The 108,749-nt window shown below is 32.8% G+C and overlaps 8 protein-coding genes across 10 annotated transcripts; 6 read left to right on the top strand and 2 right to left on the bottom strand.

Annotated features, from left to right (window-relative positions):
* The first annotated feature begins 224 nt into the window (after positions 1-224).
* On the top strand, positions 225-8,017 carry LOC140054181 (arylsulfatase J-like). The gene is made up of 11 exons (XM_072099075.1): positions 225-297; positions 707-808; positions 1,106-1,265; positions 2,251-2,363; positions 2,759-2,887; positions 3,281-3,403; positions 3,951-4,077; positions 4,813-5,167; positions 5,862-6,013; positions 6,351-6,497; positions 7,387-8,017. Exons 1-11 carry the CDS (start codon positions 295-297, stop codon positions 7,545-7,547), a joined length of 1,572 nt encoding a protein of 523 aa, XP_071955176.1. The 5' UTR covers positions 225-294; the 3' UTR covers positions 7,548-8,017.
* Positions 7,926-21,136, bottom strand: LOC140054180 (uncharacterized). The gene is made up of 16 exons (XM_072099074.1): positions 21,057-21,136; positions 20,040-20,294; positions 19,679-19,793; positions 19,029-19,179; positions 17,934-18,148; positions 17,289-17,495; positions 15,535-15,659; positions 14,796-14,913; positions 14,536-14,659; positions 13,795-13,987; positions 13,427-13,574; positions 12,756-12,956; positions 12,081-12,216; positions 11,336-11,635; positions 10,205-10,979; positions 7,926-10,121 (listed from the first exon to the last, which is right to left on the bottom strand). Exons 2-16 carry the CDS (start codon positions 20,257-20,259, stop codon positions 9,553-9,555), a joined length of 3,597 nt encoding a protein of 1,198 aa, XP_071955175.1. The 5' UTR covers positions 20,260-20,294; positions 21,057-21,136; the 3' UTR covers positions 7,926-9,552.
* A 1,216-nt stretch (positions 21,137-22,352) lies between these two features.
* On the top strand, positions 22,353-32,146 carry LOC140053990 (SCY1-like protein 2). Its single transcript, XM_072098781.1, has 16 exons — positions 22,353-22,388; positions 23,133-23,312; positions 23,409-23,566; positions 23,851-23,995; positions 24,401-24,550; positions 25,067-25,282; positions 25,868-25,987; positions 26,336-26,461; positions 26,845-27,021; positions 27,418-27,540; positions 28,458-28,571; positions 28,760-28,892; positions 29,204-29,322; positions 29,942-30,042; positions 30,268-30,343; positions 30,629-32,146. The coding sequence occupies exons 2-16, from the start codon at positions 23,163-23,165 to the stop codon at positions 31,688-31,690; spliced, it is 2,970 nt and encodes a 989-aa protein (XP_071954882.1). The 5' UTR covers positions 22,353-22,388; positions 23,133-23,162; the 3' UTR covers positions 31,691-32,146.
* Positions 32,147-35,911: 3,765 nt separating this feature from the next.
* On the top strand, positions 35,912-53,595 carry LOC140054452 (uncharacterized). Its single transcript, XM_072099439.1, has 14 exons — positions 35,912-35,946; positions 41,101-41,259; positions 41,448-42,088; positions 45,191-45,289; positions 45,561-45,662; positions 47,388-47,498; positions 47,951-48,102; positions 49,495-49,612; positions 49,748-49,909; positions 50,282-50,411; positions 50,984-51,127; positions 51,993-52,129; positions 52,303-52,434; positions 53,159-53,595. The coding sequence occupies exons 2-14, from the start codon at positions 41,112-41,114 to the stop codon at positions 53,342-53,344; spliced, it is 2,262 nt and encodes a 753-aa protein (XP_071955540.1). The 5' UTR covers positions 35,912-35,946; positions 41,101-41,111; the 3' UTR covers positions 53,345-53,595.
* A 4,802-nt stretch (positions 53,596-58,397) lies between these two features.
* On the top strand, positions 58,398-65,233 carry LOC140055466 (hormonally up-regulated neu tumor-associated kinase-like). Its single transcript, XM_072100804.1, has 8 exons — positions 58,398-58,550; positions 60,259-60,454; positions 60,897-60,993; positions 62,801-62,856; positions 63,445-63,601; positions 64,169-64,296; positions 64,414-64,842; positions 65,187-65,233. Exons 1-8 carry the CDS (start codon positions 58,398-58,400, stop codon positions 65,231-65,233), a joined length of 1,263 nt encoding a protein of 420 aa, XP_071956905.1.
* A 1,416-nt stretch (positions 65,234-66,649) lies between these two features.
* On the bottom strand, positions 66,650-84,549 carry LOC140054295 (threonylcarbamoyl-AMP synthase-like). 2 transcript variants are annotated; one of them, XM_072099231.1, is made up of 5 exons: positions 84,466-84,549; positions 71,299-71,494; positions 70,374-70,608; positions 69,309-69,445; positions 66,650-67,856 (listed from the first exon to the last, which is right to left on the bottom strand). In XM_072099231.1, exons 1-5 carry the CDS (start codon positions 84,497-84,499, stop codon positions 67,799-67,801), a joined length of 660 nt encoding a protein of 219 aa, XP_071955332.1. In that variant the 5' UTR covers positions 84,500-84,549; the 3' UTR covers positions 66,650-67,798. The 2 variants fall into 2 exon arrangements, with proteins under 2 accessions (XP_071955332.1, XP_071955331.1); XM_072099230.1 differs by lacking the exon at positions 84,466-84,549 and adding an exon at positions 79,163-79,300.
* A 3,204-nt stretch (positions 84,550-87,753) lies between these two features.
* LOC140054475 (uncharacterized) lies at positions 87,754-93,873 on the top strand. 2 transcript variants are annotated; one of them, XM_072099476.1, is made up of 4 exons: positions 87,754-87,819; positions 90,923-91,359; positions 91,622-91,780; positions 92,252-93,873. In XM_072099476.1, the coding sequence occupies exons 1-4, from the start codon at positions 87,817-87,819 to the stop codon at positions 92,319-92,321; spliced, it is 669 nt and encodes a 222-aa protein (XP_071955577.1). In that variant the 5' UTR covers positions 87,754-87,816; the 3' UTR covers positions 92,322-93,873. The 2 variants fall into 2 exon arrangements, with proteins under 2 accessions (XP_071955577.1, XP_071955576.1); XM_072099475.1 differs by lacking the exon at positions 87,754-87,819 and adding an exon at positions 90,312-90,538.
* A 3,795-nt stretch (positions 93,874-97,668) lies between these two features.
* LOC140054296 (uncharacterized) lies at positions 97,669-101,207 on the top strand. The gene is made up of 4 exons (XM_072099232.1): positions 97,669-97,750; positions 98,338-98,807; positions 99,086-99,241; positions 100,121-101,207. Exons 1-4 carry the CDS (start codon positions 97,739-97,741, stop codon positions 100,185-100,187), a joined length of 705 nt encoding a protein of 234 aa, XP_071955333.1. The 5' UTR covers positions 97,669-97,738; the 3' UTR covers positions 100,188-101,207.
* Positions 101,208-108,749: the final 7,542 nt, after the last annotated feature.

Below are 108,749 nucleotides of genomic sequence, written 5' to 3'. Positions count from 1 at the left end.
AGAATTCAAAGAAATGCCATACGTGTTCAAAATCATTGTTTTAATATAGTCTGTATGTATAACTAACAATTGACCTTGTGGAAGAGCGTATAAATTTAATTTAAAGTAAAACATGATTTACTCGCCAATTTGGTATTGGATATATAGCTCTCTACTTCACTCTACACATCAATTGTTTGATCATGTGATACACCAAATCAACAGTCACATGATAACACCGTGTCGTGATCACTCATGCATCACTTCACTACTAACTCTCTGAACAATAAACAAAATAATTAACCACACTTTAGTATGGTAAGTAATCAATTAACTGTTTTCATAAGTGTCACAGAAATAGATTTTTACAAAACGAAGTGGATGTTCTGTCTGTGGAGCTCTTTAGTTGTTTGTAGCATGATGCATTGATTTATTTGTTTTTGTACCCCTCCTACTTTGTTGTTAGTTGTGAGCTAGCTGTGTGTGATAGAGTGGAATGTATGTCACGCACCAATTTAGCATTGTATAACATATTAATCCTTGCAACACTAGGCTACACTACAGGTTGCATGATACTAAATATTAAAAATATTAAAATTAAGTCCAAACCGAAAGGAAGCCTTATTCAACTCCATGGTGTTCAATTACAAAACCATATTTTTAACATAGAAAGAAGTGCGTGTGTATTGTATCAACTAATTCCAAGATATATGCTTTTCTTTTTCAGTCGCTGAAGATGTTATTATGTTTGTTATTGTTTACAATTTTAGGTTCTGTAAAAGCAAATAACAAACAACCTCACATTATTCTAATTGTGGCCGATGATTTAGTAAGTATTGGTATTCCAATCTATTTTTTACTAAAGATTCTAATCCAAGTGAAATTTCCTGCAGCATCCACACCTAGTGTTATAAATAAATAAATGTATAGCGCACAGAAATTACAAATTTTTCTTCTTTTCTGTCGATAATTGGTAAATGGTAATAGGTGTTGGAAAAATAATACAGTATATTTTTCAAATAGATAAGTAAAAGGAGAAATGATTTACATGAAACAAAAGATCACATTTCAATTCATTTGTTCAAAATAAAAAAAAAATTTGAAAGTTTTTAAACCTTTTATCTAGGGATGGAATGATGTTAGTTTCCATGGTTCTGGTCAGATTCCAACACCAAATATTGACCAGTTGGCGTATGAAGGTGTCATCCTGTCCAACTACTATGTACAGCACATCTGCACACCAACTCGTAGCGCTCTTCTGACGGGTCGGCATCCAATCCACACCGGTAAGTGTGTGTTGAGAACAATGATGAAAACATTCACAATTCGTACCAAAATAAAACATGGTAATACAGAAAGCTAGTCCAGGGGATGATCAGGGATTTTTCACAGGGGAGTGCTAAACATTGTATTGATAGATACTAAAAAGTAGTTCATAAAAATTTCTATTGATCATACATTCCAATAATTATCGATCTAGTTTCCCCTATGTTTCATAATTTTTGGGATTTTATTTGTGCTGTTACACGAGCTTGTTGAAAATAAGCACTTTCTTATCAGTTCAAATTACACAGTAAAATCTCTATTCTTTTGTACACAAATTTTGTAAATAGAGAGGCATTTTAAAAAGCTATGAATAATAAACATTGTGGTAAAAAATGTAATCAGATGACTAAATATAGGTAATATAACTTGAATATATACATTTCTAGTATTTTTATTCAACTTCAGATTTTTATTTTCATGCTATAGCAAAAATTATCCACCGTATATCCACCATCTTTTTTCACCTTCTAGGGAGTCACCAGACATGTTATTACATTAGGTTAACTACCTAACTACTGAAAAAAGTCTTTCTGGTGTTTATGGAAGCATTTTGCAAAATTTAGTATTTGAACATATTAAGGGAAATTCATGTTTTTTTGTCTTGATTTTTGCTACAAATATTTGATTTATGTACAATTAACCAAATATTATTTTTAAAATTCATGCCTGTACCTGAGCTTTAAAAAGAGGAAAGCACATGCCCCAAGCCCAACCTCATTGGTTCCATTCTCCTGAAGGCTTGGTCTTAATATGCGTTTGTACACTGTATAAAAATTATGCTGTAATAATAATATATATTACGATTTTATTATAGGCGAAAAATATTTTCTGTTTAGTGAGTTACACAATTATTATAGGGTAATAATAACCATACCCCATAATAACACCAGATAGGTAGAGTAGTAAGGTGAATAATACTATCATATGTTGAACAATTTTTTCCAGGCCTGTTTCATGGAACAATTGGAGGAGCAAATCCCTATGGTCTGAGACCTAATGAGACCACCATTGCAGAGCACTTGCGCACACTTGGGTATTCAAACCACATAGTGGGAAAGGTAAACCAATTGGCTGATGCATAAACTTTAACCCACTTTGTACGTAAAATGTGTCGGATGGTTTAACCAAAATAAGTTTGTACAATAATATTGTTTAAAGGTTTGTACTGCTACTAGTAAAGTTTAATGCAACGAGGGTTTCTAAGTTGAGAAGGGCTTGAAGTTTTGGTTGTTATGCTAGTAGTAGTAATCTTTCTTGATTGTTCATAACACATAATATAAATGCAATTCTCTTTATCTGATATTTTATCTGAAATGACAAATTAACGCCACATTCAACCCAAATCTCCATCTAGTTCCTTGAACCTTTCTAAAGCAGCTTATCAGAAACCATGTTGTCATCAGTGTAAACAAAATTGGCAGATGATATAACATCTTTATTCTCGTTCTCGTAGTGGCACCTAGGTCATTTTGCAGAGGAGTACTTGCCAATGCAACGAGGGTTTGATACAGCCTTCGGATACTACCTTGGAAAGGAGGATTATTTTGAGCACACTTCAGATCTTCATGCCGACAACAAATTGGTATGATTCTTCTGATTTTAAACTTTTTTTCTACATAATCTGCAATGAGCTGGTTGACCAAAATCTTTTCTAGCATTCAGTTTATCTATTACACTTAAATTTCATGTCCTATCTTTTGCATTATAACTTGCGAAATTGCTTAGCAATACAGAGTTTTGCGAAGAATCGGACAGATTGTCATATTCTAATTTGTTAAGGTCCTATGTAAAGCACCTAGAGGGGTCAGTGATCCATTAGGCGCTATATAAATACTGTTTATTATTATTATTATTATTAATTTGATCATACATTGAATCCGCCCCTGACTGAGGATGGTACAACAGTAATTCTAACTTGTTTTTATGTTTACATGTGCAAGAATTTATAATAATAAATATTGTTGAATTTTAACAGCTATGGGGGTTTGATTTTCATAAAAATGGCAGAGTTTACAAGCCTGTGTTCGGCCAATATTCTACTGAAATATTTACAGAGCAAGCGGAAAACATTATTAGGGATCATGTCAATTCAACAAAGGTCAGTAAAGCTCTGTCTACACTATCAAACTTATGTGACAAGAAATGTGATGTGCCCATATAAAATGGATACAATGATGTCATACCACTACTATATTTGGGCACATCACACTAGTTTGATAGTGTAAACAAAGCAGAAGTGTTTGGTTGCTTTTTTTGTTATTCCCATAAAATGTTCAATTGTTCAGACGCAATTCAGGATTGCTCTCTGCTTAAACATCCTGATGAAATTTCTTGTACTGAATATTTTTATTCCATTTTCATAAACGGCCATCACATAAAATCATTTTAAAAAGGGTAGCCCAGTAGACACCTCTTGGTTTGCAGTGCTTTGGCTGGCATGAGCTTCCAAAAGGAATGACATTCTGGTAATCAAACTCTTTAAGGTCATGCTCCTCTTTCATACTACCATCAATGCACCTCACAGCCTTTTTTCCTCCCTGATTGAATCTCTAATCTCATTATGCACCTCACAGCCTTTGTTCCTCCTGATTGAATCTCTATAATCTCATTTTCCTCTTTCATACTACCATCAATGCACCTCACAGCCTTTGTTCCTATATCTACCTTACCAAGCTGTCCACAGTGGTAACCCAGATCAGATATTACAGGCTCCACAAAAATACATTGATAGATTTCCAGATATAGGTGATGACGACAGACAAATATTTGCAGGTAGGTTCACATAAACTATAAATTCAAACTTTTTACTGGATTGATCCATTCTCTGTTTACCATTTCATTTTCATGATAAATAATGGATTGATTTATTCAATAATCATCTCAAAGAGCAGTTGACAAACATACACAACTGCCCTAAGGGTCCTTTCATGTTGAGCTGCCACCCAGTGGCATAGCGCATGTGGCAAAGGCCCCTGGTTTTGCACTCCTGAGGGGCCCGCCAACACTAGGTAGTTGCATTGAGGCTTCTCATGCTCTGGGGCCCCTGGCTTTGGGCAGTGAGTGCTCATAGCCACTGCTGGCACCAAATAGCACTCGTTCTTCTGTCGAAATGATGGAGACAGGGCTGGGATGACCAGTAACTCCATATTATTCCGACAGATGAACTTGGTACATTGAAATCTTAGATGTGTCTTTATCCAAGAGTACTTATTTACCACCAGAACTACTGGTGAAGGAGTATTTTGATGAAAAGTGTGCATTCCCAATAAACTTCTCTGAAAGGTGGAACACTGCCCCATGCAGTGAGTGTTCATTGGTGACACTGAAACTACTGAAACCATTGAAGCATAATGACTGTATGGCTGTGTTTATACATTGAGGAATGGTTTTGTTATTTAGACCTATGATTCTTATTTATTACATTTGGTTGATTACAGAATTCAAACTCACACAGTCTTTAAATCAATTATTATCCAGTATATTTTCTCCATTTTATAATCATTTTAGCTATGGTGTCTGCATTAGATGATGGCGTTGGCAACGTAACAAGAACCTTAAAATCCACTGGTCTTTATGAAAACTCTGTAATTATCTTCACCACCGACAATGGTGGGCCAGCAAATGGTTTTGATGGAAACTGTGCCAGTAATGAACCACTGCGGGGCTCCAAGCACACTTTATGGGAAGGGGGCGTGCGTGGGGTTGGCTTGGTCAATAGCCCTTTGTTGAAAAAGCCAGGAAGAGTATCAAAAGAATTGATACATGTTTGTGATTGGTTCCCAACGATATACCAGTTAGCAGGAGGTGATGACAGGAACTTGAAGAACATATATGGCATGAATCAGTGGGACACAGTTTCAAGGTATAGTGTAAACTGTCAAACTAGTTTGAAAAAAACAATGTGCCCAAATTTGGTAGTGATAAGCCCAAATTTGGTAGTGATATGCCCAAATATGGTAGTGATATGACATCATATACATATATGGACACATCACATTTGTTTGTCAAATAATTTTTGATGGTGTAGACAGAGCTTAAAACCATTCAATACTGTGCTCGGGTTGTCATGACACCCAATCTCATTGGCAGCAGTGTTAATCACTGATAATGTTTGGTTCCTCACTTGGGTGTAACACAAGGACGTAAGCGCATCTCAAACAATTATGATCATCCAAACTGTTGCTTACGTGATTGATCAACTCTCTTGCGAGTGGGAATCTCATATCACAATACAGTAGTTACCAATATCAGTACAGTGCTCCTGATTGTATTGTAGAATCGGATAACATTCACAACTCATTTCACAACTGACCTATGACACTCTAGTCGGCCACATCGGGTAACAAAATGTATATGGATGAATGTGTCTGAGGATAAAATAGGGTCTAAATGTGTCACAGGTGTTGTGATTGATAGGGAATTGAGTGTTAAATTTGAATTACCAATAAACTTTTGAAACTGTTGGTGCGTCATTGGTAGGTATAGTATATTTTTATTAAATTTACTGTCAGTGTCAGTAGCTTTAGCAATTTCTTATTTATTGAATAAATTTTTAGTGGAAAACAAAGCCCTCGGGTGGAGATCCTGCATAATATTGACACTGTTGGGAACTACTCTGCACTGAGAAAAGGTGATTACAAGTTGGTTGTCAATAGCTTTAAGCCTAATGATTGGAATGATTGGTATCCAACAAAAGGCAAACAAAAAGGTAGGTACTTTTCAGATTCAGAACTTTTTTATGAAATAAAGATTGTTTGAATAAGTAAGAGAGTTTGTACCGCATCCAAACACATACCCTGTGGTATCAACTTGACAAGAAATTGTACTGGGAAGGGTTTAATATATATTTGGAGGGTGGGGTGTGTTATTGCTCTAGGGCTGGTATTATGCTTATTAAATATGATGAATAATCTATGGCAGGGAACCAATCTCTGTCCAATATCGGTATAAGCATCTTAATAGTACAATTGATTCAATGAACTGGAATTCCAAAGCTGTCTCAAATCAGTTTATCAAATAGTTTGTATACTGTACCAACATTTCAGTAAACCCAGATCAAAGAGCTACACGAGTTGAATGTCTTCCTAAGCCTGATAATGCTACAACAAACTGCCAGCCATTTAAAGCACCGTGCCTCTTCAATGTTAAACATGACCCATGTGAATATTACAACATTGCAGATAGCCATCCAGGTAAGAATCATTACATGATGGACATGATCGATCAGGAACAACATCATTAGCAATACATAAAAAAGAAGGAATATTGCAGTATTTTATATTGGCATAGAAAGTAAAGGTTTCAAATTTACATTTATAAGCATTTAATTTAGGCCTAACAATTAGAAGAGGCACTTCCAAATGACCTATCTAGTTCCTAGGTCATGACCTACAACCTATGACCTAGCCTATTGTGTCATTGACTGGATCAAAAAGATGTAGAGGAAGCACTTCTAAATGACCTATCTAGTTCCTAGGTCATGACCTACAACCTATGGCCTAGCCTATTGTGTCATTGACTGGATCAAAAAGATGTAGAGGAAGCACTTCCAAATGACCTATCTAGTTCTTAGGTCATGACCTAAAACCTATGGCCTAGTCTATTGTGTCATTGACTGGATCAAAAAGATGTAGAGGTCGAAGCACTTCCAAATGACCTATCTAGTTCCTAGGTCATGACCTAAAACCTATTGCCTAGCCTATTGTGTCATTGACTGGATCAAAAAGATGTAGAGGAAGCACTTCTAAATGACCTATTGTCATTGACTGGATCAAAAAGACGTAGAGGAAGCACTTCCAAATGACCTATCCTAGTTCCTAGGTCATGACCTAAAACCTATGGCCTAGCCTACAGTATTGTGTCATTGACTGGATCAAAAAGATGTAGAGGAAGCACTTCCAAATGACCTATCCTAGTTCCTAGGTCATCAACATCAAAAGCTTCCTACTATTTAGAAGATTACCTCTAAACAAGGCAGAATGCCAACTCAACAATCATATAAATGTTTGCTTTGTGCAGGTTTTATACAAAATGCATTTTTTGCTATTATATTAACAGCTTTTGAAATCTTTACTTTTACAGAAATTGTCTCAGAACTGAAGTCAAGGCTTGATGAAATTCTTCCTACCGTTGTACCTGCTGCCAATGTAGATGCAGATTTAAATGCAGACCCCAAGTTACATGGTGGCAACTGGGTTCCATGGATAAAACTACAGCAAGATACCAATAATATACGAGTTTGAGAAGAAACTCCCACCAATGCTTTTTTATATTTTATACATTTAAATTATCCACCTCTAGGAGTTATATAGAGAAGCGATAGAAAAATATGTTTATTTTAAGCAATTAAGTTTATATATTATATTGGATCTGGTTTATTCTCCTGTGTAGTTCTACACACAAAAAATTAAGTCATTTTTTAGCCAAAAGAATATAAAAGATAATATTTTTATACTTTGTTTAATAATAAAATTTACTTTATGGTTCTGTTTTATTGTTAAAAGTGATAAAATGAAATGTATTTTAAGTGAAAAGGCACAGCAGAACAAAATGAAGAAGCCGATTAGGTTCATGCAGACAATACAAAAGACTCAATTAACAGTAGTTGATCTAGGAGCACATAAACTGTAAGTGTGAAGTGTGTATTTTCTCTAAAGACACAGCAGAACAAAATGAAAAATTACAAGATTAAAGTGAATGCAGAGACAATAGGGAGGTTTCGCAACCTTACGAATACGATAACGAAAACGGATACGTCATACATTTGTGAAACTTTTGAGCTGATCCCCATTTCATATTCGTAAAGCGTATTTGTGTTGACGAATATCACCAGTCATATTCGTAACTACAAAACGAGTATATTTTTTGATCTATTTTGCACATTTTGCATTTGAATCAGGAATGATTCATGATTATAATATAATTATAGATTTATTGAAAGTAATTTACTAAAATGCCAAGTCAATTTTGATAAATAGCAGTTTTTAAAGTCCTCACTCGATTTGATGTTACGCTAGGCCTAGGCAGCCAAGCACCAAGCAACACGTACCTGCGCTTCGCTCAAATTTACCACAGTCATATTTTGGACACGCCTCAATATTTCGTTGCCATGCGAAACAGATTTTTTTATGGCTTACGAAAACGAATACGTGTGCGTGACATATCCGTTATCGTATTCGTAAGATTGCGAAACCCCTCTATTACAGAGAGATTTAATATAAAAAAAAGTATATAGTCCATTATACCAAAATTAACACACAAAAAATGTTGAGGCCAATGTATGAAATGCAGAAACAACACTGTTAAATGAAGTATGAGTAGCAGATTTTAGTTTCTCATTAAACCAACGTTTGCAGCACCAGCTATGTTGAAACAAAGATTGTGGAACAGATATAGAAATGTTAACACACACTGCCAGAGCAAAGGTAGACAAACATTGACAGGGACTTGTAGATCATGTCTTAAGTTCATCTTTTTAAATCTACCAAATACTTCCCAAAGCTATGTTCATGACTTATAATATACAGTCCACTGCATTAGGTTTATAAATGTGTGTGTAAATTGAAAGATATTTCATAACACATGTCAATCAACTTGACATATGGATTCTGGCACAGTAGTTGAATCAATCTCTATGTCTTTGGCAGGATTTATCTCCAAAATCCTAATTTCATAAGAGTAAAGGTGATTTTACAATTGTAGTCTAATTAAAAAACCCAAACTACAACAGTCGTCTGTGTATACATGTGTGCTGTGTACACACATGCACATTACTTGTAGCGCAACACTAAATTATAAGGCAACTAAAAATAAAATACTGATGCTACAGGTGATGCAATTCAATGAACAACCTACTGAAGGTCAAACCAACGTCTATGGCATGCATTGTCTATCACATATTGGATTAGTTCGTTCCTTCAGTTTCCCGTGAGAAGTACTGTATTTGAGCATTGTATTTTCAAGTTATTCTCGGGTGGGACTTGAACCCACGACTTCCAGATCACTAGCAATCATTCCTCTAGACCAACAAGCTTGCACTGACCGCTAGGGTTAGATCAATCCCAAGTAAGCAGGAGATATTATATTCTCCTAACATCATCGGGGGTACTTCACCAACAGGATTGTGATTTTAACTACTGTGGAGTAGCTTTGCGTCGAGGAGTAATTTGTCAGATGTTTGCCCTACTCTGACATAATATTGAGTATAAAGTAATTCTCAAGTGGGACTCTCTTATAAGCTACAGTACTTCAATACATTGTCAATTTTTTATTACGGTAATTCTTCCATGCTTTCTGGATGACTGCAGCAGATCTCTGAGCTTGCCGAATCTTATTCACTCGTAATCTATTTTCCTTTGCCGCTTTTATAAAACAGGCTTCTCTTTCTCTGTCGGTCACCTCTGAAGGTTTAGAAAGAGACTTAGTTGGTTTAGAGGAGTCAAAATAGTCTGACTGCAGGTCAAATGAATTTTCATTCCTTATTAAAAGGTTTTCAGGTCTAGATGACGGAAATGATGTGCTAAAAATATCCTGACTGTCAAGTGGCGAACTCTTCTTATCAAATGACAAACTCTTTCTCGATACAAAACTTTCTGGTGACGATGGATTTATTTTGTCAGATAGGAAACTCCCTCTATCATAAAGACTTTCTTTGTCAGAAGAAAAAGAAGCTAAAGAAGTCAGTGTTGTTGTGGAACCTTGGATAGAGCTATCCATACCTTGACGACCTATGTTAGATTGCATTGAAGATGTTAGGAATTCAGTCGATTGAAAAGATGGTATGCTGGTTGTTGAATAAACACTGCCATGTTTTACACCTGATAAAAAAACCAACACCAAAAATGAATACTTGTATAAGAAAAAGAAACAAACTTGAATCAATGATTATTACATGTCTTACCTGTTATATTCATCATAGCTGGTCTTATCTTGTGAGTGGAAGACTGCCCTAAATACTTTGATAGTTTCTGTTGAAGTTCACTGAAGTCTTCTGTCTTTGCGGGTAAAGATCGATAAGATCCTTGAGCAGTCTTGTGTGGCAATCTCAGGAAGCCATTTACCTTGGAAGAATGAAATATGTGACTTTCTAAATCTGGTGACTCAGAGTTCTTGACAGCAGTTGTAATCATGGCATCTGGTGTACTGCATCTTTCAATGGAGATATCTTTCAACATGGAATCTAATGCAGAGTCGAATGACATCCTGGAAGACATATCTGGAGAAGTTATTGTAATGTTTTGAGCACCGTCATTCTTAGAGAAATTGCTGGTGACAGAACCAGAAGAGGTATTTAGAGTTTCTTTGACATCTTGGAAGACAGATCCTTGGAAGACAGATTCCTGGAAGCTAGCTTTTTGAAATGTTTTGTTCTCTGCACTTTCTGGCGGATATTTATAGAGGTTTGGTGCTTCATATGCATTATTGACAGAGGAAGATAATATATTGTCATTAGTAGTATTGTTGATCACTTCCTTAACATTTATATTAGAAGCACCACCAGTGCCTGGCATCATTTGAATGCTTGTAGAATCAAAATGATCTGCTTTATTGTTTTTTTCTTTTGATTGTTGTAACTTTTCTTTTAATTCTCTTAGTTTTTGTCTTGTTGATTGTTCCTTAAGAGCAAGATGGCTGTTTACTGTTTCAAAGCGAACATCATCCAAAACTGATTGAATCTGTAAGAAAATATACATAATATAATACATTGTATAACTGTTACTGTAAGTTACAGTATAAATACAGTATAACCATTAAGCCACATTTAATTCACGACATGTAATGATGTCTTGTTGTACATCAGTATAGGTCGATTCAAGATACATTGCAAAAGGACATGGTTCAACACTTTATTCTACAATTTTTAGGGCCTGAGCCCCACAAAATCCTCAATTCCACCAGTTATCAGAAAAAGAACTCATAAATCTATTGGTAACTGAAATCAATTTCGAACCTAAAATTTGGTTGTGACAATCACAACAGGTTTTATAAGAATTACCATATAAGAGATGATACTAAAATACCAGTACTATACCTTTTCTTGCTTCTTTTCCTCTGTTTTAAGGATCTCCAGTACTTTCCGTGTATTGACCTTTCCACTGCCTCCACGAACATGTTTAGTCGCTCGTTCTTTAGAGGAGTCAGTAATGTCTAATTCCACTTCCTTTCGATCTTCCTTAATATGTGGACTGATAAATGGTTCTTTACCGGATTCTTCTGCCACTTTTTTGGTCATCTTGACGCTACTATTTTCAACTTTGTTTTGAAGCTTGTTATGTTGATTAATGATTTTCAATTGTTCACTCACAACTTGAAGTCTGCTTTCATATTGCGTCTATAAAAAAAATGTAAAATCAATTTTCCTTTCTAAAAACTATTTGTACTATAAGACTTTACAGTAGACAAAATAGGCAGACATGCCACAAGTTTGCAGTTTTTTTTTATGTTGTTATTTTTCCTTTAAGATTTTTTCCACAACTAGAATGCGGTTTAAGTATAGGTATGACACCCCATGTGTGCCAAAATATGTTTTTGAAATGGCCTATTTTCCTAACTGTCAAAGTTCAATATATGTATTATTATGAGCAACATCATACGCAATAACAAATAAAAATGACAATTTGTGGTATGCAACATTAAAACAGAGTAATGTTAAACTCTGTCTACATTATCAAACTTTATGTGATGTGCACCAAAATGGACATGATGATATCAAATCACTACCATATACTGTTTTTGTAAAACAGAGCTTAAGTGATTGAAATTCACACTTTGATTACCCTTCGCTTTATCAGCTGTTTTAATGCTATTTCCTCAAATTCAATCTCTTTGTCATCATCACCTAAACCTTGCTTAAGATTGTGTAGTAATGTGTGCTGCCTGCCGATTTTAGACCTCAACTTTAAAACTTTCCCACTGTTAAAAAAAGCAAAATAAAGTATTGTTAAAATACAGACACATAGTTTGGTGGTTGACATGCTTGTTTAAACCATCTAAAGCTCTGTCTACACTATCAAACTAGTTTGACAAAAAAGTGTGATGTGTCTAAATATGGTAGTGATATGACATCATCGTGTCCATATATGGGCACATCACATTTTTTTTTACATAAAGTGTGACTTTATGTGACAAAAAAATGTGATTGGACATGATGATTTCATATCACTACCATTTTTGGGCACATCATTTGTGAAATGTTTATACTGTTTTTTTTTCAAATATAAAGGAACTGACTGTGTTTTATTCATCTTATATCTATCGCTATTGGAGAAAATGATTACTTTTTTCTTTTAATGTTACCAGTGTTACCACAGGTTTTTTTTTCTAAAACAAATTTTGCGATATAAATAGTGTCAATCTCACTCTTCTCTGAATCAATCAAACATCAAACAATCAATGTAAATGTATAATTTTCTACCACAATATCCCTATAGTTACTACAAAATAAATCATACTTTATTTCTTTTTTCAGCAACATAAGTTGTTGTTCACGAATATTTGTTTGATATTCTATAAGGTTCTTCTGCTGCAGTTTCTGATCAGTTTGTCTGCGATCTACTCGTGCGCCAACTTTTTGTATTGCATTTTCTCGCTTCTTTTCAAACGGGGATACATAGCGCTCCTTTTTATCCTGCAAATTAGGAGACATTGATGACCTGAAAAGAAATATATAAAATAAAGTAATCGTTGAAATAAGAGTGAATGTCAAAGTTATTGCAATTATAACTCACAAATTTACATCATACCCTAGTTTAGACTAGCAACCTCTTGTTGGCAAACTCTTGAGTTTGCTGAGCTCCGGAGATCAAAGGGTATATCTGTGGCTGCGACACGATCAGTTCCATGCTCTTTAGCAGACAACACGCTGCAGAGAATATGTGCATAGTACAGTAATTTGGTATTTGTCGCAGCCAGACATAAGATCAAAAGACTGTTACGAGTTCCTATCTTGGTAAGGCAAGCTCAGTGTCCTGTTGTTAGATTGCCTAGGTTAAATACATTCAATTTTCCTTTCCTTGGTTAAACTTTTTTTTTGTGGTTCAACATAATAAAACTAAAAATAAGTATCAATGCAATATGGTACTACTCTAGAAAATATAGAAACGATATTATAATTAAAGAATACCTTATTTCAGAGCTTTTAACTGATTTGGAATTTGGATGTTTTTGAACCTCTTGTTTACTCTTTGACCTGTGACCTACACCATATGACCTCATCAACATTTCTCGAAGAAGTTTGAGACAAACTCTAAACTGAGTCACATTTTTTATTCCTGTACCATGAAAAAATTATTCATTATTCTTACTATCAATATAGTTGGAAATATTGAAATAGTGCATTAATACAGCCACTGATAATATCTGGGCCCTCTGGGAGACCAGTCTTTGGCTGAAGAGGTTACCTACATATAAATAACAAACAAACTTGCAAAAATCTGAGATTAAATAATTTAATAATGCATTATCATCAGTGAAATGTTAGAAAAACTTTACCAGATGATACTGGGTCTTTGATCTTTCCCCCGATGAATCCATGCATAACACCGATGCACAACTTTCTGGTTTCTTGACTAACAACAGGATCGGTTACCAGTACATCAGCAGGGTCAGCTAGACTCACAGCATTCTGGGAAATCACCTGTTTTTTTTTGCACTCTGAATAGTTACTGTTTCTATTGTTAATATCCTGAGAATTTAAATTGTAAAATGTCAAATATAAACAGAGTTACATTGGTTTTATTTGAGCAGCTACATAAAGTGGACAATCCTCTTAGGACAATATTTTGGGGTCATTGTATGCACGAATGAACACAATGTCTATTGTGTTACGGCTGCATAAAATAATATTGTATATCATAAAATAATAATAAAAGAAACTAAATTCAACCTATGGTCTATTATTTGTAAGGGCGTGTGGTGCAATGTGTTGGATGTTGGATTAATGATCGTGCGATTCCATCTCTCGTCGCATTGCTTGTATCCTTAGGCAAGACACTTGAATTGCGTTTCCCTCTCTCCACCCAGGTGTATAAATGGGTACACGGTTAGATTCAGACATAACATTGCGTTGATTATTAGCTGCATTATGGGAGTATGTTTCCATACGTGTTAAAAAATAAGTAATTAATGCAAATTATCATGCAATAAAGCGCTATATTAAACAACGAATAATATTATTACTTTCTTTTTGAATCTAAATTGATATTGTATTTCCATTGCTTGTCATAGTCCTACCTCAGTTATATGATGTTGTGTACTTTCTATCCCTCTTTTTAAATTGTTAATTTCTTTCTCAAGTTCAAGAATTCTCATTCTTAACCTCCTAATTATCGTCTTATCATCCAATTCTTCATTACGACTGGAATAAAAAGAAAATACTTATAACCGAAATTCGATAAAAAATATACTGCTCTATTTGTTATTGTTAAAATAGAGCAGTCAATTTTTCAACGCAGATATCAGAATCAGAAAAAAAATGTAACAATTTCCCATACCTTGCATGGTTTTTAATACAAGCAACACGTTGTGAAAATCTACAAGTTGACAAGCTTTCACCAAAGTTGATGTCTTCTACAGAAAGAGTAGCTACCATTGCTGTCAAACAGTTTCCCCCTACAAATAGTATAGCATAATAGTATTGAAAACAAGATATGTTAAACAGATGAAGTTGGTGTATACAATGTGCAGGTTGTGAGTTTGTTTGCGTCCAACCAAATATTTCACATGTTTGACAACAATTTTGAATTTTTTAACCAGTCTATGAGTACAGTATGTTTAATTAATAGGAGTAAACACATCTGGAAACAGTATAAATGTTTTTAATGGTTCTCTGGGGACATACTACTGTAGTAAGATATCAAATTTTACCAAAATCAATCAATTCTATCATCATGAACACTAGTAGTTATTTTTACACAATTTTAAAAGTGTATATCTATCTTTTAATGTTTTGTTGTACTGTTTTTATGTTTTCAGGATCATCCTGACACTATCAAACTATATGTGACAGAATAAGTGTGATGTGCCCAAATATGGTAGTAATATGACATCATCGTGTCCATAAATAGGCACAACACATTTTTTTGTCACATAAAGTTTGATAGTGTGGACAGAGCTTGAGAGATAAATCAATGAAATAGAATAAAGTATCTTGAGCAATTCTATACTTTATATCAACATATTGATTTCGCCATGTAAACCTTAAACGAACTCCTATACTATGTTAATATTTACCCAGACTATCTTTAAGAATCATTGTCAGTAAGGAGTTCCTGTATGGTATATGTCTATGATTTGTCATTTCTCCTGTACTTCGTCTGCCATAAGGAAGTGATCGTGTACTACTTGCACTGTTGATTCTGCAAAAACAACAGACAATGAAAATCTACAAAAAAAAACTGATAAAAACTGATAACTATACAGTATTCACAAGTTTAAAGCAATGTTTTTAATTAAGCCAAATAATTGTGCATCGCAATCAAAGCAGATTTGTATTTTTGTGCCCTCTTTTAACTTTTTATATTACATAGCCTATGTAAATACGCGAACGTGATTGGTTGAAACTGCATCACATGACTACCGCTGCGAGGATCGTAAATCGTATATATCCTCGAGAACGATGATATTGACTGTGTAATTTTCGCGTAATAATCGTGTCCCCTGTCATTAATCATATAAATTCTCGAGTACGATGATATTGACTGTGTAATTTTCGTGTGCAACACTCGAGTTTGCCGATAAATAAACAAAAGTCATCTACTCGATCTTGAACTCGGGTGGAATTGTCACTCCATCGCAAGGCAACGCTTCATCCGCTGGGCCACGGAATTTGCTTGAAGAAATTAATCTTCTAAACTATTTAAGCTATGCATACATAGCGCCCTCATTTGTTATAAGTCCACCCTAAATGTGATGAAACACCGTTTGTGATTGGTCAATACTCACGGTAGTAACCTAGTAACTAGTACGCGCTGAACATCCGGTGATTCGGCTCCTCGAAGATCGAGAGAAGACGAATTGTTTATTCGGCCTACCTGATTATAATATTATTATTAATAGGCTTATTGATGGAAATTCTTCTGTTAATTTAAACGACCTAGGCCTAAGTGAATATTTTATTGCCAAGGAATCATCAATTAGTAATTATCTGTATATTATTCTTCGCAAGGTAAGGTGTCTAGGCAGGCTTGTTTTAAATACAATACAAATACTATAGGAGGCCTAGCCTAGCTTCACCCAACCCAGCAGACTTGTTCTTGGCTATATAATATAACAGATATTGCCTTTTATATCGGTTAAATATAAGATTTGACATCCCCTCGGGAATGATATTAAGTTCTCGGGGAATATATATTTCCCTCAGCTGGCGCTTCGGGAAATATATATTCCCTCGAACTTAATATCATTCCCTCGGGGATGTCAAATCTTATATTTAACCTCTAAGCAGTCAATATCTGTATAATATGACATCTTGTTCTCAGTTTTATGTGATTTTATTCTTTTTTACTGTTTGTGCAACAATGTTTTTAGACAATTTTAATGCGAGTACTTTCAGCCAAAGTTTAAAGCCATTCATGAGTTTGACAATAAAGTTTTTTGAATTTGAATTTGAATTTTAAAATGCTTAGCTAGGTTAAGTCTTTAGGCGAAGTCATTCCATGATTTGTTTTAATGCAAGATGCGTATGTTGCGTGCGCGACATGTTTTGCAATCTATACGTCTGTGTTAACGCAAATGTTTGCTGAACTGTTATGCAAATGAGTACGATATTGACGTCATCTGTTGAAGTTCACGTTTATGTGCTTGTGCAAAAACTCCCTAATTATTATTATTTTACTGTATTGATTTGGTATTAATAAACATACATGTAAAACATTGAACCTTAATTTATATACAGTAACTTAGGATGTTCATAGTTGGTAGTTTATTGCTTTAATAATCAGTTATTTTGCCTGATTATAATTTTGAGGTTTTCATTCTGTATTCACCTTTTTTGGCGGAAAGGCCCTGCACTTTTGCTTCTCTGTCTTCGTTCCTTTCGTTCACTTTGTACTGTTTTCTGCAACGCTATAATCACGCCCTCAAGGTGATGTAATGATAAGTTGATTGATTTCACTTCGGCAAGCTGGTTACCTTTGATGGATGACTTTGCAGCACGTTCAGATCCAGCTAGATCCACAAGGTGAAGCTTTGACCTAATATTAAATCAAATTTAATTTTATGTATTAGGCACCAAGTAAATTAATCACTGTCCTATCAGATAGGTGTTAACCCCCCTAAACAGCTATTTTGTAAACCAGTTCACTGGGATAACCCATACTCATCTCAAATGATGAAATGGGTTCTTTTAAAGTTCACACAGACAAACTCAGTATACTGGACATACGGTTTAAATACCGGGGGAAATAACTAAGCCTGGCCCATAGTGCAGTATTCTGTGTCACATTTACAGTAATTGTTTAAGTATGACAATCTACTGTACAGCAATCAACACACAGGGAATTTCTCATACAACCAGTCAACAGGAACATAATTATAAACCATTATTATTGTGAACACCAATCTGACTGGTAATTGATTATTAATGATATTATTAACATACAAAGTGTATTACTTGTAAACGGAGTGCTTACTTTCGAATAATGTCAGATTTCTTATCATGTGCTGTCACGTATATTGTGAAAATAGCGTGAGACCGTGAGGAGCGTTGATTCATTGGTGTTTCTGCCACACGACGACTCAGTCTCCCCTGGTGTAATAAATTCTGAGCAATATTCTCGTCTGCAGCTAGATGGGTTGAAAGGTTACGAATGATGCAGGTTTTTCCTGGACCATCTCGGACTGACACCTGGCAACAAAATAAGAATGTTAAACTGTTTGATATTAATTCACATGAATAATTTAATTGAAATAAACATTTATACTGGGTAACCTCTTCAGTCAAAGACTGGTCTCCCAGAGGGCCCAGTTGGTGATCAGTGGCTGTGATGTACTAATACACCGGGGTAACCCCCTACTCGTCTTGAAAGATGTACTAGGTTCTTTAAAGTGCACACGAGCTATTTGTGTACACTGGACCTACGATTTATAGTCCTTATCCGAGAAGACTCGTTCTACCACCAGAACCATGGAGTGAGTGAGCCTCGAACCCCTGCCGATGTTATGGCTACGTAATTATGGTTCCACTGTCTTAACCGCTCGGCCACTCATTCACTCTAAATTTTAAAATTTAGAAGCAACTAAATTATTATTTTACGGTAAACACTATACATTATTTGTATAACAGTATGTATCACAATGCATGGTTAAAATGACTTAAATTAGTATTATTAGCATATCAAATAAACCTGAAACTGAGATACTTGGTATATATAAATAGATCAAAGCGAATGTGCTTTTTAATATATCAGCCTTGGGTTTGTGTTGCCACCAATGTATCATCAATTTTCTTGAAATCAAGGCACACTGTAAAACTAGAAACTTTTGTGACATGAAACTTTCGGAAATTTGAAAAATAAAGTAAATACTGTAACAAGGCCTAATGTACGTTCTGAAAGTTATTCACGGCATGGAACTTTTACGAATTTCAATCACTCGTGAAAAAATTCGCGAAAGCTTAATTTGTTTAAAAGTTTCTTGTTTTACAGTAGTCTGTTGATATACAAGAAATTAGTTTAACTTGGAAATTGTTGACATTATCAAACAGAGAAACATTAATTGTAGAATACCTTTGGAAGGTGTGCTACAACTCCTGGCATTCTTGCAGTTGGGTTCAAAAGGTCATAGCCAGTTTCTTGATAAATCTCCAAGTAGGAGACATGAACAGTAAAGTCCAAGTGTTTCATTTTGTCTATGCATTGGTAAACAGCAGATAGTGCCCTTAAAAAAAGCAACAATGAACTGGTTAGGCATATACTACTACAGTATATCTGAGTGCGTGCGGCGCAAGTTGTTGGATGTTGGACTACTGGTCGTAAGGTCTATTACTACTAGGTTTGAATCTAACGCTTGTTGCAGTGCGTTTGTTCTTGGGCAAGACACTTGGTGTACAAATGGGAACCGGATGAGGTTAAGATACAACTTTGCGATTAATAGATACATTATGGGTGTATGACCAGGGTAATAATTTGTACAGCGTTTAGCGGTTTCACAACATTACGTCCTTTATAAATCCAGAATACTGCAGATGATGTGAGCCTTCTCGGGATGTAAACATGGCCAGTTGCAATGATACTGCAGTGCAATGATACAACCTGGTTGTTGGAATTGTGCAATCTGTCAAATGAGTGCTTCCATTAATAGTGAAATCACATTGAAATTAAGAGCAAGAGGGTGATAAAAGTCTAGTTTAAGATGGTTGGTTTCTTCATATCCCTACCGTGGTGCCATTCCTCTATCAGCATAGCATTTTGAGCTGCCTTCAATAGTGTAGGTCTTGCCTGAGCCTGTCTGACCATATGCAAATATGGTGCCATTGTAGCCAGCTAAACAACCTAAAGAGAAGATATAATAAAGGTGACCCTTCTGAAAGCAACGAATGTATGACATCTGGTTAACCATGCCATAAAGGAAACAATAAACTTGATGCACAGTCAACAATGCCGATAGCCCCACATCAATGTTGACCATGTGGACAGAAAAATTGGCACTCTCAGTCGACCATGCCTATAATTGAAAACTTTGACAGTTAGCCTCATCCAAAATATTTTTTATATTATTAGATTTATATAAAATTAAACCTTCAATAATATTTGAAGCAACGACGTCAAATATTTCAGACTGGGTAACTGTCGGACCAAACACATGTGAAAACTGTGTGTCATGCATGATTAAGTCACCATCTCCCTGACTTGCTCCACTTGAGCGCACCCCAATCATGACCTTGTCATTTTCCCAATTGTAGAATCTGGATATCTTGTTTGTAGGCTTTACACGGCAATATGTCTTAATTTCAGCCATTGTTGAATGTATTGTTATGCAAAAGCTTCATTTAACTGCAAAATAAAAATGATATAAATTTAATAATGACTGAAGAACAAATTATGCATACACTTAGGCCTAAGCCTATCATGAAATTAACATTTGTCGTATTCGAGTGTACCGTTGAGTAGTTTTTCCGTTGAGTACTTCTTTAATGGAGTATTTTGAGCGTTGAGATTGTTCTTAACAAAAAAGCTTTCGTTGTCAACGTTTTCTATTCGAATGACTTTCTGTTGAGCACAAATTTACAATTCGAATACAAAAAGTACTCAACGAATCTTTACGTTGACAACAAAAGTTCCCAATCGAATACTACAATTATGTAATTACATTATTTCAATATATTTATAATTATTTTGGAAATCTAGGGTAGGGTTTCATAATCATATAAATTATAGGCCCACCAGCCAGGCCTAATATAATAATTAATTTTTATTATTATTCAGGAAGCTACTAAGGTTAGGCTATCTGGTTTATTATTGGTAAACAAAAAGATTCAGATAAGATTAAATTGATAAAAATTACTAATTATCCAATTGGGCGCCTTATAACTGTTAAAATTAAAGACTACTCTCATGTTAGCGAATCGACTTTGTTGTGTATTAACATCTGAGAAGCTTCATGTTTCCAGTCTACAGTGCCAGACAGTGCCTTGGGAGGGCTAACTAGGCTAGGCCTAGCTAGGAATAAAGTCTTGGTTGGGCATTGTATAGCCTTTATAAATTACATGCAATTATGTACAGTATGAGAATGGCAAAAAATAATAAAATAAATACTATCTAATGATGAAAAGCATTGATTTATGATGTTGTAAACAAACTTTTATTTTTTGATTGATGACATTGGTTACCATTTTTCAACGACTGCTTTCACATTTCGATATGTGGCACGCAAACTGTGCAAAATTATTTTTCTTCTAGAAAGCAGTAAAAACTAAATCTTACCACCTTCTTCAGCTTCCATATTATTTATTATTTATTTATTTATTGGTCATCGCTTTTTTTTATCAGTGGCACACATTGTCGTTAGTGGTGCAACCAAAATAAAACAATAAAACAAATGAGCAAAATAATGTAAGAAAACAAAACATATAAGTAACGAAAGAAAAAAAAATACTAAAAACTTATAGGCCTACTACAAACAATAAAACATGGAGGAAGCGCCATAGTACAAACTACACATGTGCAAGATGATACAAATACAAAAGAAAAAGAAATATATATATATAGTTAAAAAAATACAATAAACAATATACTTGGTGGTAGGTAATTAGGTGACATAGTTTTTGTAAAACTTCCTTCCTATAGGTCCATGAAATGGTCAAATATTGTTTAGTACAAAAATTACATTGTCAAGGAACAAGTGGTGATTATATACAAGAGATCCCTTATCAAAGTCTTCCCAAGTAGTAGTAGAGTCCGCAATAAATTAGTTTGTTTTTTAAGTCTCTTATTTTTGTGTAAGACCAGCGCATTAAAAAAGAAAGTGGTCAACTGTTTCTTTTTTATAATCGCTGCACAATTTACAAATGCCAGTAAATTCAGCTGACCACGACAATTTTTCTTCCTTCAAGTTCAAGGGAGTTAGTGTACGGGCTTTAAATTTAAGGTTGATACCCAAGAAATTAGTTGATCTAATAGCCTGTACTTTTCAAACTTCCGGGTTCTCCTTTATATTTTACATAATCTATCCATGGAGGTATACCTCCATGATCTATCACTTAGGGATGACTTTGATTTTGCTTTATCATACCATTCCTTATAGTCAATACTCATATTCTCTAATTTAATCTGTTTTAACCAAGTGGTATCAGGTTCACTCATGGAGATATAACTCAATGGTTTATCACTAATTTGTACATCTGAGTGTTTGATGCTGATGATTCGTATTGTTTGATTAATTAGCTTTTCTGACATTATTTGCGTTCCATAGTTTGAAATGAGTAACGGCAGTGACGTCACTTCTTAGAGCCTAGGCCTCCTTCCTCCTCTGTGTTTTTTCTATACCATCCCCCGACGTAAGAGAAGAGCCACCGCGACACCATCACCACTTACGTACCGTATATGCCACACGGGCCTATTTATTGGGCTAGGCTTTTGCTTTTGAAGGTAACTGTTATTGTAATTAGGAATAGTGTATCTGGAATAAACTAGGCTAGAACCCTAGCCTATTACTAGGTCTAGGTAGTAGTAGTATAATTATATATAACATTAATAATACATAAATTGACCCATTTTGATTTAAAAAAAGTCTATTTCTAGGCCTAGGCTCTAGGTAGGCTAGGTAGCTAGCCTCTAGGCCTACTAGTAACTAGGCTAGGCCTAGTAGGGCCTAACCTAGCCTAGCCTAGAGGCCTACTAGGCTAGGCCTAGACTACTAGCCTAGCTAGCCCCTACTAGGCTATCGCCCTACTATCTAGACTATCTAGGCTAGGCCTAATAAGGTAGGCATGGCATCCCTACTATCTAGGCTAGGCCTAAGGTAGGCATAGCCTTATGCCATTTAGGCCTAGCTAGGGGCCCAGGACCTACTTAGGACTAGCCTAGTAGTAGATAGTATTTAGGCCGCTTTTTAGCTGGTATATAATAGGCTGACCGGCGGTTACGATAAAATAAACTTCTTGTATTTTGTATGAAGAATAATACTTAAAAATTCCTTTCATAGCCTCCTACCTACCATTACCTACCATGTCCTAGTCTAGCCCTAGGCAATTGGTGAGTACAGTCAAAGTAACACAGTACTAAAAAAGCGTAACACTAACGAGCTTGATGCAAAATATGATTCACCTTTGTACTTTGTAGGTCAGTCCTCACATACTGTACAGACAGAGTACAATATTTTTTTTATCTCAGAAACAACTTGCTGAAAAATACTGTGTAACCATGGATATGTTTAACAAATTGAAGAGTACTGTCGGAGGCCTTATTGGAAATCCTATAAATCGAGAGTTTGATATTGCACGGCACATCGGGAGTGCGGGACCAGGATGTCTGTGGAAAGTGTATCATGCATACAAAAGATCTACGAAACAGGTAGGAAGTGACCACTGGCATAGTCAAACATGCCAATAATGTAAATCAGGTGGCATTTTACAGCATATTGACATTTCTCAACATTTATTTAAACAGGAAGTAGCAGTATTTGTATTTGAAAAACGCCTACTGGAACAGTTCATACGTAAAGACCGTGATGTTGTTTTACAAGTGTTACGACAAGGAGTCACTCGTCTTACTCGTTTACGCCATCCACGTATACTTACGGTTCAGCATCCACTGGAAGAATCTCGGTTAGTATGAAAATTGATTAACGAGTAGATAACCATTTGATTTGTCATACAGGACAGACAATGTACTTTAGTTAAATATTTTATATAAAATATTATTTATTGTATTCTTGATGTTTAAATGACAATATATCATATCTGTATTGCAATGACTGTAGGCCAATTTTTTTAGGCAACTTTATGAATTGTACATAGCATCTTATGAATTGTACATAGCATCTTATGAAGAGAAGATAGACTGTAGCATTACAACTTTACCCCTAAAAGTAAAATGTTAATGTTTTCAGAGATAGCCTTGCGTTTGCAACTGAGCCAGTATTTGCAAGTCTTGTAAACCTATTGGGTAGCTCTGAGAACATGCCATCTCCACCACCACCTGAATACAAAGGTCATGAACTTTTTGATGTGGAAGTCAAGTATGGTTTGCTTCAGGTAAAGAATCTGCTGATTTTTTCATCATCATCAGTTACGCATCTTGTCTTCTGACATGATGCTTTTCAGGCCATTTTACTCTGGTTTTGTGTTGTGTCTATATAAGTCTAATTACTACCAATTCAATAATACTAACCACATAATCAATACAGTAATATATTCTGATTCTAAGTTAGCACGATCAACAATTTCAATATTTGTGTGTGAGAAGGCATTACATTTGATACATGCCACGTCACTTCCTTCTTTTGTACGTTTGTGCAAGAAGCTTTAACCTATCCTTCAGATGGGATGTTGTGCTGTGTTGCTTTCAGAAGAATACCTAATTTAAGCATTAATGGAAATCAATCTTGTTTTCTTTTTTAATTTTTATAATTTCAAAATGATTGCTTTATTTTTATCTAGGTGACGGAAGCTCTTGCATTTTTGCATAATGATGTGAAAATGGTTCATGGGAATGTCTGTCCAGAGAGTGTTATGCTGAATTCAAATGGTGCTTGGAAACTAGCAGGCTTTGACTTTTGCATATCATCATCTAGTCCACAGGACCAAGAGGTACCTATACACTCATACAAAGTTGTTCAGTTAATGACATAAAGGATTTTCTAAACATTTGCAGTGTTATAATTTGAAATATCCTGCTAAAATGCTTGGCCATAACCACTAGGTATACAGTTCACAGTAAAAGTTCAGAATCAACAGTAGCATGAAATTAATCAATTAATTTTATTTATTCAACTTCTCACTAAAATGTACATACAGAAAAAAATAGCCAGAACACACACTTAGTGAAGGATAGGACAAAGAAGTGGTAAACACCTAAAACTGTCCAGTCCCAATTGCACAATGAAACATATCAAATTATAATATATATTTATATAGGCCTATTTAGCATAGTTTCCCTTAATTCGATGTTCAAAAGCATATATATACAAGGCAATTATATTTTTAATTAGTTACTAAATAAATTAATTTCAAGAGTCTTATTTATTGAACAAAAACCAGTGTTTTAAACGTGTTGTAGCCAAAATTTCAAGAAATTTATTAAATGAAAAGTACTACATTTTCTAGCCAACTTTTAGCCATAGAGAATGGAGTAGTGAGATGACTCCACATGCACAACCAAACCTGAACTACTTGGCTCCGGAATATATCATGACTATGTCATGTGATACGTCTAGCGACCTGTTTTCATTGGGAATGCTTACGTATACATTGCTGAATTCTGGAAAAATGCTTTACACATGTAACAATGATGTGAGATTGTTCAAAACAAAAGTTAATGAGGTAGGAGGCATTATTTCTACTATAGTGAAAATAGTAAAATACAGAGGGATTACCACCTATCTGATAGGACAGCGATTAATTTACTATTGGTTAAATCCTTGACTGCATGTGCCTAAAGACATAAAATAAATTTCAGACGTTTTCTATTCCCTTCAATAAAGCCAAATGTATTGCAGTCCACTCTGTTACAAACTATTCACACTTAACAACAACTACAATTGTGCAACTCTATAATAACTCTAAGAGTGTTGCCAACAATATCTATTTTTCTAAGAAATACAGTTGGCCTGTAGGGGCCATATTCACCATTCACACTTAGGCTAAGGGAAACAAAAAATACAATTTAAAGGCAATACTTAAATATTTATTGAGTTAAGTGAAATACTTTTAATATTTAAAGGAAATATCTCACTTAAGTGTGATTGGGGAATACAGCAACATATAAACCATATTTAACTGGTGATTTTCCAATTGCAATACAACCGAAACTCACTCACAGTTTCTTAACATTACTAAAGGTCGCAAAGGCAATAAGTCTCTCTTACAGCTCTGTATATCTATGTAAAATCTTTATTTCTTTTACAGGTAATACGTAATCTAAATATGGCCAAATTAAGTAAACTTCCAGATGGTTTAAAGGAATATGTAAAGATGCTACTAAGTATGACATCTACCGTTCGTCCAGATGCTGACCAAATGACCAAGGTGAATTTCTAATTAATCTATTAATGTTCAAACTTATGGTCAAGTTTAATAATTACCAATGCAGCAAAATATGTAATTGTAACCTTAACGAACAAATATTGTATAATGCTAATTAATAATAATTTCTACAGTTTTTTAAAGGATCAAACCTTGTATTGTAACTGTAAGGGATATTCCAGAAGCATTTTCGATAAGCAATTTGTCACTTTCAAACGTGCTATATAAATCTATATGATATTAATATTAAAATATATACAGTATATACAATGATAATGAAATAGTCTATTTAAGTTACATCTTGGTGGTGTTTGTTTTTTCTTTATGTTGTATTTGTTTATTGGTTGATAGATTCCATATTTTGATGATGTTGGTGCAATGACCCTTCAATATTTAGACTCTTTGTATCAACGTGATAATCTTCAAAAGTCACAGTTCTTCAAAGGACTTCCAAAGGTTTTGTCAAAGCTCCCAAAGGTAAATTTCTTTTATACAGTACAATCCCTATTAAGGGTTCCACCACCTTCATGACCCAACAAAGTATTCCATTAATGTGGGTTCCCCCCCCCCCCCCCCACCCCACCTAAATAGAAGTTCACCATAATCTTAAAACATATTTCCTCTACAGTAGTTTGTTTCACATGAAAGTGCCTTTTTAATAGGGGTGTTCCCTGAATAGGGATAGGTTGGATTATTAAAGCATATATTTTCCTTTGTGTTACAGGAATATGTCCTCTTTAATATTATAGGTGTCCCCTTAATGGGCTTTTCCCAAAGGGTTATACTAAGTGGTGTTGATATACAAATGTTTTCTTTTGGTTTCTTTTTTTCAATATTTCCATATATTTGTTCTGTTCTAGAGGGTTATACACCAAAGAGTGCTGTCCTGTCTTTTCAAAGAGTGCTTTAACCCAGATATGATTCCATTTGTCTTGCCAAACATTTTATTAATAGCTGATGGGTGCACAGAAGCAGAGTACAAGAAATTAATTCTACCAGAATTAATACCAATATTTAAAATTCAAGAACCAGTTCAGGTAAAAGGAAACAATTTTTATGCCAAATAAAATATACCTGTGGTGGACATTTTACGAATAAAATATCACTATAAAAATGTACTGTAAATGTACTAATTGATCGATGTTCTTCTGATATAAAATTTCATGAAAAATGGAAAACTACTAAAACTGTAATTTTGCCTACTATTTAAAATTTATCATGAGAGCCAAAAAAATGTGACTCTATTGTATGGAAATGAAATATCCTCTTGTTTCACCTAACAAACAGTATAATAAGCGTTATTTGAGCAAATTGAGCAAATATTGAACAAGAAAAAATGCTTTTTAATATTATTTACATTTCCTTTCAGATTTTGTTGATATTTATGCAAAGAAAAAATCAAGCTTTTTAATATTATTTACATTTCCTTTCAGATTTTGTTGATATTTATGCAGAGGATGGACCTTCTGTTGAGCAAGACACCACAAGCTGATGTTAAGAACCATGTATTACCCATGTTATACAGAGCACTTGAAGCGCATTCGCCACAAATCCAGGTATCACAATCAAAACCAAATTATTGTAGAACCCCCTTAATAACAGGAACACCTTTTGAACCCAAACAATTTTTCCCTAAATAGGACTACAGCTATTCAGGGGACACTAACCTAAAAACTAAAATTGCCCCCTTAAAACAAGAATGATGTTTCTTAATGGTCTAGTTAGGAGTAGACTCACCTATGGTTGCCATGCTTGGAGGGCAACAGGAAGTGAAATGTCCAAACTTAGCACAACATACAAAACCTTCCTAAGAAGAATGCTAGTGAATGGCTTTCAAAGAGTCTGCCCACCAAACCATGTAGACATATCCTCAGATGAAGAAACAGATGAAAACTATATAGACTGGCGTTACGTAATTGATAATGACGATCTCTACAAAATTACTGGCTGTCAACCGCTAGAAGAATATGTCTACAAGCAACAATTCAACTGGATCGGACATGTAATTAGAAAAGAAAATGAAGATCCTACAAAAATTCTTACTTTTCACACAACACAAAGTAAACGAAGAGGTCGGAAGATACCATCAGTACTTGATAGAGTTGTACAACAAAGTCAACTTACTAGATGCAACTTCATTAGAGCCTGCTTCAACAGAAATTTATAATTCCCAGCAATGTTTTAACTGTATATATGAACTGTTTTATAAGTTGTTTTGTGACTGTGTAATTTGGTAGTAGTCACTCTCATACTGTAGGCCTACATTTAAAAGTAACACATCCAAATGCCAACTTCAAGTCAATGGCTATCAGATGTCTCTGTGAGACGGTTATTTGAACCAGTACCAGTACCAGTAATACTATAGGGGTGTTGCAAAGGAAGGGAATAGGATGATATAATAACTTTTATATATTGTCATACAATACATAGAGCCTTGAGTCATTTTGATATTATAAATGTTTTACATTTTTAGGAGTTGTGCTTGAATATCTTACCAACGTTTGCTGGAATGATTGAATACTCATCAATGAAAAATGCAATAATGCCTAGGATAAAGCAATTATGTCTACATACAGAGAGTTTAGCAGTAAGAAACATTGATATTTCTTCACCTTTATCCATCAACATAGTGCATTAAGAAGGAGGGTTTGATAGTGTGGTTTACCTATCATAAAGCACTACATTTGTCACTTGTCAAAAAACCTAAAAGTGTTTCTATTAGAAGCCTATCTTCATTAGAACAAAGAGATGTAATATTCTGTTTCTTTTCTCTAGATACGTGTCCACTGTCTGTTATGCACAGGAAAGATGTTAATGCATATGGACAGGTGGTATGTACTGGATGAAGTTATACCATTAGTAATGTCCATACCATCTAAAGAACCAGCAGTATTAATGGGTACACTAGGTAAGTTGAACATCTGTTATATTTGTTATCAAGCAATTGTTATCAATTAATGCACAATAATGTTGTGCCATAAAGGCTTTTAAATCTATGTGATGGATTGTAATGAAACACATGTAGACATTTTAATCCAGATTCATTTGTTTTCCTACTCACCATAATTATCTGCCATTTTTGTAATATTAAAATTATGATGTGTTGTACAAGTCCGTCTGAATGCACGGAGATGTTCTGTAGATGTCTAACTATAAATATTAATTGAAAGATTGATTGTAAAACACAATTATGTTTTATTAATTTTTTGTTAATTTTAGGCATAATAAAAACCACAATGGAACATAAAAAGCTTGGAATGACCAAGGAAGTTATTGCAACCAAAGTACTGCCATTCTTGATTCCACAATGCATTGACAATGGTCTCAATCTAGAACAGGTAAACACATGAAGTTCACAATGAAATATTGAAATTTCAGTGTCATTTGAATTGTTCAATCTGTGATAGTGAAAAGTCACCCAATTGAGAATCAGTTGGTTTGACATTTCTCAATTATTTTTGTATAGTTGTTTCAATTATACAGTAATATGTGTTTGTAAATTATAAAGGGATAGTCAGAAACTATAATAAACCGCCCAACAAGTAAATACCTGAAAATTGTTCAATCCATGTGAGTGAAAAGTTACTTTGAAACTTAGAAACAAATCTGAGTAGTCTGCTTGATTTGGAAATACCCTGGCTTTTCAATTTCTTTTATTTTTGAAAATTTTATCCATAGCAACAAATGTACAAACAGAAAAATACATTTTATATTATGTTTGATAGAGTACTCATTTCATTATGTGGAACCATATCATGGAAGACCTATTGAAATATGTATATACAGGTGTGGATTTCAGGTGTCATTAGTTGTTAAATTGTATTGTATCACCGGCACTAAACCCACATAAACCAAAACCTATTCTGTTGTACAGTGATATCCTCAACTGGCTGTAGCTGCTAAAATCAATTTAATTAGAAGTATCCCAAAATGTCATTTATTTATATTCTCTTTCAGTTCAATGCCTTTATTTTAGTGATCAATGAGCTCATATCTAGAATAGAAGCAGACCACAGAGGTAAACTAGAACAACTAGCGTCCATGCAAGCAGAACAAAGGTTTGTATATACATCCTTATAACACACCTGTATCGTATATCCTTGCCATTTGATTGGTTATTCTCTATCACTTACAAATATCTTTTATATTTGTTTTGTTTTTTCTATGTATTGTATATGCCAGAAATTGAATAAAAATAAAATAAAATATGCTGTTCAGTACAGTATTCTATTTGTTCCAACTTGCCTGTGACTTTCATATTTCATAATTTTATTTTTTAAAAGAAATACTTTGAAGTTTACACGAGAAACGCAGGATAACTCTGCCGTGAGAGCACCTCCTGAAGCATCAGATGGCGTTGTAAGTGAAGAAGAGATAAAATATATTTATTATTACATTTTATAACACACATGGTTGTCTTGTAATTACACATCACTTGACATCCATTTGGTATGTTAAATGAAACATTCCCTCATAAACATTCATTATAATTATTATCTTGTATATTATAAAACCCTGTTCTGTGACCTATGTTGGTTGCAGCCAAATGTTTGAATATTTAACACATTTATACCTGGTTGCTCTCACTTTGTGACAAGGAGGTAGATGTTTCTTGTGAGTGAAAGTTCTATTAATTTTTTTTAGATGGATACAATGTTCAAAAGTTTTGGGCTTGCAAGTTTCCTAGGATCGTCGTCAAAAAGATTTGATGCAGCCAATGAGGATACACGAGAAGAGAGTGTACCAGAATCTGTTCAAACTGCTGTGCCACAAAAAAAGAGTCCGCCAAAATCATCTTCTGTTTCTTTAACGTTGGAAGAAAAACAGAAATTGCAAAAAAAACAAGAACAGCATCAGCGATACAAACAGCAAGAAAAGTTATCACCATCAATGGCTGTAACAACATCTAAAGCCCAACCTAAAAACCTTACACATACCTTGATGGACAAAAACCTAACAAGCCTTTCATCAAAACCAAACACTGCTGGCCTAGGATCATCACAAACATATTTTAGTTCTAACAATTCTATGGGAACCTATTCTAAAAGTAATGTAAACAGCAGTTCTATGAATTTTACTTCCACATCAGCTTCGTCTAAACCATCGCAAAATAAAGTAGATTTATCAGCATTTGATTCTTTATTGCCAAGTAAACAGAGTAATCAAAGAATTCCCATGAATCAAGTGGGTCAAAAGTCAACAGGAAGTGGCATTGGGCAACAGACAAGTATAATAAACAATAGGATAAATGGCAGTCAAGGAATGATGGGAAGTCAAGGAATGATGGGAAATCAAGGAATGATGGGAAGTCAAGGAATGATGGGAAGCCAAGGAATGATGGGAAACCAAGGAATGATGGGAAGTCAAGGAATGATGGGAAGTCAAGGAATGATGGGAAACCAAGGAATGATGGGAAACCAAGGAATGATGGGAAGCCAAGGAATGATGGGAAACCAAGGAATGATGGGAAACCAGGGAATGATGGGGAACCAAGGAATGATGATGAGAAACCAAGGAATGATGTCAAATACAGGATTAGGTATGTCAAGTAATCAACCAGGAACAATTAACAATTCATTTAATCAAATCAATTTGCAATCACAGAAAAACACGATAAGTACTAGTGGAATGACAACATCACAAGCAAACCAAAAATCAACCTCATCCTCTTCTGCAGCTAATGACTTGGCTGATTTGTTTGGATAATTTGTATATAATTCTGTAAATCATTGTAACATACAATCATGTCAAACTGAACTCGAACTCTGAAATGGAACTCTAAAAACATTTGTTCAATTTTAATCAAGAACCATGGATGTGTGTAATTTTAACAGGAAAGAGAGAGAAGCAGAGAAGCCAACTTGCTGTATGATATAAAGAAAAATGTATTCATAATTGGGGCTGAGGTTTTTTTTTTATCAAGTACTGTAAGTTTACCCATGAAAGCAATAATGTATATCTGAATGCACATTTGGCAAGTTGCTGCTGTAATTAATAGCATGCTTGAAAATAAATTCTGCAGTAAATCCTTATTTTTGTTTTTATTCATTTTATATAAAATTGAAACATTTCCACAAAAGCAGCTGATTTTCTTTAAAACATTTTTTTCTTTTAAAGTATTATAAATTATTATAATTTTCATCAATTATAACCTAAATACATTGTAATTCTCAAACATATATATATTTCAATGAATATATTATAATATAATATATATTTGCTTTAAATTGTTTTTGTTACTTTTTAAATTTCCACAATTATTTTTATTAAACAAATAAATAAACATTAAATCATTTCTGTTTATTTCAGTGTATGTAAATATTTCTGTTTCCATTTGTGATTTATACTAAGCATTAGATACTTATTTATTCAAAATATTTTAAAACAATAAATATGGTGCAATTAAATATGGTAAATGTATTTACTTATGATAGAGTATTTATTAGGTATAACTTTCTGGTATACAGTCAAATTATTGTATCATGAATTTTTCTAAAGTTATACTCTACTTTGTACAAATTAATACATCATGTTTACAATATGTTTGTGTTTATAGTATTATAGTAGTGTAGTAATAGTTTTTTCCGTATTAATAACATTCCAAGCTCATTATAAAGAAATTATATATTTATGATTATGAATTAGTTTTATGAATTAAATATTGTTTTGTTTGTGCCGCTACATAAAGATTTAACTTTTAACATAATCAAATTAGCTGAAATCAAACAAGCCCTTTTTGCTCTTCACAATTCCAATCTTAATTTAAAGAAATAATATACAGTATTTATGATTATGTATTAAGTTTTTTTATGACATAATTATTGTTTAGGTGACTATATACCTTTTCTGATGAAATCAAATATTCTAGGTTTTAGACCGTTGTTCGAATTAATATTAGCAAAAGAATGAAATATTTGGCACATATGGCGCTTCATACGTTAAATACTTGCGTTTTCAGTTTAAAAAAATTGAACTAACATAAGAGACTTGTCCGTCCTCGCTGAAATCTCATAGAAAATATGGAGATTTATTTCAGCTTTCATAGTATGTTTGTCATATGTATAATGTGTATGAATGATTGCAATTTAAATTTTCTATAACTTCAGTGCAGTCTAATATAAATGTTTGTTGAGATGCATTTTCAAAATTACGTCAACGTCTTTTACTTGATTTTTTATTAAATGTAGCCTAACTTCATTTTTATGTTTAACTGAGGGGAACTTATTTGTATACGAAAACTAATGGGGATGGTTTGTTATGGCTATGACAACATTAAGTACATTAAATAAATATAGAACAGATGTTGGTTTCATCGTTATATTTTCAATTAATATCTCATAAAATATATAAAAGATTTTTCAAACTTTAAATTACCATTTAATATGATATTTAACCTACCTTTTCCCGCCCTTAAGTTCCTCATAAATCTACTGCTTCCGATCCGATCTTACGTCATCATCATGTTATTGTTAAATTGGACACCCAGCAGCAAAACAGAATTCATGCACTAATGGCCTCCTGATTTATTGGAATTTGAATATGTTTCTAATAGACACAAAACGCATCCATATATCATCAAATATATGAAAGATCTAAGTTTTAAATAACTGTAAATTAGCATTTAATGGCTTTTAACAATTGTCTCCTAAATCGACTGCTTCCGATCCGATCTTACGACATCATCAGGTTATTCTGAAATCGGACAGCCAGTAAAACAGAATTCATGCACTAATGGCCGAATTATTTATTCGTTATTTATGAATATGCTTTTATTTGACAAAAAAACGCATCTTCCCGTTTATATTGATGATTTTATTTATTTGAAGTGTTGCAATCTAAATAGGCTACCTATCTGTCATTGTGCGCGATTAGAGAGTTTTAATGTGGGCCTAATTATGTACAGTCACTACGCTCATTTACCGTTAACAATTTGTTTTATTGACGATGTCGATAACTACATAATACAAAGAGGTGGTACTCTGTTTTTTAGTGTCGAAGAAACTTATAAACTCTCCACACCAACAGACATATCCATTAACAGGCTGTTAGAAACTAAAATAATAAATAGGCCTATAGGCCTACTGTAGTATTACAACCTATATTGGTAGTGCTGGGTACGTTACACTATTTTGCGTTTTTAAATAAATGTCTTGGAATGTTTTATGAAGACATATATAGTAGGCCTACCGAAATATGCACCATGCACCGTCATCATGGAGTAATAAACTAATATGTTACTCCATGGTCGTATCATGTATCGTGCGGATATTCCCCGTCCGGCATGAATAGTTTCCTCTATCTATGGCATACCAGTTTATCCATTCTACCGTAAAGTAGGTCAACATTATAGACTAATGTAGAATTTATTTTTGTTATTGGGGGAAATTCCCCGTTACCCATTCACAATAGGCCCATGATTTCTTTTTATATTAACAATTTCGACAACGATCGCACCTAATGACTAACCTTTTCGACTCCACACAATGTGCGTGGGAACAACTCTTATTTAGGCCTACCAACCGCATTTCTCATCTATAGACTATAGGTCACAATATGTTTTTCTATTGACTTAAAAAAAACTACGAGTTTACGTAACAGACAATCGACCGAAAGGTTTACTTAGCCGACATTCAACTTGCTGTCACTGCGGTTAGCCTATATAATGGACAAATCTCCTTTTTGTCCGTAGAAAGGGGAAATATTCTGCTCAGTGAAGTCTCTATTCCACCAAATAAAGTTCTCAGTCCGCCGGGGCAGAATGGGTTGAGTTTGTATGTGAATGATTTTATAATCTAAAATCTAATGGATAGGCCTTTACACAAAAAAAAAACACACAACACTGTTTTTTAAACCGGCGGCGTGAACACTGTGGAGGATCACATCCAAGCTAACTTTGGACAAGAAATATTTTTACAAATACGCCGATCGACTTTTTGACTTAACATTTTTAAATACATGATTGTTTTGAGGAAGGGGATTATGATTGAATTCAGTTTTCCTTCTGTAGTTGATTTAGCTTATATAGCCTAAATCTCTTACGTAAATTATTTACGTAAGAGCTTTGGTAAATCGTGCGTTACTTCTTGAATTTGTACTCGATTGTATAATATAAAGTTGGTTCATACTTTCGGTACTTTAACCACCTAATGTAACCCTGTTTACTAATTAAGTTGAGTTGAATAATTAGTTTTAACAATTAAAACGTACAGGCCTATAGGTTGACAGCCAAAATCAATTTTGTACCATTTATTCAATGAATATTTTACAGTGAATTAAAACAAAGTTATTGTCAATTGAACAATTAAAATCCTACAGATTACCATCTACAATTATCAGCAAATGTTTATAGACTCTCTTCTCCCAGACGGGTTGGGTTGAGCATGATCCGTCCGAGTTTCCAAATTCCCAATTCTGTCAGCCTTTAGTAATATCTTCAGCTTCATAATTCTTCTGTCCTCTTGAATATACCTGCTTTTACTAATAGCGCGGCGCAAAAAGGGCTGTAGATCTTTTCACTATATATATACTATTCTAAACAATAAACTAAACAATTATAAACTTTATAATTGTAAAGGCCAACATACTGTAGATTGTTTAATTTGAGACAGGGAAGAGTTGTTGAGAAATAGGCTCATAAATCATGGTCAAGCGGAAGTTTTTATGGTGGGTGATCCATTTGTCTGTTCCAAGGAAATACAAGGTATCAAATTATTGTATAGTATTTCCATGAAACCAACGAAATCCATGAAATCAACATTCACCAGAAATTATAAATATTCAACAGGCAGTTATCCAATCAGATTAATCGTTTTATGATCAATGAAGCGTACTATAATTTTTTCTGTGAGTCGAGTACACACACGGTGGTGGTACAGTGCGGTGTAATTTCCCGAGAACTTCATGATGCAGCAGTGCTAGTAGTGGTGGTGTAGGTTTTAGGAGGATGCTTTCCAGCTAAAATCGTAAATATTTATATTAATTTGGTTTCGTTTTAGATGAACTGTTAAATTGACCACAGGTTTTTAATTTTTGTATTGCATTATTTAACTAAATGTAGTATTTAAACCAATTAGTTTAGGCCCAAAGCCTATCATATTATAGGCTAGGGCCAGGCTAGATCGATCACACATCACAACAAGCTTATTATTTTTTCTCCTTTCACCACTGTCGTGCACTGACACAGTGTAGGGAGGAGAGGTATCTAACTGGCGTTGATGCTGTTTATACCGTTTAATTTTTTAGTATTTTGGTTCGCTTTGTTTGTGAATTATCGAATCATATTGGAAAATCAATCAGTGTATCACACCACTCTATCTAACGACAATAAATTCGCCAGCAGCAATCAACTGAGCTAAACTTTCCCGAAAATGAGCACACATTTTAACGCGCAACGCCAATAATTCAACCAATCACAAGCGACTAGCGAACGTCATTGTCACTGTGGTAACATTCTTTGTGCGTCCTAGTTGCAATAAATTTGATCAACATCCTTATTCAATTATTATAAAATGCATACTTGTTTGATTTAGTCCAGTGCAATTTGTAGGCAAAGAGATACATCCCACACACAGATCAAATTGATAAGTTGGGGATCAGAGGGTATCCATAGGCTTTAGGTGATAAATAGTCTGAGTTTGAAGTTTTCTTGTCCACTGTTTTTAAATAATTGCCTGTAATAGGCCTACAATGGGCCTGTCACGCCAAATGAGGTACCACTGCCAAATGAGGTACCGCACTTAATTTGGCGTCTAAGGCGCCAAATTAGGTACTATTGCAAAATGAAGTTCTATTGTAATTTTGTAAAATACAGTTTATATAAAACAGACATATTTAAGCCAGTATTAAACTACAATATGTATTCTGTGTTGTTACGCCTGTTATTAGATCAAGCTATTACATTAAATTAAATATAAGGGTCATTCTTCAGTAAGTGTCTAATTTCAGGTTTATAAAAAATCGATTTTAAAATTTGCATTTTTAAAATTTTAAAAGTTTATTCAGATAAATGAACATGTATTACATGGCAAGCGTATGTTTGGCGCAATCTTTATTATATATTTCGTATTTTATTCGTATTTATAAATACATGGTTCTATGTTACTGTCATTTCCGTCACATTTATGGAATATACAAAGATAGAAAAAATAACGGTTTATGAATTATAAAATTATTTCCATTATTAATTCTTTGATACTATATATTATTTTTGTCTCTATTAATCAAAAAATTATTGTTTTAACATTTATAAGTATGATGTTATACGTTCAAAACCATTTACTATTCCAAAAAATAATAATTTTCAGAAAATAGTATGACTGTCACTGATGTTTTACAAAATTCTGTTGAACTAATATTACTATCCATTGATATAGTAGAAGAATATTGTTTATATTTCAATATACCACATAATTGCGTTCATTACTTAAATATTTTAGGATTTAAAAGGATAAAATATCCATGTGACGGAGATGAAACCGTGACGGATATGACGAACCTAAAAAATCATGTGACGGAGATGACTTTAAGATATGATTTGATTATGCTTATTGACCAGAGTCACATGGATATACAATGTAATAACATAATAAAGATATACAAAACAAAATGTACAACAAAAAAGGCCCTGGCAATAACAAAAAGTCATATCCGTCACGGGCCGTCATCTCCGTCACAACGAAACATTGGGAAATGTGACGGAGCTGACCGTGACGGAGATGATGTATTTAGCATTGGACAGCCTAGGATCACATCGTAGGCATGTCTGACAGCGGAGACGGATTGCATACTTCTAGATACCGTGAATAACTTGTACTTCCAGTTGAAAAAAACCAGAAATTATAATTATTTAATGAGTTCTATACCGTTCGGATATGACATTCAATAAAGGTACGCAACTGAAATTTTTCTAAAACCTCGTTTTTTTTTAGCTTTTTTCCTCTTTTATTGAAAATGATGTGCGGCTAGTTTTTTTTCAATATCTTCGTATGTTCCCCGCCGTTCATTAAATTGTAGACGGTACATTTAAATTATGTGACGGAAATGACACAAAACTGCGGGACAAGCTTTTTCCAAACAAAAACTTTAAAGTTTGAGATTTAATGTATGTAGAGATGTATTTCGAAGAATATAATCGCATGAAATCATGATTAACTAACTTTTTACAATATTTTCGATAACAAAAGTCCTGTTATCAAATATATACGGCGATCATGAAATTGAAGATGTACGATCGGGACATAGGATTTTAGGGGGTTGCCTGAAACATTTTTATAAAAATTAACAATATCAATGTAATTATCTTTGTTTTATGTAATTAATTATATTTACAATAATGTTGATTATGATTTAAGTCAAGAATTTTTATTTTTTAATGATGAATTTTCAGTCTCTATCCCACCAAAGTATCGGGACACGATTTTAGACACTTACTGAAGAATGACCCATAAAGCAGAAAATAGTTATCCTTTTTTGATTTTCGTCGAATAGATCGAAGCGGAAGTGCTTCGGTCATGGTCCCCAAATTATATGATACGCATTGTGTGCCAAAATGTTTTTACTGCTTTTAGTTGAATCACCGCGTGTACAGTTAAAACCAATAGATTGTGCTGCAGTGCAGATTGTCTGTACAGTAATGTGGGCTGTCTGCTTGGGGGTCTGTCTATCAAGGTACAACATTTCAACGAAGCCAATTTAATATTTTCATTCTGTTTTAATATCTGTAGAATGCGTTGTCATTTATTCTGAAGCTAATACTGTAGGCCTATATACCGTAATCAGGCGGTATTATTAAGGCTAGCTCACGTACAGCAGAATTCACGTAGAATTATGTGGTGTTGTTGCTTGATTGTAAATTGCCCAGATTCTTCATTAGAAAAGAACTGATCAATTTGAATTGAATTAAGGTTAATTCTAGAACTGATATAAGGAATCTTTAGAACAGATATTAAGATGTCCTCTATAAACGGAGTCCTCACAAACTCATATAAGAGGTCCTCTTGTAAAATCAGGTTCCCGTCGAATTTATTTTAGATAAGTAACTAAATTATCATGGATTTCGTACCCACCATTCCATCGATAGCTTTGATGAATCTGTTCTGGGTGCCAGCGTTGAGAGTGGGTACAGTGGCAACAACAGAAGAATCGAGATGAAAATAACGCATGCAATCTCCATTGCAAAATTAGGTTCCATTTAAGTATAAATTCTAATATTCACGACCTCAAAATAATTATTGTTATAACTACGGTAACTGTATTTAGCTTCCTAGAATTTCGTCCACCCCTCCGAACATGCTTTCAACATCGTATGAACAAACAAGGTGACCGACTTCATTGCAAAATTAGGTTCCATTGCATTATTGCGAATTTAAGGTTGTTTCCGACTTCGAAGTAATACTTACTTAGAATTTCGTTCACCACCCCATTCCCATCCAAACTTGTTTCCCACATCGTAATATGAACAAACGAGATGACGACTTTATTGCAAAATTACGTTCAATTATTTGCGAATTCACGTTGTGTTCCCAACCTTAAAATAACTGTATCATGTATTTAGCTTGCTTAGAATTTCGCTCACCACATTCCCATCCAAACTGTTTCTCACATCGATATGAACAAATGAAATGACAACTTCATTGCACAATTATGATCCATTATTGCGAATTTATGTTCAAATGTTTCCGACATCAAGGTAAAAAGTACCAGCTGAATAAAATATCTAACATATTGCAAAATTAGTCTCTATATTATTGGAAATGTTTCCGACATCAAATATTGTTAAAACTTGATGAAAATGCTGAACTAATTAGGTACCATTCTTTATTTATTGTGATATGCATGTTCAACTGTTACATTCTATTACGGTACGTGACATGAAAAGATTGATAACAAAAGAGAACAAGGCAATATCTCATCTTTTAACATTTAGATAATGGAACCAATTTTTGCAATAAAGACTTTATTGCAAAATTTGGTTCCATTATCTAAATGTTTCCAACCTTATGAGTTATTGTTTTGATGAAACAATTTGATGAATTTCCCCTCGACTACCTTTAGGCCTACCATCCCTTATTTATTTATTATAGGTCACACACACATGTGTCAAATGAGATGATGAAATTATAACGAATATCCAACTAACAATTTGCGACTTAGGTTCGCCATAGTATTGCAAATTTATGTTTTAATGTTTCAGACATCAAAGGAAATATAGTGTTATACTGTAGGTATAATAAGTGACAAAAATGTGATCATGTAACTAATATTTTTAAAGAACTTATAAATAAAAAACATAGGCCTAAATAACATTGGTCATATACATTTAAAAAAACGGAATTGATTAAATAGTAAGCAATGTTAAACAAAAAAATATATATAATAATCAGTAGAATAACAGGATACATTCATATTCAACGAATAATCATTTTAATTTGAAAACATAAACATAGAAATTCATAAAACCGAACAAAATAATAACGGGAATCATGTACCGACGAAAGGAACGTCAAATCAAATTATTACTAGAAAATAATGCAGCAATAGCGTCCCATAACTCAAACACTAAACGCTTTAGCGCCCAAAGGCAAATTGTCCCAGACCATGTCCGCATAACATGCAGACGTGACTTCAGACACTTTCCTTTGGCGCTAAAACGAGTAGTCTCCTTTTCCAGCTGCTTAGAAAGGGGTCGGTAGGCTTCCCATCATGCATTTCGAGTTTTCTAGATTTTTCGATGAACAGTGCCTTTCGTTTTTTACACTAAAATAGTAAATTTTCGTCGTATGTTTCAGTTATAATGGTTTAATTTAATACAATGAGTAAAGGTTATTAGGTTAGAAATACTCCGGTTAATAATTTTCAGTTTGTGTTTATTTGGAAATAAGTAATATCAATATTTATAACACGATTAGCTCGCCAGAAACGTGCTGCCAAATTAAGTGACCTAGCCTTGTGCGATACAGACCACGCGCACCTCATTTGGCAATGTCACTTCATTTGGCGTTACAGGGCCTACTGTACTAATACATCTTTGTGTCAATCACTCTTGTGTAACTAAAGTGCATGCTCATGTATTATGTACTTTTAAAAAGTTTAATACACAATATTATTAATATACATAGCAAGAGGCAAGATGTCAAACTATAATAACATTAGTGGCCATTCCATCCAAGATGCGCAGCAGAACAATAACAACAGTGCTGGTACTTGCTGCATTTTGGTTACTCAACCTAATGAATGCCATGGATCTCTTCAAAGACAGAACAGCTTTGAAAATGAATGTATGTAACTTCTTTTGTATAATTTGTTTTGTCATTTTGTTTTCTTGTCAAATAGAGAAATACTTGGAATATGGAGACAATTTGTTATTTATTATTATTTCATGTGCTAATTTTCTGGTCCTAAAGCTTTATCCTTGCTAGAATGCTCCTTGCTTTCAATCTAGATTTTTTCTTTCGTTATTTCCCAGCTCCTTCAGACAAAACTACTTCTGTGGAAGAACGAAGACAACACTTCAGGTCAGTATCAAGTGGTAGAGGAAGTGGATCGGCGGAAGTCTCACAAGATGAATCTGTTCTGGGTGCCAGCGTTGAGAGTGGGTACAGTGGCAACAACAGAAGAAGATCCTCAACGTTTTTAGACGTTAATTTCATTGCAGAAGAAGGAAAAAATGAGAGACTGCACGAGAATACTACCGAGGTAAATCAAAATGAGAAACCGTCTAATGGAAGAAAAAGAAGCAGAACTGATTCTTTTGAAAACCCCTCAAAGATTCAAAAGATGTATAAATACAAACCAGAGATTGCACAATATAACCAGAAAATTACTGAATCAATTGGAGTCATGAAAAGGAAGGACCAAAAATTTTGCAGTGCAGATTTACAACAGTTGAAGAGTACAGTAGAGCGTTGGGATCGATATGGAACATCTTCGCACAGAAAAGTACTTCACGATTGTGAGACTGAAATTAGCAAAGCAGAAAAAAGTGAAGTTATCCTTTCTTCTAAAAAGGAAATTACTGGTGATAAGGAAGCAAATCCAGATAATCACGTGGAATTGGAATCAAGTGATTCTTTTGAATTGGATGAAAAAGACTTAAAGGAAGTACATGTAAGTTTTTTTTTTTTAGATTGGACCAGAGAACTTTGACATTTGCTTTTTTACTAAAGGCTTATAGTTCTACAATAAAACTTGCATTTTTATAGTATGTTGAAAATTCTCACTAAAGGCCAATTTACACAGACAAGCAGTAACGGTAATAAAAATATAAAATCTATGATATAGTATTCCTTATATGACCTTTTACACAAAAGTGGATGGTGGGTTTCTGCTCAGGATAGATAAAGATTTTACGTGAGACAAGGTACGCGATTTTCGCTTACCGTTACCGCTTGTGTGTGTAAATTTGTTTTAACTTTCAAGTGAGTGTGAATAAAGGTAGTTGGTCAGACTATGTTTTTTAACTCCCCGCTTTGAATAACGTATTGACTTTGCTTTGCATTTAACAGGCACTGAGTTCCAGTGTCATTGACCATTTTCAATTCAATTTTGATTTTAGGCTTTGAAATCATGCTTCATTACTACTGTAGGGTACATGGTATTTATGATTATAAAATTATTCCCCAAACTACTTCAACTGTTCCCCTTGTTGTCATAAGCTGGCCTTTGAAGAGTAGTACTTTTCTATAGAGACAAAATGCATTTATGACGGGATCTTTAAAATAAAACAGCATAAATATAGTACTGTATAAATATTGGCAGTCCTCTAATTCCATTCTGATTCTTGTTTCAAGTTCTGGGTGGTAGAATTGTCCCAATTTGTTCATATATTTTTACAGACAAAATACTTGAAATGTAAACCATAAAAATTGTAATTTCCACCACGCCTACAGTAACTTAGTCATTTCAACCATGTTTTAATAAATCATATTAAAAATTTTAATCAATCAACAAAATGCACAAATACTGTATTTTGACCTTTGAAAAACAAGTTTTGAAGAACACGCTGTTATTACACTTACAATGCTGGTGTGATAACCTTTTCAAATTCATACAAATGATATATCAAATATAACAATAACAAACAATGGGTGATACACAGTTGGCCTACAGCATGTTGCGTATCAACAATAAAGCAGGTTTGTTGCCATGGTATATTTTATTGCCATAAAAAATACAGTAAAATAGTTCAAACGTTATTGTACCACTATTTTTTTTAAATGATTATATAAAATTACATTTAGATTCATAAACAGAACAAAACAATAAACCTTCAAAGTCATAAATCATTCATTCATTTATCAATAATAATTAATTTAACAATTATTACTGTATTATAATTGTTAACATTATTACCAGTAATCTGTATAATTTATTGATCTCAGAAATTTAGAAATTCATTTGCTCGAATATTAACAATATAAACATTACAATTGTTGCAAATGAAAAGAAAAGCACCAATAAATAAAATAAATGAATAATATAGATGTATCTTAATAGGTTATGTATCCTTAAAAATTTCTTTTCGTTTGTGTACCTTTTAACTTTGCTGTATGTTTAAGAAGAAACTTGAAAAAGTGTCAAATAGTTGTATCATAAAAAACACAGCATACAAATAAAAACCAAGAATCAATTGAAGTTGCATCAGAATATCTTGATGATCCCATGAATACTGCACACAAGTATTTTCAAATTCCTATGAAAAATACTGTACTACTATGGTGCGCCAAGCTGTCATTTATTCGGAAATAAAGATATCTTAGTTTAAAACTAAGATATCTTAGTTTAAAACTAAGATATCTCTATTAATAGAGATATCTCTATTAAAAACTAAGATATCTCTATTAAAAACTAAGATATCTATTTAAAACTAAGATATCTTAGTTTTTAATAGAGATATCTCTATTAATAGAGATATCTTTATTAATAGAGATATCTCTATTTAAAACTAAGATATCTTAGTTTTTAATAGAGATATCTTAGTTTTTAATAGAGATATCTTAGTTTTAAATAGAGATATCTCTGTTAATAGAGATATCTCTATTAATAGAGATATCTCTATTTAAAACTAAGATGTCTCTATTTAAAACTAAGATATCTCTATTAAAAACTAAGATATCTCTATTGCTTGAATAAATGACAGCTTGGCGCGCCATATACTACTTCATTAAAACGAACAATTATGAAACATTTCAAAATCTTTACAAATTTAAAAAGGCACAATATTATAAATGAATGAATAATATAGATAACAATAATGGATAATGGATTTAACAGGCACTGAGTTCCAGTGTCATTGACCATTGAGCAAAACTCTCCCTTAGCAGAAATGGTCCACAGGTCTGTCAAGAGTATCAGCCCATAAAACACACAATTGTAATTTGATTATATTAACTGCCCATCAAATACAACCCAAGGGTACTATTATGTCATTTACAACAAGGTCACCTGGACAGCTCATGAAAATTCCTACATGGTTTTCAGCAATTTCTGTAGTGAAGTGTCTGTCACACTCCAGCTGGCCTTTCATGTGTGTCAAGATAAACAATCAGAACTCATAAATTGTTTAAAACCGACCAAGATTTATTACCCGGATTTTTTCAAAAACCCGGGTGAAATGGACTGATTCTGCTAAGGGAGAGAAATGCCTAAATGAATTTTGATTTTAGGCTTTGAAATCATGCTTGATCATTACTACTGTAGGGTACATGGTTTTATGATTATAAAATTATTCCCCAAACTACTCCAACCGTTCCCATTGTTGTCATAAGCTGGCCTTTGAAGAGTAGTACTTTTCTATAGAGAAAAAATGCATTTATGACGGGATGTTTATTATAAAACAGCATAAATATAGTAATGTATAAATATTGGCAGTCCTCTAATTCCATTCTGATTCTTGTTCCAAGTTCCAGGTGGTAGAATTGTCCCAATTATTTCATCTATTTTTACAGACAAAATACTTGAAATGTAAACCTAAACCATAAAAATTGTAATTTTCACCACGCCTACAGTAACTTAGTCATTTCAACCATGTTTTAATAAATCATATTAAAAATTTAAAAAGGCACAATATTATAATTGAATGAATAATATAGATAACAATAATAATATCCTGGATTTATATAGCGCCTAATGTTGTGAAACCTCTAAGCGCTGAACATTATTACCCCAGTCATTTTTTATTTCATGCCTTGCTTTGCTTTTTGTTTCAAGGAACTTAATAGGCAAGTGTCCAATATAAGCAGAATACAGCATGAAGAATCAATTAAAGCTGCATCAGAATATCTTGATGATCCCATATATACTTCACAAGTATGAACTTTTGTTTGCAAAAATACTGTAACTACATTCATTAAAAAGTTGTAAAAAACATTTAAAAATTGTTACAAATTTAAAAAGGCACAATATTATAAATGAATGAAAATTAAATGAATGAATAATATAGATAATAATAATAATAATATCCTGGATCTACAGTATATAGCACCTAATGTTGTGAAACCTCTAAAGCGCTGAACATTATTACCCCAGTCATTTTTTATTTCATGCCTTGTTTAATTTTTACTTTGCTTTATGTTTCAAGGAATTTAATAGACAAGTGTCAAATATAAGCAGCATACAGCATGAGGAATCAATTGAAGTCAATGCATCATTTCTGGATGATCCACCGCTGGATACTGCACAAGTATGATTTTTTTTGCAAATCCCCCTATGAATAAATACAATTTTCTGTTTCTAGCCATTGTAGCTCATACTTGCACTCATTTTTCATTTCCATTTGCTTACAGCAAATATAATTGTATTCTCCGAAACTTGAAACTTTATATACATATATTATTCATTCTTAAAGCTTGTATTTAATCAAATAACCATGCTTTAAAGCTAAAATCTGGCATTGCTAAATTTCCCTGGAGGTATATTTTTATACTCCCATGTTGTAAAAGTAGACTATAGTTATTGCCTCGTTCATGCAAGAAAAAGTCATAAATTCATTGAGGTGTTTTGCTTGATTGGACAAATTATGCATGATTGATTTTTAACTTTGACATTTTATCAATATCTTATAAAAACAATTGTATTTCTATTATATTAGAAATAGGACTTCAATAGGAAATACCAATTATAATTATATCTACTTGAAATGTTTTATAATATAGTACACTCTTTAAAGTTTCATTGATTTTTATTTTTCAGAAAAATTATTGTAAATTTTTAGATAAATTTTGGCCTAATTAAGAAATTGGTCGTAAGAATGATTTAAACTTAAACAAATATACAGTAGATAAAATTGTTTTCTGTAAAGCTTGGTTCCCACTAGAACGTAACGCAAGGACGTAACGCAACGCAAGTGAATTGACCAATCACAAGCGATGGCTTATTCGCTTGTGATTGCTAACTGTCTATAACTTCGCTTGTCATTGGTTAAAACGCTTGCGTTGCGTTTACGTCCTTGCGTTACGTTCTAGTGGGAACCAAGCTTAATACAGGATAACAGCAGTAGGAGTTGCATAATAATTGAACATACAACCAATTACTGGCCATCAGTTAACTTTACTGACTGACATTCAACAAACACACTCATGAATGTTCTTTGAAAAGGAATATTAAACAGCATCATATCTTCAATTAATTTATTTTTTACAATTCAACAGTACAATACCTACTCTTGTTAAAAATGTTAAACGATTAAATAAATAATAATAATTAAATACTGTATACAACATATGCCTTTTAATCAAAATTTATTATTTTTTATTTTTATATAGTAATGTATGGTTTCTTATATTGATGTTTTATATTTTTATAATGCCCTATCAATTAAATATTGTGGTTTACATACTACTTTACATTATTATGATGCATTAACAGACCAATATATATATATATATATATATATATATATAAATCCAAAGGCAAATTACTGAAAAAAATGACAATGCTGTGGGTATCAGTGGCTGGATCTCAATGGAGATACAAAAATAAAAAGCGAAAAGCTAAATCAAAACGATAAAGTAAACAGCCAGAAAAGTTAGCAGAGCTTTCGGGCAACACTAGCCCTTCATCAGTGCAAGTGAAGGAATTTGGATAACGTCAGAGTTATATATTTATATATAAACACATTAGGCAATGAACATTAATTCGAAACCGCCCGGTGATATACTGAAATTTAATTAATTAATTTGAAACGATAAAGATGAGGAAATCTGTGAGAGAATGAGAAAAAGTCGCCCCAACCGAGACTCGAACTCGGACCGCCTGCTTGATATGCAGATGTCCTAACCATTAGACCACTGGGGCTTTCATGGTATTGTTCAAACTCGATTGGATTGCGACTCTTTAACATTCTCGGCATGGTACGGCGGAACATATATATAAATAACATTCAATCTATGTATTGTTAATGTTACAGCATGGAGTAGATGGTCTTGGTTTTAATAATGTTAAATGTTGCCAAATGGAGTGTCTGCATTTGAAATCTCTGTGTAAAGTTCAAAATTGTATTGAACAACAATGTAACCAGGTAAACTAACTATGCATATTATCATATACTGTACTGCAATTCACATACAGTACTTGCACCAATTACTGTATTACTATGGCATGGAAAAATATTGTTTATATTGGAAATAACTTTCAATATTAAATAAATTACAAATAATGAGAAAAAAACATCCTGATAGTTTGGTTATGTTCACCGCATGCACAAATTTGTAGTGTTCAGACAAACTTATTTTAAGCGCTCACTTGTATGGTACAAGGTATTATCACTAATAATATTATAGTCACTCAGAGTTTGTCCTCTAGCATACAGCTATACCAACAAAATTTACACAGCACTTTCAACTACATTAGTCATGGAGTGCTATCCAATTTTTCTTTATCTTGAATTATTTACATAGTACAATATCTTGTATTGTTAAATATAGGTTGATAACTTCCTTGATATGAAATACTGTATCTTTTTATTTTCAGGTACACACTGTGATTACACACCTAAAGATGTGTTTGTCAAATGGCGTCCCATGTATGAAATGTAACCGTGTCGTCAGTTTGTTTTACCATCATAGCAAGATCTGCGAGGAGTTCAAGTGCCCTGTTCCATTTTGTAACTTTTTTAAACAATAGTATGTTTTTAAGCATTTTTGAAACAGTACTTAAATTTTACTATTAGATAATAATATTACTACATGTAGGCCTACAGTACTAGTTAGACTCAACTGGAGTACTGTGTACACTAAATAAAACATAAAATTAAAAAAAACATATTTTGTGCCATGTAAATTTCCAATATTAGACATAGGCTCTACTAAAGCTTGGTTCCCACTAGGACGCAATGACGTAACGCAACTCAGTGATTTGACCAATCTCAATCGATGGATTATTTGCAACAGTCGTATATGATTGGTAAACTTGCTTGTGTTGTATCTACATCCTAGTGGGAACCAAGCTTAAGTAACATGTCCATAAAATGGATGCACATGCTCTGTGTTGCACATAATGGCATTATGGCATAATATTCTGAGTATAGTTATGTGTTTAATGGAAACCTAATTCAGATATTTATCACACATATTTGTCAATAACTCAATATTATTAATATTGTTTTGTATTAATTAGCTCACCCAAAATTAATCAAATGTCATTATTGTTAACCTGTTGTGATTGGTCAATTAATCACAAATAGAAGTAGACTATGACTGAACAATTACAATACAATACCAATCTGATTTTACTTTCACAGTTCTTCAGCACACATTCTTACTACCACCACTTAGCTTATGATTAAATAAGAACGCACATCTCATCCCTACTGTATGTGTCCAATTTTCGTTTTTCCAATTTCAATATTAGATTGGTTCCCGTAATTTACCTACAGTATGCTACGCCATATATACTATAATACTGTATCTGTAGATGACAAAATTCAACATAAATTTATTCAGGTCTGACATGGGAGGGTATATATCAACTTCTGCATACCGTAAATCTTCTAATAGTAAACACACACTCTAATAGTAACCCCACTTCCAATAGTAACCCACCTTAAGTCAATCTATAATAATAACCCACTACTCTAATAGTAACCCATGGGTGTTAGCCATTAGAGTCACAAAAACTTTATGATGCAGCCGTATTATGAAAATAAGGAGATAATGCATGTTGATCTCTGGAGTGGAGGAGGATTGAGTGTTTTTGAGTTTATAAAATAAACCAACTTTGTTTATTTGTACTGTGTTATTATTTTGCTATGAGTTGCTGATCGGAAAAGTAACCCACTAATCTAATTGTAAAACCCCCTTCTAAAAAACAATCAAAGAATAATAACCCAGGGTTACAATTAGAACATTTACGGTATTTCATTTAACATACTGTACATGCCTGTTGCGTTTCTTTGTGTGGATAACTTAAAGATTGTTGTTGACTTGTTATCTCTGTTTTTAACTCGAATATCACCCATAATTTTTCAAATGATAAATTAAAATCTAGTTAATGTTATTTCTCTCTCTCCCTCATAGTTCTGGTATAACAGAAGATCACTCCCTTGCTAAACTTTACACCATTTTTGAAAAAAAAGTACTATTAATGACAGTATTGGAATTTGGATGGTTGCGAGAAGAACATGATTATGAATGGGTAAATATGTACTATAGTATTTTATTCTATCCACATGCATCCTACTAAACACTACAAACATCACATGTCACACAACAACCTATACAGTACGTGTACAGTACATAATATTTTTTAATTCAAATTTGAACACTTTAGAAAGGACAGGACTTTGATGATATTTGGACAAAACGAGATACAAAGAAGTTGTATTTGTTGAATGATTTTCTACAAGAGCCATGTGGATTTGGTATTTTCACTACTGTACAATTTATGGTCAATTGTTCTGTTCCATATGCTATTAAGCATTTTTGCGTATCAGTAAGTGTTTTTATTTATTCAAGACACCAAATCAAACGTAGTTTAAACCATTCTTGGTACATTTTGATACCCTATTACCTTTGCACCACTTCCCCCATGCCCACTCCAGGGCAGTTTTCAAATGTAGTTTAAAACTTTCCCAGTACAATTTGGGTCATATAGTAGAACTACTATGTCAGAGAGCTGCTTAATCATCAGGTGTCTTGCCCAAAACTTGAATAGACCAGCAAGTGTTGGTGCAGTAATCATTGCTTCCTTCTTGTGCTCATGTCTTAACACTAGATTTTATCAAGTCATAATAATTATTTGGTACATACAGTAACCTATATTATTATACTGTGGATCAAAAAATTTAATCTCTTTGAAATACAGAAAGAAAACAGGGACGAGATTAAAAACATCTTGAGCACGGTGAATCAAAACAGACTCCCTCAAATTGCTTATCATCTGTGGTATAGAGTCAATGACAATGCTGGTTACATATGTACAAGTCTTGTTAAAGGTACGATAGGACTACAGTTTTTAACAACAAGTAATCATTCATTAAACTTTCATCCCTCAGCTCTGTTTTTTCTACTTGTGCCAATTCACGTCTGCTCTTGTGCTTTTACCAACAAGTAAGTACAGCACCAAAGACATATGTTGATACACTGCAGTCAAATTTGACTTACATTCGCACATTTCCACAAATATGCTATTCAAAATATGTACATATCAACCAATTTCATGTTCGCCTGGTTGTGTTCATGACAATAAAGATTTATCTTATCTTATCTTATCATTGTACACTGTTACTTTTTGGTCTAGTCTAGGTTCTAGATGGTGTTCAGCTTAATATTGGTAAGAAAATTGGCATGCATGGCGTGTCATACAGACAGTAATAAAGAAAAGCCTGCTGATGGCACTAGTCTAGTCTAGTTTATGCTTGTTTCCAGCCATTAAAAAGTCTTGACAACATGCCCTAAAAAAGGCGGATTCATTTTTATGGTTTCTGTATTTTCAATTTTAGTCTTGTTTGACAGTGACTTTTAAGTATTGCTGTGCTGTATTTAATTTCATAATAATTTACTTTAGGTGGTTCATTGAAAAGCCTAATCAACTCTGGAAGTACGCAAGACATAAAGACTCTAGAGAACAATAGACTAAGTTACATTGACCAGGCCTGTATGGTGGCCGTCCATCTCCGAGACCTACGGATTATCCTATTAGACTGGTCTAGTAAGTACTACAGTACCTGCTTCTCCTACTTTGGTTCTGGTAGATACATGTTTTCTCCCAGATTGACAGAAGTTCCAGGCAACTGACTGCTAAATTTAAAAGAGGGGATTTGGCAAATCATAAGCGATGAGTTGGTCATTGGTCATCGCTTACGTTGCGCTAACATCCCAACATTACATCCTAGTGGGAACACTAATACTACAGTGTTCTTGCAAATTTGTTAAGCTAGGTAAACATGTATTGCCACTATAATGTTGTCCCTTTGACTAATTCCAAAAAAATAAAAAATAACAGATTTCGAAAAAAGGTGAGTCATTTTGAAGTATCATAATAGTTATTAACTATCACCAAAAATTTGTTGAAAAAAAAATCATTTCACTGAAATACAGACGTTTTTTTGTTAAAAAAATAACTCTGACTTCCAGTCAAAGTTTTCGATCAAAACATACCCAATAATGAAACGCGCTTGTTTGGCTACTCTCTATGCATAATCATAAAACTTCCTCATGATCTGTGTGAAAATACCTTTCTCAACCGTGACGAGTTGTAAACAATCCTAATTAGCATATGCGTAATGCGTACTCATGATTTGAAATCTTTGTTTACTTTCGCTCGCGACGATTTTCCAGACGAAATGTAATCAAACTAATATACCTGTTAATCACGTAAACTTGTTGCTTTTGGCTCTAATTTTCGACTTAAAGTGAATAACTTTAATATTACTTTGATATGGCCAATTTAAATTTAGAATATTTTGACCTTCATTTTTTTGTGTTTCAAAGAGACAATACATCTTTAACATTAATTAAAATCATTTAATAAAACTCATGTTTGTCTTTTTTTTTTTTTTTTCACCTTCTCTCAGGTGACCACATTAGCCTTGATGTAACCAGACAGCGGATGATATTTCATGATTTTAGTAGTGCTGTTTTATTGGACAGTACAAAGCGTTACACATCAAATGATAAAAAGCAGCTAAGGCCTCACCTTACACCTACTGAAGTGAGTATAACATTTGCTAGTACAGAATTATCTTGAATTTTAGTGTTGAATGTGTTGAAGTTAAGATTGTGAATGCCTAATTAAGACCACATTGTGTCCTTTGGGCAATTATAATATTATGAATACAATTTTTCTTTTTAATTTTGGCATTTTTATTTTAACCAAAATTGTAGGTGTGTAAGAAGCAGTTCAGAACAAGACAGTCAGATGTTTGGGGAGTTGGTACTTTAACCTATGAATTGTTTCACAAGAAAACTTTATTCTTTGCCTTATCTCATGAACACCCAGAAGTTGTTAGAAACAAGGTAAAAACCTTAATTATTGATTTCTCAAATAATAATCTAACTATAGTAATATATATAAGAAAGAATTCACATGTACTGGAAGTAATAAACTGAATATCTTTTTTTAAGAAAAATAAATGTATAAATAATCAATTGAGAAAAACACTATCGCTTTATGATGATGAACAACTCTAAAATGTAAATAGGAAATGCTTTTTTTGTTATCTTATATCTATTATGTTGTGTTTATTGTTTTATGTTTTTTATGTAAAAGGGTCCTGCGAAAACAGAAGTGTAAACTGCAGGATCCTTGCCATCATTTATGCTATGAAATTACATTTATAAACGATGAGTAAATAAATATGAATTGAATTGAATTGAATTGAATTTTAGCTTGTGAAAATACACACATGTCTAACCACCACATGTACATGTCTAAACACCACATGCGCAAGTCCAAACACCAATCAATTCAAAAACACTGACTGAAAATATAGGCCTAGATTTGTGATTTTGTCAAGATTAAAGTCTACATGCTAATGCTATAACATTAGAGTGAAATCATTAAAAATAAATTGCAAGAAAAAAAACACAATTTTTGTTTTAAGCATTACCAATTTTGCTACCTACTCAATGGTAGTAGTAGTACTGCTACTGCTTTTACACTTTCATCCATTTTTCTCTTCCCACTGCACTTCTACCCTGTACATTATTAAGTTAATTTGAACAATCTTTTTTTATTCAGATTGGCTGTGGATATAAACCAGATTTTGAATGGTGTAAAAATGACCAGAGTTTACAGTCGTTTTTGATACATTCTTTAGCAGAAGACCCTGAGGATAGAATAGTCATGCTGGATGCCAGAACTCACTGCATTTTCTACAAAAAATCTCCTATACATGTAAATTTTCTAAAACAAAATTTACATTAACGAAATTTCAATCATAAACAATGAAACAATTCATTAGATTTTTCAAATGGTCCGCAACATTTATAATTGGGAATTTAATATACATATATACCACTTTTTGTTTAGAAATTCACAATACTGTTTTTTACTTATACTCTCAACTGCGTTTTGTTTTGGCAAAGCTTCCAATTTATTTATTTGTTTAGAACAAGTTCTGATATCTTTCCATGATATTGCTTTGCCAAAGAAACTATTTTGCTGCATTAAACATTCCTGACCCAATAGATAAATATTTGTTTATTTATATATATTATTTATTAATTAATATTTCCTTGTACTGTATAAAAATACATGCCGCTTTTGGCATATTTATTTTGTAAAGAGAATCTTTGGAGAAAAATAAAACAATTTAAAAAATAATGTTTTCAGCTTTTCCCATTAACAAAATAATTTTGCACAAAAAAAAGGGGAAAAATAACAGTTTATTATTAACAAACACTGTGCAAATGTTACTACTTTTATAGTCAAATTTAGTAAATAATTTGTCTATGGATAAAATCTTTTGGCAATAGAAAGAAAAAATCTATTTTTATATGGTTAAAATAGTTTCTAATCATGAAAATATAAAATTATATTATAGCATTTTTATCCTAAAGTGATTTTTATTTTTTGGCTGGTTTGCTGAAAATATAAATAATTATTAAACTAGTAAATACTGTTAGATGTAATATAATCTGATGAGGTCTACCTCAGCTTTTGGTTTGCTAATCTGGCTCAATGCAGGTAATTTTTAATATTTACCTCATATAAAAGGCATTTTCATTTTGGATAGATGTTATTTATTTTGTGTTAAAAATTAAGTTGTCTTTTAGTAAAGTATATTTTCGAAACAAAAAGTGAAAATAAAATTTTCAGGCCTTAATTGATTGTCTTGCCATATTATGAATGTTAAATGTGATAAATGTATACGTACATATACATTTGAAAACACTGCCCAGAATTTGATATTTCAATGTATTTTTAACCATGCATTGTAGATTTTTCAAAATATGATATAATATATAAATATATAAGGTAAAGACAAGTGTCCAAATATGGACATGATATATTTATACTGTGTAACATAGCTTTCAACAATGCCATACATTAATTGTGATAAAATCACTCAGGACAGGATTTGAACAAGCCAGCTCTCAACTGACCACCAGGAGCACAACGTCATCAAACCACACATGATCATACTGTATTGTTTAGCTATATATTTTAACAAACATTTTATATTTAATGCTTAAATTGATAGATATCGTAATTTCATAATCAAAGATAAAAAGATAATTGTAAGAGAATATGTTTGTGTTATTTTTACAATGTTCAAATTAAAAGAATGGAGAAATTGTATAGAATAAAATAGAAATGGTGTTAGTTTATTGCTAAAGCAATATTTAGTGTAGAGTACTTAGGAATTTTACAGTACAATGTTTTCGCTTTTTAGTCGCGTGCAATGCCACTCTACAGATCACTATGTTGGTCGGTAAACACTAACTTGAGCAAGCGACTGCAGCCATGTATATGGCTTCGTGAGGTAATTTCCCGATTGATCGTAATCAAAATGGTACTGGGTATGGTCTACTAGTTTTTCTGCTCCCAACCAGTACATCCATTCATAGAAGCTTTGATGAAGTAAGCCTACCTGGTGGTGGCCATAGAACGGTCCCGAGATAACGACTATACTTTGGCTTTAGTCGATAGAAGATTGAATAAGTTGACCATGTTTAATATATTTAAAGATGCAATGTTGTCGCAAAAAAATATTTGGCAATTTGAAAAAAAAAATTAATTGCATTAATTTACACAAAATGAGAATTTTGCCAATAAATTAATTATCCAAATTTGATTTGTAGGATTGGAGGAGGGGGAGCTGAGGTTTAAGAGCCAGTGCGTCTTTAAATGTTTTTTTTTATTGAAATATTAAAATGTATTCATGTACTTGGAATGTAACAAGGTGATAAATATTCAAAAAATGGTTTTTCAAAAAATGTTAATTAGTTTAATAGCTTTTACAGATATTTTATTGTACAGTAGCTGAAAATGTTTTGTGGTTGTTTTTCATGATGATTTAATTATTTTTGGGGAAAATGTATTATCTCTTTCAGTACTTGTTAAAACTGAATAATGAAATGTACTACTGTACTAATAATCCATAATATATTTTAGGTTAGTAATTAAAGTTAAACGTTAAGAAAAGCCACTGCATTGGTTTTTGTTTTACTATTGTATTTAATGTCTATGTATGTATCATTGAGTGTACATACATACATGTTTGGTTTATAAGGTTCATTTGTATGTTGTTTAAGTTGGCTTCACCACCAATGAGTGTGTTGCCACTGATCCAAAAGTGCTTTTCAATCAAGTTATTATTATTTTTATTCACTCAAAATATCATTTTAACTTTAACCATTCCTATTGCAGTCTAAAAATATAATAGTAATCTTCCCTGTATGTAGCTTATTCCACGTTGCATCACCCTACGCAGTTCTCAGGTTAAATAATAGATGCATATTTTGTGACGGTACATGGTGAAATAAAACAATTCAATATTGAATATATTCAGAGTTTTGTTATCGTAAGATACCAGACAAGTTCCACTGAACACAAACAGCAATTGTATTCTTTTCTGTACTGTGTGTTTATTGTCTGTATGCTATATTGTTAATAAATAATACTATAAATGTTCATGAAAAACAACAAAATAATATACATTTTGTTGTATATTGTACATTTCATGATGTAGTAAAATGTTGATTTGGATGTCATTTTAAATGTCTGTTAAATGTTATGGCAAGTAGAATTTATAAAATAAATAATTGACAATTACACAATGTTTGTTATTTTTTTATAGAACAGTATTATACTGTACCATCCTTGCTGTAGTCTTGGACTATATTGCTTAAAAGCCCTGGGCTATTCTTGTCCTGTATGGTGTATACTATCCTTAGTCCTGGACTATATTGCTTAAAAGCCCTGGGCTATTCTTGTCCTGTATGGTGTATACTATCCTTAGTTCTGGACTATATTACTTAAAAGCCCTGGGCTATTCTTGTCCTGTATGGTGTATCCTTAGTTCTGGACTATAATCCAGACCCTACTTAAGCTCTGTGTACACTATCAAACTAGTTTGACAAAAAAGTATGATGTGCCCAAATATGGTAGTGATGCCCAACCCAAGTATGGTAGTGATATGACATCATCATGTCCATATATGGGCACATCACATTTTTTTGGCACATAAAAATAAAGTTTGATAGTGTAGACAAAGCTTTAGACTTCGATTTTAGTACTGGACATACAATAGGCCTTGACTAAATATATTTACATAGTCATATGTATAACTATTATTATTTAGTGCTGTACGTAGTCACGGACTATACTTAAGTCACTAACTAAATACATAATTATTAAGTCCTAGACTATACAATAGTCATCTACTATTATTATTTAGTACTCTATACTTAGTCATGAACTATGTTTTCCAACTGTATTTAGTCCTGACCTAAACATAGGTCTAATACTTTATAGTTCTTGGAGTAGGCCATGCTTAAATCTATGTAGTTATTAAAGCCTAGTAAGGATGGTCTATCCTCAGTTCCGAACTAGTATAATGTAGGCCTAACTCAAAATAAGTTAAATAAAGGCGCTAATGCAGTTTCGTACCCACCCCTTAAAATTACTCAAAATGGTTTCAATACTTCATCTAACCTACTCACGAGTTGTCTACAAAATTCTGCAAGCATAAAATGGTAAAATATCGATCATTTCTTATTTATAACTATTTTTGTTTGTTTTGTTTTGTTTGTTTGTTTTGACTTTTATGAAGATTAGTATACAAAATATATAATAATTTGAAAGAAACAAGAAGTGTTTACTCACATTTTATTAATTCACACCGGACTGTTAGTGTCAGGGCCATGGAGGTATGAATTGGTCAGGGCCGTATCATTGGGCGCTACTTTTAAATTAGTTAAAACTAACTTTCTTAAACGTGGAACGTGCTATGCGCGCCTTCTCAATTCTTCAGACAGAAGACTTACTTCATAAACTAGTTCAGTCCAGTTTAAGTAAATTACGTCATTATTGGCAAGATCGCCGAAAATTGAATAAAAAATTGATGAATCTAATCCGTTCCATACCGTATCTTCCTTTCCTTAATTCCCTTCATTACTATAACCATTTTTACGCAATATCAATGTCTTCAAATAATTAACCAAATAATAATTTCTAAATAGGCACTGTCTAAATATAATAAAATGTCCTTCGTATGGAGTTAACAAATAAATACAAACATAGTCACTTCTGAAATAGATCTTATAGTTTCCTCCTAGAAAAAAATCCGTTTCGAACAATGCTCGTTGAATTACACATTTTTATTTGAAAACACCTCGTAATTTTAAGTTTAAAGACAGTCAGCCAGTTAAATCTCACCGTATATATTATGTTTTAATAAGTGAAATTATTAATTTTGTTGACCGTTTTTGTGAATGCGAACTTTATCACATTTAGAAATGACCGATTCAACGTTTGATTTTATTCATCTTATTCATTTTTTGGGGACAAAAACCATGCAGAAATAAGTAAATATTAGACGTAGGCCTAAGTTTCATTTTACTTTATGATATCAGTTCACATTTGTAAACGTCTTATCTCTTTAATGATACGTACTTCAATACATTATTTACTTTAAACGACTGGCGAAACAAACTATGTTTATTTCTCTAGCTGAAATGAGTGTATAAAGATAGTAAACCAAGTCATTGTTGGCGGGCTAATATTTGGAATCGGCTTTCAAAGCATCCTATTGGGTTTCTAAGTAGTCTGGTAAACCACCTGATTGTTCCCTTTTGGGTCATTATGGTCCGAATTATAGCGGCTTCAACAATGAGTGTGTGGACCTGGCCTTTGTACATTTAAAGAAATAATTAGTAAATCAAAATCAACCTGTCAACCATCTGATCAAACCTAAACTAAAATTCACATCAACAAGAAGAAATTGAAGAGATAAAGAATAACATTAATAGATATGTATTCGTCGGCTATACAGCATCCGAGATGGGAAGAGGTTGTGAAATATTCTCATACCAAACGTGTTGGTGCGTATCTTATCGGAAGAAACATTGGGGAAGGAAGTTTCGCTAAAGTGAAAGAAGCGTTGCACTGCACTGTCGTCGAAAAAGTAAGTAATTCAAACACCTTGCAAACATGCAGACAAAGTCAGTGTTTTCAATGTCCACATTCAAAATTCCGATTTACTGTAAACTTTATGTATAATTATATCTTATAATTTATTATTATAATTAAAATGATACTGTATTTAATAGTAAAAGTAGAAATTATGTCACAATCCGACTATGCTTCGAATTCTATAAGCATAGAGAGTAAAATATATATTTTGTTAATTTGAAGTTTTGCTGTTCAACACAAAAACGAATTAAAATGTTCAGTTAATATTTAAATAAAAATGTAAAGCCACTTATTAGCGTTTCTTGTGGAACAGGAGTAAATAATAAGTGATAATGTAAAACCAATTGTAAAATGTGTAAAATAAAATAAACTCTCGATTTCGTTCTAAAAATAAACGAATTATTGCTATCCACTTAAATTGACTGGACAACTTAAAAATTAGGAAAATGTAATACTTTCAAGTGTCTACCACTAATTCCTGTCACCCTGATGTAAAGCGTGTGTATTTATTTTATTTGAAATAATGTTGTATTTTTAACTTATACGTATTTTTTTTTAATGAATTACACATATAACTGTTTAAACAGTAATTAATGCAGCAATTAAACTTACCGCAAAAGTTCCTGCCTTCTGGCGATTGTAACGTGATCCAAACCGGGTCATTGACAACTTCTAGATTAATTACAATTTTCCCACCAATTAAAGTAACGTCAATATTTTCAAAACATTAAAACAAAGTATCTGACCATAAATTAATAACTTTAATTTTCTATAAATTAGTGTAATTAAAATAATACGAAATTTGTAAGTGGTTTCCAAAAATTACTCGGTGATTTTTTTTTTGTCAAACATATTATATAATATATATAATTTAAAACTAAATGTCTCAGCATTACTGCATATCTACAATATTATACGGTACAGGTATTGGCATAACATCATGAATGTGTGTTGTTTTTGGTTAAGGCCAATTTACACAGACGAGCGCGGTAACGGTAACAAAAATGTCATAACGGCGAGCTCGAGATAGATAGAGATTCTACGTGGGAAAAACTACGCGGTTTTCCACTTACTGTTACCGCTCGTCTGTATAAATTGGCCTTTAGTATTAATGATGACCTAAGCCTGTTAGTTAATAAGCCATTGTCTGGTCTTTACCATATTAATTACATCAAAAATAGAACAAGAAACTTTGTTAGAATACAAACAAGCCTTCACAGATATACTATTCCATCTACATTATGAATATGTATATGGCCTATTAGTTAGGGACAGTTTATTTCATTAACAGCCAATTAACTTCCGATTTGTGACATTACACGACGACACCGTGACTAACCCTACCCTGTATATATTATTTTTGGTCAGATGTTTTGCCCTACTCTGACGTAATCTGTCACTCTGACGTAATCTGTCTCTCTAATACAAGTACCTAAGACTTGCGAACAAATTCAATTGTATATTACTTGTATGAGTATGGCAAAACATCTGACCAATCTCAACACTCTGACGCAAAGCTATTCCACAGTAGTTTCCAATAATTACAATCCTACATTATTTTCCCTCAGAAAAATATTTACAGAACAAAATGTTTTATCTGAAATCTCTAGTATATCGACAATTGTTATGAATGTTAAAGCTCTTACACTAACATGCGAAATGAAATAAAATAAATGCAAGTGGAATATATTTTTCTTCAGGTTGCTGTCAAGATAATTGATAAAAAACACGTAGAAAAAGATCAGTATTTAAAGAAGAATTTACACAGAGAAGCCAAACTTCTGCAACTCATACGTCATCCGAATATTGTGAAACTATACGAAGTTTTAGAGACAGACAACTATTATTACATGGCAATGGAGCTGTGTTCCGGTGGTCCACTGTTAAATCAACTAGGTTTGTTCTACAATCTGACTAGTAGTAGCCTAGTACTAGTAGTACAGTCTGACCTACACGTGCAATTTATTGACTACGGGGTTTCTTGATAATGGTGTTAAAAGAAAAGCCCAGAACTTGTTTTGCCTCTACTTCCCCACATGTTATGCTAACAAGCTTAGGCCTTTATATATACTTTCCTTGTTGTACAGTGTATGTGGCATACAACTGTTAGGCATATAGACATACTTATATAGGCCTAATAATAAACCTCCCTATACCTGTAGGACTGGAATAAAAAAAAAGATGTGTAGGGAATTACCGTTAAAAGAAGTAAATTCCAAAATCATTGGTTTGATAGTAGACCTAGTGTTTGTTATGGAAGTGTGGGGGTCATCCCTCTATCCCTAACAACATCATTTATTGTAAATAACTTTACCATTATATTGCTTTATTATTTCAGGAAAAGATAAAAGGATGAAGGAAACAGAAGTGCGTCATTACGTTCGACAGATCACGTCAGCTGTTGGTTACATGCACCAAGCTGGTATCATACACAGGTATATAAAATAATGTTTAATATATAGGCCTACATAATGGGCCATAATCTCCGACGACGATGACCTCAGATCTAAAGTATTATTAGAATCAGTTTAGAAAAACTTCTCTGATGCTGATGGTATTTATTGGGTATTTATTAAAATATTATAATTATTTATTATCCTCTGCAATTAGGTTTATAAACTCTACCTTTATAACAGAGCCTTTCACATTCGTCAATATGCTTTCGCAGATAATTGGTCAACTCACCAATTTTGAACGCCATTTGTTTACCTAGTAACGCATCAACAAACTTTACCCACCTACTAATTTCTAATAATTTACATAAAATCTTGAATTTAACCAGTTTTTTTCAGCGTATACACAAAGCAAATATTAGTAACGTCTACGGTATGCATATTCCAAACGTTTTATTTTTAGTATATTTTGTGACAGTCTTGAATTGAATTTCAGGTTACTGGTTAAGAATAATTATTAGTTTACAATTTTGTCATAGTTCAACATAAAAACAAAAGTTAGAGGAAAGCTTGAAATGTTTATAAACATCTGAAATGTGAATACATTGAAAGTGCATCTTTCATAAAAAGGAGGGTCATCATCACACACACCAGGGGTTTCATTTTGTCATTCGCCTTGTTTTGTTACACGTGTTGCAACCCTCCATACCAGCCCAGTTTAATTATAATTATTTTGATTTTAAGTAGGCCTACGTAATATCATGATTTGTTGTTAGATTTTAAAAGGCAAAATCTCATCAAGAAATAATTTTAATTGAAACTGGTGCAGCAATAAACTTTCATTATCCTTACATTAGCCAGGCAAAGGAATATCCAGGCCTTTTTATGGTACAACGGACATTTTGGGTTGTATAGAAATTTAGTATCCGAGCAGAGAGTTATATTCCACAAGATTTATTTTATTAACTATTGGCAAAAATCAACTAACAACAAAAAGCTTGATTGTGTCAATATTCGGCCCCTACGGTATCTTATCCAAAAAATGGATAAAACAATTATAGACGTAAATTTGGCAATGATAAACCTTATTAAAGAACTGATGCCCGGACGTGTTAATGCCAATTTCAAGTTTTCTGGTCATTAGCGGTTATTCTGTTTGATCACAAATAGTTAACTTTTCGCAGGTTTGATCGTCATTTTCTAATCTATCTTGTCCAAGGTTTGCAAATAATCTATGTTTGACTATTGGCAATTATTGGTGAACAGTTATTACCACGCTAAACACATCCTCATAAAACGTATGTAGAATTAGCAATCCGGATCAATTGGGCAAAATGTGGATACTTATCAAGGTTATATAACGACTTTATCATTATATCTTCAAACCACTTTAACATGTATATTTTCAATTTGTGTGCAACGGTAAAGATGAGAAAATATGCGAAACATTGAAACTCTCACCGCCGAGACTAGGACCCTTTTGTATGCACACACTTGAATGGGGCTGTCGTGGTATGAATAACATGAATAGTAACTCTTTTCCAGCGTCAACACACAATGATGGTACCACACACCATAAATTGACGGATATGTTTTCAATGTATCCGTGTCAATTGTCACAAATTGAAACAAGGCCATATACATGGCTGCAGTCGCGTGCTCAAATTTGAGTTAGTGTTTACCGACCGACCAACCGACCGACATAGTGAGCTGTAGAGTCGCGTTGGACGCGACTAAAAATATTGTAAGAGATCGTCAGAAGTTTTGACTTCTCGACCAGGATTGTGAAATGCTTAATATCTATAATTTAATTTCATATTTTAATAATAATGTATAATTTAAATTTCAGGGATCTGAAGGTGGAAAACTTACTGCTTGACAAAAACAATAACATTAAAATAATTGGTAAGCCATGCCTAGAAAATTACTTTGTATTCACAACCAGGGTAAACAAAAGTATTCTGGAATAACGTTTCGTTAATTGCCAAGATTTACTTTTTTAAAGAAGAAATATTTCAATCATACATAGTACTACAAAATTTACGAATAAGCATAAATATTTCCAACCATTTCTCATCATCAGTACAATAATTAGCCTAGAGTACTATACCATTTCATTTCATTTAATTATTTATTCGGTATATTTAAGTATATACATAACAACAAAAAATGAAATTGGGAAGACCAGGGTCAACCTAGTGTAGTGTAGCTGAGCCGGTTGACCCAAAGTCAGTTTACACAAAAGACATAACGACAAAATACAGTTAAAGCGAATCAAAATGAATGTGAACTTTTTGTAATGAAGGCTGATGGGCTTTCTAGGACTGCAGCAACTGTCAACGGTCTAGGAAGCATCTTAACAACTGTATGTAGGCCTAATTGCGACAATTAGCATAATAAAGAAGATAAGCAGATAAACAACGTAACAATCAAATGACAAGCGTTTGTATTTTTCTTAAATTTCAATATTTTTCACTATTGTTTTGTATTCAGATTTTGGGTTAAGCAACCTAATTTCAAATCTAAAACCAGTAGTTCGAGATAGTGGCCTGTGCGTCTATATGGGCACTCAATGTGGAAGTCCTGCGTATGCCGCTCCAGAAATTATTGCTAACAGAAAATATGGACCAAAGGTGGATGTTTGGAGTATGTAAGTGAATAGATAAGAGAATATTATTATTGAATTAGATACTGTAATATGAGTCACATTGGAATCCTCTAAACTACCAACGGATTGTGGCATCGGGAAACCAAACGTTGGTAGACCACTGAGGTCCATCCCCCATTGCCACCCGGAATTCTTCCACTAAAGATTGGATTTACCATAGACCTATAGGTTCATGGTTTGGTCAAGGCATGTTGAGCTCCGGAGATTAAGAGTTTATCTGTGACTGCGTTACTGCGTGCCGCGGTGAATATGTACAAAGTACAATACTGTTGGTCATTTGTCGCAGCAGCCAGACTGTTCCTATCTTGACAACGCGAACTCAGTGCCCTGTTGTTAGATACGAACTGTCGCTTGTGATTAGTAAACTCACTTGCGTTGCGCCTAAGTTGTTGCGCATGTGTCCAAGTTTTACCATCACCATAATGCCTTTACCGCCACCATACCTGGCATATAGGCCTAAATAATATCAGCGTTTTGGCACCAATATTTATAGTCAACTTCGCCTTTGAGAAACTCATTTCACTATCTTTTTTTAATTAATTGGTTTAGAGGAGTGAACATGTTTGCAATGTTGTCCGGAACACTTCCGTTTGTTGTCGAGCCATTCAATCTCAAACTATTACTTCATAGGATGCTGAAAGGGCAGATGTCCGAATTTCCACCAAATGTCTCAACAGGTATGCAACCAGTCCATATTTGTAGTTATATTAAACATTGAATTATTTTACATTTTTGGCATAGGACATATTAAACCAAAACTATTGATAAATGAATATAAGTTTTTATTATTTTAGAGTGTAAAAGCTTCATTTTAAAACTATTGGAACCAAATCAAGTTAAACGTTTATCTATCTACCAAGTGGCAGCACATGAGTGGCTCAACAAGGGCTACATTGAACCTCTTACCATTCCTCCACCAGCTGGTAGGATTAGCAGAATGGACATCGACCCAGACGTTACCCAATACGCTAATGAAAAGTTAGGCTTGGATATTGATCACATGACCGAATCGGTGGTTCGTAATAAGGCCAATCATATATCAGCAATTTATTATCTTCTGCTGAAAAAAGTGGAATATAAGAACGCATGCGCACTGTTGTCGAGGATACCGTATTCAACAAAAGATTTTCATGAACTCTCTATCGCCGAGAGAAACGTAAATTCGAATGTCAGCGGGCAAAATCTCGTAGAAGAAGCCGTAAGTGAAATTTACATAGGAATCAGTATTTTTACAATCAATTTTCTTTTTATCCGTACTTTTACATTGTTTTATTTCACAAACATAGTACGAGAATTGATAACTTAGTTTATTTTCTATAAATTGACCCACATTAAGTAACCATAATACATAATATTATAGTTAATCTTTTTTGATGCAGTATACAACGGAACTTTTATAAAGTAGACAATGTCAAAGATGCTCTCCAGATGCTAGTGAGATGAGAGTGCGTCAAATTGTACTCAGTTACTTATATATTTGTTGCTATTTTGTTCGAAATTATGTTTTATCTTCTATGGACCAGAGATCAATCAAAGATTGAATTGAAAATATTTCTCTTCCTTTTAGAGCAACATACAGTCAAATCACTTGAAGCGGAACAGTCTCCACTTTAAGATGGCGCTCCTTGCTGGGATTCGTCTGGAGTCTAAGCAGCATCAAGATAATTCGGTTGAACCAAACAAGATAGAAAATACAAACGATACTCAAACAGGACAGAACGCAAGAGACAGGAAACATTCGAGTGATGACGGAGACGTTGACGAAGTTAGAAGAAAGTGCTCGTTCCAGAAAGATATTAATACTGATAATGAATTAACGAAACAGTTTGATGAAATTGTACATATGAAGCAGAATGGTTTTGACGAAGATGATTCCAGATGCAAGACAACGAAACGTATAGTTGGGAATGATGGCAAAGCAGTAGAAAGAGTTGTTGATAAGAAAAATAAAAAACCAACGGTTATGGACTTTACCGTGTTTGAAAAAAGGGAAAAGAAACAAAATAAAAATAAACAAATTACCAAGAGAGAATCTGAAAATAGAAGTATGGCACAAAGAGAAATTTATCAAAGAATTTGGAATAGAAAAACATTTGTCAAACCAACTCGGGTAAACATTTCACCGAATCGAGGACAAAGAGGCAACACACATCCAAAACTTGAGAGAAATAAAAGTTTGGAATACAATCGTGGGCATTCTTTCGTTGTTTCAAAAACTTCTTTGTCAAATAGAAAGTTATTTTATCAAAAGCTGCCAAACCTCCAAAGAGATTCCGACATTAGTCCTGAAAGTTCTGAGCATTACAAGCGGATGGGAGTCGATCAATCATTACTCAATGGAAAATATACGTTGGCGCCAGTTTGTAGGCGTGGAACGACTCACAGCTCATCTAATTCCCCTGAATCCGGCGTGAAGCCAGTGAAGAGGAGAAGTAACTATCAACCACCGAAAACAACAAAAATGTACAATAATAATTCTAACAATGTTGTTGGAAAAATACTTATAGACCGAAAGAAATTGAAGTCTCAAATCAAGGTGGTTTTAACGGATAGAACGAAGATTCAGCCTAAATTATCAATCGTCAAAACGACAAGAAAGCCGTCCATGCCTTCAATGATAGGTGACACACATGTTACTCCTAAGGAATCGCCAGGAGACGTCAATGCAGAGAACAGCCAGTATCAAGAAGTCATTGTCAGACCCGTACCAGAGCTCAAACCACCATTAATTAGCATCAACAATGACCGAGTTGTGTTTAGAAAACTGTCGGCAGTTCTGTAAACATTTCTATAGCATCCGCGACACCTCAGTGTGCAATGTCATTCTGAAAATTCAATACAATTTTCCATTTGTCGATATTATTGTACAGTGGTATGTGATGTATGTATATAATGTAATTATTTATTTGCTTATTTTACCAGTAGGAATTCATGGAAATGAAATGATCAGGGTCAAAATTATTGGTATTAAATTTTATAATTATTTAATCAATACATTTAATCGTAATTTTCCTATTTTCCTTTCTAATACACTGTATTAGGAAAGTCCTAAAGATAACCTAAATGCACTACTGTACCAAATTACAAAACACAATGTTCATAATGTTTCATATCATGCTTGTCCTGACTCCTCAGCTTTTACACACACCACAAATAGTATGGGTCCTTGTCTAAGTTATTCATTTAACAAAACCATTTTACGGAAAACAACCTATTTTCTATGAGAAAAACCAATCGGAAAATTACAATTTATAATACATACTTAGTTAAAATAATAGAGAATAATTCTTATAAATAGTTTAAATAAAATACTGGTTTCAAGTACACTGCTTTCAAATATGATTAACACAAAACAATCACAGAAGAATCCCTATTTAGGGTGACCCTTTTGTGACCCTTAATAGGGTCTTTATGTGCACTACAGTGTGTTTCTCATCACACTACGTCATGAATAGTCATTGAATAGGGGTTGGTTAAAACATCCCCTTGTTTGACCACAAAAAAATGTGTTTCCTTAACAGGGGTGTGTCCTGAGTAGACACAATAACAGATCTAAAAAAATCAAGATGGTACTGGCTGTGGTCTGGTAACGTTCCTCCCAACAAGTCATCGATTCATAGAGGCAAAGAGTAAAACTCTCAGAAGTAATGATGAAGAAAATCTGCCTGATGGTGAATCTTAATTAACTTGACTAAACTTACTTACTTTATAGTTCAAGAATATAGATTACAGTGTTATGTAATGTTTGAAAGTTTAAATAATTTAATATATTATAGTTCAGGCCATCTTCATTTCGACTCTATTTAACTTTTTGAATATACAAAAGTAAGAAAATAAACCAGACTACTGAAAACTACTTTGTGCTAATCATTTTAAATATGTCACAAACATCAACATATATATAGGAAATCTTTAAAAAATTATCAAGCCTGTGACATTACATAAATATATACAAAACATCTCTAATGGCTTAAGCTCTGTCTACACTATCAAACTTTATGTGGCAACAAAATGTGCTGTGCCCATATATGGACACGATGATGATGACACAACTATATTTAGGCACATCACACTTTTTTTGTCAAACTAGTTTGATAGTGTAGATAGAGCTTTACAATGTTGATCGCATATTTGGAATGCTTTTTAATAGTTTAATTCTTGTATACCTTGCACTCTTTGTTACCTTTCTTCTTTCAGGCCATATTTTTGTAAAGTGTTAACAGTATCTTCATATGCACTAAGAGAAAATACAAACAATTTAAAATTGTGGCTAGAATAAAAGTGTGTGTGTAGAAGAATAATGGTTCACTAACACATACTAGTATTGTGAATAACAATAATATCTAATAAAGTAATATTTTGCACTCCTTCTAAGTGGTGTCTTCCAATTCCCCCAGAAAATTACACTTGCGGGCTTTGTTCCTCCAGACTGTCAAACGAACATATTGGGGTTGTTGTAAGGGATTACAAATGATTGACCCTTTCAATAAACTATGACTGACCCTTACTTATCTAACAGATTAATAACTTTACCAGACAATAAGTAAATAAAGCAAGATAGATATTGGACATTTAATAATTAGGGTAAGCTGTTAAATCGCCTTCTTATCTGTTTGTAGTATAAAGTAATGTGTTAGTTAAACATAAGTTTATGAGTTTGTTGTCAAATTAGACCAACAACCCACAAGCTTTATATGAAGTAGAACCCCTCTGTTGGGACACTGACTGGTGTGGTAACAGTGTTACACAATACAGCCTGGTAAACAGTGTTGCACAGTACAGTCTGGTACAGTGTTACACAGTACAGCCTGGTAAACAGTGTTGCACAGTACAGTGAGTCTGGTACAGTGTTGCACAGTACAGTCTGGTACAGTGTTGCACAGTACAGTCTGTTAACAGTGTTGCACAGTACAGTCTGGTACAGTGTTATACAGTACAGTCTGGTAACAGTGTTGCACAGTACAGTTTGGTACAGTGTTGCACAGTACAGTCTGGTACAGTGTTATACAGTACAGTCTGGTAACAGTGTTACACAGTACAGTCTGGTACAGTGTTGCACAGTACAGTCTGGTACAGTTTTATACAGTACAGTCTGTTAACAGTGTTCCACAGTACAGTCTGGTACAGTGTTACACAGTACAGTCTGGTACAGTGTTACACAGTACAGTCTGGTACAGTGTTACACAGTACAGTCTGGTACAGTGTTGCACAGTACAGTCTGGTACAGTGTTGCACAGTGCAGTCTGGTACAGTGTTATACAGTACAGTCTGTTAACAGTGTTCCACAGTACAGTCTGGTACAGTGTTATACAGTACAGTCTGTTAACAGTGTTCCACAGTACAGTCTGGTACAGTGTTATACAGTACAGTCTGGTAACAGTGTTACACAGTACAGTCTGGTAACAGTGTTACACAGTACATTCTGGTACAGTGTTACATAGTACAGTATGGTACAGTGTTACACAGTACAGTCTAGTATTCTAGTACAGCCGAGTGTCACACTGTACCGGATAATCACAAGTATTTGGTCAATAAATGAAAAATTGATTCTTGCTCAATTTGGCTTGAATTATTTGTTCTCTATGGTTCTCATTAAAATCCCATAAATTTGACAATTCTTTTTTGCTTATGATAAAAAATACATTATGTACATTATACAGATATAATCATCTTCCAATAATGAACTTACCTTCCGTTTCTAATAATCTTATAATAACCCTGATTTGATAAATTTACAACTGTTGAACCAAGCCTGGATGCCTTGGTCTCGCCGATCACACCACCATCAAATACTAGATCTAGTTTCGGCCATAATACTTCAAATTCCTAATAATGAAAACATAGAAACCCCATTTTAAGTACTTAGACAATTCAATTTTAATTAATTAATTTCATAATAAAGTCTGTCTACATAGCAACTTATATTTTAGTATTTTATCTTTAGTGAAACAGAATTTAACATTCCATGAGATACAGTAAGTACATCTGTGCCTCTGTTCCATTACAGTAGAACACCTCCTTTGGGACACCCCTATTCAAGGGACATCCCAATTATGGGGATATTTTTCAAAGAGAACAAGGGGCAAAAACACTACGATCAACCTCTAATCAGGGGACACCCCATTCCTATTCAAAGGACACTCCTATTCAGGGAACATACAGTATTAAAAAGAAACTTTCTTGTTTAAAAGAATATATATTTTAACCCTGGCCAACCCCTAATCAGGGGACACATCTATTCAGGGGACATTCCTATTTAGAGGTCTAAAGATTATGGAGACACTTTTCTGTGAGGAGAAAGAGAGGCAATATATATAATATGTTTTCAGACAATGGCCAACCGTGTAAATTATTAAAGATGTATTGTCCCCCTGAAAAAATAATTCCTAATGAAATATTTGTTGAATATACCATTTTAATGTAACATAACAGTTATCCACTTTCACCAAAAATTAGATCGAAAAAAAAAGTATTTACCTGAAAAAAACTGTAATTTAAAGCAAAAAATGGCCAAATTGGCTGCCAGATAATGGGTTTTTGGTTGAATTTACCCATGTATTTTGTCAATTTATAGGTGAAAACATTTTTTTTTTCATTTTTTTTTTCTATGGAAGTGATTAACTTTATTAAAACTACAAAATAACATATTTAAAGTCTGATTTAATTAATCTTCATTTTTTGGGGGACAATACATCTTTAAGGGGACACTTTGCTACCTGTAGGTCTCGACGGTTCTATTGTATATAAAACTTACATTGACAGAAAGTGAACTTTGTTCTGAACTTATATTTGCACTTGTGAGAGCAAGAGGGCTCCCTACACGATCAGCAAGCTGACAGATAAACTGGTGATTTGGAATGCGGAGACCAATCAATGAGGTTGTTGAATTAAAGTCTGGATTGAGGGCAGCAGTTCGATGAAATACTACTGTAACTGGGCCAGGTAGAAGGTCATTTAGTAATGTGTTAGGTACTGTTACTTCTGCCCACCTAGAGAAACAGAAATTAATATTATTGGTTTGGTGATGATAGCATATAGAAATAAAATGATGTGCTGGTGGGTTACATAATTATTGAATAATATGCACTACATCAATCTATAGGTATTTTTTGTGACTTAGTGAATATGAATACAACTAGAAAAAACAGTAATATAAAATGCACCAAGTGAAATAAAATAAACAATAAAGAAGATAAAAAGAATAGGGAGTGTGAATGGGTAAAATAATAATTATTAATAATGGCATAAAATATGCAGACGATTCTGTATCTAAATTTGTCAGTACCAAAGGAAAATTCTATGATACAGGAGCACATATCATAGACCCTAATACAGATCACATGTGATCTTTTTATGGTATCTTAATTAATGTAACTAGTTTTTAGTGGGCCTCCTATCACAAGCCCCTTGGGGTTTCTTGGAGGTCCCTTTCATCGTTTAAATGTTTTACTCCTCGCTTGTTTTTGTTTGTTTATGAGATGAATAAGAGATTTACGTTATGTTATGCTGTGTTACAGAACTTGCCTTAATACTTTTTATATTTTAATGAGAAGATAAGAATCGGGTGGTGATTTATGACTTGACAGTGATAATTATTTTTGTAATGAGAATTTTTTTTTTCAAGGATTACTTCCATAATTCTATATTATATTCCATCAGGATATTAAGAAAAAACTTACTTTTGGATGTCTTCTATTCTTGAAACACATATAGCGATTGGTTTATGAGGATTGCGGCTTTTTATAGTGTATAGATCCTGGACTGCCTCAAATGACTGCACCATGGCTGCGATGCCATAGATAGTGTCCGTAGGCACTGCTATCACCTTACCATTCTTTATACGTTCAGCAGCCAAAGCAACTGCTGCTATTGGATCTGAAATAAATAAGAATGGAGAATATTTACAAAATTTATTGACAAAAAGAGACATTTCGGAATCATAATAGAGACATTTTCAAGATCATCAAGCAGGTGCAGTTCCAGGATCGAGGGTAACGTCGCTACTACTAAGGGCTACTATTTTTTACTATTTATTAATTATGTTGCACCCTGTCAATTAATACAAAATTTAAATGAACACCTGGTGGATTAGAATTTTACTCTTTTAAAATTAAAGGTCAAAAATTTGCATATTTAATATTAATATCATTAATTACAGAGTGTATTACAGTAGGCCTAAATAAACTAGGCGCTTTTTGGGGGTTTTCTTAATTCGCCGTGGCTAAAGATACGGTACCGTATCCTAACTTCCGTTTACTAAAGGTACGGTAAAATTGCATTACGTCATAATCAGCCAATGGGGTGGGGTGCTGGTACGTGTGTGACGTCATCGTATAAGGACTTTGGATTTTTTTCACATCGCGTCTGTAGAAAATGCCTATCCGCCATGGCTGCATGGATGTACAGTATGTGCTTATGATTCTGTGACTCAGCCTCGGGGCTAGACCTAGTAATGTTGAATCCAGAATCGTCGATGCTGTAGTATAGAGCAAGATCATGTGGTTGGTGGACGTTACACAAAGCGTTTAAATCATGCACTCAACCTCAAATATTATTTCATTATACAACATTAAACACTACACTACAGTAGAAATATGTTGATAGCCAAATTAGAAGTAAAGGAATTATAATTCAATGTTGGAAATTGTGTTGCGTCTAGTTCATTCATCCATAGGCCTATAGTTACTATGAGGGTTTTATTTTTATTCCAAATTGCCTATTTAGGCCTATATTTTTTAATAAACTTTGTTTACAGATGGTGACCATAAACAAAAAGCAAATGCGGACAATAAAGGGGCCCTCAAATACTATGATTTAGACAATAGGCCTATCCCCAGGTCTTAGTCACAGAAATCAGCGCACACAATCACATGCAGCTGGCCCCAGCCTGGCAAACAAGCTCATATACCGAGGCTATAGCATGGTTATAGTACGTAGTAGGCCTCTTTTGAAATGGTAAATTTCTGTATTCTAGAATTAAAATCAACATGTTTTAGCCTATCAATAATAACAGACGTAGGCCTAGGATACATTTAGTTTTGTCACACGACGGGGATAATAGCGATAAATGAAGCATAATAAAATGTTAAGCCGCTGGTTGATCACTGTTTTCGCGATATGAAAAAAAATCCCAAGTCCTTATACGATGACGTCACACACGTACCACATGTGTGATGACGTCACACATTGGCTGACTATGACGTAATGCAATTTTACCGTACCTTTAGCAAACGGAAGTTAGGATACGGTACCGTGTCTTTAGCCACGGCGTTAATTAATAATAATAAAATTGAAAAAAACAACAAAAAAACATAAAACTGTTTATACTATACATAATAAAAGAACGATTAAAACATTTTGGCGCTAATGCAGTTTCGTACCCACCCCTTAAAATTACTCCAAATGATTTCAATACTTCATCTAGCCTACTCACGAGTTGTCTACAGCATACAGCAAGCATAAAATGGTAAAATATCGATAATTTCTTATTTATAACTATTTTTAATCAATTAATAATTGAGCACCCTTCAGAAATCCATCGCCAGCTTAGCTTCGCGAAAATCATCGCTAGGCCTGCCGATGAAAGTACGGAGGCCTCATAGGGCATCGATCTATAGAGGACGCTGTTATATGATCATATTATGGCGATAATAAAATATTTTTTACATGTTCTTCGTGAAACGGATTTTAAGTTTTTTTCATAATAATATTTTGTGTTTAATTATGTTGAATTCTATTTATTTTGAATGTTGTGTGTTATTGTCTTGTCAAATTATATTTTTTGTAAGGGTCCCTAATGATCAGCTTCGGCTGGATGGACCACCAACATAAAATATTGTTGAAATAAATTAATGAATAGACATGAAATGATGTATTCAGTGTCAGCAGAAGTAAAATAAATTCTAGTAATTGATGGAAAACATTTTTATTATAATTATTGTATTACTGTACATTACATTTCAATAAATTATATCTTTCTGTTTTTTAATTCTTTTTATTCATTTCATTTATTTATTTGACCTACAAACCATAATGTAAAATAAACTAAAACAGAGGAAAATTGGTCAGTACTTATATCTTCAAGAGTCGGCAGTTCCATATTTATCTTCTTTTCTGTGTGAAATTCTACTAGTAAAATGAAAGAACAAATTAAAAACATAACATAATTATGATGATACCCACAATGATGAATACAGCAATTGTATAGTATTTCTTTTCTTTATTAAAAATACGAAACGCATGTCGGAAATAATGAAAATTATAATTATTTGGTGCGTGCTTTAAACGTTAGTAACTACGCCCTCTATAGAACGAAACTGTTTACTCTATAGAGTTAATGTCCTGTGAGGCCTCCGTACTTTTATCGGCAGGCCTAGCGATGATTTTCGCGAAGCTAAGCTGGCGATGTATTTCCGAAGGGTGCTCAGTATTAATTGATTAACTAGAATTTAATTCGTCACTTTGACGAATTATAGGTGATCATTGTTATCATTTTAATGAAATTAACATTTTTTAAACATGCATGTACGTTAACATACGATCGTAAAAAGTTGATTTACGCCATCCTATGACATGATGCATAATCTTATATCGCTGAGTTGTGCCTATTATATGCCATATACAATATGTACAGTATATACTGTATATCTATACACAGTGTAGCATAGGTGAAATTACGGGACACACATCATGTTCTAATTTTTTGGTATGATGGAATTATCAAAATAAACTCAAAGATGACAATTTCGAAAGATAATAAATTGAGCAAATAAATATAAGAATTGGAAGAGAATCTGGCACGTAGAAGCGCTGTGCGCGCTCTTTGAAATTTGTATAACTTTGACGAAAAAGATGAAAAAACTACTTTTTAACTTCATCTGGCCATATGTTAACGTCACAACATCTGATACGCTTGGTTTTTATATGAATTCATATCTACATTTCATCAGCTTTCATAATAAATTATAATCGTCAAGGTAACCTTCAATTCTGAAGAGCTGTAAGATATTCAAATTTACGGCGAAGGTGAAATTACACGACCTACGTTATTCAAGTTTTTACGCGTGATGACGTCATCAAAATGACAACACTGACAACTTATGAGAAAGATAAATAATTAAGCAAGCACACACTGAAATTTGTGCGAAAATCGAGGTCAAATAGCGGAGATGCGCTCTATTGAATGTGATAACCTAAACAAAACGGAAAAAAATCCTAATTGTTAAATTCAAGTGGCCATTTGATGACGTAATACCATTTTTTACGTCTAATGTGTATATACATTTATATCTACAACTCAATGGCTTCACGAATAAGTTAAAAAACTTAGGTGTCATCGTGCATTCTGAAGAGTTATTTTCATTTTAAAAAAGACATATTTTTCACCATTTTCAGAACTTTTGTGAAATAAATGTGCGCATTTTGTCATTTTTAACGTGCTCGTATAGCGTTATTTTAAGTCGGAACTGACTCAAATTTGGTGAATGTACTAAGGATGGTGAGTAGAATGCGATTTCTACAAAAAAATCGTATTTTTACGCTTTTTAAGTATCGCGCGCGCAAAAACGTGTTTTTGCGCAGTAATTTTTTGAAACACGCAAATGGCCTAATTCATGCTCTAAATTGATCAAAACTTAATTTTGAGCCTTTTAAATTTTTAACGCGCGATTTCACGCGCATGTCTATACGTGCGCGTGCGTTTTTATTTGCTAATATTTTTACCTTGACCTGAAGTTTACGTGTAGTGAATTTCATAAATATGTGATAATGAATTATGGATATATGATTGATAATGTGATTTCACAAAATCGCGTATACGTGACGTCACGGGTCAGTGATCACGCTGAAAAGCTTATTATGGCTAAGTTAAAGTATTTGAAAGACATTGTAAAATTTTTGTGATCATTGCTATTCAACTTTTTGAGATATTTGACGAACAAAAAGTGTACAGAAAGAAGAATAATAACTAGACATGAAACTCGTCACTTTGACGAGTTAGTTATCCGCACAACGACAAACGCCACGTGCACGTCATACGTTGGAATATTTCACACACAGATAAAGATTATGGCATTATGACAAGAACTGAAGAATATGATATGCTGTTAGTGCTGAATTCAGTCAATTTTGTGTCATATAGTATACATGCAAACAGTATAATCTGTATACATATTACATACAGTGTAGAATAGGTGAAATTACGGGACCCGCCATTTATTCAAATTTTTAACATGGCGACGGTATCAAAATGAAACACTTCGATAGCAATTTCAGAAGGAAATTATCTTAGGAACAACATATTAACGTGTAGAAGAAATTTGAATACGTAAAATATAGATGCGCACCCTTTTAAATGTGATGAACTATGACGCAAAATATTAAAATACGACTTTTTTTATTTAACTGGCCATATGATGACGTCACAACATCCGATTGGAAATTTTTTTACATGATTTCGTATCTACAATCCAATCGCTTCCAGAAAACGTTTAATCGTGATTATCACATTTTATTCTTACGAGCTATAACAGATTAAAATTTACTGTAAAGATGAAATTAATGCCACATGTAATTTAAATTTTTAGGCACGATGACGTCATAACAATTAAAATATGTTTAACTCATGCGAAAGATAGTTGATTGACCTAGACAATATCAAAATCGGGGTGAAAATGGAAAATGTATAAGTGGAGATGCGCTCTATTAAATGTAATGAGCTATGACGAAAGATACAAAAATCCTCAATTTTATATTCGTGTGGCCATACGATGACGTTAAAATGTCCGGTTAGCCATATTAATACATGATCCGATATCTACAACTCATCAACTTCCAGAATATGTTATCCACAAAAAGTTGACCGTGTAGTTTAGAAATTACGATTGTTTAAAAAAAGGCATAATTTTGACAAATTGTTGTACTTTTTCATCAAAAACGTGCGCAAATTGTCCAATTCGACGTGCTCGTATGACGTAACTTTAAGTCGAAATTGTTTAAAAGTTGGTAAAATTACTAGAAAAGGCTGGAAAAACATAAATTACGCGAAAAATATATGTTTTTAATGCTACGTGCGCACCGCACACGTAAAAATTTGCGCATGCGTGGGAATTTTTTACATGCTTAAAATGACATGAAACGCGTAGAAAGTTGATTAGAAATTAATTTTTCGCATTTTAAAATTTCAAACGCGCGTGCGCGCGTAACTTCTTGTAAAACATGCCATTTTTTGTGCACAAACAGTTTGCCCTTGATATGACTTAAATTTTCACAAAATGTAAAAACAAAATTACGCTTGGTTTTAAATCTATGATCAATTTAAAAAAATCATAAAATCACGCGTAAGTCACGTTGCGTAACTATGACGTCATTCAAAAATAGGAGGTGCACAACTTCACGTAAATGCCCATATGTTGACAAAGTTATGAAATGTTATGTTTACCCATTTTAGAGATACGCTCTGCACAAAAAGTGAGGGAGAAAGACTGAAGAATAATGAAAAAAAAAAAAAAGACACAGGACAGTTCCAAGGAGTTATCCGCTAAATGCGGATAACTAATAACAATAACTAGACATGTAACTCGTCACTTTGACGAGTTTGGTTATCCGCCGCACAAGTGGTGCAACATTAACATTAAGGGGATAGGTTGAGGACAAAAGGAAGTGTTCACGTTGGCATTAGGACCTGAACTGAAGAATATGATATGTTGTTATTGCTGAATTTTATTATTTAAATTCATATATAGTATACACAGTATAATCTGTATCCATATCACATACAGTGTAGAATAGGTGAAATTACGGGACCCGCTATTTATTGCAATTTTTAACATGTTGACGGTTTTAAAATGAAACGCGAAGGTAGCAATTCCGAAACGAAATTATCTCAGCAACAACGTATTAGCGTGTAGAAGAAATTTGAATACGTGAAATATTGATGCGCGCTCTTTTAAATGTAATGAATTATGACGCAAAAGATGAAAATACGACCTTTTTTATTTAACTGGCCATATGATGACGTCACAATATCCGATTGGCAACATTTTTACATAATTTCGTATCTACAATCCAATAGCTTCCAGAAAAAGTTTTAATCGTGATTATCACATTTTATTCTTACGAGCTATAACAGATTAAAATTTACTGTAAAGATGAAATTGATGCCACACGTGATTTCAATTTTTAGGTATGATGACGTCATAAAAATTAAAATATTTTTAATTCATGCGAAAGATAGTTGATTGACCTAGACAATATCAAAATCGGGGTGAAAATGGAAAACGGATAAGTGGAGATGCGCTCTATTCAATGTGATGAGCAATGACGAAAGATACAAAAATCTTAAATTTTATATTCGCGTGGCCATACGATGACGTCACAATGTCCGGTTGGCCATATTAATACCTAATCCGATATCTACAACTCATCTACTTCCAGAATATGCCATCCACAAAAAGTTGACCGTCTAGTTTAGAAATTACTACTGTTTAAAAAAAGGCATATTTTAAACGAATTTTTTAACCTTTTCATAAAAAACGCGCGCAAATTGTCCAATTCGACGTGCTCGTATGACATCTCTTTAAGTCGAAATTGTTTAAAATTTGGTAAAATTACTTGAAAAGGCTGGAAAAACAGAAATCACGTGAAAAAAATACGTTTTCAATGCTACGTGCGCACCGCACACGTAAAAATGTGCGCACGCGTGGGAATTTTTGACATGCTTAAAACGACTTGAAACGCGTAGAAAGTTGATTATAAATTAATTTTGCGCATTTTGAAATTTTAAATGCGCGTGCGCGCGTAACTTTGTGTAAAACACGCAATTTTTTTCCAACAGAAAGTTAGCGCATGATATAAATTAAACTTTTGCAAAGTTTCACTTTAAAATGTTGTTTGGTTTTTGACATATGTTAAATACGAGAAAATCGTTAAATCACGCGTACGTCACGTTGCGCAATTGTAAACATCATGAAAAGCTTCGCTTGACGACGTTACATAAATGTCAAAATGTTAACATAGTTAACAAAATGTTATGTTTGCAAGTTTTAGAGAAAAACGTGCCACAAAAATCATACAGAAAGAAAGAAGAAAAATAAAAAGTTGATGTTGATTTCGTACAATCACAAGAGGTTATCAGCAACTTCGTTGCGGATAACCAATAAAGATTTTGTACAATAACAATAGGTGATCATTTTATTCTAAATGATCACCTAAAAATAGTTTTAAATAAAAAATTATCGATTTTTTACAATTTTATGATTGCAGAATGTTGTAGACAACTCGTGAGTAGGTTGGATGAAGATTTTGAGTAATTTTAAGGGGTGGGTACGAAACTGCATTAGCGCCAACATTTTAATCAAATAATACAATTCTAAAAATCACAAAGCCATTCCTGTTAGTTTCATCATATTGCATCATCGTATATTCGCGGGCGACAGCGCGATTCTGTGCCGCCTCGCCTGATTCAACTGCCTCCACCACACACCACACGGTAGGCCTAGGCCTAGAATATTTGTTGCAATTTTATGCACTACAGACAATACCTACCGTTTTTAATGTGAATTATCTTTGACATCGCTTTTCTTAATAGTTTTGGTTGTAATATATAGGCTTTTATATAATTGAAATGAGGAATGAATCTACTCATTTTAAAACATAGTCCTAATACGAGCCATCCATGCTGCTGATTTGTACACGTTTATTATGCAATAGCTCATCTCGCAATATAAGAGTGTTTTGATTTATTGTCATAGCGCCCCCAACTACGGCACATAGGTCGAATAAATGAGTACAGATTCTATGTAAAGATCTCATTCAAAAAACATGAAAATGAAGATTACAAAAAAAAGTTTTAATGAAGTTTATCACTGCCATAGAAAAATGAACAAAAAAATACTGATTTCACTTCTAAAATAATAATAAACAGTTAAATTTAACCAGATACCCCATTATCTGGCACATAATTTGACTATTTTATTTTAGTTTATACTAATTAATTAATTAAGCGGCCAAGCATCCTTTACATCAGAACATTAATTTAGGATTTTCCCCCAAAAAAACTTAATAAATACTTTGTTAATAATGGTATATAAACATGGTGTATCACCTAGTTTTCGTCGTCACTAGTTTATTATAAATGTATAAAAAAAATTACATATATACTATATATATAAATCCAAAAGCAAATTATTGAAAAAAATGACAATGCTGTGGGTATCAGTGGCTGGATCTCAATGGAGTATACAAAAAAAAAGAAGCGAAAAGCTAAATAAAAACGAAAGTAAAACAGCCAGGAAAGATAGCAGAGCTTTCGGGCAACACTAGCCCTTCATCAGTGCAAGTGATATATATATATATATATATATATATATATATATAAACACAAGAGGCAAAGAACATTAATTCTAAACCGCCTGGTGATATACTGAAATTTAATTAATTAATTTGAAACGATAAAGATGAGGAAATCTGTGAGAATGAGAAAAAGTAGCCCCAACCGAAACTCGAACTCGGACCGCCTGCTTGATATGCAGATGTCCTAACCATTAGACCACTGGGGCTTTCATGGTATTGTTCGAACTCGATTGGATAACGACTCTTTTACATTCTCGGCGTGGTACGGCGGAACAGCACTAGTCCTCAGTTGTACGCACGCGCAACAGAGATCAAATTGATACGCCCTCATCTTTATATATATATATATATATATATATATATATATATATATATATATATATATATATATATATATATATATATATATATATATATATATATCAGGGAAGAGTTAAATTTAACTCGTCCCTGATATATATATATATATATTTTAAAATAATTAAATCAATCGATACTATATGATGCCTAGAGTATACTCGCTCAAAGTTTTTATTCTACTTAGACTATTTTACGTTACGAAAAATGTTTACTACTGATTGTTAAAAAAATTATTGATAATAAATCATTATTTACGAAGAAAGAACAATAATTAAAAGTGTTACGTCAAAAAGTCGAGCGGCCTTTTTTTGTAAGAAATATTTCTTGTTTTAAATAATGAATCGATACTATATGAGGGCTTAGAGTATCTCGCTCGAAGATGTTAGTCTCTTTAGTTTTCTTCGTGGAATAAACATTCACAAACAGTTTCAAATGGATGATTTTGTTGTGAAAGAAATAAATCGCCACTCAATAGTTTGTACTGGCCTACAGGATTCTGTACTCCATCAAAGATGTCACTAAAAATAATTTAATACAACTTATTTGTATATAAATTGATGACGTCAATGGACATATAATAACATATAAGGTAGGCTATTAGGTGTACTACCAGGCGGATACACCAGGACAAGATTTATCTTTGTGGTATTAATTAGAGAAGGGATTCGTGGTATTAATTACAAGAGAAGGTGATTTCCCATTGAGGTTTTAGCCTTCAAGATAGGCCTATATGGATTAGTGGTTGGAATGTAGTAATATCTAAATCAGTTCGGTTAATGTAGGCCTATATTCAATATAGGCCTAATAATAAACTTATAACATTAGTAGGAAAAGTAAAAGTTGGTCTTGGGTTGAATGACACGCTGTTTCCTGACAATAAGAACACAAATATCAAGATCTGCAGGAATATGCTAAAATTTAAGAAATTAATTTGCTAAAATATGATTATGTTAAGAAATTGCTTTGCTAAAATATGATTATGTTAAGAAATTACTTTGCTAAAATATGATTATGTTATCAAATGAATATGCTAAAATATGAATTGTATATGTTAAAATGATTATGTTAAGAAATGAATATGTTTAAGAAAATGAATGCGCTAAGAAATGAATGCGCTAAGAAATGAATGCGCTAAGAAATGAATGCGCTAGAAATGAATGCGCTAAGAAATGAATGCACTAAGAAATGAATGCGCTAAGAAATGAATGCGCTTAGAAATGAATGCGCTAGAAATGAATGCGCTAGAAATGAATACGCTAAGAAATGAATGCGTTAGAAATGAATGCGCTAGAAATGAATACGCTAAGAAATGAATGCGCTAGAAATGAATACGCTAAGAAATGAATGCGTTAGAAATGAATACCCTAAGAAATGAATGCACTAAGAAATGAATGCGCTAAGAAATGAATGCGCTAGAAATGAATGCGCTAAGAAATGAATGCACTAAGAAATGAATGCGCTAGAAATGAATGCGCTAAGAAATGAATGCACTAAGAAATGAATGCGCTAGAAATGAATGCGCTAGAAATGAATGCACTAAGAAATGAATGCGCTAGAAATGAATGCGCTAGAAATGAATGCACTAAGAAATGAATGCGCTAGAAATGAATGCGCTAGAAATGAATGCGTTAGAAATGAATGCGCTAAGAAATGAATGCACTAAGAAATGAATGCGCTAGAAATGAATGCGCTAAGAAATGAATGCGCTAGAAATGAATGCGCTAGAAATGAATACGCTAAGAAATGAATGCGTTAGAAATGAATGTGTTAGAAATGAATGCGCTAGAAATGAATGCGCTTAGAAATGAATGTGTTAAGAAATGAATGCGCTAAGAAATGAATACGCTAGAAATGAATGCGCTAGAAATGAATGCGCTAGAAATGAATACGCTAAGAAATAAATGCGCTAGAAATGAATGCGCTAAGAAATGAATGTGTTAAGAAATTAATATTTAAAGAGATGAATATGGTAATTTATGAATATTATGAAACGTCATTACGAAATGAATATATTTTAGTAATAAAAGAAAAAAAAAAGATCTGCAAAAAACATTCTCAGCATTAATGAAAAAACGGGTAACAGCAGTAATTCAGAAAAAAAAACTACCGTAATTTAAAACAAATGATAAAATGCAATGCGAGAATGCTGGAGAGGCCCGGATCCAGGCAGTACTGGAGGGAATGCCAGATCATCTCCACCAGATAAAATTAATTAAAATCATATGGTAGGAAAAGATGTCAAAGATGTATTGTTCTCCAACAAAACATGAAACATGACTAATAAAATCAGAATTTGAATATGCCATTTTGCAGTTTTAATAATAAGTATTTACTTCTGTAGAAAAAAAAACGAACTAAAATAAGAATTTCATTCAACAATCATAAGGATTAATTTTTTTACCAAAACATATTATCCTGACAGAAAATTTGACTTTTTTTTTGTTTTGCTTTAAATTACAGTTTTTCAGGTAATTCATTTGTTTCGACCCAAAAATCTTTGGTCAAAGTGAATAACTATTATGTGACATTAAAATAGAATTTTCAAGAAAAATTTTTTTTAAATACGTTCAGGGAGAAAATAATCTTTAAAAATGATTTAAATTCTTGTTATCTTACTGGAATATGATGGTTTCGGCCATTAAAGGTAAATTTTATGTGAACTACAAATAAATTTAAATTATATTATTTAGTATTTGTGTTAGGAAAGCACAGCAATCGCAAACAAAGCTATGTGGTTTGGCGATCAATTTAATTTTGTCTAATTTAACAACCGGAACACATGACGTAGGAACTAGATATTTTGTCGGGAAAATGAAAATCGAAAAAAAGGGAAATGAAACCCACATCGTGGACCCGAAGGAATTGCAAAGTTCTGACAATCTATGGTCTTAGGATTAAAATAATGAAATATTATTACATCATAGACGTTTTCAATTAGTAAGAAATGCCATACAGTTTTGGTGCAACCTAGGCCTTTAAAAAAAAACAACATCCCGAATATTGTCAAACTATTTCCCGGTACAACGAGCTGACCCAATTGCGGTTTGCACAAACAACAGTTAAGGTCGTGATGATTGGTTATTTATGTTTCGGCGGGCTTATGCTTGGTTTCCACTAGAGACGCAACACAACGACGTAACGCAACGTAAGGATTTGACCAATCACAAGCGATGATTTATTCGGCTGTCGCTTGTCATTGGTAAAGCTTGGTTCCCACTAGAACGTAACGCAAGGACGTAAACGCAACGCAAGCGTTTTAACCAATGAAAAGCGAAGTTATAGACAGTTAGCAATCACAAACGAGTGGGAACCAAGCTTTAACACGCTTACGTTGCGTTAACGTCCTTACGTGCTTCTTGCATTTAATTGCGTCGATTGACCAACAAGTGGGAATCGAGCAAGCAAGTCGTAGTCTGTGGAGTAGTTTTAACGGTAACGAAAACAAGTATCAAGATGCTTGGTAAATTTTAGTTCTTGGAAGTCATGAATCTACTCAGTAAATAGAAGTGTGTAATAATAGAAGATTGCATGTTATGCATGTGACGGGGCAAGGAAAAAAACATAGCCCAGGGACGTTTATTCAAGGCGTAGTTTATTCCAAAATATGGCCTAGTTGAGGTGTGGCGGAGAGTGGATGTTTATTATTATTTACAATAAAAACATTTACATTTAATAGCATCTTAAGTGACTGGTATTTCCGATTATCTAAAATGGTCCTATACTTATTCTCTTAAAACACGACGACGAATGAAAACGGGGCGTGGTGGGCATTGTAAAACTTTAAATAGAATGGTATGTCCGGGTAATATATAGTTTTATTATACTTTAACCTTAATTACAACTAATTTATAAATAGTGTAGGAAGAGAGGCCACCGTTACTAGGTTAGTGCTGTTATGGTACCACAAACGTCATACAAACTGATAATTCGTTCGCACCCCCACCACTACTCCCCCTTCCACCTTCAGGGTTTCATTTTAGCGTTAACTTACTCTCAATCAAAACATGGACTATACTCGAGTAAAGAAAAAAAACAATATAATAAAGGCACCGTTTTATTTTCACGACGATTTTTGAACAAAATGATATGAGATATTTTATATCACTAATGCGCATGCGTATTATGTTTTCACCTACTTTTAATGACGTGGAAAAACGTGCAATCAATCATAACTCAGGCTAATGGAAAACAAGCGTAAAAGGTACGTCATCGTGCCTAAAGTGAATTAAAATAAATATTTAGTATCCTTGTCATATATTTTAAAATCTATATTTGATGGTGAACCGGATGACCCAGATGGATCCGTGTCACTCTAGTTTGTTGCTGTTTTGTTTAGTTGTCAATTCCATATATACATTGAATTAAATCCAATAAACATTTACTTTAAATTACAAAAAAAGCAAACAAAAATTATAACATAAAAAAGCAATATAGATGGTGGTTATTTTCTTAAATAGTTCCGCATTTCATTACCAACCTGTTTACAACTTACCTGAATATCTATAAGGAAACAGTGGATGATAAAATAGTAAGATGCGTGGGACGTGGATCAATCAATACCGATGAGAAGGAACACAATCAGTCCCCCATTCCAGGAAGATTGGATTCCATTCCGGATCCTGTCGGAAATGAAAGATATTTAAATTGTTACCGTAAAAACGCGAAAAAGAAGCCCACGGGCTTCTTCTTGTTAGGACTCTGTGGTGGACGTCTTTTCGAGATGGGTTTCTTTTCTAGATTATTTTTGCAAAATAAAGAGGAGGCTTCGTTTATAAATAAATGGTAATTAATACATTTTGTGAATTGCTACTACAATAATATGATTGTTGAGATATTCCCTGCCAATTTGAAATATTTGCCAAGGAAGAAGACAATAATTAGAAGATGCAATCAAAGTAACATAGTAAAATAAATATATGAGACTTGATTGTTTAGATAATGAAGAGTTGTATTGAAAGTGGTATTGGTTAACCTCATGATATGTGCGCATGCCGTACATACTATTTACAGTGGCGTAACGCAGAGGCATGAGGCCCCTGGCTTAGGAAACCAAAGTGGCCCTCCAATGCTGGAAGCCTCGGGTGTTTTTAGCCCTTTTTGACATATCTTAATGCCTGTTTTTCCCCTGGACACTGCTCAGGGGGGCCCCTGGACACTGCTCAGGGGGCCCCTGGGTTTAACCAGTGAGCGCTCACAGCCGTTCCATCACTATTGATATCAACGCCACCGGTCGACGCAACGCAAGTGAGTTGACCACCAATCACAATCGACAGTTCGGGTGATCAATCGCATACATCCTTACGTTATCATGCACGATATTGACAAACTTTTCGATAATAATTTCTGAAAAACGTAAGTCGTTTAATTGTCAGCAATGTTTAGTATTTCATAAATCCTCGGTCCTTACCTATTACACTTTTCAAATTATATAATTGTTAGAAATGAAAGTAAAACATTGCAAAGCAAAGGGTAATGGAATAAATGTTATATGCAATTTTATAAAACAACAGTTGTGGTTTTATTAGGAAATAACAATGAAATAAGCAAATGTTTCTTACATTTTATCAACATAACAATTATCGAAATAACAGAAATAGAAAAAGAGCATTATATAATGATGGAGGAGGGGGAGGGGGGGGGGGCTAAAGATTCAAATTAATTTAACAATGTTGTGATGTTACAATTTATCGCTTATGATGTAATGTTACAGCAATCTAATGGTACACATATTCCCTTCAACAATATTAATGCAAGTGTACAAGTATATTTTGTCTGTATTCTTATAATTAGGACAGAAGCACATTTTTTAGCAACAAATTAAGTATGTGAGCTTCATGTAGGGTGATGAACATAATCAGAAATAATATAAAATTGAATACAATAATGATAATTAATAATTAAGCCTGAGGCGTCTTTGTCAGATTTCCTTGTGGAGTTTTCAAGAGGACAACCACCAAGTACCAAGTAGTAACGATTAAGCAGCTCGTCATGCCCAGGTCACGCTCTTGCATTATGGTGAAATAAATAAAATAGATACACTTTAAAAAAAAAAAAGAAAAGAAGAGATACGACTGGATCCAGAGCGGTGAATACGCGATGTTCCCTCATACTGTGAAATTAAATTTATTTTAAACATACAAGTTACTTAAATATTTACGTTAATTGGTGTTAATTACAAAAGTAAAGCAATGTATAATCATAGTGTTATATTCATTATAATCTTTACATATTTCCGGTGTTCAATATGTTCAATAATGGTAATAATATATGGTGGTAAAATTAAAAAGAAAAAAAAAGAAAACTCCACAAATATACAAAATATTACTATAACTAAAGACCATTATTGGGATCAAGATTAGAAATAAGGCATAGGCCTACTTGTCTCATCTTGCCCGTAGTGGAGTAGATAAAAAGACTTTTTTTTCATAAATTGTTTCTAGGTTCATTCATTTTCAAGAAACATTTAATAACAGGAAGGTATTGTCATACCTTAATATCATATTAAACCGGGAATAAAGATTGGTTGCTATAAATATGGTATAAAATGTTTTTGGCCATGATTTAATTTTCAATTTCTTTCTCTTTCTTTTTTTGCGTAAACTGTCTTGGAAACGTAACAAATTGTTTGTTATAGTGTTGGTGGTTAACATGCCATCCTTCCAATCTTAAGGTCAAGGGTTCAATCCGATCCTAACCTAATGCCATGGTGTATAACACCGCGACTCTTTCTATTCCACTCCTTATTAGCCTAAGCGATATATATATATATTTATATACGGCCGACTTCTGTCGTAAACGACAATGTCAATTAGTCTTACATCTGAATGATGACTAAGCCATGACTGTTTAAAGCACATTTGGCTGGTCCCAACATTGACCATGGGCTTCTCTCGTCCAGTGCCCACCTTAATTAGAGGAGAGGCATAAGCCACTACGTCTGAGGCAGTATACTTAGAACGATATAAGTATGATACTTTTTAGAATATTAAATCCTGTAATAGGCGAGTTTTCGGATTCGTAAGAAATAAAGATAAATAAAAAATTTAAAAAATAAACACAGTCATCCATCTCAAATATCAATTGCAGTAATGTTTAATCATTATTTTTCGGATGTTAATAAAAATAAAAATTAGGGAAGAGTGAGAGTATTTCTCTTTATTCCCACGGTTAAATCAAATAAACAACATTTTGATGTCCAAATCGTACCTGTGGTGCTAGCTAAGAAAGGGGAAATCTATACTAACCCACATCCTTACCTGGTTTTGTTTAGGTAAAATGTTATTTAATGAAATTATGAAGTAATCATTAATGCACGGATTTAGATTATAGCGGAAATTATACAGCGATAAATTTAGAATATATTTATTTCCTTTAAAAAATATTGTATATAAAACATAGCTCAACTTTGAAAATGGTATAGATCAGCAATCTAACAAGTAAAGTGTTCAAAACGATTATAAAGAAGTGTATACAGAAAGTAACACGCTATGGTAAGTAATACTATTTTATAGATTAATTAACAATAGTGATGTGCATTCAAAGCTATAGTAATACCTTACTAATTTTTTACATTATTTTTTGTATACCTTGAAGTTTACCTCACAATCTTTAACTGTAGTAGTGAAAATAATTTTATAAATTGATTGACAAAAAGTCAAAGTATTGTTTTACAATAGAGGATAATAATTTTTTTCTTCACAAAAATTACAAACGATGAAAACTATAAGTGAAATGTACTTATTAGTTTTGCATTTTATTGTTTATATATATAAATATGTCAAGTATGTTTTTTGTAATGCAATTTAAATTGTTGTTCTGTAATTTATAATAATGCAAGCAATGGAATTTCCAGAAATGGATAAGAATAAAGTTTGAATCTTGAATCTTGAATCTCTTGAATCTTGAATATAAATGCAAAACGCAAAAATGGTAGTAAATAGGTCAGTAATAATGAATGAAAAATATTAGAAATAGATTATTTTAAGCAAAGGCATAATTGTAAATCCAACTTTTTATTATATCAACAAATTTTTGGTTCAATTCATAATTTCTGGAAAAAAATTGGTGAAACAAAAAGGTTTGAAAAAACCGATGAATTTTTATAGAAATGTATTCTGGTGAAAACAAGGAAATTTTGTTACGTACTTATAAACATATTATATTAAATCCCATTTTTCATTATTACTGTAAAGTGGTATATTTTTCCTTGTCAAATTAAGGCTAGGAACAATCTCTTAATTTTAATCATTGACTTTACACTTACCAAAAAATACAAATGAAATTTAAATAATTGCGAACTAATGAGTGTTTTACTTACAAGTTTTTCAATTTCATTTCAACAATCTATCATATTTGTATTCTAGAACAAAGTATTACCGATGTAATTAATTTATGCGATAGTTTTTTTTTAAATCACTTTTTAAAGATATATTTCTGTTATTTCTTGTATGTAAATGTTTTAAAATGTAATAACATTTTTTAAAAAGGTCGCAACGTAAGCATAACAATAAGGCGACAGTTCGCATAATCCATTACATTTTGGTAAGCTTGGTTCCCACTAGAACGTAACGCAAGGACGTAAACGCAACGCAAGCGTTTTAACCAATGACAAGTGAAGTTATAGACAGTTAGCAATCACAAGCGAATAAGCCATCGCTTGTGATTGGTCAATTCACTTTCGTTGCGTTACGTCCTTGTGTTGCGTCGCTAGTGGGAACCACGCTTTAGCACTATAATTAAACACAACGCAAGGACGTAAGAGCAACAAAGGTGATTTGACCAATCACAAGCGATGGATTATTCGAACTGTCGCGTAGCTTGCATTGGGTCTACTTCTTTGTGTTGCGTCTTAAGTGCCAACCAAGTTTTGCTGAAATTACTTGCGTTACGCTCACGTCCTTGCGTTGCGCTCACGTCCTTGCGTTGCGCTCACGTCCTTGCGTTGCGCTCACGTCATTGTGTTGCGCTCACGTACTTGCGTTGTGCTCACGTCCTTGCGTTGCGTTCACGTCCTTGCGTTGCGCTCACGTCCTTGCGTTGCGTTCACGTCCTTGCGTTGCGTTCACGTCCTTGCGTTGCGTCCTATTGGGAACCATGCTTTAGCAAACACTATGTATATATATTTATATATTTTTTGATTGGTCTCTTTTTTTCTCTTATTGGTTTCCTTTTTCTCGTCTTTTTGTATTTTTATTGTTCCGTTTTTTAAGTGTTGAGGGCCTTATGCATGTCAGCCTCGGCTGTTTTGAGTCACTCTCATTAAACAAAGTTGAATAAAAACTATGATAACTACTAAATGCCCTAGATATATTATTGTTAGCGATCTTCACAGTTTATTATAGATGACGATTCATATAAGTTCATCACGACATTGCAAATTTAGCCGATGCATTTCTATCCGATGCATTTTTATTAATACAAACTATTTAGGAAATCGTTGGTGTACTGCAAACTTTACTTATGTTAATGTCAGTAACTTATTAAATATATAGATTAAAGTACCAAACATAAATATAGACATGTTTATTGAGAAATCTACAAAATACATTCCTTAGGGGATATTAATTGAAATGAATAAAAGACAATGGTTCGAAAAGGACAGAAAGTTTCTCATCGGGCCGAAATTTCATTCAATTGTTCCGTAAGTCTTTCAAATAAACGGTGCACAATGTATCGCCTGGTGATAAACTTAAAAACCAAAGCGGTATTTCCCCGTTTTATTGTGTCCACACCAAAGGCAAATCTGGTAGCATACACATATGACGTCATTATTATCAGGTTACATGTCTGCTTAATAATACTTACCGGTATTTAATAAAATCATGTTTAGATATTTGAGAAATATACTAATATGATACAGTATATTATATATATATATCAATGTATTTGATAGTATATTATAATATTAGGAATTAAAAGTATAGATTAAGTTTTTTTTTTGTTTTTTTTTTTTTTATAAGTATTTTTTCATTGATAAAAAGAAACAAATTTGGAATTGTAAACTGATATTCTGATCACGTGATAGTCGTTTCAATCTAGAATCCGGCATAAAATGACTAAAATGGAATGGATTTTTTTAAAATTCTATAATCTATATTTTTAGGAATTAGATTTTCCACTTTGCGACGGGTATATATTTAATGCTTAAATTACCTCGACATTTGAATTACTACATAATATTCTTCTGTGACCATGGCTGGAGTAACAAAGGTGTATATTTTTAGACTGTATCTGTATACAATATTGTGCATTGTACATTTAGGCCTATACACTATACTGTAGGCCATATTCTAATATTATTAAAATAATATTTTAATTTCATAACCTTATTATTTCACGGTTGTGTAAATTCAACGGGAAGCCATATCGTTTGATAAAATGTTTTTTTTTTAATATTTTATTGTCTTTCAGTTCATAATCTGTCATGTTGTATTATATATTTACTTATTTTAAACGTTGTTATAAAAACTATTCGCTTGTGAATTGTAAAAACAATATTGTACTTACTTCAAACGTAACAGTTATAAAAATGTACTTGTAATTATTGTAAATTTTCTTTTTGTACTTATGCATTACACTTCTATTTACTTTCAGGAATTTAAAGGACTAACAGTTTTACTGACAACTTTATGCTACTTGTCTATGTGCTTCGCCTATCCCTCACAACAAAGAAGAAGCGCAGCAAAAAATCTCGTTGCTGACGTAGACACAACCACAGATGTAGCAGAGGAGTTGGCAACGCAAAATGGAAATGATCTGATAGACTCGGTCACTCAGACCAGTAGTTCGGGCGAAGAAGTCAGAGCCGGGGTGACTGACGATTATTCGGAATGTGAAACGCCATCGGATGTCAAACTACGATTAGCCCGTCAAGCATCTGTTAACACACACAGTATAACCATAAATGCGACTTATAGCCATACTGGTAATACGTGCCCTAATACTGTTCTCGATAAGTTTAATACAGGGACTGATTATGTAGACCGCTCAACTTGTCCATATGAATATTTGCATTATCATAATTCCAGTCTGTAAGTATAAGCCTATTAGTAACTAAGTCTAAACTTACAATACTGTGAGCATATAATGTATCGTAGACAATCAATCAGTCTCCCACCCCTCTTATCCCCACTAAGGAAAAGGGACAAAGTGGGGAAAGGTACTGGAATCTTTGCTGGAAGGATCCCGCATGCCCTGTTCGGTCTCTGTTACCAACTGGATCCGCCCTTCGCCAATTATTACGATCGTCTATTTGAGGCCTAACAATATTTGTTAATATAATTTATGTCGCAGGTACCCAGACACCCACAAGTATGTTCGCTGTAAATGTGAATACGCCATTGATGTGGATAGCAACAACAACGCCACCTTTTCTACAAATCATATATGTCAACATGATTACTACAATGTGCCAGTTTTACGAATAACTGGATGTGTCAACGGCTTTCGTGTGTAAGTATTTTGTGTCTATAATCATTGTATTATTAGGCCGCATTTTATAAATCAATTTCCTTAATTTTGACAAGGTAGAATTATTTCCTCCATATACTTATTGGAAATAGTATCGATTAATTGATTGTATTTTATATTGATACGGATCACTTCCTGGACCGGACCAAGGTCTAATGTCAACCAGCAACCGACAACGCCTACGCACTTGCTTCACAGACGACCAATATGATAGATCATAAAAATAAGTTTAAAAATGACAAACAACGCCTAAAATTCTTTAATAATTAACGAGAGGTATTTCAGTCTTTGTTACTATAACTGTTGAAGCATTTCCTCATTCTTTGTATTTTGTTTTTATTTTTACTCATTTTGTTCCTTAGAATGGTTCCATGATGGCTCCGAAATGTCGATCTTTTTGTTATTAAATTTTATTTTAAACTTTTGATTGATCCGATTTAATTTCTTTTTCAGATATGAATACGACGAGATTAAATTACCGGTTACGTGTTACACGACTGTAAGCAACACAAACTCCTCTTAAAATACACCAGGACAAAATAGTCAAACTCAACGTAATTAAACAAGGAAATTGGAAATATTCCTCTTAATATGTGTCTTCTTTGAACAAATTACATGTAGTGAATTTGTGTGAAGCGCATCTCTTATCTACAATAACTATTAATAAGCTTATACATTTAAAAGTATCGTTAGCTATAATAGAATGAAATTGCATGCATGATTGAGTGGGCAGAAGTGGTGAACCTTTTTTAATCTTTTGAAAAAAAAAGGCGGGGGGGGGGGGTGCGTGTATGTGCAATCGAATATCTTTTACATATTTTATACTGATTTGTCTCTAACTTATTGTATACATAATTTATATTATATATAACCACTTTATATTTAATAGAATATGTTTTTAATGGATATTTATTGCACAATAATGTGTGAAGTTCAGGCTTACCTTGATTTAACTAATCCAATACAACATTTAAACTGGATTAATATTTAAATATGAAAAAAAAATATTTTAATAATATTTATACAAAAGCCTTTAAAATTGTGCTTTATATGCAATACAAATATATATTAAACTATATTTTTATTCGTCATTGGTAATCAACGATTTAATTTATTATTTAAAGGAACTTTCTCTTCCTTGTATAAATTGTTGGTTTTAAGTAGCCTATCCGGGTCTGTGTGATTGGCGTATTCTTAATGTACACACATATATATATTTGAAAATATATTATACCGTAATAATTCGTTGAATTAATATTATATTATTATACCATTTTGGTATTTTTCAAAGGTAATTTATTTCTAAATTATAAGAAAATGTATACACTACAACGTGTTTTATGATTTAAAAAAAAAAAAGGATTTATTATCAATATTTGATAATAATACATTATCGATCAATGTAGTATGTATGTATCATACAAAAAACTGAGTATGTTATAAAATTTATATAATGATAACGCTATATAGCGTAGAAGTATAACATTTATAAGTGCATGAGCTATTTTACAGTATAACACAGCAACAATTTAGTCTTATGCAAATGAGTTTCTCATTTGCATGTGGGAATAAAGCTTATAGTCTATGTGAAATTGAACTAACTAATGTGCCTTAGTTTTTGTGTTGTTAAATCCATCACGTTTACATTTATTCTAACTACCATATACGGTACCCTGCAAATAATGTACCAGTTTTAATCGATTTTCAGATTCAAAAAGTTTGAACACACGCATAAATTATATAGATCACCGTTTTAGACATTCTATAGATTAGCCTTTTGATGCGGTATTCTACGTTCCCATTAACAAGTAATTTTTTGTAATGGAGGAGGGGGAGGGAGAGGGGGAAAAGAGAGCATTCACAAAATCCAATTGCATGGAACAAACAATTAAACAATAATCTTCAACCGATTATTTTATGAGCGTTACACTGAATACTGAAAAGCTTTATTTATCCATTACCATATAAAATAATAATAGAAATTCTTCTTAAAGATTGGCAAGTATATTCGTAACAATTAAAAACAGATATATATATAAAATATAAACAAACAATTCAACTAGAATGCACACACATTATTGCACAAAAACTTGGAGACAATTTGAAAGGTAAAGTTAAAATACGATAAAAATGCATAAAACGCTTAAAAAGTTGTAGTTTAAAAAGTAGATACAATTTGGAATTTACCCCTCCTTTTGGACACCCCTCTGTTCAGTGGACACTTTCCTGGCAAACTATAGGTTATCTACACAAAACTAATTTTTCACGATTGCATAGTTGAGCTATGTGTGCTGCAAACAGTTTTATATAATGGGGAAAGCACCGCAAATAATTTCGACCCAGCTGATTCAATGGACATATGAGATATATTAATTCTATATATACAGTAATCTTCTAAAAATCTATAATTACTATACTTTATTTGCGAAAATGTTCATGTATATCCAGATGTATCAATAAATCTATATAAAAACTGTTGCATGAATTTTATAACTACGTTTTGTATTGTCGAACATTTTTGTTATCATTTATCACTTTACAACTACCCACATCTAATTAATCTCAATATCTCTGTATCGTTGTACAGTATAAGTGATACTCTTATGTTGTATATGGCTTATCCAGTTCCAATGAAGGAAGGCTGATCATTAAGCGTCCTCGATAAAACAAAAATGCTTACAAACATATAAAATATTGGATATTTAAAAACAAGGTTAGGTATAATCATGGAGAAATAAGTTAACTTATTTCTCCATGCTATAATATATGCAAAACTGTTGTGGGCCTACATTAAAATAGTTTTAAATTGTTAAAGGATAAAAATATCGAAATCGAACTCATCTAGCAATAAATCGTGTACATTACAGGTTCAGTCAACAGAAAAGTATTATGTTAATATGAACTTTAAGTATTTACAGTTTTCATCGTTGAAACAAAAATACTTTGTAATACCGGAAATAATTAAGCGGCGCTCATAATGTTTAGCCAGCTCCATTCATATAAGACCAGGTCATCTACCCGGAAACATTTTATTTATGAAAAGTACACTACAGCCCTCAGGAAAAATTCTTTCATTTTTAACGGACCATTTTTATGGAATAATTTAACTTTTAACTTTAAACATTAAATTATTACCTACCTTACTTTCGTTTTAAAAAAAAATGCAAACAATACTTAATCCATCATCAATATTCTTTAGATAGTTAATAAGTTTGTTACTATGTGAATTTATTCCTTACTTTTCCTTGTATTCATATTCAATCAAATCTGTTTGGCTTTTTTGTTCCTTTTTTTAGAAAGCAATTTTACGTTACCATGTACTATGTGATGTATTTTGGAACTCAGCCTTAAAGCCTTTTTTGGCTTACTTGAGTCTCCTCACATAAACAAATAACTACCCAGGTTTTTTAAATTCTTTTTTTTTTCTTTGTCTTGTCATATTTTATGTGGAACAATAAATGAAAAATTGTGTTCAAAGTTATTATACGTCGTGACCTTTAATCTTGTAAAGTTATTTAGTAGGCCTTTATGTTCTCATTATTTTAAAAAGGAATCGACTTAAAGTATTAAACCATGCTTTACGAATGTTGTTAGGTCAACCCAGATAGGCCTACATCAGCTAGAAATTTGTTTTTTTTTTCTTTTGTGGTTAACTACCACCTTTATTCAACAATTATAGAATCTCATGTATATATTTACATTATTTTCTGTATATTTTTTGTTATGTTATCTATTACAAAATATATTGCATGTTTAATGAAAAAAGTTGTTTAGTTATGAAACGTTTGTTAACTTATTTATCATAATTTGTGTATCTTTCAGTTTATATATTTGTATTTGATTTGCCCTTTAGGGAAATGCTTAACAGTAGTATACCATGCTGTCACAAGAAATGGCACTAACAAAATTGAAACATATGTTGGACTGACAGAAAATACATTTAAGTGTAGATACAATGGGCATACAAGCTCATTCTGTAATGAAAAGTATAAAAATAGTACAGCGCTTAGCTAACATGTTTGGAAACTAAAGATGACAACATTAAATATAATATTAAATGGCGAGTATTAGCCAAATGTAAGCCTTATTCCAATATAAGTAAACGCTGCAAACTATGTCTGCAAGAGAAATATTTCATTATATTTAAGCCAGATATTTGCTCTCTTAGTCAAAGAAACGAATTATTTAGCACTATGCAGACACAGAAGAGAATTCTTATTGAGATATAAAGGTTACTAATTAAAGACACCTATTGATAAATAGAACAGTTGAATATACAACTATTGTTTTGTTGCTTGCATATATTAACTATAAACAGTCTCTTCTAATTACTTTACTCAGAGCCTAACACTTGAAGATTGACGAGGTATTTTATCTCTCTCATGAAACAGTTTGTAGTGTTAATAAATAATTATGTTGAATTATTAACCTGAGTCTTGATTTTTTTCATTCATATTTGTATATGTATATAATATCAATACATTCACACGTATATATATAGAAATACATACTACATATATCAAACATATATATACATACACATACCCACACAATATATACACATATGCATAAAATTAACATTAAAACCAAGAACGATAAAAAATATACACAAATATAATACATTAGACCTATATACATGGGCATAAAAAACCTATAAAAACTGTCAAGTAATAAAATGAAATTTGTTTGTGGAAAGCAATATTTTCCATACTTATTTTAGTTTAGGCATAGAGATATTATAGTGATATTATAGTGAACTATAATAACAGTACAATATCTATATGCCTAAATAGTTCACTATAATATCTCTATGGTTTAGGCGGTCAATTTTGCAGTCTTCTTGCCATTATAATGAAAAGCAAAAACAGAATCTTGGTGAATAAGATGTTGATGTATGAAGATGAATGCATTTTAAAAAGGAGGCACTATTTAATGTCTATTCAATATAGGCCTATAAACTTATAACATTTAGTAGGAAAAGCAAAAGTTGGTCTTGGGTTGAATAACACGCTGTTTCCTGACAATAAGAACATAAATATAAAAATCTGCAATAATATGCTAACATTTTGGAAATGAATTTGCTAAAATATGATTATGTTAAGAAATGACATTCATAATTTCTGGTCTTCTCCCTTTCAACTGGTTATTACAGAATATATTGTATCTCTTTTCGTTTGGTTCTATTTTGTCTGATAGAAAAGTTGAAACGACAAAAGTCGTAGAACTAAAATATTAGGCATAAGGAATGGGCAGTTTCAACCTTTAAAAAAAAATTATGAAAGAGCATGTCTAAACAGTTTTTTTATATCTTTTTTTAGATTTTTTAGATTAACTCAAATTAATTTAATGCCATAATCTCGTAAGTATATTAGGATGTTCAGAAAAACCAAACATACCAATATAACTGCATGTATTTTGTGCACGTCCTGGTCCATTCATTATTTAATAAGAGCGCCATCACCCGGTAAAATGCATTTAGGGATTTTCCCTAAATTTCCCCTTTCTACTTTAATGGAAATCGACAATCTTATTAGTTAAACTACGATTACTATTAATTTATATGATATCAAATTTATTTGTGCCTTATTAAACATATTAAACTATTTGTATAAAAATAATATAACAATTATATTGTTTTCTTTAATTAAGATAGTCTACAAATAAACATGTTTGGCAATGTATTGTCACCGATTCTATTGGTTATTGGTGATTATTTTTGTCATTCCAAATTCGTAATATGAGTCATTTTTCAAGTCAAATCCGGAAAGTAAGATGGGATATTCGAAAATTCTGTAATTTATATTTTTAGGAGTTATGGTTTTCCCCTATACGACGGGTATATATATAAGGCCTAATGGTTAAAATGTTAAATTAATTCAGAAATATTAATCTTACATTTAACACTTGTCTGCAATAACAACGACCGGGGCAAAGATAACGATGAAGGTGAAGGTGTGTATATCTAGCATGAATAAAGTATTATATCTCTAAGTTAATTATATAGATAGTATTGTATTATATAGATAGTATTGTTCTTTAGACCTAACTTCAATATGATTATCTTTTACCTTTATATTCACTCGCGATTTTTTTTTTTTTTTTGCTTATGCGGATTTTTTTTTAATTCAATTTTTTTAATTGTCTAAAAAAATTACTTTTTAAATTTGTTACTATAGTTTTGCAATGCCTTGACTATTATTTATAATAACTTTAGTTTTTTATTGTTCTTTATCTTCAATATGATTATTTTTATATAAATCTTTATCACTGTGGGGGTGACACCAACCTATAGTGGACACATAGGCATATTGATTATCATATAGAATCATGTTGTCACACATCTCTGAGGTTTAACTTACGATTTTTATTTTCCTTATTACATTTTTAATTGTTCAAATTAATTTTTTTACATGTTGTACTATAATTATATAGTTTTGGTATATTTTTACTTGTTTGACTATTATGTTTATTAAATGTAATTAAACAGATAATGTAGGCCTATACAATGCATTTTAACTTGTGTATCTTTGTTTCTCCAGAATATTAACAGACTATTATTTACGACTATGTTATGCTTGTTGTCTGTGTCGGGATATCCTTCAAATAAAATCAAAAGAAATTTAATCTCCAATAATGATTATGAAGATACCACGTTTTTTAACGATTGGGACAATGGAATTGAACAAGGTGTTAAGGCTAAAGAAGCCGGCGAAAATGTTGTTACAGAGCTGATGACTGTTTCACGAAGCATATCGACAGAAGAGGTTACGATAGCAAGTGTAACGAATGAAGAATTGGAAGATTTTTCCAAGTGTGAAACGCCGGCGGATATGCATGTACGATTAAACAGAGAAGCCTCCGTTCACACTCACAGTATCACCGTAAATGCTACGTATGCCCACACGGGTAACGTGTACCCTGACATTATTCTGAAGGAATTCAATACCGGAACAGAAGCAGACCGCTCAATTTGCCCATATGAAACCCTTCATTATTACAATTCAAATCTGTAAGTAACATTTAAAGACATTAAATAGTTTTTTACCTACCATATATAATCGTCTACTCAATTATTTCCTCTCGTTAAAAGTGTATTGGCCTACGTCATTCTATTTCCTTATTATTTATCAGTGTTTAGTTTCTCAAATCATTCGGTAATAATTGAATGCATGCATCAGGACATTTATACAATAGAATAATATAGAGTAGGCCTTCCTATAGAGATTCTATATAGGTACTTTAAAATAATAATTCTTAATACGCCCTCATTTTATTTTGGCACTACAGGTATCCGGACAGTCTCCCCTATGTTCGTTGCAAGTGCGAATACGGCATAATCAAGAAAAATGGCACGGCTGATTTTAATACAAATTATAAATGTGAACACGGGTTTTATTCAGTACCAGTGTTACGTGCAGCGGGATGTGAGAACGGATTCCGTGTGTAAGTATTTTTGTGCTTAATAGAGATATTTTTAATAGGTCAGGACTTAGGCGACTGGGTTCGGATTTAACCATATATTTTGTAGAAACTTTATACCTCATCATTCTAGCCGATTCTAGGTACTGTATCTATAATTTGTCCAGTATCATAGGCGAAGGTTGTAATACTGAATCATATGTATCACACAGGTCATACGCCTAACCTAACATTAACAGTACAAACAAGAAACAGCGCCTACTGTGATGCATTATGACACTGGACAGATAATTCGCCATAATGCCATAATGTGGAGATACAGTACCGAGAATCGGATAATCATTCATCGTAACTGTCTTTTACTATGATCTAAATTATATTTTTTAAGGCCCGAGTCTCCCAATTTAATTGATTGGCCCAATCAGATTAAGCTACCAAACAATGAACTATTATACTAAAGGCCCATTTACACCAGGACGATAACAATCGACGATAAATATACAAATATGCATTTTTCATACATAAAACAAAAGAAATATAAAAACTTTTCATTCTAGAACTATAGAATAACCTTCTATACTTCCTTTAATGAAAATGATATTTTCATACGTCCAATAAAATGACGTCATGATTAGTAAGAGCAATAATATCGTGACAACGATTTGATTGGAATTTTTTTTAAATATTATTTTTATCAAAGACAGCAGAAATGATTATCCTATAGTTCTTATAGAACGGAAACCTTTCTAATTTCTTTGTTTTATGTAAAAAAAATGCATGCTTATCTATTTATCGTCGATCGCTATCGTCCTAGTGTAAATGGGCCTTAACAACCCCTGATAGCATCAGTAGCAATTCCTATCAACTCAACTTAAGATGGCCTTATTTCATTTCTTTATTCAGGTATGTACACGACCAGGTTAGGTTACCGGTTACCTGTTACACAATAGATACCACGAACGCTTCATAGAAAAACAAGAACCTATTCAAATATTCAGGAAAACCCGTAGGCTATTGGATTGAATCTCTCAGCAGAACTTGTCCATGCTTGATCTCGACTCAGATAGAATGTATTGTAGGCCAGACTGTATTTTTGTGTGAGCTCAGTAGGCCTAGCAAATCGCATTTAGTAGTTTAATGTTTTATTTTTTAAAGGAATGATGTGCAATGTAGTAAGTAACATTATAATATTTTATACAGATTGAAATATTTTATACAGATTTTATATATATTTACACAGAAATAATTTATATTTTTCGAGTTTTAAAGGTATTTATTGCGCAGCGGAGTGTGTGGATTGTGTGACATATCTATATACCTTGATTTAGCTTAGAATACTATTTAAAAAAAACAAATACAACTTGATTACAAATCTTTACAATACCTACAAAATTACGTCATGGCATGTGCAATTACGTCATGACCTGCGCAATTACGTCATACGTATGTGTATAGATATGTGTTTTTATTTGTTAAACTGTACTTTATGGTATTACAGCATATTAATATGAATATATTTTCATAATGTATCATATTGCCTCACATTTATTACAAATTATATTAATTTGTTGACATATTTCAGTATTTTATATATATTCTGAGAGTAATTTATTTTTAAATTCTAAGAAACTGTATACACTATAAAGTGTGTTATGCTTGTGAAAGAAATGTAATTATTATCATGATCTGATAATGAGAAACGTGTGTATGTATCATACTATGAACTGAATGTGTTATATGATTTATATAATATTTATATAATATTTATATAATATTTATATATTAACGCTATATGAAAATAAACTAAATGAATCAATCAATCAATCAACATAACATTGTAACATCAATAATCTCAGCACAATTGTTAATGTTACACCTGTAACAATATGCTAATTAGTCTTTAGAATATATTATATGCAAATGTGAAACTAATTTACATACAGTACTTTTAAGAATAGTGTAGTGAATAATAAAGCTATTTGCAACTGAAGTCATGGTATTTGTGTGTCAATATTTTCTGGACTATAGTCATCATCATCCCATTTTGATATCATACGGTAAAACCTCGAGAAGAAGAAGTACTCTTGGATGGGATTCTTTTCAAGATGGGCTTTTGTTTTAGATGGGCTTATTTTTTTACGTTTAACACAATGGTAATAGCCATGGGGTGTAAAGAAGAAAACGGCTACATTATTTCTCTTTTTTAGCTGATCCCCATTTCATATTCATCGAGAAAAAGAATCACACATTATTTGAAATATTTCACGCGATTCTGCAGCTGTCATTAGATAGATCATGACTGACGATTGACAGTCATCTAGATACGAGTCTAAATACACGTAGAAAAGATTAGATGACTGTCGATCTACTGCTGAATATTTAGTATATAAACATTACAATAGACTAATTACGGTAAATTGTTTTTGAAAAGACTGTTTAAAAAAATAGATTTCTTTGAATAGACTATATACATTTAATTTCTTAATTCTCATCAGTGAAAAAGTTCATCTGAACTGTGTAGGCTATAGTATTAACAAATGTTTTATTTGGATAATCCAAAAGGGAATAAAACCGCAAAAATGTTGTTCCAATAAATGTATTATAAGACCACACTAAAGCTTGTGGTTTATTCAGTGGATTTTTTTAAAGGACAAAAAGAAGTCTTTATATCTTTGTAGAGTATTCATAACATTTTTCTTTTGGCTGATCCAAAACTTTTATCCCAATAATTTCATTATAATGAAGACCACATTAAAGCTTGTGGGTTTTTTCAGTGGTTTGATAGACCAGAAACTTATTCGCTCTGTCAAACCAGCCTGCTTTGATGCAGTAAAGTCTCTATTATTTGAATTTTAATAAACACAGTGAGGTTCTTAAATCATCGAGTTAATTAAACACTCACACCATATTGCGCCATTGGAATCTTGGTTAATTGGCCATGGTAAGATAATTCAACGCTGAACAATTAATATTTGTAATTTAATAACGTCTTGATTTTCGAACTCATTTAAATTAAGGATGTATACATTAATAGCTTTATGTTTCCATGGTGACGGTACTCAATATACCGTAACGTTTAATATTCCAAATACTCTATTCTAAATTTTTACCAATATTAAAGATGTATTGTCCTCCAAAAACATGAAAAATAAAAATTAATTAAATTAGACTTAAAATATGGTATTTTGTAGTTTTAATAAAGTTAATCACTTCCGTAGAAAAAAAAAAAACAAAAAAGAACAACAATGTTTTTACTTATAAAATGACAAAATAAATGGTTAAATTCAATTTAAAACCCATTGGCTGCCAGTCAATAACATTGATAAAACCACCATTTTTCTCTTAAATTACAGGTTTCAATCCAATTTCTGGTCAAAGTGGATAAGTATTATATGTTACATTAAAATTGAATATTCTACAAAAATGTTGTTAAGAATTATTTTCTCAGGGGAACAATGCATCTTTAACTCTTGCAATAACCGGCTAGTTTATGACCTTTGACATATTCGTAGATACCTAGGCTCATTCTTTTTTTCCTGGTTCGGGGATCCTATCAATGAGGGTCAACCGTCCAAACATCCTAAATCGTAACAGACTACGAAGAGTTACACCGCTTAGTAAATATACTATTAAATAATAAATACATAAATTGTAGCCATTAGGGCTGACGAAACTCTGATGAGAAGATAACGGCTAAAATATACACGAGGGCTTATATTAGGTTTCAGTTAAATGAGTGACTGCGGTCCTAATTAAGGTACCTTATTTGCCACCCTATAAGACCTAATATGTGCATGAAAATGTATTATGAAAGTATATTATGAATTTTATTATGGGGGTATTTATGAAAATTAATTCGGTGTTTTAATTTTTTAATCTATCTTTCCAGGAAATGTGAATATACCAACTCGTTCATAGATGGATCATTTTAGTATACGATTTCCTACTGTTAGTTCTCTCTATTTAATATGTAAGCATAACAACCCGGATGTCTTATATCAAACGTACCCGCGTCAACATTACAGTGTGAACTGGTCTTTAGATATTGGCTAATAATTATTCCAAACACTCTGATTTCCACACCATTTGCAATTCTCTTAAAGATGTATTGTCCCCCTGAAAAAATAATTCTTAACAAACTTTTTGTTGAATATGCCAATTTAATGTAATACAATAGTAATAATAAATAATAGACCGAAAACTGGATTTAAAAAAAAGATATTTACCTAAAAAAAACTGTAATTTAAAGCAAAAATTGTCAAATTTGCTGCCAGCCAATGGGTTTTTGCTTTAATGTTACCATTTATTTTGTCATTTTATAAGTAAAAACATTTTTTTCTCAATTTTCTTTCTACGGAAGTGATTGACTTTATTACAATAACAAAATAACATATTCAAAGTCTGATTTAATTAATCTTCATTCATGTTTTTGGGGGAACAATACACCTTTAAACGTATTGTTAGTGCATTTTAGACGTGCGTTGACTTTTAATAATTAAATGACCACTGATGACCATTATTGCGTCATGGTCTTATCTTTGAATAGCCTCTCGAAACCACGAACGAAGTCCATTTGCTTTGGCGACGATATTAAACTTGCTCGCGAAAGCACAATGAACCAATTCAAAGCAACGTATTAAGCCAATGATGAGCATAATATGCCTATATTGCAAGTTTTTATGACGACAATCATCTGACTCTGATATCAATCTAGGATCGGAATATACAAGACAGTAAGTACGATTTATTTTCTATTACCTTAGGAGGAATAGAAACAACTATTCATTTTGACATTGTCCTTATAATTGTACACACAGTAGTCAAGTCTAAGTAGATACATCATCTAAACCACTTCAATTACCATTCGAAATTCAAATTGAAAGTTTAATTTTAATAATACGTTGTTTTGATTTACGTGTAGAAGATTCTGAAGGAGAAAACAATATTAATTGGAAACAATTTCCTATTTGTTTATTTATGGTGAAAAAATCGTGACCAGGGAAGACGATTTTAGGATGAGAGATAACGCCTCATTAATTTTCCCATTGGTATTAGCCAACAAAGTCCCGGTTGCAGTCACGTAGCCAACCCTACGATTGTAAACGATTATTAAATTATGTGAGTTGAATAGTTTAAATATTGCTTTTTAATAGCGTTGATATCATAATTTGCGGTTACACTATCTGAAATAACTAAAATACTGCGATTAGATATGTTCATGAATGGTTAGGGTCCTTAGTTTACTCGATCAACGAAGACATTATCAAAATTAGATGGAAATGTTAAAAGCATTATATTGCGGGTGAGTGGTTAGGACAGGGATCCCCACAGGTTCACAATGACCAGGGAGTTGCAGCTCTAGCTTGTGTTGTGTGAAATCAGTGAATCTTTCGGAAAAGTAGGGGGTTACCTCAGCACTCGACATGAAGGTCCCTTATAGGAAATGAAAGCTGTTATAGGCGTAAAATCTTAAGTGTCCTGTAAGTACCGTAAAATATCGTATTAATAATACATATTTATGCATTTTAACCGTTTCATAAAACAGGTATTATTACCGTATCAGTAGAAAAAACACTCACAGGTTTGAGAATAAGGTAATTGCACTAATATAATTTAATATAATTATAATAATTAATAATAATAATAATAATACTAATATTAATTATTATTTATGTATGCATCGTTAATAATAATGATGATAAATAGCAACAATAAATAGTCTAAACGCCACATTATGTTTAATTTAAAATACTTTTAAAACCTACTCAACGCGATGTCCTTGTCAAAGTAATATATTCAACAAGCTAATGAAATTATATTATTAACGTGTAAATAGGTCAAAGATGTTCGAGGTTATTAATGACATGAAGGTCTTCTCACTGATGACGTATGAGTGTAGTCACTGTCTGGAGGAGTACCGTAATTTTCCATAGGACAAACCTTTAAGTTCGCAATGCTACAGCACATGGTACATTTTTCTATTTTTGTGTTGTCTTTCGTGGGTTCGTTCCACATTTATCCAAAAATAAATAATAGAACTCGTTTTGTGAGAATGTTTTAGATATAGTGTTTATGTGTTGCCTCAACAACGCTATTAATACTATTGCAGGATAAAAGTTCTAATCAATGGTTCTATTGCACGGCAAGGTTTTTGTAAACAATGTGTGTGCGACGCTGTAGGCTGGTTATACGGTATCGAAAAGCAACCTCTGGATGTGCCGTCTATTACTGCTCTACTTTGCGCGGCCAAAATCCGAGAGCCTCCTTTTTAAATGGAATTGTGTAGTCATCAAGATGTAAGCGGTGGATTGATGAATATAAAATACTGTATAAATATTTTTCCAATATATAAAATATATCGTGTATGCAATTATTCGATCTTTTTTTTTTACGAAGACTTGCATATTGGACTTGCGTAGTGTAGCTTTAGCTTGGTGGTTAACGTGCTTGCCTTCAAATCTTATGGTCCAGAGTTCAATCCTGACCTAGTCCAGGGTTCAATCCTGACCTAGTCCAGGGTTCAATCCTGACCTAGTCCAGGGTTGTAACTCACCACTCTTTCAACTCCACTCTCTAAGCCTCAAAAGAGATTTAGTTATTATATCATAAAATAGTTTATCCATCCTGTAATTGGCGAGTTTGTGCTCGCTATTGGATGCGTATGACATATAAAATAAAAAGATATGTTATTTTTGGTGATGGATTGGAAGACTATTAAATCTTCCTTTGTTACAATTGGTTTATTTTTAGAAACTTTAAAAAAGCTTCCTAATGACGCAAGTAAAACGTTAACATTGACATCTAATCATTTTAATAGACCGTACATCCCCAATACATTTTCAACATTTTGCACTTTTTAATTTTAATGAAAATAAATTACTTTTCATAATGTTTTTGTCTGTGATTACTAATTTATAGACGCCTGATTTTTGGGTCCAAACTATACGGTGTAATCCTATTGGTCTGGGGCATAAGGTTAAACACGTTTCGTGGAAGATGTCCTTGTATAACATTATTGTACAAATCCTTTACACTGTATGTAAAGCCTCACAAGATGTTATTTTTCAATTTAAAAAAACAGTGGAAACGTTCATACTCCCACCTCCTTTGTCAACGCCTAATAATACGTAGCAAGCAGCATCTTTTTTAAATGCAATATGCCCTAATTAACAAATCTTAAAGATTATTTTCCTGAAAACTAATTTTATAAATGTGTTGAATATGCCATTTTAATGTTGAAGGGAATAACGGACAAAATGAGCTATTCAAAGTTTATTTCATTTATCTTTTTTAAAACATCTTTAAGTGAGTATTGTACTTCGAACCACTTTGTCAGTGCCTATAGAAATGACCTGGTATATTTATATTAAGTTCTAATTTTCAATGTGTTGTTTAATTTAAAACTAGGCCTATATCTTTATTGACTTGGTGATTAATCCTTAAATCAAAATTAATTGTATCATGTTTGCTTTGGCTATCGTTGTCATAGTTATCTGGCAACAATTTAAACTTACTGTTTATCTGGAATGGATAAGAAATCGTAAATATATTTTTCTATTAGCTACCACTGCATATATCTTTGATAATAAGATTGAACTAAAAGGATATATTCATTTAGAATTAGTTCCTCCTGTTATACGATTCTCTCTGTGCTGTAGCAAAATTGTAGGCCTAGGCTACTACCATGGAGTAAAGAATACTCCATGCTACTACATGCCTACAGCGAAGTTTTGCCTGTAACATATAGGCTCACAGTACAGTGTCACATATTATGGGTTTTTTTTAAATTTTCTTCTATGGGTCTCTCCCATCTTTATTCATTCTATAATGCATATGTATTTTAATATACAATTTATTGTTATATAATATAATATAATATACTAAACTATAGATCATGTTATCAATTTAATGAAGCACATAACAATTGCCATAGTACTGTATAACAATATTGCACATACATTAAAATAATTTCACATGGTATGGTTAACGTTATGTAATGACATATTCGTTTTACCAACAATGATCTTAGGTATAACCACAATTTAACGGTTTTGCCAATCGAGTGTTGTAAATATGTATATCAATGACCAATTTAATTTGATTTACACGACGTAGGGTATCCAGTGGCGTAACGCAGATGCCCGAGGGCCCTAGTTTAATTCCTTAATCAATACGGTTCAATAGTAGGCCTAGTTTTGTATAGAGTTTCAATAAGTGGTTTGGATAGAAACTTACTCATTTCCCCAACATTGTTAACTTATAACCAACACATTTATTTAAATTTAGTACGTGTTCATATTTTAAATTCATGATATTGCACATTGTTAGCTTGTTCCAATTTCCCCCACAAGTATTTATATGTAGAGCTGCATTTGATTCTCTATTTTTAATTTTTTTTTTATTTCTGGCAATAAAAGAAAGGTGTAACTATACTGACAGAATTTACTGCTTTTTGTAGACCAATTTTGATATCATATGCTTTATTATAGATTTGCCTAAACTGTACAAATCAAAAGGAACTTGAAAATTACATAGACGCAACATAAAATCATTCCGTCCAATGGCCATTATGGCTCAAAATAGTGGAAAGACGAGAGGCGTACTGATGATAACGGCTGTACAAAATTAACATACAGCTGTATTTTGTGTAAATGGGTTTTTCAAATTCGGTACTGTATTTTATGAGCTATTTCTAGAAAATTGATATCCACCGATAGAAACTATGTTTGAGGCCCTTATACTTATAGAATATTAGAAGGCTATAAATACTGGCCACACGCTTTTAAAATTACCATTTACAAATTTAAACGCTTACGATTACGTATACGTTTATATACAATAGACTATCGGAAGATAGCCGTGATTACATAGCTGCAATAATGGGCAATTTTACGACAATCAGAAGCTGTATATAGGTCCCTATTTACAACAATTTACTGGCTTATTTATATATTGCCTATTAAATAATCGCTAATAAATTGTTAATGTAACCATGGAGATAAATAATAAACAATAATAGAATGATGTACTTTCCATGGAGATGGCAATTGGCAAACACTTTTGGGCAATCAGATTTGATATTCTCGTTTTATCTTGATTAATTAATGGTTATAGTTTAGCCTTATTGTGAGTTTTTTGTACAAAATGATGTGTGATTGTTTGCTAAAACAGTGATCTACGTGTCATTCCGCCCACCCACAAGCGTAAAACAAAGCACGTGACCAAATACATTTTGAAAAAAAATATTAAAACATAAATAAGCATTCCGGCTACATGTAAACATTGATTTTTTCTGATATAATTTCTATGGACTTTTAGTAATTACATCCGCCAGAATGGCGGTCGATCGCGTGTGTTTGTTTATATATTTGCTAGTTAGCAGGATTACTTAAAAAAGTTATTTCCCAATTTTCATAAGATTTTAAAGGATGGTTTGCGCTCTCTGAGAGCCCTTTTAGTTCTAAATATGTTGTTTTAACTAAAAGAAATAAAATAAGACCTCAAATAAGGCAAAATGAATTGTATAAACATC

This window comes from Antedon mediterranea, chromosome 7 (genome assembly GCF_964355755.1).
Source record: "Antedon mediterranea chromosome 7, ecAntMedi1.1, whole genome shotgun sequence".
Taxonomy (NCBI): domain Eukaryota; kingdom Metazoa; phylum Echinodermata; class Crinoidea; order Comatulida; family Antedonidae; genus Antedon; species Antedon mediterranea.
The sequence above is the reverse complement of the archived record's forward strand: the minus strand, read 5'-3'. Positions and strand labels throughout refer to the sequence as shown.

Coding starts and splice junctions, on each gene's coding strand:
- LOC140054296 (XM_072099232.1), top strand. Junction 98,808..99,085: donor CATTATTACAATTCAAATCT/GTAAGTAACATT, acceptor TTGGCACTACAG/GTATCCGGACAGTCTCCCCT. Junction 99,242..100,120: donor TGTGAGAACGGATTCCGTGT/GTAAGTATTTTT, acceptor TTCTTTATTCAG/GTATGTACACGACCAGGTTA.
- LOC140053990 (XM_072098781.1), top strand. CDS start 23,163: ATGGATATGTTTAACAAATTGAAGAGTACTGTCGGAGGCCTTATTGGA. Junction 23,567..23,850: donor CATCCACTGGAAGAATCTCG/GTTAGTATGAAA, acceptor TAATGTTTTCAG/AGATAGCCTTGCGTTTGCAA. Junction 26,462..26,844: donor TTTTGTCAAAGCTCCCAAAG/GTAAATTTCTTT, acceptor GTTCTGTTCTAG/AGGGTTATACACCAAAGAGT.
- LOC140055466 (XM_072100804.1), top strand. CDS start 58,398: ATGTATTCGTCGGCTATACAGCATCCGAGATGGGAAGAGGTTGTGAAA. Junction 62,857..63,444: donor CAATAACATTAAAATAATTG/GTAAGCCATGCC, acceptor TTTTGTATTCAG/ATTTTGGGTTAAGCAACCTA. Junction 64,843..65,186: donor TGAAATTTACATAGGAATCA/GTATTTTTACAA, acceptor TCTTCCTTTTAG/AGCAACATACAGTCAAATCA.
- LOC140054295 (XM_072099230.1), bottom strand. CDS start 79,262: ATGAGTAGATTCATTCCTCATTTCAATTATATAAAAGCCTATATATTA. Junction 71,495..79,162: donor GATAATTCACATTAAAAACG/GTAGGTATTGTC, acceptor TATTTATTTCAG/ATCCAATAGCAGCAGTTGCT. Junction 67,857..69,308: donor AAGATTATTAGAAACGGAAG/GTAAGTTCATTA, acceptor ATTTTCTCTTAG/TGCATATGAAGATACTGTTA.
- LOC140054180 (XM_072099074.1), bottom strand. CDS start 20,259: ATGGCTGAAATTAAGACATATTGCCGTGTAAAGCCTACAAACAAGATA. Junction 12,957..13,426: donor GTTAAAAGCTCTGAAATAAG/GTATTCTTTAAT, acceptor ATTTCTTTTCAG/GTCATCAATGTCTCCTAATT. Junction 11,636..12,080: donor AACAGCTGATAAAGCGAAGG/GTAATCAAAGTG, acceptor TTTTTTTTATAG/ACGCAATATGAAAGCAGACT.
- LOC140054452 (XM_072099439.1), top strand. CDS start 41,112: ATGTCAAACTATAATAACATTAGTGGCCATTCCATCCAAGATGCGCAG. Junction 47,499..47,950: donor TTGAACAACAATGTAACCAG/GTAAACTAACTA, acceptor TTTTATTTTCAG/GTACACACTGTGATTACACA. Junction 49,910..50,281: donor TTAAGCATTTTTGCGTATCA/GTAAGTGTTTTT, acceptor TTTGAAATACAG/AAAGAAAACAGGGACGAGAT.
- LOC140054181 (XM_072099075.1), top strand. Junction 2,888..3,280: donor TTCATGCCGACAACAAATTG/GTATGATTCTTC, acceptor GAATTTTAACAG/CTATGGGGGTTTGATTTTCA. Junction 5,168..5,861: donor CAGTGGGACACAGTTTCAAG/GTATAGTGTAAA, acceptor ATAAATTTTTAG/TGGAAAACAAAGCCCTCGGG.
- LOC140054475 (XM_072099475.1), top strand. Junction 91,360..91,621: donor CATTATCATAATTCCAGTCT/GTAAGTATAAGC, acceptor TTTATGTCGCAG/GTACCCAGACACCCACAAGT. Junction 91,781..92,251: donor TGTGTCAACGGCTTTCGTGT/GTAAGTATTTTG, acceptor TTTCTTTTTCAG/ATATGAATACGACGAGATTA.